We start from the raw sequence: 119195 nt of genomic DNA on the forward strand, positions 1-119195 counted from the left end.
ACGGAACCTTTAAAGTATACCGGCCGTGTTGTGAACGTAAGCCCTGTGACTGCTCACGAGCGCTCACACTGTACCCCCGGCGTCGCTGTTGCGTCATTGCCCAAGGTTCTTTTCGAAGAACGAGGATGCGTTGTCCCAAGCTTGGCCCAGCTGCCCGAGACATGGTAATGTCCCCAAGGTGATCGGCACCCCTTTCAGAGCGCAGATCATTTCACTCTCGGGTTTGCCGGCATCCGGCATCTGGCATCGTCGTGGGCTTGGTCCAGCGGGATTTCTATTCAGGACATTTGTACAGCGGCAGGCTGGGCCTCCCCCTCTACATTTGTTAGGTTCTATAACCTGGAAGTTCCCGCCTTGCAGGCTAGACTTCTTTCAGTCTAAGTCTCGATTCAACTCTCCTGGTTGAGCTGCACTATAAGGGTCGATAAAATCCAGTATATCTATATATCCTCTATATATCCCCTACTGTGTGCTTATGTACATATACATACGCTTTTTCCCACTTAACTGTGTCCCCCGGGTTGTTTTTTTCCCCTGGGTTATGCAGTGGATGCTTGGCGCGCACAGCGTTAACAAGGGGTTCCCATAGCGTAATGCTATTGCGCAGTACAAGAGAACCTCTCGTAAGAGAACGTACTCGGTTACCTAATGTAACCTCGGTTCTCTCTTCTCTCTATACCTGCCGTGATCGCGCCACAAGCTTATTTCGCTTCAGTCGTAGCAAACCAGGTTAGCAGCCCCTGAGCCCTTCCTTTTATACGCTAAACCACCCCCATTCTGGCGGGCTATGCAAAGCACCCTCATTGGGCGTGACGTCATGCAAGGCTAGGCTGCTGCAGTTGCCGCACGGCAGCAAATGAGCACGCTTGTCAGCCTGCTCAAGGTCAGCCTGCTGCTGCACTGCGTTGACAATAAATACAAAAATTAAGGATAATTTTTAAAAGATAAAAAGGATAAAAATATGACTACCCGTAGCTTAATGCTATTACGCAGTATTCGTTCCCTCTTCTAGAGAGAACCGAGGTTACATTAGGTAACCGAGTACGTTAATCTCTCACCCACAGGACGACACTATACATACCCGAAGAGTCTGTGTCATCAAGACAAGTCTCTGTGCACCTACATGAATGAAGACCCTGAAAAACCAGTGAAGGCATATTTGGTGAGTTGATGAGAAAATGGTTTCAAAAGCCCCTTGAATCTGTACTTGGGCCGTGTTTTTTGTTTTGTTTTTTTTGCTACAACAAACATGATTTTCATGAGAGAACACATAACTTTGTCAAATAACTGAGCTGGACAAATTGTTCATTTATAGGAAACTGATGCTGATGTGAATTGGTTGATGCACTAAACCAATACATTTTTTATTCATATCGGTTGAGCTCTCTTGGGCCTAATTTACATTATATATATATAGATATAAACTGCATTAGAAACTGTACATGCATGCTTTTATTTTATTGCAGTGCATTATATTCTACGATGGTTCTAATGTTTTAGCCACCTCATTCATTTTAAATATGGTGGCCAAATAAATTATAACAATCTTATAATATGATGCACTACAATAACACTCCAGCACCCACTGTTACCTCAATAATAAACATAGTAGAATTATCACCTTTCTGACTGTTTCAACTTAAAAACTGAGTAATTATAACCTTTGGCATGTAGAATTCACAGCAGAGCTCCTGTATAGATTGAAGTTTACTTTACAGGTGTACCTAATAAAGTGACCAGTGAGTGTACAAGTGTGCTATTCTTTTACTAAATATTTGAGCTAATTTTTGTTTGTGATCTTTCATGTATTTCGTCCCACAGGATTCAGACATTGAGTCACAAAGTACCATGAAGCAAACTGTGATGGGAGTGTATGTCATACTGGAGGAGACATTGGTGTCCAGTTGAAGGTGTGGAAGTCCCCAGTGACAGTTATTTGGACTGATACTGTTTGAACCTGAGCTACCCACCATAGCTCAAATGCAATTTTGAAGTCTTGCAGAAGATCTTAAAGCCCAATTTAAAAAAGAAATTGTTTGCATGTTTTCTAGATTACTGTAATTTTTTTAGATTACTGAAGTTTTGGTAATGTCATCCTTCTTAGTGCTGTCATCTAAAACAAATCTAATTGAAACTACAAGATAGATATTCATTAAACTACCAAAACCATACATAAACAAGACATTAACTAGTTGATGTAACAAGGCAGAATTTTTTTTTACAGTTTTTGCCCGTTGATGGAACACATTTTGCTAAATTTCGCTCATTGTGCCAAAACTCTACACACAAGTAAACATGACACAACACTGGGAAATATACCATTGACATCTGTCAAATTGAAACTCTGCTATCAAAACTTAACATTCCTATGTCAAAATGTAACTCTGATGACAAAAGGACACATACTTGCATCATATGCATACACTTTCAGATCAGGGGGAACACACTAGTCTACTTTATATGAAACACTGCAGTCTTTTATTTTCACAGTTTATTCAGAAGGCATATTTTCAGGAGGCACATTTTCAAACAACCAAAAAAGCAAATAGGCCAACTCAATATTGTACATTGCAGCACTGTTGCAGTAACATGAATTCAGATAAAGCAAAAAAAATAAAAATAATAGAAAAAACACTATGTAAACACAGAAAATCATGGCAATTGTGCATATGTGGGCTCATGGATCAAAATATCCCCTTGCATGTCGAAACCATCCATGGATTGCTGTCACCTGGATGTCTCTGCAGGCCTGTTCCATTGCCTGCAGAAGAGGCATGCGGGCATGTACTGTATCATGGCAGGGGCGTAGCACAAGATCCCGGGCCCTATGTGCAGTGCTGATGGGCCCCCATGTTCCAAATTAAATATATTCCAGACTTTTCAAGGGCCCTCTCTCTCCTTGGGGCCCTAGTAATCAGTACTGGTTTTATCCCCAGTCCGACGCCCCTGAATCATGGTACAGTATGTTTCACAAAAACTACCACTTTGGCTGCAAAAGGAGCATTAGCACTCTGCAATACCCTGTACACGTGATGTGGTAATGTGATGGTCCATGGTCCACCAAAGTTGCTCTTATATCATCAGATATAGGGGTCCGTGCATGGCCTCTTCAACCTTGACCTTGCCCTCCTCCTCCTCATCCTCCTCATCCTCCTCCTCATCCTCCTCCTCTTCCTCATCATCCTCCTCATCCTCCTCTTCCTCCTCCTCCTCCTCTTCCTCCTCCTCCTCTTCCTCCTCCTCATCCTCCTCATCCTCCTCTTCCTCCTCTTCCTCCTCCTCTTCCTCCTCATCCTCCTCCTCTTCCTCATCATCCTCCTCATCCTCCTCTTCCTCCTCCTCCTCCTCCTCCTCTACCTTTCCCTATTGCTCTCCCTCCATCCATGCTTGCAAAGTTCTTGAAATGGCTAAACTGAGGGCTTTTTGTAGCTGGCTGATTGGTGTTCAGTTTTGCAAGTTAGTGCCTTCAGGTTTGTATTTGAGTGGTTGCAATTACCCGATGTGTTTTGTATTTTGGATACATGTGTTTTCCAAATGGCACCCTGAGATTTAATTTTTGAACGAAGTGTCTTATGTATGAAATAGAGTGTAGTATGCAGGACCAAGTGTGTTGCAGAATTGCAACTAGAGTGCAAAGCAGCGCTTTTGTTTAAGGTATGGGTACATGTGTTTGAGGTATGGTAACAAAAGCTTCAAGTTGTGTTACTTTAGGTCTATAGTGTTTAAGCAACGGGCAAAAACTGTAATTGAAGTGCTTTACCGACATTGAGTGAATAAGATTACATTTTATTAGACTAACACAATACAAACATTTTGATTCAATTAGTTGCAAAGAAGTTAGATTGACATATTAAAATCATGTTTAATCTACAAATAAATATTGTGTCCATATAAAATATTCAAAGCAGTCCAAGTTTACTTGATTTAATCAGATGCATAATGGGTGCTAGATTAAATCACGATCATTCAACAATACAAAAATTTGGCAGTAGTACCATATATGTCAATGACAGGTCCTTGCAGAAATTTCTCCTCAGCCTCTATGGACAAATGTCCCACAAAAGCCAGGGCACAGATGATGGACCACCAGAGAAAGAATTGAGATTGATCACACCCCAAATAAGCCAAGCATCATTTTGCACATTTAGTTTTTAACAACAAAATATAACCACAAAAAAAAAGGCACTGTCTTGGTGGAACACTTGGAAAAAGTGTCAAGCCTTGATTTATTTTGGCCACTGATGATGGACTGTGCAGAGAAAAACGAAAATGACATTAAAACATGTCCATGTCTCTTTAAGTCGTTTATTAACTATAATACAAGCTATTGGTTTGGAATTAAAGAGTGGGTGTTTATGGTTTATACAAGTTTATATATATAGAGAGAGAGATTGTCATTGCCTTAAGGAGCTAAATCAAACACACCTTTAGAGGTGTGCGTTCAAAGTACGATAAAACTCATTAAGTACATACATTTTAGTCCAGGGGTCTCATTTATAAAGCGTGCGTACGCACAAAACGGGGCTGGAAACGTACGTACGCCAGTTCCCACGCAAAGGTTGTGATCTATAAAAAACAAACTTGACGGGAGAATGTGCGCACCTTTAAGCAAACTTTGAGCCGTGCATACGCACATTCAGGAGACAAAGGGAATTGGCGACACCGATGGTGAGCTGGAGTTAAATGTCTTTTTGGTCACTTTTAGACAGAAAATCGAAATAAAATTATACATGTACAGAAAGATAATACAAATATAATTTCACTCACCAAGCCTATCGCTTGAAGCAAATATCCATACATTAAATGTCCGCGCCAGCGAGCGCGTTGGGCCGTTTAGTGAAACTGACGCATATCTAACGGCAGATGAAGTAAAACTGTAAATCTTCATTATGAGTCCTAATCATAAATAGGCTACAGTGCATGTTCACAATTACAGTTTAAATAAAATAATGATTTAAACTGTTTTACTTCTGATATAAACATTTAGATTAAATATGCCATTCTCATTAATGGAGTTAAACACTTAAACTAGCTACATGACATTTACTGAAAAGTTAAAATATATATATATAAATAGCCTATAAATATTTGTTGTGGATGCATATGCTTTTCAACACTTTTCCTTTGGCATGCTGTGTTTTAATGTTTTAAATACAGAGATAATTGCTGCCTATGATAATAGCAGATTGTGCAAATATAATGCACAACAAGGTCTATCGGTTTCCATTACAAATATAAATCAATTAAAAACACTATTTGGTCAGTGGAAAAGATTGAGAAAAACTTTATCTGAAATGTATTTTACACTATTTTATTTATTTATTCAAAAACAAGGCAAGGATAGGCTACTAAATGATTTTTATTAATGTAATGTGACGGCACATCCGTATTTCATATTTTCCTAATGTCTTGTACCATTAAACATGTTATCACGTCGGTGAATAATCATATGCAAATGATATGCAGATGAGGATATGCATAGTAAAACTAGGCGTTGTAAGCTCCATATATGGTTATTTCGGGGAGGAGACGCATGTGCGCACAATCTTCCGCTGACTGGGATTTATAAAGTGAATCCTGCGCAGGTTCTGGCGTACGCACAGTTTTATAAGTCTGAATATTGTTTTGCGTACGCCATTTTTGGCTTTCGGGCGCACGTACACTTTTAGTAAGGATCCTACGCACAGTTTTATAAATGAGACCCCAGATCAGTATTTAAAGAAAAATGTATATTAAGATATAAATTAAATAATCAGATCATCTCATTTATAAAAAACAACAACTCAAATTAAAATCTACAGTAGCCTACATTCAAACCATATGGGACCAAAAAAAAAAAAAAAAAAAAAAAAAAGATCAATAGGCCTATCTAATAATGTTGCTCCATAAACCATGTGGAGTATGTGTTAATGCATGGAACAAACAGGGTCTTACCAGAAAAGGCCATATCACGCAAGCTAAAGACAGACAACAAAATCAAATTAAAAATAAAATTAATTTTGAAAATGAGTGAGACAGAACGGGTTAAGAGACTTGGGGGCAGCTAAAACTACACGGTTACTAAGCAAGTTTGAGCCAGACAGAACATTTGTTTAAGTAGCTACTTTTATTGTCTCTCGAAATAAATTATAGAACTATCCATTGACATAAATGGACCCTTAGCTAATCGTTTATAAGTAATACATGTTGCATCATTGCTAAACAACAATAAGTGTCGCTTGTACAGCCTCCCTCTATTGGACGCATCAGGAACAACAGGGGCGTAAAACTGCCTGGGTCATATCCAATATCTGCAGCCTCCCCCTACTCAGTGTAAATGCAAACTGGGCGCATCTCATTCTGAACAGTCAGACTGAACTGCACTGCTGCACCGTCATTTACTTGGACTGCAGGCATAGGCTATCTGGAGAGGGGAAATAATGTAACGCTTTAAAAGTAGCACGCAGTTAAAGGTATTGTTTGCAGATATTAACAATTAAAATTTGCGTGTTAGCGACGTATGCCATTGTATTTAGCGAATTTGGCCTATAAGTGTGCATTGTGTTGCCAAGGCCTACTATTCAATCAGTAGTAATGAAGTGAAGGGATGTTGCATCAAAGGAATGAGTCGCATCGCAGCTTCCCGAAGGCATTGGCTTCAAATCTTTAACACAGTAACTTGTTTTTCCATCTTGCCTACCGAATATTGCTTATTCATTTTTCGTACCTCAGAATAGCGACATCATATAGACTACACGACAACGTTTCCATATCGTAAAGGTACTGTTACTATTTCGTCTATTTTCAATTTTGTTGACTTCAGTGAGGTCTTTGTTGACTTTGACTTCGGTAACAAAACTTAGATTAAGGAAGCAAATCATGTTTACAGCGTAATGAAACGTGTTGACCACTGTTTAGGCCATTTTTTTTTTTTAGGTAGGCTTATAGGCTATAAATATATTTTGATTATTGACAAATTATGAAGTGTGAGATGATAGAAATCTTTTTAAAGTGAAATCGGCAACACTTTACAATAAGGTCTCATAATAAATACTTCAGGTAACATTACCTATAACATCGAACAAATAATTTTTACAGCATTTATTAAGTTTTCTTAATACAACAAATAAAACGTTTGATTTTTCATGTTGAGATTAACATTAACTAAGATTAATAAATTCTGTAGAAGTGTTTTTAATTGTTAGTTCATATTAAATAATGTTAAATGATGAAACCTTATTGTAAAGTGTTACTGAGAAATATTTTTTTTAACTATTGTAAATGTACTGTTTGTACTCATTTTGGTTTGTACTCATTTTGGTTTGTAGGCCTACTCATTTTGTTTTTTTTAAACCAACTTTTATACAGTTTTCTAAAAATAATGAATGAAGCTAAAATGTGTAATTAACCATCAAGTAAAAAAAAAACTTGAGTTAGAGTTGAATTTTGAGATGATTATTAAGATGGGATATGTTCTATCTGATCTGAACAAAACTTTTCTGTCTTCTCGGCCTTTTCTTGACAACAAAATAGCTTCCTGGTTACAGATATTATAAAAAATTTGGCAATAGTTCACAGACAGTTAAACCACCTACATATTTTTTCATTCAAAATGATAAAAATGTCTTTATTTTTTTCTTTAAAAAAACATTCCTACCTCTTGAATAGCCTTGTAGAAGTAACATTGATATAAACCACTGTAGAATCCATAATGAGAGAACAGTGTCTTCAGGAAGTTATTCTTTGTTGTTTATCATCAGTCTTCTTCAGTTGTTTTACGTGAGATTTCTTGTTGTTGTACTTGATTATTGTTGATAGTGCAAGACCATGACTTACATTACATAGGCCTACTTGAAAAACTTGAAAATTCGGTTTGATGACCCATGAAAAAAAGAAGTGAAATCTCAAGCTTTTATTTGTTTATTTGCAGAACATATTCAAACATAATCAGTAATTACTCACCCTTTAGAGAATAAATTTGAAATATTTCGAGAATAATGTTGACATATTTCTACTTTATTCTCGAAATTAGATGCTTTTATAATACTTTTATAGATTGTTAGATTTTTTTTTCTTCACAGATTCTTTTTACGTTCCTATCAAGGGAACTCCTGCTGCGTTTACGCTGTGGGAACATCTCAGAGTGTTGCGTCATGAACCACGTGTATAATCAGTCCAATGAATGAGCGAGACATCATAGGCGGGTGACGTCATAGACCAGGAAGCTATAAAGCACCCCTGAACACAGTGCGTGTCAGCTTCTGAGCCTTCAGCAAGCACTCTCTGTGTATCTGTCCTTGTTTTATCTATTGTTGTCTGTCAAGTTGCCATATATATATTTTATGATCAAAAAGAGCAAGCAAGCTTTGTGTTGTTCCCTGCCCACGTTATATCATGAGTGGGGACACACACATCAGCTTGTTTTGGGAGTGGAGCATGCCAACAGTCAGTTCTCAAGGGGACTGACTGGGAGCATTGCGAGAAGGGTCCCGCTGTTGCCGTGGCGCAGTGGCCACTCGCATTGTGGGGTTCGCAAACGGATCTGACAGTGGGGGTTGAGACGGGCGCCGCCCTATCTCAGCTTTCACCTGCCAGATCCAGTGCCTTATCTCAGGGAGAAGCATGCTCTGCGGTTTCTCATGCTGTGATTTTCCAGTTCCGAGGAATTGGTATCGTTAGTGTTTTGTTAAGAAAAAGAGAACAAAACTATTAAAAATATAATGAAAAAGGCAGATGTTTATGAGTTTTCAATAATAAATAAATAAGTCAGCTAATAACTCTGTAGAATAAAGAGGAGCTTATAAAAGGAGGTTTTATCTAGTGCTGTTGCTAAGTTAAATATGTACTGGTCAGCCGAACATTATGAGAGTGAGAATATAAGGAAAACTCTATATCTCAGCCTCCTCGTCGGGAATGCTGTTTTTTCCCTATCTCCACACTGAGGTGTCGAGATCGTGGAATAAACCGGTTTCTATTTTATGTGTTTAATCCCCAAACTTCTACTATAGTAATGTTATGGGTATTTAGTAGCCTCGGATTAAAGAGACGCTTTCAAGCTATCTCTCTCCTGAGTCGGCGTCATCATAACCCCGACGTTACCCACCAGCCATCATAAATAATAGATTAATATTATTAGGCAGCGCTGGTCGGTAAAGTATATAAGGACATAGATGAATGTAAGGATGTCAGCACTGACGCTATTCGAGAATTGCTTTGCACAACAGATAAACTATACCGGGGAGGGACGGTTTTGAGAAATCGTTTCTCCTCGGCGTCCTCTGGGGGGCGACTCTCTAGGAGGGTCACAACGCTGCCAGTTCGGTTGTTTCCTGCTGATGGCCACGGAGTGATATATATTAAGTTTTTCTGATGTAAAGAAAAATAAAGATAAAATATATCTGTTCTTCTGAACGCTCCGCTTTAAAAAAAACCCGAAGAAATGAACTATTCAGCGGCGTTCCAGAGGTTTCTTCCTCACCGATCTAATGTTCCTGAGACTGCTGGGCGGGAGTAGTCTCAGCCTACTAAAGCTCCTCGCAGCATAAAGTGCTGTAAAACAGAGCGTCGCCATTCGGGCTCATCCACAATCGAGGGGGACCTGGGTGGCGGTCGCAGTCTAGCCAGTTAGAGATATGCAAGATCTGAGGACTGTTTTATCTCTAAAATAGCTTGGAAGAAGAAGCCCTTACACAGAGGCTGCAGGCTTCTGAGGGTTGTCCCCTCCGGGGTAGTGATGGTTTTGAGAAATCGTTTCTCCTCTGCGCCCTCTGGGGTGCGACTCTCTGAGGAGGGTCGCAACGCTGCCAGTTCGGTTTTCCTGCCGGTTCGCCGTTTCAGGACACCGAGGTGTCAGCGTCCGCAAACGATCCTCCGAGGAGGGTCCTAGAGCAGTCAGTTTGGTTTTCTTGCCGTTTCAGGGCGCCGAGGTGCCTGCTTTTTCCAATGATCCTCTGAGGAGGGTCGTAGGAACTAAGCAAGTTAGAGGTAGGCAAGATCTGAGGACTGTTGTTATCTCTAATAAAACTTAGACAAGAAGTCCTGACGCTGAGGATATCAGGTTTCTGAAGGTTCCTCCGGGGGCAGGGACGGTTTTGAAAAATCGTTTCTCCTCTGCGCCCTCTGGGGTGCGACTCTTTGAGGAGGGTCGCAGCGCTGCCAGTTCGATTGTTCACTGCCGGTTCGCTGTACAGGGCACCGAGTTGTCAGCGTCCCCATACGATCCTCCGAGGAGGGTCAGTTCGGTTGTTCCCTGCCGGTTCGCCGCTTTAGGGCACTCGAGAGACTGGTGCCCTTAGTAGAATTTCTGGCAGCGTGGAAACTGCTGCCACATATTTCTCAGTGGGTTCTGCACACTATAGAAAAGGGTTTCAGAATTCCATTCGGTTCTCATCCGCCCAGATTTCTAGGGGTCCTCCCCACAGTGGTGGACCCCGAGCAGGCTCTGGTTATGGAGCAGGAAGTACTGACACTTCTGCAAAAGGAGCTATAGAAGGGGTTCCTCCTCCCAGCAGACAGTCAGGGTTTTTCAGCCGTTACTTCATTGTTCCGAAAGAGGATGAAGGGTTGCCTCCTATTCTAGATCTGCGTCAATTAAACAGCAGGTTTCAGAATCTCAAGTTCAAGGTATGCTTACTCTAATATGATTGTGTCACAGATTCAGTCCAATGACCGGTTTGTCACAACAGACTTGAAGGACGCTTGCTTATCTATCCATCCTCATCACAGGAGGTTCCAGAGGTTTGCTTTCAGGGGCGAAGCATACCAGTATCGGGTTCTTCCATTCGGCCTAGGTTTATCACCCCGCATCTTTACAATATGCGTGGATGCAGCTCTGGCTCCTCTGAGACTCCAGGGCAGCGGTTTTCAATAGGTGAGGCGCGCCTCCCCAAATTAAAATGCATCGTTTCCTTGTCCCAAGTCAACAGAAGTCAGCATTTAGGGGGGGGGAGACAGTCACAGGACCCAGCAAAAAACGTAGGAAATATGATCCTGAGTATTTAAAGATAGGTTTTACCTGGTCGGGGTCCGAGGCTGCACCTCTGCCACAGTGATAGCATGAGACCATGTAAAGTTCGGCGTCACATTGACACTAACTAAGCACACAAATTTAGCGATCCCTATCTCTGACAATACAATCCAGCGACGAATATCAGACATGGCTTGTGATGTCAAAGAGCAGGTCCTGGACTGTGTTCATGAAAGCCCCTTTCACGTTGCTTTCGTCAACGAAATTTATGACGAAATATCTTCATCAACGAACCTTTATCACCTAACGAAAACGAGATAAATGCTGGTCATGTGACGATGACTAAAACTAACTGTATAATGCAATATTCTTGACGAATAATAACGAGACTAAATGTGGTTTACAAAATAAAAACTATGCTAAAATGTCTCTTAATTTTCGTTGACCAAAACGAGAAGAGATGAAATGTTATGGCCTAACGTGATGACGAATGAGAGTGTTGTGCGTGAGCCCATAAATTTAAGCTTTGTCGGCTATGAATTCTGGTTTGCGATCTGGTCACCCGATTATCAGCGAATTTAATAATATTATTCCATTAAAATGTCTGATATATTTGACACATTCATAATCATTACTTTTGTCGGTTCTTTGTGACAGCTGTTATGTGCATTATTGGCAGCGTCACCCTCCGGTTACATGAACGCGTCACCATCACATCAGCACCGAAAAAATATTGGATTTTATTTTAGAGAATAATCGCACAACCTATTCGATATTCTATAATTAAATAAACTAATAGAATATAAAAAAATCGTGACTCATCCCTGCATGGAATCTCTTGTTTCTTTTCCCAAATCTTCACTCACGTCTCACCCAGTGATTATAAACGTTTCTTCATTGGTTCGCTTTTAATTAGGCCTATTATATTCGTATTTACTGTGGTAAAGTAGAAAAACGCTGAAAGACAGACAGCCTACATTTGTACTTGCATGTCAAATTATTTTTAACACAGTTTGTTACGAAAGTCCTAATCCCCTTCACCTCCACCTACTTGTGTGAGTGTGGGTTTTCCGCACTGACCCTGATTAAAAACAAATACAGATCAAGGCTCCAGGTGGAGGATGACCTGCGTTTATTTCTCTCTGGAGTGCAGCCCCGGATCGAACACCTCTGCGCATCAAAAGCGCGGCCTCGTTGTTCCCACTGATATGGACGATTAAATTGAAACGTACGTGTTGTCTTGAATGCATAAATTGATTGGGCCATAGGGTTGATGATGCTCTTGTATCGCAAATGACGTGAATGGCGCATTTTGTTTGTTGTTTAAATCTGAGGTTTTAGGTTGAAATCGTTAAAAAATACATGAAATACGTGAATCTGTTCGATCTGATAACATGCCTTTTAATGCAGTTGACTGTTAAATGTTATGTGTTCCGTGAAAAAACAGCGTTGTCGTTCATTGATCAGAGAGCTGTCCATTGTGCTGATTTTGATCGAGACAATGTGCGCTTTTTCAGCCGTCAGGTATCGTCGGCGGTAGCTTTGGCGCCGATTACACGTTAAAGGGTTTAGGCTACACCTGTATGCATTTCCCGATATCTTTGCTCCGGGGAGTTCTGGAGAGGGTTTGCCGGGTAGGGGCTCGTCTATTATTAGTAGCCCCATTCTGGCCCATACGGAGTGTGCTTCTCAGACCTACTATCCCTTCTAGATGGCTCTCCCTTGGAGATTCCGATCAGGAGGGACTTAGCGTCCCAATCAGGGATACAATATTTCACCCTCTTCCGGAGTTATGGATACTGTGGGCTCGACCTCTGAGGTGGCTCAGCTCATAGATTCAGGTCTCTCGATCAAGGTCGTGGAGACCATACTCCAGTCTAGAGCTCCCTCCATGAGAATACTGAATATGCATTGAAATAGAAACTGCCTGGTGCGGAGAACACCTTCTGAATCTTGTTATCTGCCCTGATGGTACAGTATTTTATTTCTGCAATGAATGTTTCTTTGCTGGGTTATCTCTGAGGAGAGATCCATAATTTAGTTTTCTCCGTGGTACATGAGGCTGAGGCCTGCATTACTTGGATTTGCACCTGGTATGGTGATAGTCTTTCTTCACCCCAGGCCGGGTTATATTCCTAGGTCCCTACTAAATGTGCGGGTCATTTGTGCTGCAGGCCTTCTGTCCTCCACCTAATACCCCAGATCAGGAAAAACTTAATCTGTTATGCCCTGTCCGGGCTTTGGGTGCTTATGTCCACAGAGCTGCCCTGTGGCATATATAAGAGCAATTATTTGTCTGCTTTGGGCAAATAAAAAAATAAAAAAAATAAAAAAGCCTTCACCTTTGGCTGTCCGGGCCCATTCTACAAGGAGTATGGCTGCCTCTATGGCTCTAATTTCGTGAGTTTCCCTTCACGCGGCAGGCTGGTCCTCACCGCATACATTTGTCAAATTTTATGACTTAGACCTCTCCACTCCTGGGGCTAGGTTGCTTGCTGCTTAGTGTGCGCAAGGACTTCATACAGTTATGGCGTAGTGGGTATGGGTTTCCCACAGCGGGAGTTCCCTTGATAGGGAACATCTCTGGTTACGTATGTAACCTTAGTTCCCTGAGAGGGAATGAAACGCTGCGTTCACCTGCCATTCTTCCTGCATGCCCTGATCGACATGCTTCAGGCTTATCGGAAGCTGACACGTACTGCGTTCAGGGGTGCTTTAAAGCTTCCTGGTCTATGACATCACACGTCTTTATACACATGCTTCATGACGCAACACTCGGAGGTGTTCCCACAGCGTAAACGCAGCGTTTCGTTTCCTCTCAGGGAACTAAGGTTACATGCGTAACCAGAGACGTTTTTGTTTGTTTGTTAGTTTGTTTTTAATATTTTGCATTGTTTTTGACACATTTCTTTGCTTTTTTCTACAGATGGAAAAAAACATATTTAAGGCACTTCTTTCACTATCATTTATTGTCACTGTTTTTGGCATGCTGGTTTTGGTGTACATGGACAGTCCTACAAATGACATACACTACACTCCTCCAACAATAAGAGCTCCTCCAACAAATAATAAACTAAAAATCCTTGAGGCTTTAAAATCGATAACGCCCATCAATGGCTCAAAGCACTTCATGGTGTCTGCGTTTATCGACCACAGACTGGACTGGGTCATTCGAGTCATCAGCATAATCAACAGAAACAGTCTTCAGCCACTTTACTGTGTTTACTGCAGCACTGAACATGACTGCAGAACTGTTCAGGCAAATGTCCAGATACACACTGACCATTTTAGCTTTCCGTATGGTGCCTCAGATGTGATTTGTAAAGGTAAACATGTGCAAAATGCAACACATGTCCTCATACTGTCTCAACTGACCACTGTCCTCAATCTGTCCTCAACTGACGAGAAAGATTCAGTTGACCCCAAGATGGAGTATCTGCCAATTCGAAATAAGGTGACAAGACAGACTTTCAAGTTTAACTTCACGATTTGCATCTCCAACCTTTTTGGTGACTACAACAATGTACTGCAGTTTGCTCAAACTATGGAGATGTACAAGCTTCTGGGTGTACAGCACGTGGTCATTTATAAAACCAAATGTGGACCAGACCTGGAAAAGCTCTTAAAACATTATGAAACAGAGGGGATATTGGAGATTGTTTCATGGCCTATCGACAAGTTTCTAAACCCATCCTCAGGCTGGAACATCAAGAAGCACAAGGGCGATATCCATTATTATGGTCAGTTAGTAACACTCAACGAGTGCATTTACAGGCACATGTATCAATCCAGGTACGTTCTCCTGAATGATATCGATGAGATCATAATGCCATACAAACACACCAATTTACCACGTCTTATGGAGGATCTTCAGTCTGCTCATCCCAACGTTGGGGTGTTCCTCATAGAGAACCACATATTCCCCAAAACACAGTTTGAGGACAGTGGGAAGTTCAAACGAGCAGAATGGAGTAATGTTCCTGGTATCAATATCATGGAGCACATTTACAGAGAACCTGGTCGAAAGAACATTTACAATCCCACAAAGATGATTGTCAACCCAAGGAAGGTGCAGCAAAGCTCAGTGCATTCCACTTTGAAAGAAATTGGAGGTTGTTACCATGTACCGTTTAATGTATGTAGGATTGTTCATGTGAGAGTCCCACTGCAGAGACATCTCACCAAAGGACAACTGTTTGTAGACAAAAGAGTCTGGGACTTTGAGCAAGAACTAATACCGAATGTTGATCACACATTGAAGGTTTCTGGTCTTCTGAAGGTTTCCAGTTGAAATGTTTGTATTAATGTAAATAAAGCCTAAACTGTATTGAAATTTAATTGTTTTTTTCAAATATGCCTTACTGTAGGAATTTGACTATTGAAATTTGCACTTAATATAAACCCAGTCACATGCCATTCAAAAATATTTGTCTCTGTCATGTCAACCAGCTACTCATGGTGGAGCAACAGCAAGTTAGCAAAATTAATATACTAATATTTAATACGAAAGATTATTGCAATCACACTGTGTATGTCAAGCTCATGCTTCAAGCATAAATCACTGAATTTGGGGGAAATTAAAATACAGTGGGGAGAACAAGTATTTGATACACTGCCGATTTTGCAGGTTTTCCCACTTACAAAGAATGTAAAGTCTGTAATTTTTATCATATGTACTCTTCAACTGTGAGTGACGGAATCTAAAACAAAAATCCAGAAAATCACATTGTATGAATTTTAAGTAATTAATTTGCATTTTATTGCATTACATAAGTATTTTATACATCAGAAAAGCAGAAATTAATATTTGGTACATAAACCTTTGTTTGCAATTACAGAGATCACACGTTTCCTGTAGTTCTTGGCCAGATTTGCACACACTGCAGCGGGGATTTCGGCCCACTCCTCCATACAGACCTTCTCCAGATCCTTCAGGTTTCGGGGCTGTCGCTGGGCAATACGGACTTTCAGTCCCCTCCAAAGATTTTCTATTGGGTTCAGGTCTGGAGACTGGCTATTAGGCCACTCCAGGACCTTGAGATGCTTCTTACGGAGCCACTCTTTAGTTGCCGTGGCTTTGTGTTTCGGTTCGTTGTCATGCTGAAAGACCCAGCCACGACCCATCTTCAATGCTCTTACTGAGGGAAGGAGGTTGTTGGCCAAGATCTCGTGATACATGGCCCCATAAATCCTCCCCTCAATACGGTGCAGTCGTCCTGTCCCCTTTGCAGAAAAGCATCCCCAAAGAATGATGTTTTCACCTCCACGGTTGGGATGGTGTTCTTTGGGTTTTACTCATCCTTCTTCTTCCTCCAAACACGGCGAGTGGAGTTTAGACCAAAAAGCTCTATTTTTGTCTCATCAGACCACATGACCTTCTCCCATTCCTCCTCTGGATCATCCTCTTTAGACAGGCCTGGACATGCGCTGGCTTGAGCAAGGGGACCTTGCGTGCACTGCAGGATTTTAATCCATGACGGCGTAGTGTGTTACTAATGGTTTTCTTTGAGACTGTGGTCCCAGCTCTCTTCAGGTCATTGACCAGGTCCTGCACTGTAGTTCTGGGCTGATCCCTCACCTTCCTCATGATCATTGATGCCCCACGAGGTGAGATCTGGCATGGTGCCCCAGACCGAGGGAGATTGACCGTCATCTTGAACTTCTTCCATTTTCTAATAATTGCAGCAACAGTTGTTGCCTTCTCACCAAGCTGCTTGCCTATTGTCCTGTAGCCCATCTCAGCCTTGTGCTGGTCTACAATTTTATCCCTGATGTCCCTACACAGCTCTCTAGTCTTGGCCATTGTGGAGAGGTTGGAGTCTGTTTGATTGAGTGTGTGTGCACAGTAGGGATGGCTGACGCGAAACACTGATCCGAAGCGTGATTCAAAACACCCATGTCACGTGACTACGGCTAAATGAAGCTTCGGGGTGTTTCCCAAGTGTTTCGACAGGTGGCATGGTCCGCCGTATCAGCGTTTGATTGACAAGGTTGGGCACTGACCACACAATCGCACATCTGTATAAAAGTGAAGTCAACGCATCTTGACCTCGTGGGGTTTTGTGAGAGGAGTTTGATTTTGAGATAGCGGATTATTGGTGATATAGTGACATTTATAGTGCTATTTGGTTAGTTATATTTAGGCTTACATTTACATTTACACATTGACTGATAGGCTAGAGACAGAGTATACACATTAATAGATGCATATATAAATATATATAGATAGACAGATAGATTCATAGATAGATAGATACATAGATAGATTAATAGATACATAGCCTATATATATATACATAGATAGATTAATAAATAGATACATAGGCCTATATAGATACATATACCGTATTTTCCGGACTATAAGTCGCTCCGTAGTATAAGTCGCATCAGTCAAAAAATGCGTCATGAAGAGGAAAACATTTTAAATATATAATTTATCATTATGTTAAAGGACAAGTTCGGTATTTTACACTTAAAGCCCTGTTTACAGATCGTATCTGATGACATAGAACGGTTAAGATTAAAATTTGGACACATACTCCTGTCCTGAGAATTTTAGGTTTATTTCGCTTTCCCCCCCACCCCCACAATGGTTGTCTATGTGCACTGGAACATTCCTTCCTAAAACACATTAAACTTTCGTTTACAAAGACGTCAAACTCATCGAGTGGTCAGGGGTGTTCACTGGTATGCTCACTCAAAAATCGCTGAAAAAGATGCATTCCAACAGGTTTTATCGTAGTTTTTGTTCAACTGAGTTGTATTGGATTCGCTGTGTGAGGTACGGTATTACTCCGCCGCGGGAAACGGAAATGGGGTTGTTTGTATGCTTTTTGTAGTCTTATGCAGTCGCGGACGCGGTATCGTAGGCTAAGCTATCTAAACAGCGCTCTTCTGCTTCTTAAGTGTATATGCCCGTGGTTTGCTTGCAATTGGCAAAGGTGCATTATCGCCACCAACTGGGCTGGAGTGTCTATTATTCAAGCTCTCAACGGAAGAATCACGGGTGTGACGCGTTTGGAAAAATAGGTCCACAGTTTTACAACTAATGGTAAAACACCTGTTGGAATGCATCTTTTTCAGCGATTTTTGAGTGAGCATACCAGTGAACACCCCTGACCACTCGGTGAGTTTCACGTCTTTGTAAACGAAAGTTTAAAGTGTTTTATGAAGGAATGTTCCAGTGCACATAGACAACCATTGTGGAGGTGGGGGGGAAAGCGAAATAAACCTACAATTCTCGGGACAGCAGCATGTGTCCAAATTTTTATCTTAACCGTTCTATTTCATCAGATACGATCTGTAAACAGGGCTTTAAGTGTAAAATACCGAACTTGTCCTTTAAACAGTACCGGGCTAATTGCACTCGCCTGGGGAATACCATTGTCTACATCTAATTCCATAGACACCTCTGATCCAGCCTTAACTTTAATTTTCCTACCTGTTAAAAAGTCCATAATTCTATTATACAACCTTCCTCCAATACCCATACTACTTTAAAGGGTAAGTTCGGTATTTTACACTTAAAGCCCTGTTTACAGATCGTATCTGATGAAATAGAACGGTTAAGATAAAAATTTGGACACATGCTCCTGTCCCGAGAATTTTAGGTTTATTTTGCTCCCCCCCCCCCCCCCCCACCCCCACAATGGTTGTCTATGTGCACTGGAAGATTCCTTCCTAAAAACACATTAAACTTTCGTTTACAAAGACGTGAAACTCACCGAGTGGTCAGGGGTGTTCACTGGTATGTGCACTCAAAAATCGCTGAAAAAGATCCATTCCAACAGGTTTTATCTTAGTTTTTGTCCAACTCCATTAAGTTGGATTCGCTGTGTGCTGTACGGTATTACTCCGCCGCGGGAAACGGAAATGGGGTTGTTTGTATGCTTTTTGTAGTCTTATGCAGTCGCGGACGCGGTATTGCAGGCTAACCTATCTAAACATTTTTACAAGATCGAAGCTATCTGTGTCAACTTTAAAATGGATTCCGAGACATTTATATGGGAGGATGACGGTTTTGAGATCGATTTTGATGGACAGGGTTACAGGTTTGAGCCTGAATATTCAGAGGAGGAATTTCTGCAAAGAAAGGAAGAGTTTGAACGGCAGTTGACAACGGAGTCCAGTGTTACGCCTGTTGCCGAAGCTGCTGCTGTCTCAAGGCTTACAGGCACTTGGTGGTGTTCCTGTCGAAAGTGTAGACAGATGTCTACAGAAGAGGAGAGTTTGTGCTGCACCGAATGGGACCTACTGGTTACAGAGTGGATGGAGAATCTAAACGTCTCCGTTGACAAAACCGAGGTCTCGCCGACTTGTGTCACATATCGTGATGTTCGGGATTTGCTCAGGACACACCTGTTATCGAGACATTCTTCTACGTCCCGAAACATAATTGGAAAAAGCGTCCTAGGCCAGAGGGGTTGAATGGCCAGTTATCAGATCGGTAAGTAATCTTAGAGTAATTGGCTACTTCATGATCGGTAAATCTGTTATCGAGAGTAACTTAGCCTAGCCCACTTTTGATGGTAACCAGCTCTCAACGGAAGAATCTGGGTGTGACGCGTTTGGCAAAATAGGTCCACAAAAGCTAAATAAACCTAAAATTCTCGGGACAGGAGAATGTGTCCAAATTTTTTTCTTAACCGTTCTATTTCATTAGATACGATCTGTAAACAGGGCTTTAAGTGTAAAATACCGAACTTGTCCTTTAATAAGCAGTCCTGCCCACCACTAGTGGACAGGTGTCTTTTATACAGGTAACGAGTTCAAACAGGTGCAGTTAATACAGGTAATGAGTGGAGAGCAGGAGGGCTTCTTAAAGAAAAACTAACAGGTCTGTGAGAGCCGGAATTTTTACTGGTTGGTATCCACACTTTTCGCTCCGTACACAAAATGGCGACCGTTGACGTTTGAACCCTAAGTGTGCGGGCCAGTACTTCCGGTGATCTGACAGCTAGAGCAAGAGACAACAGCGACCAAGTTCCATAACTAGAGAAATAATTTTTCACAATGAGTGTTTTTAGGATGGGAGACAGCCTCAGCACTTCATTGTTGTGTGCCGTTATGTACCATTTGGTCACGTTACAACAAAGTCAGCTTTCATGCATTCCCCATTGACGCTGCAGTACAGGCTGAGTAGATGCAGAAGATCCAGGGGGGTGACTTCAACCCGACCAAATTTTTAAATGCATATAATTTTCTGTGTATTTCACCTGTGAGTTTCTATGCTTTCTTTTACTGCATTTATTTTGTGCAAGTGAGATGAGTAAAGAGCATCTGTTTCATAAATAATTATCTGTGTGGTGTTTAAAAGCAGCGCATACAGTATTTTACTACGTGTAAAATATACACAAACTTATAGTACATTTTTGTGGTAACGTTACCTACAGTTAAATTGTAGCCTATCACAGGGCAAACGTCACGGGGTATTTTATTTAACAACTCTAATAGTTGTAACTATATTTACAGTTGGCATAATTGTCATTGTGTATGCAGCATAAGTCCAATACAATCTTCTGTTCGTGAACCGTTGTATTTCATTCATTAATCTGACTATGCATCCGTGCATTTAATTGCCATTGGCTTGTGTGATAGTAATGGATCTTGGTAGTATTTTAAGTTATATAATTGATTCTATAAACAACTATAAAAGGTAATGTTCGGCTTTCTCCGGCTCCCTACACCGGGCATAATGCGAAACCGGAAGTGTCTAACCGCACACCATAGACAGTATATAAACTGGACACAGCGACCCCATAGGTTTCAACGGAGAAAAGTAAAGTCAATTAGAAGCACTCACTTCCTGATGGCTGGGCGAACTGCCGTCAGCAACCTGTCTGACAGCTGTAGGTATTCTAGTAGCTGTGCCGAGAGAAATCTGAATCACTCCCTTCCGATTCTCGGGGAGAGCGTGAGTATTAGCTGTCCATGAGCTAGCAGCAGGATCAACTGTATGACTCTCTAGGGCAGGGGTCTCAAACTCAAATTGGCTGGGGGCCACTGCTGTGAACGAAAGTTCATAGGAGGGCCATTTTAACATTCAAGCACAACAAGAAAGCGCAGTATTATTCTGGAAATTTATTTAACTTGCTGAAATGTTAGCTCTCATTTACTTCAGATTATGTAACATATTTCTGTCATACTTAACAATTTTTTTTAAACATCAATATATTAAACATATATTTAACAATATATAATATAATTTTAACAGTTAGTGCAACCTTTTTTCCCTTACTTTACTTTAACTTAAATAACTTGTCAAAACATTGCACTGAACTAACAACATTGCAGTGAACTCATGCAATCCCTGAATACATTTGCATTTTGCACACTATTCTATTTCTTGCCAGACACCTGGCAGCGCTTCTGCTCACACAACTGAGCCACGTTTGCCCTGATGGAGGTCACAGTTGAAACCCTGAGTACAGCTTCAAGATGGGCATCACTAAGCCTGGACCTGTACTTGCATTTATTGAAGTTCATAGTTGAGAACAATTTCTCACACAGATATGTGCTTCCAAAAAGGCACATTACCCGACTGAACACTTTGGACAGCTCTGGGTAGCATGGAGGTAACTCTCTCAAAAACTGTCCAGTCTTGTCTGCTTTTCCCTGTGCCTCTCTGAATTTAGTTTTTAGCTCACTGTTGCACTGCAAGTCAATAAGCTCCATTTGCAACACACTTGGGACAGTCTCCACGTCAGCTGAGAAGGGATCTGCGAACAGCTGGAAAGTGTCACGGTGTGACTTGAAGTCAGCAAATCGCTGATCAAATTCCTCCAGCAGGTTGTCAATAGCAGAAGCATATTCATCACCACTGAATGCTGTGCCCTCCTCCACAATAGATCTGCATGTAGTGAAATGACAGAGGTTTTTTGCAGAAAGCTGAGTTTTCCACAATCTCAGCTTTGTGGAGAAAGCTTTCACACTTTCATATGCTGCTGTGATGAGCTGACCAGGACCCTGGAGCTTCAAGTTAAGGATGTTCAGCTCCTGTGTTATGTCCACTAAGAATGCAAGGTCCATGACCCATTTAGGATCATCAAATTCAGGAACATCCATTCTGCCATCTTCCATGAATCTCTTCACCTCTGCTCTTAAGTCAAAAAATCTCTTCAGGACATTCCCCCTGCTGAGCCAGCGCACCTCAGTAAAGTAAAGTACATCGCCATATGTTGACTCAATTTCTTCTAAAAAGGCCCGAAACTGGCGGTGCTGTAAACTTCTCGACCTGATGTAATTGACACATTTCAGGACAACAGACATGACATGTTCATATTTCAGGCATTTGCTGCACAGAGCCTGTTGGTGTATAATGCAGTGCAGAACAACTGCTGGATCTGCATTTTCCTCTTCTAACTTCCTTTGTACCAGCGCTACCAGTCCGTTTTTTTTGCCGGTCATAGACGGGGCTCCATCAGTGGTAATGCCCACCAGTCTGTTCCACGGCAAACCAGCGCGCTCAATCGCGTCGCACAGCTGCTGAAATATATCGTTGGCTGTAGTACGGCCATGCATTGGACATAAACTCAACAACTCCTCCGTCACTTCAAATTGTTCATTAATACCCCTGATGAAAATGGCTAGCTGCGCAGTGTCTGTTTTGTCTGTGCTTTCGTCGAGCGCCAAAGAGTACGCAGTGAAAACACTAGCTTTGCCGCGCAATTGATCATAAATGTCACTCGACAACTCGCTAATCCGCTCGGCCACTGTGTTTGCAGATAGAGAGAGATTGTTGAACAAGCCCTTCTTTTCTGGACATAGAATCTCAGCGACTTTTAACATACAATCCTTCATAAACTGCCCTTCAGTGAATGGCTTTCCTGCTTTAGCGATCAACTCACTCACCACATAACTTGCTTCAACTGCAGCATCAGCATCCTTTTTGGCTTTGTGGAAAAGGCTTTGCTGGGACGTTAGCTCTCTCTTCAACTTCATGGCTGTTTTTTCTCTCTCGTCTGCCTGGTACTTCTCATACTGTTCTCCATGTTTAGTTGTGTAATGACGCTTGAGATTATTTTTTTTTTTATGCATTCACGTCTTTTAATTTTTTTATTATTTGTTTTATTTTATAGAATCGTGTTTTTGTTTCAACTTAATATGAAGTGATATTTTAAATTGGCATGAACCAAAAAAATTAAAAATAATTTAAAAAATTGTTTTGCGGGCCGGATTATGTTATATTTTTTACATCAGTCGCGGGCCGGAGGGAGGGGGAGGGGGAGGGGGAGGGGGGGCCGTAAATGGCCCGCGGGCCGGCAGTTTGAGACCCCTGCTCTAGGGCTTCTCCCTAGACTTTATCAGACTTTATGCCTCCACGTCCCCCCGATTGCTTGTGAGCTTCTCTGCCGTACGGTCATTTCTCGACTTGTGCAACAGAGTCGCGCGGTTATGACGCCATCGCTAGCCTATTTTTACAAAAACTGCTTCTATGGGGCCATACCGTAAGATACAAGGTAATGGAGCCTTTTATACATTTTCGTGTTTCTTTAGAAATAAACAATGGACAAATGGAGTCTTTAAACGCCTCAGATGTAAAGTTATTCGCAGTCAAAGTGACGCCAAAATGAATGGGAGTCAATGGAATGCTAACAGCAGGTGGGGGTCCGCTAATCAATGGCGGCGCCCGGGGAAGCTTCAGTTTCCAGGCGGATGGATTACCCCCTTGCCGCACACTCGCTGTTCATAAATCCAAAATGGCGGCCACGTGCAACTAGTCCATTCCTGCGCTCCATGACGCTTTGCGCGAATTATGGGTGTAACTTCCATTAAGCTGTTAACAATCAGTGAAAAGGCTCGCTCTATGAACGCAATTTAAGAAAGTGTCACCATAAAACGACGTTAATCTACTCACCGTTCAAACATCGAACATTAAAAGGAAATTTAAAAGTGTAAAAGCATCAACAAGGTAGGCCTACTTTCAACTGACCAAATAACCCCAAAAGCGCTCTTTGGTTAAATATCACTGTAATATCTGTAACTTATGTTGCCTTAATCAAAAATGTTCATTTTCAGCACTACGTGTTACTATTTCAAAATGATTTCCATCATTTTGACAGATTATAAATTGCATTTACCTGTGAAAACAAACCTGGAAAGAGACGTGGATTTGATGAGAATAATGAGAGAGATTATTCACGCATTTCAGTGAATTATTAATGGAATATAGGCTATCATAAATTAAAATCCGGAAACATACCATAAATGCGCAGCCTATGTTGTCCTTTTTCATACTTTTACAGCGGATTGCAAAGGGAAAAAAGAAAATGATCACGAGGAAAAGAAAGCAGCGACTGAAAAGAGCTCTTGCATAGGCCTATCTTTGTTATAACATGTCACGTTAAAATACCAAGTGTATGTGATAAGCTTTATTTGTTTGGCAAACTTATGATTTCAAAACAGCCTTTTTGAATGGAAGTTCCCCAAACCGGAAGTGCAACCCATAATTCAAAACGCAGTGAGATCGTCATGAATATGGTGGATAGGTGATCAAATATTATGTCATGCAATAAAAAAATGCAAATTAATTATTTAAAAATCGTACAATGTGATTTTCTGGATTTTTGTTTTAGATTCTGTCTCTCACAGTTGAAGAGTTTATAAAAATTACAGACCTTTAGGCCTACATGTTTTTTTAAGTAGGAAAACCTGCAAAATCGGCAGTGTATCAAACACTTTTTTCAGTATTTTCATACTCCAATATCATATCTCAAATGAAAAAGAAAATCCCCAAAAGTAACTTAATGGAGAATGTGTGGTCTTTCCATAAGGTTTGGCTTATGTTAATAAAAAGTTAATGTTCATAATGTTAGCTACATGACTCTTTTTTTTTTTTTTTAATGACCTGTGTGATCATGGCCATGGAAGATACAAATAGAAACCCATTCAACACTGGATAAATAACCTAATTGATATATTTGTTTAGACAAAACTAATGTTGATGTGTGGATCTCTATGTTTTGGCCTATATATAGCTAATTTATGCACAAGCTCTTTGTGAAATGAATTTTGCACATGCAAATATCTGGTAAAATATTTTTACAACCATGATGTGAACATAAGTTGCAATGTAATATATTTTAGGTAGATACACATTATTATTATTACTATGATACACATTATTCATCAATTTTACCCAGCCACAGTGAAGTTATGAGGAGTCGTTACTTTGATTCCTGCACACCTGAAAAGTTTTCTAGAAGGTACTTGTGATGTTCTTACATTAATACATCACTAGATGGCACTCAAGCTTCTTGAGTTTAGACACATGTGAAGTAAGGAGATATTTTTCGAGTGCACTGACAAAAACAAATGAAAGCATTTGAGTGCTGTATTAAAATTTCACTTTCGTTCTAATTACACAGAAAATTAAAGGCGAATTAACTTTTTTATTTACAACCCATTTTATTTATCAAAGTTGTACTGTTTGGTTTTACAGTGAACGTTTACAGTTTTCTATAAATAAATAAATACAATTTTAAATGAATAAAGCTAAAATGTGGCGTAACCATCAAGTAAAGAAAACAAAAACTTAATTTTGAGATGATTACTAAAATGCTATTCTATCTGACCTGAACCAAATTTCTCTGCCTTCTGTCACATGACAACAAAATAGCTTCCTGGTTACAGATATTAACTATATTTTAAACATAATTGCTTTACTGTTTATTAATTTTTTGTAACAAATATATATAATCATAATAATTTAATTATAAATTGCTTGGACAAACTTTTTTTTTGCTATAGTTTAGGCTAATCCAACAATAATCCACCTACACATTTTTATCTATTTTTTTTCTTTTTTCTAAACAAAATCATTGTCTTTAAATATTCTCTTGAATAAACTTACAGATGAACTTACCCTGGAAGTAACAATGTAGTATCCAGATCGAGAATACACTGTCTTCAGGAAGTTATTCTTTGTTGTTTTTCATCAGTCTTCATCAGTTGGCTTACATGAGATTTTGTTGTTGTAGCTGTTTATTGCTGATAATGCAAGACCATGACTTACATTACATATTTTCATCTCATATTGGGTGGTTAGTTCAGTTATGTTTGAACATGAAAATACGATTTGATGAGATAACCCATGAAAAAAAAAAAAATCAAATCCAATATTTTTTGTTTATTAGTCTGAGGGATGAAATAAGAGAGTTGAATTCAGCAAGGAATCATGTACATTATCTTTATATCTTTGTTATATATATTCATATTATTTTTGTTTTTAAGTTTAGAAATGAGTGATGCACCTATGAAATGACCAAATATGTCATTGCATTGGTGAAAATAAAACTATAAATGGATTTTGCTCAATTGACGCACCATTGTGATGCTCCAGCAAATCAGCAGTAACCTAAGAGTTTGTTTTTTACAATCCCGGAATTTTGCTTTGTTTGACACATTTCTTTGCTTTTTTTTACTACAGATGGAAAAAAAACTGATTTAAAGCACTTCTTTCACTATCATTTATTATCACTGTTTTTGGTGTACATGAACAGTCCTACAAATTACATACACAGTCTTACAAATGACATACACTACACTCCTCCAAAAATAAGAGCTCCTCCAACAAATAATACATTCAAAATCCCAGAGGCTTCAAATTCGATAACGCCCATCAATGGCTCAACGCACTTCATGGTGTCTGCGTTTATCGACCACAGACTGGACGGGGTCATTCGAGTCATCAGCATAATCAACAGAAACAGTCTTCAGCCACTTTACTGTGTTTTGCGGCGATATGTTATGCCCTAAATTTCATGATTAACTAACTGTATTTTTGTATGTATATTTTTGAAATGCATTTTCTGTAAAGCTGCTTTGAAACAATGTGTATTGTGAAAAGCGCTATACAAATAAACTTGAATTGAATTGAATTGAATACTGCAGCACTGAACATGACTGCACATGTTTCACAGTTCTGCCAGAACTGTTCAGGCAGATGTCCAGATACACACTGACCATTTTAGTTTTCCGTATGGTGCCTCAGATGTGATTTGTAAAGGTAAACATGTGCAAAATGCAACACATGTCCTCATACTGTCTCAACTGACCACTGTCCTCAATCTGTCCTCAACTGACGAGAAAGATTCAGTTGACCCCAAGATGGACTATGGAGATGTACACGCTTCTGGGTGTACAGCACGTGGTCATTTATAAAACCAAATGTGGACCAGACCTGGAAAAGCTTTTAAAACATTATGAAACAGAGGGGATATTGGAGATTGTTTCATGGCCTATCGACAAGTTTCTAAACCCATCCTCAGGCTGGAACATCAAAAATACATGGTATTTTTTAATTGAATTGAATTTATTTCAGGATAGCCCCTTGAGAAGTATCATCTCATTTTCAAGGGGGTCCTGCGCACATATACAGCCAATCACACCGCACACAAAAAAGACACAAATACAAACACACACAAAACAGCACCTCGCTCACCTGCCCTGCACCCACAACCAACATAGCACACATATATTGAAGTATTACTAAATGTTTTTAACATGAGCCATTCATATGTAATACCATTGGTGTCCCTAATTACAAGAACATGTAGTTTTAAGAAAAGGAAAAAGTGACAATTTGAATAAACCAAATGTAGAAATGGACCTCAAAAAAAGAGGAAGGTTATTCCAATCATGAGGGGCTTTATATTGGAATGCTTTCCTACCAGCTACAGAAAATAACCTTGGCACCGTAAAAAATGTTGGATATTGGAGGTGTCTAAGTGAGTATGTTGAGGAATAGGGTATTAAGTACTGTTTAAGGTATGCAGGACAATTGGAATTAACACATTTAAAAATAAACAAAATCCAGTGGTAATCCCTTCGTGGTTTAGGTTGCAGCCAGTGTAGTGAATCATACATAAAGCAATGATGAGTTTTAAATGGACAGTTCAAGATAAATCTGCAAAGAGAATTGAATACAACATTAAGGGGTTTGAGATTGGACTCAGAGGTATTAGTGTAGACTATATCTGCATAATCAATAATTGGTATTACCAGTTGAGAAATAATTTTTTTCCTGACTGGAGATGAAAAACAGTTAATTGATCTATACAGAGTGTTAAGACATCCATATACTTTCCTAATAATAGTATCAATATGTATCTTAAAGGTAAGGTTGGAATCCAGCCAGAGGCCCAAATATTTAAATTCCTCCACAATCTGCATAAGGGACCCATCTAAAAACTTTAATTCAAAACAGGAAGCACAGCGGCGATTTTGTATCGTGGAGAACACCATGCAGCAGGACTTCTTCATGTTCAACAGAAGTTTATTAATGGACAGCCACTGTTGCACTTTATCAAAGTCAGATTGAAGAGTTCTTTGAACTTGCAGCAAATCCCGATCAGATGTATAGATGACAGTGTCATCAGCATAAAGCTCTAATTTACAATTAGAACAAACTTGTGCCAGGTCATTGATAAAGATTGAAAAAAGTAAAGGGCCTAAAGTAGAGCCTTGAGGAACACCTTTATCAACAATTAAATAATCTGACTGGAATCCTTGGTAAACAACACATTGACGTCTATTATGCAAATAAGAGTTGAACCAGAGCACAGCATGTTTATTCAAACCAATAGCGTAGAGCTTATCCAGTAAAAGGTAATGGTCAACCATATCAAAGGCCTTTGAGAGATCAATGAAAGCAGCTCCAGTGAAATGACCATTATCAAAACCAGAGAAAACATCATTTGTAAATTTTAAGAGAGCAGTTGAAGTAGAAAAATTGGATCTAAAGCTAGATTGATGCGGAGATAAAATGTTATAATTATTAATGTACTCAGTAAGTTGATTGAAAATTAATTTCTCAAATATTTTAGCAACTGCACAAATGATAGAAATCGGGCGATAATTATTCACATCAGATTGGTCTCCACCTTTGAAAAGAGGTGTCACTCTTGCAGCTTTCCAAATTTGAGGCACAGTACAAGTAGTTAATGATAAATTAAAAAGATCTGCAAGAGGAAACATCAATATTTGAGCTGCAATTTTGACAAACTTAGCTTCCAGACCGTCTGGTCCTGTACTACACTTTAATTTAAGGTCCTGTAATACATTAAAGACATCAGTGGGCATGATCTTGTAAAATGAAAAGGAACCAGCAGGCATGGAAGAATAAGAGGACCCTTTTTAATATGCTTTAAGACAAAACATGTGGAAATGCATGTCAACATCATTGATGAGTATTTTCTCCTTAAAACTGCAGTGAACCAAAGACAGTCTCAAAAACCCGGTTTGAAATCGCTGGTGTTTCCTATGTCACAAACTACCTTGTAACCAGTGCCGCCGTCAACGTGTAATTGTCAACGAGTGGATCTCTGAGCTGGCGTGAGTGAATGGAGGCGGGGCTAATTTGCAGATTCAAAGAACCATGTATACTAAATGAGGAAAGGGTGTAGTTCAAGCTATTTAAGTCATGAATAACTTTTTTCAAGGAAAAAAACTTTTAAATATGACATTTTGGTGATAAAAAGAGTTTTAAGGGATAATTATTGACTACAGGGTGGCTTTAATATAAACCCCGTTACATGACATTGAAAAACATTTTTTTTGCCGGAGCTCCTCGCTGGGTTCTGGCGGAGCGTCGAGAAGACGATCAAACTTGACCATCTAGAGATAGTAAAAGTCGTAACAAGGTTTCCGTAGGTGAACCTGCGGAAGGATCATACAGGTCTTTTTGTGCCTTTTGTGATCAAGGCCATGGAAGATACAAACATAACACTGGATAAATAACTATTGATATCATATTTATTTAGACAAAACAAACGTTGTAGTGTGGATCTCTGTTTTGGCATAGCTCATTTATGCACAAGCTCTTTGTAAAATTATTATTATTTTTATTTTTAGGTAGATAGACATTATTATTACTATTATACTATTAATCAATTTTACTCTACCAGCCACAGTGAAGGCAGGATAACACGCCATGTCACAAAGCTCATCTCAAACTGGTTTCTCTAGCATGACAATGAGTTCACTACTCAACTGGCCTCCACAGTCACCATGCATGAGGCTTTATATTCTTAAAGTGTGCCTCATCACGCCAATTCTCCTCTTCAGCGCCCATCCTCTCCAAGGGACGGGGTGGCGCAATTAGTTACAAGGGAGAGGCAGTCGATCCGTGACATAGGCTTGAGTAGACTTTATTGCAAATGTGATTCAAGTGGATTTTTTCTCGTGTTCATAAACCACAACATAAAAAAATATAGCCTGCAATGTCTAACATTTTTGTGTCTTGTGATCTTAAAAACCCTTTCATCCCATGACTGTGGTTATGCTTGTAATACATTTATTTAGAGGAATAAAACGCTAATGTGCTTATGACTTTTTTCTTTTCTTTTTTTGCAAGATTTTTTTTCCACCCATGAGTTGGATCAAATAGGTAAAGGAAAGCAACCCCCAAGATCCCATTGATGGGCACTCCTTCAGCACTGCTGGAAAAGCACACTTGTTTGATAGATGTAATCTAGAACAAATGGCTATTAAATTAAAAACATAGCCTAACCTTTTCTAAAGCAGGAATATCCTAACATATTTTGTGCAACGATTAAAAAGGGATGATGTTTAGTGATGGTCTGCTTGACTAAATATATATATATATTTTTTTTTTTAAGAATTTCATAATCTACATTTTAGTTTCAAGGAATCATGAGCAGAAAGGGCACAACCATATTCATGTTCACACATACACACTTGCAGTGATTCATACGCACACACACTCGTTTACATATAAGAGAACACTCATTAATGTAGAGCATACCAATACAACATATGAAAAATATTGCTAAATACATCTAAACATACAAATAATTAATTTTAATACAAGAAATTAGCCGGTGATCACGTAACACTGAAACTGAAGTCTAGCCAAAATGCCAAATTATTTTCCCTCTGCCATTGTTTCCTTATTATTATTTTTGCAGCAGATTTAATACTGGATGGATTACTAATATCATGAAAATGCAGAAATAACTGCACAACAGTAAAAACAAATGATTTGAAAGCTACTAAAATATTTTTCAAATAATGGTAATATTAAAAGGTGCAATGTATTTATTATCTTAATGATAATTCATGAATCCAACATTCCACTCCACAACAGGGCACATAAATAGGTGGGAATTGAGTTCATTTACAAATGCTTCTCCCATGTCCCAAGCAACAGTACATCAGGGACCGAGTATGCAATCTCGCACACTCAGTAGGGGTATTTAGAAATGGAGATGTAGATAATAAAGATACTCTGGTAGGTTATGCGCCCCTGGTCTGACAGCGTAGTGGCTTGTACTCGAAGTCGCACCAGGCCGGGCCAGTCTAAAGGCTTTACTGTGAAAATGATGCCTCTTCCTGCCTCGTCCTTAATGCCAAATGGCCGCTCTCCATTTTCTCCTCCTTGCTCCAGGATGGTGAAAGATGTGTTGTCTTGGAGAATGCCTGACTCAGAGAAAGCTGACAGACGGGCCACGTTGTGGTGAGCTGGAATGCCCAGAGGAAGAGTGAGGAGCTTGTACTGGAGCAGAGGAAAAGAGCCTGTGGAGCCACAGTCCAGTCTGGAAGTGCAAGGTCTGTAGCAGGTGCTGGGGTCAAAGCAAGACAGCAAATGGTCAATAAGAGTGTCCATGATATAAAAAAGGGACAAATCTTCTGACAAAGCATGTGGGAAGTACTTAGAAATTACTACTACAGTGACAAATCGAAAAGGCAATGGTATCTCCTTAACCAATGATCTGAAGAAACATTTTTTTTACACACTTTAAGAAGCCTGTTTTAAGCACGGTTATTGAGGGTTTTGAACAAACACTGAGTCCCTCTGCCTCTCTGAAATTGTATCTTCTTGTGACTAAACAGCTGACAGCTACACCTTTTATCAAAGCTCCTGGACAAGATGGCATCTGTAGTAGAACCCTTAGACCTGGTTTCAAAGACAGGGTTTAGATTAAGCCAGGATTAGACATTAGTACAATTAGGGCATTTAAGAAGCTTTTTAAACGTGCCTAAGAAAAAAAACTTTACTGGTGTGCATCTTGAGACAAAACAATGGCACTGACATATTTTATGTTATGCTTTCAGTTAAACCAGCTCAAACATGCATTTTATTCTGGGACTGGGCTTAAGCCTTGTCTGTGAAACTGGGTGTAAATCTCTGTGCGGAGTAACTCAGTTTGGTGTTTCCCTCTTTGTTTCAAGCTTCATTGGATCAGGGTCCTCAGCTATGGACAACCTCTGTTATAGTCCGCCATCCCTAAGTGTCTCACTCTATTAATGATTCCCGGACAATTGCAATGACCTCATTAGTTATGAAAGCCTTGGAAAGGGAGGTTAAGTTAAACAAGTCAAGTTAGACCCATTACAGTTTGCATGTTGTGCTAAAAGAGGCATGGATGGTGCTAAACTGTTCCTGATGATATGGGAGGCACTTTTGCCAGACTGTTTGTTGATTTCTCCTCAGCGTTTAACAAATCCCATTATTTTAGCAAAAAAACAACAACTTGTTAATGAATTTAATGTCAATCATGGATGAATGATTATGGGTTTTTGACTTTTTGACAGGAAGACAGCAAAGGGTCATGGTTAATGGAGACTTATTGAACACTATACATTTATATAGTATACATTTATTCAACTTTTCAATAATTTCATTCTTTTACTGAGGCTTTGAGTAATTACATTACAAACAGTTCTCACCCTGGATTGCGTCCTCTTTGGTAGCTGGTGGGGCAGGGTGTGTCAAGACACTGGTAACCCCCCCGTGTGTTAAAGCACATTTGGTTTGGTCCACACTGGACACCTTGCACAGTGCACTCATCAACATCTGCAATGAAATTAGATTTTCAGATGGTTTATTGCAGGTAAAAAGGGTTATAAATCGGAATATGTCTGAGTTTATGCCATCATTTATCAGTATCGTCAAGCATAAAAATGTTAAAGACTCACCTTTGCATGTTCGGCCATTGGATAAAAGTTGGTATCCTGGCGGACAGGTGCACTGGTAGCTTCCTATTGTGTTTCTGCACTCATGCTGGCAAGGCTTTCTAAATGCACATTCATCGATATCTTTGAAAAAGATAAAAAAAATCTGTTAAATTACAGTCTTAAATATGTAATATAAATATAAAAAAATTAAGCATAAATAAATAAATCAAATTAAATGAAATTAAATAAAACAAAATAAAAGTTATTATGTTACACACCTATGCAAGTCCCATCCTTGCTGGTATATCCAACTGGGCATTCATGCCTGGGACGACGTGAAGATCCGAGGTGCTCCGGTAGGACTGAGAGGCGAGTGAGGTAAGGTCTCTCTAATGTGGATACCAGCTGGGGCCGCAGCCTGGCTTGTACCCGAGTACTGTTGGTAAAGATGTGCCCTCTCTCAAGCCCAGCACAAGAGCGACCATCACCCAGAAGAACCGTCCCTGGTGGGCACAGACAGCGGAAGCTGCCTGGAACATTACGGCACTGAAAAGCACAAGGGCCGGGCACCTGCGCACATTCGTCAATATCTGCAAAGCCAAAGATAACTTGAATTAGTCTTACTTCAACAAAGCTGGACATTTACTGTACATGTTCATTTACATAGTTTAACTGTGAGTGCCAGCCAATTGACCGTTCGCAAAGACCCGCCCCCCTTAGTTACTGTCGCTATGTCCGAGAAGCTACGGCGCTCTCACGCCACACCATGTTCTCACGCAGTGAAAAATACATTGCGGAGCAGAGAGGACACTGACAACACGCTGACAGACAGGACAGACCAGGTTACTTTTCGTTTACTTTTTATATTAAACATATTAAACAAAGTCTCACCTTTCAAATTTGGTAATTTTTTAAAAGAAATTTAAAACAATAAATACCGTTTTGTGGCTCTTTAATGTGTCTGACAGATCGCTGTAGAGCATCAGTTAAAGCTGCTCGTGAACCGATCATCTCTTTCTTCTAGTTCATTTATAGCATCAAATAAACATGAATGAACATAAAAAGGAATGTTGTTTTAACCGCGAAAAGGCGTCAGTACACTCCGTTTTTCTCCGTTTAACTCTCCTGACTGCTTTGTCGGACAAAATGGTGGATGGCGAAGTATGATTGGTCAGATCACCTGTCAATCAAGCTCCCTGCGATGGGTCAATTGACTGACTTCCACTACTTATATCAATAAGTAATATCACATTGCACTGTTAATGTATATGTGTGGCATTCCTTGATTATGTTTATGAACTTCACCTAAGCAAGGTCGACCCAAGCCTTGAGAGCGGTAGCCTCGAGGACAAACACATCCATACCCACCAACCGTGTTCTGGCAGATTTGACTGTAGCGACACATGTGACTGCCGTCCTGGCATTCGTCTATGTCTGAAAGCAACAGAAAGGCATGTCTCATTTAAAATATTCCCATTGGTTAACGTAACAGGGTTTTAATTGAGTGACTCCTTACCAACACACACTCCATTTTCTGCTGTGGTCATGCCAGCTGGGCAGCTGTCAAAACACTGATATCCTCCATCTGTGTTTCGGCACTGCTGGTGTGCTGGACACACGTTCCTCAAACACTCGTTTATATCTGAGTATAAACAAGCGTAAATTATTTTAAGCAAAAAACAAGCTTACTAAGCTACAGTAATGATTCTGTTGATTTCTACTGAGCTCAATATTGCCTGTATCATCCATAAACTTATATGTATGTGTATTAATTTTAATTTCTGGTTACACTATTTCAATTGTCCCTTTTAGACATTCTACTAGCTATAAGTAACTTTTCAACTACATGTCAACTAACTCTCATTAGAGTATTAGTACACTGTTAAGTGTAGGTGTTAGGGTTAGGCTTAGTAGAATAAGTTGACATATAGTTGCAAACTTGTTACTTAAAGTCAGTCTGTTGGGGGAGCATCAAAATAAAGTGTTAGCAAAAATTAAGCAGACAGTCCACTAATTAACTTTAATTAAAATGTCAACTAAATCTCATTATAATTAGTAGAATGTCTAAGGTGGACCATCCAAATAGTGTTACCAAATTTCCTCATAACTGCATTCTGAAATAATTTTGAGCAAAATGAAAATAGAAAATATATTTAAAGTGATAGTATACCCCCCAACAAAATGATGTAATAATTTATTAAGCCTTTTATTTGATGTTTCATAGAATGAGATGAGGATCTGTAAATTATGACAGAATGAATTTTCATTTTTGGGTGAACTATCCCTAGTACTTTAAATAGGATGTACAATTTTAATATTATTTAATAATATTCAGCTACCAATAATGTATAATACTCCATATTTTATGGATTTTGCCAAATGAAAAGAACTCAATTTCTCCCACAGTCAATTTATATATAAAAAAGGTTCCACTGTATATTAGGTGTCTTAAACTAGGTGTACTTAATTCGAAAAATAAAAAAAACTGTCTGCTACAATGTTATTATTGTGTTTATGTATTGCAAAACCTTTTTACCACCATTGAGGTGTAATACGAGTAAGGCAAGGGACAGATTTCACGGAACTAACAACAATGAACCTGTGAAATTCAATATAGTTTTACAAAGTGACCCTGACCCAGGCAGCGATGTCCCACCAGCTGGTATCCTGGGTGACAGGTGCAGCGGAAGGAGCCTAGAGTATTGAAACACTGCTGCTGGCATGGAGACACTGCTGATTCTTGACACTCATCCACATCTGAAGGAAAAGATCTGTCAGTTAACCTTCATCTATTGTTCCTGTATCTAGAACAATCACTTTTACATTCAGTCTAAAGTTACAAACATGATAATATTGAGTTTCATAGTGGAAAACAATGAATTTTCAACACACCGTTGACTTGAGCAGTAAACGTCCATTAAACGTGCTGGGAGTATGAACCAAATGCTGATACATATAAAAACTGTTAATTTTTTTTTAATAGTAGTCAAGCAAACCTTCACAGCTGGTGCCAACTAAACTGGGTTTGAAGCCTAGGCCACACTTGGCTTGACAGCGATACGTCCCAACGGTGTTCACACACTGCTGGTTGGGGTGACACAAGTGGGAACCTTGGCTGCATTCGTCAATATCTGAATCCAAACAAAATCACTCAGTACATAACTGTTCTATTTTAAAAAAAGAAAAGAAAAGAAAAGAAGTTTTTCATAACGTTCCAGTTTTATTCTGCTGATATCATCTAAGAACTTTTTTACTTCATTATGGGTAGTTTTAGTTAGTTTAGTAGAGTTTAAGTTAAGCTCTACAGACAGTACAGATGCTTATTTTGTACTGAATCGGAACATCTCTTAAAACAGATCATTTACATGTGAATTTGACAAAAAGTCTAATATAAATTGGAGAATTTATGATTAATATAGATCTGACCTTGGCAGGTGTTTGACTCAGTAGAGATGGTGAATCCAGATGGACACGCGCAGGAGAAACCGCCCATGATATTATTACATGAGTGTGAGCAGGGAGAGTCAACAGCACATTCATCCTCATCTAAGAAAATAATAATAATTCTGATCACATTCTGTAACAAGTTTTGTATTAATATAGGTGAAAGAATGTGGGCTTTTATAGCTAGTATGCAGCAGCATATGATTTTTGGGAACATACCGGCACAGTAAGATGCCGTGTCCAAGACAAAACCTTTTGGACACGTCTCTCCATCGCCCTCTACACAGAAATTAAACATTATGTAGTTTTGAATTGAGCTATGATTTATATAAAAAAAAGTGTATCTGTGTATATTATGAAAATACACCATTTTACACAATCAAATGAAAAACTGTACCATGGACTGACCTGGTATGAGTAAGCTGGCAGTCATCTTAAACTCCAGGCTGAGAGTGAAAAGACTGTAGGTGCCACTAATTCCTGTCAGTCTGAGGAGCTGCAGCAGGGGCCCCTGACGATTCTCTGGCCCCTCAAAAACCACAGAATGATTACAGCGCAGGGTCATGGGAGCCCCGTCCCATATGTGATTCTGTGAGGACCAGGAATAAAGCTGCCCGGAGCCTGTCTGCACATACGACTCGTCAAACTCCTAATGAAAAGAAGAAAATAAAACAAACTTTATTTTTTGGTGAGCTATCCCTTTAAAGTCCAATTAATACCGAACACTTCACAGACAAACGCCAACAAACGTGTTTGTTTGGTTTTGTTGGATCGGTGTGTTACCCCTGTTGGTGTCTGTTGCCATTGGTCAGGGTTTGTTTTCACCCGACTGAATATGTTGGGGCAGTGTGAACATGACAGTTATTTTTCATAAAATCCTAATCCAACAAACGACCAACTTGTTTGTTGGCATTTGTCTTTGTGGTGTGAATTGGCTACAAGTGTTTCTAACTACACCCAGGTATTTAGTTAATTATTATGAACTACTTTTCTAACTATATACTGTACATACACTACCAGTCGAAAGTATAGGGTCAGTAAAAAAAAAAAAATTCTATTTGAAAGAATAAAATTGATGCTTCAATTTAGCAAGGACGCAAATGTATCAAAGTGACAGTAAAAGACATAACATTACAAAAAGATTGTTTCTAAAATAAATGCTTGTTTATTTAGAAATTTTATGTCCATTAATTTTTTTTAGCATGGCTTCCACAAGTCTTAAGCAGCACAATTTCAATATTGACAATAATAATAAATGTTTCTTGAGCACCAAATCATCATATTAGAATGATTTCTGAAGGATCATGTGACACTGAAGACTGGAGTAATGATGCTGGAAATTCAGTTTTGCTTTCACAGAAATAAATTACATTTTAAATATATATTAAAATAGAAAACATTATTATCTTAAATTATAAAAATATTTCACAATATTATAAAAAAATAACAAAATACTGTTATACAGTTAAATGGTTGACTGTTATAAGTCAAATAAATGCATAAAATGCGTAAAATCTGACGTCCGTGAGTGTAAAAGACTAACCTGTAGATTGAGATTAGAAGTCAAAAGCATAGGAGGAACAAAGCCGTTGATAACAATGTCCACTAAAAGAGTCCCCTCTGCATCCAGACCTCTGGCCACATGAGTAAGCTTTAAGACCTCTCCTGTCATTCCAAGGCAGAAGACACATTCAGTGGGTAGAATCCGAAATGCAGTTCCCTTAGCAGTAATTCTGTCCCATTTACAACCACAGATACGTTAATTAGGCTCTTCAAAGTAGCATGTATGGAAAGCTGTAACCTGTGTCAAACTCCAGTTGAGATTCCTGTCTGAACTGCCCTTCAGTGAGGGAGAAGCCGTTCTGGGTCTCTGGTGACTGATACACAGTCGTCCAGTAAATCGGGGCAAATACAGACACCAGTACTCGCAACAAAGGACCTGTAAATGCAGGAAGAGTTCAAATAATAGATCCAAAATAAAAATAAAACTTGCTTATTATTCCTAATTTTTATTTTATTTTCATTCAAATCAAATTGGACGAATTTATACAAAACATAAAATTGGTATATTTTCTTCATCGGGTTGCTTTTACTGTTGTCTGAATGACAGTTTCTGCTGTTCTTGTATGCTTTGAGTGAACATTACATTGATTGAGCGTGACTGATTGCTTTAGTACACTCAGGCACGTGGCCAGGCTACACTGTGAAAGCAAATACATAGCAAAGTTCACTCACCAACACTTGGAGGAATGTTCTCCACGTGGGCCTCCAGGGTGCTGGTGCCCTCCACGGCATTCTCTGTAATATTGGCCTCTAGAAACGCCACTCCAAATTCCTTCTCATTAACCATGCCTATCAAACTGCCCCGTGTACGCCGCGGAGACTCCCCTACTCGACAGAGAAGAAAGACAGTGTGTCAGGATTCAATCTGCTAAAGTTACGATGAGTGACGGCATTGAGTGCTTTTGAATATTGTTTGATTCTGACAACAACAATGGTATTATTAACTACATTTTGGTAGCGTTTTGTGGTTTGATCACTGAAAAAAACACCTACTCGCCACCCACTCACCTAACACATGATCGTTCTGGGACAAGTTATGATGAAAATGCATCAAAACAAGTGATTCAAAATGTGCTGCATTGTACCAAGACACACATATTTATTGCTGTTATCCTTTAATAATTTAATTAGCTGTATGGAATCTGATCGAAAGTGGTCACAAGAGACACATTTGAAACATATTCTAATATCAGCTGGAAATGGTAATGTGTCTCAGCTGACCACTTGTGATCTGATGACAAAACACATCTTAATGCTAGGTGTAAATTGGATCTAGGAACATCAGGTACCCTAAAAAAAAACCCAATAGGAATTTTCCACAGGCTTTTGGATTATTCTAGAAAATAAGGGTAACACTTTAGTTTAGGGTCCAATTCTCACTTTTAACTAGTTTCTCATTGGCATCTATATTACTAGGATATTAGCTGTTTATTAGAACTTATAAAGCACATATTAATGCCTTAATCTGGGTAAAATCGTTTCTGAGTTTTGGTCAACAAAAATACATGGTCCCTGCAGCAGTCTATTAGGATTTAGAAGTACATGGTTTATTATTGTTATTTCCATAAACAGAAATGCACCTGGACATAGTGAGGCCTGACATTTCCTGGAATCCACGTTTGGACCCTCACATAATAGGCCGCCATTGGCTGGTGATGGGTTGTTACAGAATCTGATTCGTTCCTGGATGCCTTGTCCACAGGTGACACTGCACGGGCCCCACTCCTCCCAGTTTGAGTAGCCTCCTGGGACTGCAACAGTACAGAATACGAATTACTCAACAACAACAACAAAATTATATATATAATATATTGATTAACATAATATGAATAAATATGACATAGCCTCTAGTAAAATCATTTACCTTGTACTTTCAGAGATATTGTTCTTTCCGTAGTACCTGCCTCACTTTCAGCAACACATCTGTACTCTCCTGAATCTCCAATCTGGAAAACACACACATTTATCTCTCAAACACATTGCTATTATCAGAATTTGCAGTGGTGAGCTGGTCAAGAAGTATTTAAAACCTTGAAAAGCCATTCAAATATTATTCAAGCATTTTAACATTGTACCAACATGGTTGACGGATTGCTTTTGCTCCTCTTTTGTAAGATGCTTTGGATAAAAGCAATAGGCTGTGTGTCCACCAAAGCGTTTTTTCCCTAAGGCTAGCGTATTTTTCCAATTGTTCCAGCAGTGTGACAAGGCACTGAGCGTATATTTCATGCTGAGCACTGGCCGTTTTTTCCAGACGGCGAGAGTTGAAATTTTTTTCCCAGCCATCCAATCACAGGAGGAGAGCCGGAACAAATACCACACCGACCAACCGCCACATCCCTGGGTCTGTTTCACAAAGCTATTTTAGACCGGTCTATAGTGTTAAACGGGAAAATGGCTCATAATTTGTGGTTTGCTGGCGACGTTATGGAGAGAGCTATGAGAAGGGAAAGGCTTTTAAGGGAACGCTGTAACCTACTGGAAATATATAATAATGAGGACGTCAACGGTCGGATTAACGCTGTTAACTGTCGTAGCAATCTTTTTCCAAATTAAACATTTCTTCTTGTAACTACATTCTCCGCTAAATTTCCCAATTAAAATGTCCTTGTAACTGTTATACTCTTCCAACAAACACATATTTTCCGCTTGGGTAAACTGCACTGAGCGGTTGAATGCGCTTACTCGATCCGCCATGTTTTTTGTTTTGAAAAGTGTCTTATTTTTACCCAGAATGCATTGCAGTGTAGTCCTACTTAAGATAGTCAAAGTCTTAAGTGCTTTGTGCAACGGTCTGATTTAGATGTCTATCTAAATCTAAAGGGTCTGACTAACTACTATATCTAAGCCATAGTCAAAGTCTATCTTTGTGAAACCGGCCCCTGGCTGTACAACAGACGACATCAAACACAACAATGAAACAATACCATTTAAAACAAGAGCAAGAGAATATAGTTTATATTGTATAAACATTTTTAGAATCAGAAACAAACTATCTGCAAAATCAGATACTAGTAACACTTCCACAGATATTCTGTATCATAGAATCCAACGCGTCTCAACTTTAAAAAAAAAACGCTCCGCCGCAGAAGCACTCTCAAGCGAACAGAGCAGGGTGTTTCCAGAAGAGCGCCTGCCGTTTTCAGCTGGCTAAAAAATCTTTGTTGGACACACAGCGTTAAAATGTAATGAAATACAATGTAAATGTACCTGAAGTACTAAATAATGTAGCCATTGTTCACACAGATAATGAGTGGTTACCGTAGCACTGTAAAGAGCCAGAGAGCCATTACGGAGGGGATAAAACCGCAGAGAGCCCAGTAGGGGCTGGCCATCTTTGTGCCAGCGCAGGGAAGGTACAGGGTCCCCTCTGACAGCACAGTCCAGCATGGCTGCTTTGCCCTGAACTACAGTCTGAGAGGTGTGGGCTTCCCCTCTCAGCATGGGAGGTTCTGTAGGAACAGGGTATATGCTTAAACTGTCAAACAGTGGCTAGATGTTAAAATTAGACAAGGGTAATATAACATATTACATTAAACAGCCAGAAGGCATCATCAAGACGCAATCAAACATTACTCAAACTTGAACTGCTTTTCCACACATTATGGATTTTGGATAGGATTTTAAAAAGTATGCATACCTCTGACACGTACAAATGAAAGAGCCCGTATTGATCCAACGGTGTTCTCTGCAATGCAGACGTATGTGCCACCATCACTTACAGTGACATTGTCAATAATCACTGAACTTCTGCCAGACTCATCAACACTTGCACCTGTAGGCGAATATGAGAGCATTATTGTGATGTTAGAAAAGTAAACTTCAAAAGAAAGAATATAAATTCAGACTCTCATACCTGTATAGGGCCTGTTGTTGGCAGTCCAGGATATGGCGGGGGTTGGAGTTCCCTGAGCATGGCAGGATAGAGTGAGACTTTGACCTTTATTCAATGTCACATCACCAGGTAACTCTTTAAAAGCAGGTCTCGTGTTGACAGACAGGCGGATGTCCCGTCGAGCTGTTCCAGCAGTGTTGGTGGCTACACAGGTGAACAGACCTGTATCACCAGGCTGCAAATATATTGCAACATTATGACTTCATACAACAGTTATTAAATGGGCATGCTGGTCATCTATACCTACTTAAAAACATATACTGACCTCTGCCCTTTCAATAATCAGTTCTCCTGACCTCAGCAAAGTGAATTTGCCAGGCAGGTTTTGCACAAGGATTCCCTGTTTCTCCCAGCTCACCCTGGGCTCTGGAAGACCCTGTGCTGCACACGGCAGAAGTGCTTGAAATCCCTGGATGACGGACATCTCTGACTGACCAACAGAAATATGCGGTGGGGCTAAGTGGAGAAGCACATAAAGATATTTATGACCAAAATGTACATTCATATCTTAAAAAAAAAAAAAAAAAAGTAACTTAAAAAAAAAAAAAGTACAATATATAATTAACAGGTTTACAAGCGTAATACATTTAATCATATTTATATAAATATAGATTACAGTGCCAAAAAAAAAATGTCTTAATGAATACTTTTGTCTATATATATATATATATATATATATATATATATATATATATATATATATATATATATATATCCACATTTACAAAATGTTTTTTGGTTGTTTTAAGCATAAATCTCAAAACACTGCAATTAGTATTAATTATTAATGCTTAAAACAAAAAGATAATATGTTTGCCAATTGAGAAAAAAGTTAGTTCAACTTAGTTCAAGGTTCTTATGCAGTTTTGAATAAAGTAAATGTATCTTGTTGTAAGCGTATCAATACCACAAGCGAGAAAGCCTGAGGCAAATAAACAAATAAAAGGGGAAAATCCTGTCATGGACTTCATGTGATAGAAAGATCACAAACAATGCTTCTCTTTGTATTGTGTGGAACTCACTTTGCAGGATGAGTCTGACGTCATGGCTGGCTCTACCAACGTTGTTTCGAGCCGAGCAGGTGTAGATTCCTGCATCGCTGCGTTGAGTGGCAGTAATGTGCAGGGTGCCGTTGGAGAACAATCTCAGGTGTGTACCTTCCACCACTGGCCTACGCTCCCTGTGCCACGTCACATCTGGCTTTGGCTGACCGTCCGCAGTACAATCCAGACTGACCGGCTGGCCAAGAACTGCCGTGTACTCCAGACGAGGCACAGACAACACTGGAGGAACTGTCACCGAAACAGTGAGATTACACAATTTTCATTACACAATTTTCATTTGTCATTACACAAAGCCACCTTGTAATGCTTGCATTTACTAAAACACATGAACATGTAACTGAATCTTTAGTTTGAGGTATAAAGGCAGACTTCCTACAATAAATGTGACGTACCTTGTAAAATGAGGTGGGTCCTTCCCATAGCTGTTCCTGCTTCATTCTGTGCTAAACACTGATACGTCCCAGCATCTCCAAGAGTGACCCGTGAGAACTTCAAAGCTCCATTGGAGAGCACCGTCAGTCTATGACCTTAAAAATATCAACACTAAAATATAATGCTAGATCATTTGTTTATCAGATGATCTTTTACTATTATTACCTTCTACTATTACTATGCATCACACTTTATTTCTTTCTCACAGTATTAATATGACCTGATGTGACAGATGTGACAGAATGTTGTCTTAGACCTTCCGCTCATGAACATTAATATTTCCTGTATTATAATGCCATTGATAACTTCCTTTTGTGTTCCCTTTTAAAGATAGACGAGGCTGAATGTATAAAATGTGTAAAAAAATGATTAGCTCTATTAATTAATTATATAATGGATATATATATATATATATATATATATATATATATATATATATATATATATATATATATATATATGTGTGTGTGTGTGTGTGTGTGTGTATATACTCCGTACATACACAACCAAAATGTGCATAATTTCATTACATACACTACCATTCAAATGTTTGGGGTCAGTAAGATTTAATTTTATATTTTAAGATAAAGATCAAGGATGCAGTAAATGAAATTAAAAGTGACAGTAAAGACATTATGGCGTAACATATTTTCAACATTTACAGTATACTAATGTTAAGAAATGTTTATTGAGCACCAAATCAGAAAATTACAATGATCATGTGATCATATGGTGGCACTAAAGCATTCAGTAATGGCTGCTGAAAATTCAGCTTTTCTATTACAGGAATAAATCACATTTTAAAATATATTACAAAGCAAAACACTTATTTTGAAGGGTAATAATATTTTACAGTACTAATTTCTTCACTGTATTTTTATCAAATAAATGCAGCCTTGGTGAGCATAAGAAAATAAAAAAAATCTACAGACCCCAAATTATTGAATGGTAGTGTATATGGTAAATTTTTGCTGCTTTTCCACCGTCGGACCAAACTAAAATTAAATAATCTCTTTACTCTATCTGTTCCATTCCGTGACGATCCGGCCCAGCCGGTCCAGATAAGGTTTAATTTTCTATTGTGAAGCTGATAACAGCTTTTTGGAATGTACTACAAATGCATTTCACGGTGTGAGATTTCAACACTAACTGCTTTATGGAGGATGATCAGATATTTATTTTCATTTTGGCAGCCAGGCAACAGACAAGTCATAGTCTCAAGTCACCATTCCTTGATGTCAAACCTGTCACGAATCCAGTTCTAATTACTATGCTACAAACAAACTAACCGGTGGCCACAGGAATGCCTTCTCGCTGCCATGTAATGGTGGGTCTCGGGAATCCTTGTACTTCACAGGGCAGAACTACAGAGTGATGTAACACCACCTGGACTTCCTCTGCCATGGGCCTGATCTCTGGGGGCTCTAAGAACACAAACCAAATAAAACCATATATTTTGGTAATCGCATATACTAAGTGTACTTTTTATACATCGGATGATTTCATGATTTCACTAATACTTCTGGATCTAACCTTGCACAGTAAGAGTAACGTGTTTGTAAGCCACTCCAACTGAATTGCGGGCAGAACAGGTATATTTTCCAGCATGACTGGGTGTTGCAGCCAAGATCTCCAGTGCACCTACATCAGGATGAAAGAACTACAATTACAAACTACTACTACAGCGTATAGGTTTGGAAATATCAGTAATAGCTGGAACGTGTAGATTATGGTGGAAGTTTGACTCCGATTCACCTGTGGGCAGCACACGGTAACTGCCCCCACGAGCGCCCAGCTGCATCCAGTTCTTGTTCCAGCTAATGATAGGCTCTGGACGTCCCGTGGCATGACACGGCAACACAATAGGGGACATTTTAACTGCAGTAACACTGCTGACATCATCTTTAATTACAGGAGGAACTAGAAAAAAGAAAAAGAAAAAGAAAAAAAAATTCAGTTAATGAATTTGCAGAGACATACTGTACGCGTTCACAATATGCTACAGTATATGTACAGTTGCCCAAAAAAATATTTGGATACTTTTTGATACTGAAGTCACACTTAAAAATTAGATAACATACAAATTTGCATTAGGTACAAAATATCAAACATATTATGAATCAAACTTAAATGTCCCCCTCAGTTAAAATCCCCCCACTCAGCTATCTAGCGCAGCTTGTTAAAAATAGTGCTCAAAAAGATCTTTGTAAACAGTTTTACCTAAAAAGTGCATTATTTTATTACAATAAATGCCACTTGGTTAGATTTTTTGTTTGTTATATAATGTAAAAATAGTATCCAAATAGTTTTTGAGGTCATAATATAAGAGTATGAATATGTATTTTATGTCTTATCCATGAACCTGTTAAATAGTACCTTGCAGAATGACCTCTATGACCCTTCGCTCTTCTCCAACCTCATTGGTCACTGTACACTCAAAGTAGCCCTCATCCTCAACAGACGGCGAGGTAATGATCAGAGAGCCAGAAGACATTAACCTTCAAAACAAAATCATGTTGTAAAGATATTTTATTATATATTATAAATTAACTGTCAGTAATTAAATTAAATTTGTATTAGTCAATAAATAAATACTAACTAAAAATAATTAAAATAAAAGCAGAATATCATAGAAACTATTTTTAAATAAAAAATTAAATACAATTTTATAAATAAATTAAATAAAAAAAACGCAAACAGTAGCACTTCAAACCTGTAAGCTCCAGACTGAAGATCCATATTGAGGGGTGAGCCGTTCCTTTTCCAGCTCACCTGAGGAGCAGGTATGCCTGTGCTCTCACAACTCAACACTGCCCTCTGACCGGTGACCACCGTCACATTAAAGGGGCCAGGGCTGATCGAGGGCCCAACTGACAGGATAAATAAGGACAATAAAAGGCAGAGTTAGTCATGTAGGAGGTTGGTAAATATGTCATTATGTCTCTTTAGTGCAACTCAAAGAAAGTATAAGTGTTCTGCAGTACCGTAGACTTTAAGGTCCATGCCCCGATGGTCTGATCCTGCCTGATTAGATACACTGCAATAGTAACGCCCAGCGTCGGACAGCTGCACTGTCGTAATACGCAAAGAGCCCTCTGACAGCAAGGTGAATCTGTGTGCATTCAGAAATTGAATTGAGTTGGTGGCACTTTGAGATCCAATAAATTAAGGCCAGGATTAAATGCTGCTGTTCACAAACTTGCCTGCCATTGTGAAGTGGGACTGGACTTCCATCTTTCCTCCATAAGACAGATGAGGAAGGCCCTCCCTCCACCTCACACGGCAGCACTGTATCCTGATTGACATGTGCTATGATCAGTGAGCTGCCCTCTCTGATGACTGGCGGCACTAAGTGAACATGATCAATAAGATATTTATTTTTTGACGGACTCATTAAGAATTAAAGGTGCAGTATGTAATATTGACAGCTAGTGTTTGAAATGGGTACTGCTGTCCACATTCAAAATATATGACCATTTAAAATATATTAAAATAAAAAAAACAATAAGTTGTAGTAGTTTTTCTTTTTACAATAAATTGTAATAATGATTCACAATACTACTGTTTTTTTTGTTTGTTTTTTTACTGTTTCTTTATCAAATAAATGCAGCCTAAGAGATTTCTTTCAAAAAAAAAAATCTCACTAACTTATTATTATTCACTGATTCCTTATTATTAGCAACGTTGAAAACAGTAGTGTTGCTTAATATTTTTTGTTGAAATGAAACTCAGATATTGTTTTTTGATGAAACATTTAATATAACCACATTTATTTGAAACAGAAATCTTTTACAGTGACTTTTGATCAATTTAATGCACCCTTGGGGAATAAATACATTTCCTAAAAACATCTCCCAATCTTTTGAACTGTAGTCTATATGCTTTTTAGTTTTGTAATTGTTCATATGTGCTTGGTACATCATGACTGTGAGTGGCACAAACTTACAGAGAATCTCTACAGTGAAGAATAGACTGGTGCTACCAGCAATGTTGGTGACCACACAGCTGTACTGTCCACTATCATGGGTCCGGACATCTTGAATTTCCAGATACTGTCCACCAGCAATGGACTGAATTCGACCTCCCAACTAAAAGAGAGACAAAAATGGGAGATTAATGTGATGTAGTAGTATAAATACATCCAGGAAGTACATGTATCTGCTCTCACCTGTAGTTTGACATCATCCTTGTACCACTCAATCTCTGGTAGAGGGTCACTGTCGGTTTGACATTCCAGTGTCAAGTGACCTTTGGCTGGAACCGATACAGTTCTGATGTCATTAGAGCCAAGAAGAGTGGGTGGAACTGAAAGTGATCAGACAAAACAAATGATTCAGCCTTGTTAGTTCTGGTCTGCACTGCACTTTGTTATTTGTATTTAAAATAAAATAAAATAAGTAAAAAATATTTAAACAACATTGTACTTGGCAAGCAAAACTTGGGTAAATATATTACGATTTGTTTTCAAAGAATATAAGTTACCATTAAAAATGTTGTCTCGTCAAAAAAATTTTTTTTATATCAGTAACAGTAAAATCATGAAATTCTGTCAGGATCACTATCGTCAAACACGATTGACAATTAGCATACAGTTTGGATTGGCGGTATGCTTCCATTCTGGACGAGAACTTCCTGCGCAATTCAAAGTTTGAATTTAAAACTCTTTTTTTTTTATCCACATTATTAAGGCAAACAACAAATTATATTAGTTTTAGCAGTCAAAAAATGTGTAAATGTGGACCAATCAAGGCAAACTGATTTTTTTTTTTTTTTTGTCCTAGCATTGTGACACCTGAATGAAAGGCTCATTATGCAGGTCATTATGCAGGTCATTGTCTTCTCATGTGTGAATCACATTATTATTCATGATCGTTCACGCACTTCCATATTGCCTTTCCAAACAAAAAGTGTTTTACAAATTTAAATCAATGTATTGTTTTATGTGAATGATTAGGCAGGATGATTTTCACATAATTTTGAAGCAACAACTCTAGGCAACAACATCCATTAGTCAAAAGTATTGTGGATACATATTTAGTATGTGTTTTGTGGCCTTATTTCAGAAACTTTAATTTTTAGTTTTTTCAATAACCATGCATAAACATTATTCTCTCAAAAATACAAACATGTACATGTTGCTCACATATTATGGTAGCCCTGTTTGTGCTAAATAGAGTGTAATTACACCTTTGCCATTAATATGTTTATAAGCAACTGAAAAAAGCACAAATGTCAGGGCATGTCAAAACATCTCAAGGACCCCAAAAACACCTTAGACCCCAGAGGGCAAACATGAGGGCAAACCAATGAGATGATGAGTAAATTAACGAGACACACCTGGACAGAATTCTCAAATCAATCAGAAACCATAGAAACTAACAGCCAGGGAACAGAGGAAAACTGAATTAAAGGAGAACTCCGGTCAATTTTAACATTGAGCTCAATTTTTAGTAAATTTGGAGTGCTGTCAATACAGAGAATAACGACAAAAATCGGTGTTGCCTACACCGTGTTATCCTCTTTTTAAAATGTGCACCCTATTGACTTGAATGGGGTCTAATTTTAAACCTGCTTTTATTTCTCTTATCATCCTTGATGTGTCATACAAGTGCCCAGCCATGTTGAGTGATTCCTTCGGAGTGAATACGAGTGAATCTGACTGCAGTAGATGTGAAAGATATTAATAAAAATTATGTTATATCAGCCAGCGCACATACCTGTATTTAGTTCCTGTTTTCGGTCGAAGTCCAAAGTAGTCGATTGTCGAGTTCACGCGCGTGATCATAGGTAACTAAACCTATGCGCGTGAACTCGACAATCGACTAAATCGACTTGTATGACACATCAAGGATGATAAGAGAAATAAAAGCAGGTTTAAAATTAGACCCCATTCAAGTCAATAGGGTGCAAATTTTAAAAAGAGGATAACACGGTGTAGGCAACACCGATTTTTGTCGTTGTTCTCTGTATTGACAGCACTCCAAATTTACTAAAAATTAAGCTCAATATTAAAATTGACCGTTCTCCTTTAATTAACATACTGGAAAGCTAACCTAGAAACACAGACATGAACAAACCTGGAAAAACAGAGCAAAAACAAACTAAAAGCGTGACAGTATCTTAAATTAATTGTATTTTTTCCACCATATTTTTCTTGTGTGATGCATACAAATTGTAATCTATTTAGTGCTTAAAAAATAAAAACAAAATTTTTTACTCACGCTGTACGCGCACCCAGTGGTTTCTACCATCCTCTCCCGCTGGGCTACTAGCAAGACAGGTGTACAGACCTGCGTCCTCTACCTATTCCAAAACATGACAGAACATATTGGCACAATCACAAAGCCACACACAAATACAAAACAATCTAAACACCTTCATTTTGAATTAGCCTTAAATTCAAAGCACCTGGACTTTGTTGATCCTGAGTAGCTGCCCATCTCTCTCTATTATTGCCATGTTGTCCTGTAGTGGACGCCCATCTTTCAGCCAGCTGAGGGTAGGAGGGGGGAGACCGGTAGCGATACACTCCAGCTCCAGCACACTGTCCACTGCAACCAGTTGCTCCTCAGGGGATGAAGAGCCGGATATCTTGGGGGGCTCTAATATGTGCAAATACATCATCAGATTGAATGCTTACATCAGATTTTATGTATTTTTGCTCCTGAAAATATTATTGTTTTGGACCCAAAAACCTTCTCTAGTCTCTCATGTTTACATTCATTCATGATTTCGATTGCAAATACCTAGGACAGTCAGGTTGAAAGTCTTGGTACTGCTTCCTGCCTGGTTGCTCGCCACACAGCTGTAGAGGCCTCCATCGCTGGGACCCACATCAGAGAGCAGGAATCGGGTTTCCTGTCCATCGAGGAGAAGATTGCGGTGCAGTGAGAGAGGTTGGCCATCTTTCATCCACAACAAAGTAGGAGGGGGCACACCGCGGGCTTCACAGGTCAGCGTTACCGAAGAGCCCTGGACTACGGCCACCTGCTCAGTCGGCTCTGTGCGCTCAACGGCAGGGGGAGCTGATGAGGGAGACAAACAGCAATGGTTTAAAACATGTAGCTAATTGTTAAATGGAAGTTGCGATCGTCTTTTTTTCCCTATTGTTACTCGTATCTGAGTGAAATATAAGAAAAAAAAAGTAGGGCAGGACATGATTTTGATTGGATCGTTGTTGTATGCTTTTGCTGCGATCTCATGTGACATGAGACAGGTTGCTGAGAAGAGATATTGATGCTAAAGGGAGGGGAAGTCATTTTGATGAAAGATTATGAGGGCACATAAACAAATGATGTGCACGGATAAATGATTTATAATAAATTTTGCAATATTTCATAACAAATAAGAATGTCCATTTTGATTTCATTGTGACTTTAAACTGTTTATTGTGAGTAAGTTGTTTCTTTATTCATTTTATTTATATTATTTATATTTATCAAATAAAAAGATGTCCTGATATACCTTGCACTTGGAGGTCAAAGTTGAGTTCAGCTAATCCAGCTCGGCTACGTGCCACACAAGTGTAGATGCCAGAATCGGACAGCTGCACCGATGCAATCCTGTGCCGACACAAGGATACAGAACACGTAAAACTAATGTAACGTCTAAATCAGAAGTCACAGCATTGTCTTTATTCTGTTTGCAAAACTGACCTAAGAACAGAATCTGCAGAGAGCAGGCGTATGCGTGGTGACAGGAGTAAAGGATGACCGTCCCTCAGCCAGCTGATTTGAGGCTGGGGAGTCCCGGTGGCTTTGCACTCCAGTGTGACCACACTGTGCTGGGTTGTGTGTACCTCACGGGGGACGCTGGTCTCCCCACTTATGGAGGGAGGAACTGTAGTGCAAAAAAGATTAAAATCAACTCACAGATTTGTGTTGTGTACAATAAACTATACAAAGACAACTGCTCTCACCCAATACAAACAAGGCATAGATTTTGCTCTCTTGGCCAGCGGTGCTGACAGCCAGGCAAGTGTATGTTCCTGAGTCCTCTGGTTTTATATTCAGAAGTGTTAGAGTGCTGCCATCTGGAGAGATACTGAAATACACGCACACATCAGCAAATTAATTAGTGCTACTGTGAATCATAAACAAATATTGTTTTATCATTTATAAAAACTATTGATCCAAGTACAATTTAATATAAAAATACAAATAATTGTTCTAAGCAAATAATATTATAAGCATGCAAGCATATAATATGTAAGAATTGAAAAATGTAATTAGTTTTTATAAAGATTTTTTTTTTTTCTGATATGAATCTAGATATAAATCTATTTATTACATATTACATATGACATTACATTGGGATCAAAAAGTTCCACTAGTGATTTGTTTCTTTTTTAGATTTTTTTTTTTTTTACAAAACAAATAATATATAAGATTCACAATCGGAGTGAAAGGTGCAAGAAAAGTGTAATTAAACAATTTAATTATTTTTCATAACATTTCTTTCTTTTAGTTTTTCCAAAATTAATTCCTTATTTTTATATTTATATACAAAAAAAAAAAAAACAATGACAATGTGTGAGAGTAACTCTATATCCTCTTTATATAAATACTTTTTATACATTATTATACATTATTATATTATATTATATTATATTATATTATATTATATTATATTATATTATATTGTCTCATCTTAAGAAAAGACAAATTTTTAGGCAGGCTTTTAAGTTATTGTATTTGTATCGAGTCAGTTAAGGTTGTCATGAGGATCATTGTTATTTATTGTTGATTGTTTTATTATATTTGTAAGGTGTCCTTGAGTATCATGTGACATGACATTATATTATATTACTAAAATGAAGATATTAATGAATCAGTGTAAGAGTCTTACTCTATATGCTCTGTTTTTCCATTCTCAAGAGTCTTTCCATTCTTCAGCCAGCTCACTTTGGGAGTCGGTTTACCCATCACCTGGCATTCAAGTGTCAGTTCCTCCCCAACAGGTGCACTGACCTCTGATGGGTGACCAGAATCTACAATGGTGGGTGACGCTGATGGTGCCAAATACATTTGGTTATTTAGAGTTTTATATATCGCACACAGTGTGAATCAAGAAACAAAACTCAGATTATTTGATACAAAGATTATTGATTAAGGCAGTTTTACCATAAATAGTAAGTGAGTAGTCTTTTTGTGTCTGCCCTTCACTGTTTTTGGCGATGCAGGTGTAAGTGCCAGCATGAGAGAGCTGCAGAGGGCCTAACTCCAGTCGGTTTCCTCTCATTGACCAGTTCCATTGCAAACTGCTTTCTATACATAGAAACAAACAACAAAAACAAAAGCAACATAAACAAAAGGACACTAACAACACACTGACATCTGAAGGTATTTAACTAACCAATAGGAGAGCCATCTTTCAGCCAAGCAATGTTTGGTACAGGTACGCCAGAGGCCTCACAGATGAGGGTGATGTGGGAGCCCAAGTTCTGAGTGAGGGTCTCATGAAGAGGGCCCTCCATCACAGGAGGCACTAAAAAAGAAAGTTAGCTAAACATCTGAAATTGCTTACAGCACCTATAACTGTTGCAATGCATATGCAAACAGAGAATATTTACATACATGTTGCAGTTATGCTGGATTTTTAGGACTCACCATGGACTGTGACTCTAAAGGTGCGATCTACTTGACCCGCAATGTTGGACACCTTACAGGAGTACACCCCGCCATCAGCCACCTAAAGAAAAAGTCAGAAACCATGTCAACAAAGCATTAATTATAAATCAACCACTTATATATTTATGCTTAAAGTCACACCATCATTCAAAAGTTTGTTTATAAAGGCTATTTTTTTTTTCTTAAAGAGGCCTCTTATGCTTACACAGGCTTAATTTATTTGATCAAAAATACCATAAGAACAGTAATGTTGTGAAATATTACTTTACAATTTAAAAATAACTGTTTTCTATTGTAATTTATTTTAATATATTAGCAATTACTAATATATTAAATTAGAGTCAAACAATCCTTCAGAAATCACTTCAGAAAATACTTTTTTTCAGGATCTTTCATGACTAGAATGTAAGAAAAAAAAAGAATTATTTGAGATACAAATCTCCTGACATTGTAGATGTATTTACTGTCACTTTCATCAATTTAATGCATCCTTTCTGAATACAAATTTAATTCCCTTAAACTTTTGAATGGTAGTGTATATGCTATATAACTGTATATGTATTTAAAGTTGTCTATATATGGGAGTCTCTGATAAAACATGAGTTTTCTCAGTGCTTTCTTACCTGTACACCAACTATCTCTAGCTGCTGGCGCTCTATCCTCAAACCATTTCCAGCAGCCAGCTGAAGTCCATTACGATACCATGTGACCTCTGGTTCAGGGACACCATTGGCTTTACAGCGCAGAATAAGCGATGACCCGACCTGAGGTGTCATAACCTCTGATTCTGATTCAATACGTGGCATCAGTGTAGGCAGGGCTAGAAAGGGCCAAATCAAAAAAAGTGTTCATTGCTATATTAATCTACTTAAGCCATTAATTAACTAAACAGCCTATAGACAACTAACCATAAACCGTAAGGAGGATGCTCTTTTGGTCTTGTCCAGCTGAGTTTGTGGCTGTACAGACATATTGGCCAGCATCCTGCTGTCCAGCCCTGGGAAGCTGCAGCATCTGACCACCTTTGGACAGGATGATGGCACATTATATAAATACATGCTTCATGAAGCATTGTTTATAAACACAGAGAGTTGCATTTAGACTGCAAATCACCTGGCAGTATGTGGATGCCAGTGGTGAACTCCAGCACCTGCCCATCTTTGGTCCAGATGATGTCAGCAGGTGGGTATGACTGCACATCACACAGCAGAGAGATCATGTGACCCTCCACCACGCTCATATCTTCCTCACGGCTGCCCACAATCCTTGGTGGAACTAATATTAAAATAAATACATAAATAATGCTACATACAGTATGTATTTTTAACAATGTATTACATGATTTGGTGTTGCATGAACAGATAAGGATGATATACTGTACAGTATACAACCACAATTTACACTGCCATTTAAAAGATTTTTTAATGTTTTTCAAAGAAGTTTCTTATGCTAACTAAAGCTGGATAACTAGCTTATTTATTTATATAATGCTTTCAGGGCTGAAAATCACGATTTTTCATGACTGTGGGAACTCTGTCAATTGCTCCTACCTTGAATAGACAAGCTGTAGAGTCTCTCGACAGCTCCCGCCTTATTCTCCGCCAAACACTGATAACTGGCTGCATCTGACACTTGTACATTCAGTATCTACAGAAAAGCACAGGCGAGTTATACAAGATGTATTTTAGCAAAGTAGAAAAATCTTTTAATTAACCTTGTAAGATTGATTTATGATCCATTTAAATGCACATACAAACATAATTCACTGATATTGTGTTTAAAAAGGGGAGAATTGGGGTAAAACTGGGCTCATGAACGTCACCTCCAGCAGTTTCCCATCCTCAAGTATCTGATGGTGAGGGCCGCTGTGGAGGGGCAGACCATCCTTCAGCCATGATACAGATGGAGTGGGGTTTCCTGTGACATCACACCGCAGTGATACAGTGGTGTTGACCACAGCATCCACTTCCTGCATGAACTCGTCAGTCTGACCATCAATCACAGGAGGAACTGCGTAAAATGCACAAAGAGTCACGTTTATGAAGATCATTCATTCTGATTATTAATAAAGCTAAGAAATGATGCTCATATATTTGAATGCCATAGAGATCTATCTGTTGGATTTACTTCCTTACCCAACACCTCCAGGTCATAGTGCATTTTGTCCTCTCCAGCTTCATTCACAGCCTGGCAGGTGTATTTCCCAGCATCCTCAATCTGTACTCGTGGGATCTGCAGGACATGCCCTCCTGAAGAGGAACACACACACACACAAAAAAATCTTTATATACTGTCTTTCACGAGTTCACACTTACAAATAAGTCAGATAGAATAAATGCGTATTTGGCGTGCTGTCAGAGGAGAGGGCTCTGGGTATTCGGCCTGAACCCAGAGAACACCCCACAAAAATATTAATCAGCATAACTGTTTCAACATTGACAATAATACTTTTTTTTTTTCTTGAGCACCAAATCTGCATATTAGAAAGGCTGCATCCGAAATCGCATACTTCCCTATATAACAGGTGAAAAACAGTGTGTGACAAAAAAGTCCAAATTCACAGTACTAGAATTCAAAGTAGGCAAAAAGTACCCGGATGACCTACTTCTTCCGGCGAGATTCTGAAGTGTGGACACGATAAACACTTTACCATCCCATGAGGCCACGGGAGAGGATTTATGAATGGTAGTGAAGCGATGTAACTGACGCTGGTAGGTCACATGATAATGACAACATGGCGAATGTAGTATCTCCAGATTACATTCACACTACACACTCATACTATATAGAACATATATTTTTTAGTAATATATATATAATGCATAAATAGAATTACAGTACCTACTCAAGAGAGTATGCGATTTTGGACGCAGCCAATGTTTCTGAAGGTCTGTAATGACTGTTGAAAATTCAGCTTTGACATCACAGGAATAAATTAAATAATTTTAAAATATATAAAAACAGGGAAAAAACATTTTAAATAGTTATAATATTTCCTAATATTGAGGTTTTTACTGTTTTTCTTAAAATAAATATAAAAGAAAGGATATAGAAGTTGTATTAATATTCCATTTCATGTCTAAAACATGCTGTCTGAATTAAATAAAACCTTATACTGACTCATGGTAGAAAAGGAACGTTTTACTCCACTCACCAGGTAAAAGCACAACTCCGTCTGAGCTGGTAAGTTGCCGGCCTTGTCTGTACCAACTTAGTCGAGGAGGAGGAATGGCATTGCTCTCGCAGGACAGACTGATGGAGTGTCCCAGGACCACCTCCCGTCTTTCAACCATCCCTTCAGTGCCATCAAGGTCCTCTTCATCCCCCTCTCTTTCTCCCAGTGAGAAACCAGCAGCACCATTTATTACCCGATGAAAGATTGGAGGAACTGAGGAGGTTTGAGAAACAAACATGAAAATCTTAAATAATCAAATACAGCGGTAAAAAACAGTGTATCTGTGTATAATTTGCACTGACCCTGTATGGTGAGGTGGAAGTCTCTCTTATCCTCTCCAGCAGAATTGGTAACCACACATGTGTACTGGCCCTCATGGGATAGCATGGCATTCTCGAAGTGAAGCATGTGACTGTTCACTCTCAGACCGGTGTATGTATTCCCATTCAATAGCTGTGGAACATGAATAAGAGAGTGTTTTTACATGACTATTTCATTCATTATTCCTCAAAAGCTGATTAGAAGACCCCTGGTGGGATTTCAGGCCTGGCTCCTTCCTGGACATGAGCTGCTTGTGGCTCAGAGGAAGATTTATTGCTTTATTGTTTTAATTACTTGATTAATTTCTTGAATAATTTTTAACCAAAGAACAACTAACCAGAGAAGAAAACAAAGAAAAACACTTTGATTTGATGGGCGGCTTTTCGATTTGTATACAGTCCAACGGCACTCTCAGTCTGTGAATTAGTGGTGGAGATTTTTCATGGACTCTTTGTGCAGGTTACATCGATATGCCAGTAGGTGGTGAAAAGTGACTGCAGTCACTGAGTCATTCATTTAAACCGATTTGCTCATACGCACTGATTCATTCATGAACCAAACAAGTGACTAGGTGTGTTAAACTTGAATCGACACTTCGCAGACCGATTGGTGTATGAAATCAAAGTACCGCCAGAGCGATTAGAGAGTAGACAGCTTTGTATGCTTTCGAATAGCTCTCGTGGTATTTTGATGTCATACACAGATCAGTCTGCGCAGCGCGGCTTCAAGTCGAACACACCTACTGTCTTCAGGAGTGAGTCAATGAATCATTCATTTAAACTGGTTCATTCAAACATTAAATCACTGATTTAAACCGATTTGTTCAAACAAACTGATTAATTCAAAAATGAAGTCTTTAAGAGAGAGTCATTGAATACAACCAATTCATTCAAAATGTTACATTTGTTTTGGACCCACTACTGTTTGTTGTTCAGAGATGCACAACCGTTGATTCTGCTTTAAATTAGTTTGGAACTATTTAAGTTGGAGGAACAAAAGTAGGAAAAATAACTGGCAGTATTGTGTTTAAAAAGTAAGTGGCTCAATAAAATCTTCGTGTTTATTCATTAACAACTGAATAAAATAAATATCATATTCACTATTATGCAGTGTGGTCTAGAAAGAGCTATGGAAGAACCTGAGAGATATTAAACCAATATACGGACCTGTCCATCTTTGAACCATTGTGTGACAGGTTCTGGAAATCCTTTGGCCAGGCATGACAAGATCAATGTCCCATTAATTCTCACTTTCTCTTCTCTTCTGCCAAAGCTGAGAGTCGTAGAATCCCCCTCTATCTGTGGAGGTACTGAGGAAATGGCACAGCATTAATCTCTGACAAAAACAAACAACATTCAGCCATGAGTCCCATGCCTACCTACCCATAATTCTTAGCGTGTGGTGTCTGTGTGCTGTTCCAGCTGTGTTGGTTGCTCGGCAGGTGTAGGCGCCAGCATCGTCACCACGGGCCGCAGCCACACGCAAAAACTGTCCACCCTGTGTGTATGTGAGCTGAGGGCTGGACACAATGGGCTGGTTGTCCTTTAGCCAAGTGATAGTGGGAAGTGGGATCCCCTCAACTTCACAGTGAAGAACAGCAGGGAAGCCCAGAACTACAGTCACCTCCGAATTCTCACCAGAGTCACGAATCATGGGAGCAGCTGTGAAAAGACAGAATAGAGATTGGAGGATAATGAGGATAATAAGGACAAGTGGGTGGGTGTTTTGAAAACAATGGGGACAAAAATGTCCTAAATAATGGCTCTGGCTCTTTTTAGTTAATAAAAAAAAATATATATATATATAATAATATTAGTGCCCAACCAGTGTATTCTGATTCTTGAACAAATTACTCTTATGAGAGTTTTTTTTAATGTTTTTTTAAATTTGTGTTTTATCAAAAACATACAGCATGACCAGTATAGTCCCATCCTTAAATGACTCAGGTCTTGATTCGGGTCTTTTTAGCAAATAAAAACCATACAGCATGACCAGTGTAATCCGATTCTTGAATAAATGACTCTTATGATTCAGTTATTTTTATGGATCATTTCCACCAAGCGGTGCAGTACAGTGGGCTACAGTACGATTCGGGAAGGTAAACCCTGATCTGGCTTGCGTTTCCACTGCTAACAGTACCCTTGCTTGATAGGTGTGGAAGAAGAAGAAGAAGAAGAAGAAGAAGAAGAAACACACAGTAAACAACCATGGAGGACATACACCGGATCTTCTTGCTTCTCAGCATGTGGCTGTTTTTAAAAACAAGGCAACGGAAATTGTGTTTCAAGTGTGTATTAAAAAATGGCGCCTCTTGTGTTGTCATTCCCCTCGTAGCATGCGCAAGTGACGATTCTCTGTCAACCAATCAACGTTCTGCAGTGAGTCTAGCTCCACCCTTTAGGTACCGGACTGTGCTAGTAGTAGTGGTACCCCAACGGAAGGGTCCCAAAAAAGTGGTACGGTTCGATATTTTGGCAAAATTCACAACTTCTGACAATTGAAATAATTGCATACCGTACTGTACTGTACCATACCACTCAATGGAAATGAGTATCTAGTGAATCAACAGAATATCATAACCAGTGCAGTCTGATTAAGAAATTACTGACTCTAATAAGAGTCATACAGTGCAAACAGTGTAGTCAAATTCTTGAATTAATGACTTTTACGCAACAGTTCTTTTTAATGAGTCAAACATATATTGCTTATCATTTGTTATGTCGTATTTAAAGGCCCACTGAAGTGCCTTGGAATGCGCAGCTTTGTATGATGCGTTGACATAATTTCCACTGAAACAGGAAGCTATGGCTATATTGAATGGCTCCTCCCCCTTTCAAATAACCAATAGCGTTTAGTTTACCTCACAGACTGCAAGTCGTACTTGACACTACCATGGAAGCGAATCCGAGCGCTGATGATACGTTAGATTCTAGAGAGCATTTGATTGGACAGAGATGTGATGAGAAGCTGAAGTCTGCGGTGATGTTATAAAAATCTGTGATCCATTTTAGCGGAAGTGAGAGACTTTAAATTTTGAATGCTTATATTTCCTAAATGCGAATTTTGTCATTGTTTTGGAACACACCAGCTTATTCATAACCTTAAGGCTAACATATTCATACTAAAAGCTACATTTCAGGGGACCTTTAAAGCTTGTAAGAATTAATAACATAATAAAAAATCGTTGATAGAAACTTGTAGGAAACCGTTCATTTACTTATGATTCCCATCCATACCGTTTACCTTGTACATTCAGCCTGAACTGCCGTGTCTGAGTCCCAGCGTTGTTACTGGCCACACACTGATACAGGCCACGATCCCTCGGCCTGACAGACTTCACCCTCAACACCTGCCCCTTCTCCAGAAACTCCACATGAGGGTCTCCATTACGGGATAAAACCCTGAGAGAGAGGGAGGGTATATACAAGCACACATGAGCATAGAAGCTGGAAAAGAGGAGCATGTGAGTGTGTGTGTCATTGACTCACTCGCCATCGTGACTCCATTCAACTGTAGGCAGTGGACGGCCGCTAACTCTGCACTGCATGTCCACTTCCTGCCCCGCCATGACGGTCAGTTCCTGCACTCCTGAAGAACCTGAAATTGCTGGTGGAGCTAAATATACATAAGAATAAATGATAAATCAACTACAGGGCAGAGTAACTCTAAGGTCATTCTAAAAGCATTGAAACAATGCAAAAAAAAAAAAAAAAAAAGGGAGTCAAATGATACAAGTTAAAGACAAAAACAAGTCTATTATTTTGCCTAACAACACTTTGTTTTGTTTATCTCAAGGTTACTTTAAATTACAATGCCTGTCTCTCTATATTTCACCTTGTACTTCAATAGTATACTCCTTCCTGGCTTCCCCAGCAGAGTTCTGGGCAGTGCAGGAAAAGCGGCCAGCGTGATCATGCTGAACACGATAAATCTTTAAAAGCCTTTTTCCATTCTGCAGATACACCCCTGGGGTCTCCAGTACCTAGAAGCACAGAGCGGGTAATTGATTTACAAGAGTAGCGGCCAAGACTTGTGATGAATTTCATGGCCACAAGGTGGAACTATGCTACCAGCAGCACACTGGAGGAGAGTCATTCAGGTTGCATTGAAAAACAAAACTAAACTAAACAAAATAACGTTTCTTTCTTCTGTTGAACACAAAATAACCATGGTAACCAGACAGTTGATGGTTGCCATTGATTTCCATGGTATTTTTTCTATACTACTACCGTTAACTGTCTGGTTACCAACATTCTTTAAAATACCTTTTTTGTATTCAGCAGAAGAAGAAAAACCAAATACATATTTGGAACAACATGAGGGTGAATGATGACAAAATGATCATTTTGAAATGAAATATCCCTTTAATTTTGATTGTTCACTTATGGCATACTGCGGTCAAATAAAATTACTACATATTTATATGACGAAATGTTTATGAAAAATCCGCCTACAAAAGGAAACCTACTGGTCTGTTATCTTTAGTCCAGATAATGGTTGGGTTTGGGGTGCCGAACGCATCACATCCCAGTGTCAGGGGCTGCTTCAGCGTGACCGTAAGATTCAAAGCCTGACCATCGTCTTGGATCTCTGGAGGAACTAGATTTGTGTAGACAAAGAAAACATTCAGCATAATTTAATCCATCATTAATATAATTCATTTGGCATGTAATCAAGCAATGAAAGACCTTAAAATAAATCTACTTTAAGTACCTACTCTAAAACCAGAAATATGTTTCAATTAGCTCCTACATATATTATACCGGATATATTTATTATTATCATGAATATTATTAAAGGAATAGTTCACCCAAAAATGAAAGTCACCCCATGATTTACTCACCCTCAAGCCATCCTAAGTGTATATGACTTTCTTCTTTCAGACGAATACAATCGGAGATGTATTAAATAATGTCCTGGCTCTTCCAAGCTTTATAATGGCAGTGAATAGAGGATGAAATTTTGAAGCCCAAAAAAGTGCATCCATCCATCATAATAGATATCCACACGGCTCCGGGTGGTTAATAAAGGCCTTCTGAAGCGAAGCGTTTGTGTAAGAAAAATATCCATTTAAAAACCTTTATAAGCTAAAATAACTAGCTTTAGGCAGGCGGCCTACGCAAGTCAATTTACGTCAAAAGAGTAACCCCTGATGCGATGTAGGAGTAGCGTAAGCCTCTCACAGGTCAAACAAATAGGGCTGGGTAACAATATCAAGCTCTTCTTCTCTCATATCAAAATCCTCCGACTATTCTCTTTTTAGAACTCTAATTCGTGAAAGGTGTTTAATTTTGCTCTATCCTTTGCGCTTCCGCGTTCGTCAATACGTCATGTGTCAGGTCAAGAAGTTACTCTTTCGCCGTAAATCGATGCGTACGGACGTCTGTCGGAAGCTAGTTATTTTAGCTTATAAAGTTTTAAATATGGATATTTTTCTTACACAACCGCTTCGCTTCTGGACTTAATTAACCCCCCGAAGCTGTGTGGAGTACGTTTATGATGGATGGATGCACTTTTTTGGGGCTTCAAAATTTCATCCTTTATTCACTGCCATCACAAAGCTTGGAAGAGCCAGGATATGATTTAATATAGCTCTGACTGATTGTGTTCATCTGAAAGAAGAAAGTCATCTACTCCTAGGATGGCTTGAGGGTGAATAAATCATGGGATCATTTTCATTTGTGGGTGAACTGTCCCTTTAAAGATAAAAAGAGTCAATGATCTAAATAAGACTAAATAGACATTCGTTTCTAATGTATTATAAAGCTCTTGGCCACTGGAAATGCTGCAAGTATATCTCACCATTGACCTTCAGCCTGGTCTTCCTCTCCACTGATCCTGCTTCATTAGTGGCCACACACTTGAAGTCTCCACTGTGACTGGCTGAAGCTGAGCCAATCACCAAAGAGCCATCATCACCCAGAGACACACCGTGCTCCGATCGCTCCATATGGATCTCCAGGCCATTTTTGAACCATCGCACCCAAGGAGCAGGAGACCCTAGCCAGGGGATGACAACAGAAAAGAACAATTGAGAAAGACAGAGAGAAACTGTGTGTTAAAGAGAAGACATCGATCAGAATCACAATTCCCCACACACACTGAACACACGGCTCGTCAGAGCTTAAAAAGAAGACCAGATATCCATCCATCTATGACAGCAAGACAGCAAAGAGCAGAAATAAAAGAGGATGCCAGTAAATTTCAGCGTCCTGTCAAACACTACTTCAAGGTGAAACACCCTGAGTGAAGATGCCAGACACTGTATATCAGAAGTGAACTGATCAAGCGTAAGAGCACTCGATTTATAGCTCAAAGACAAAAGTCTAGAGACTTCAGGACAACAGTAAGGGGAGTAGTTTAAACACACCAATGATATCAGCCTCCAAGACCCCTTTAACAGATGTGTTATGAACTTTACTAGGTTTAGCTTTAAGTGACGGGGCAGGGGCTCTTAACCTTGTACTTGTTTTACAGTCATGTCTTAAACCTCCTCAGAAGCCATTTAAGCAGAAATGACAGACACTGAGAAGTGGTTACTTGTGTTTGGTTTCACGCAGAGCGCTTCAGATGAAACTCTTCCATGTGACATGTAGAGTCTATAAAATGGTGGAAGGAATATAGTAAGAAAAAAAGCGGTCCAAAAAGTATTTGGACATGTTTGGACCTTCAGACTTAAAGGGATAGTTCACCCAAAAAGTCTTCATTCCAAACCAGTGTGACTTACTTTCTTCTGTGAAACTTAAAAGAAGCGTTTATCTGTTTATACAGTGAAAGTCAGTGTGGTCCAGTCAGTGTTGTTTTGGACCCTATTGACTTTCATTGTATGGACAACGCAGGCACATTGGAAAACCGTGCTGGTGACAACATTTAGGAAAAATTACATTACATTGCTTCTTGCACGTCTCACAACACCTTCAAAGTGAAATGTCCAGTGAATGGTTCTAAAAGACCGTTCAGTTTTATCTGATGAACTTGAATCTGGCAACGTTGGTTGCCGTGCGAATCGCAGCAATTCACAAATTAAATGTACAGTAAGTGACACTAAAATGTTAAATCTCTGTCGTGTTTGAAATGTATGTACCACCTACACTAAGGTGGCATACACCAAAGACAGTCTCAAAAACGTGGTTTGAAATCGCTTGTGTTTCTGACGTCACAAACTACCTTGTAACCAATCACGTCAATGTACCGGCGGGTTTTTGCATATCCTTAACAGCAATCTAGCAGGGGAGTCTTGAGAGATTCCAGGTTATCCCGGTATATGTTTCTGTTGATATGAAAAATTGGGTAGATTCAGCGGGTGTATGATGTATATTACGATGTTAGGATAAACTATACCTTTCAAAGGTTGTTCAAAGCGTTTCTGTCTGATGATTGTTCAAAGGCATTTGCCTGACTCTGAGAGAGTCGCATTCAAGCTTTTTTATAGCATGAAGAAATTTCTTTTCACAGGAAAAAAAAAATGTCATTTTGGTGATCAAAGATGAGTTTTAAGGGGTAAAATTATTGACTACAGGGGGACTTTAATCACTTTAATAACTTACTTTACAAATCACACTATGGGAAAAGTGTTTCATGACATAGTATTGTACAAGGAACTGCTTGAAAATAAGTCTTTGTTAATCAATAACCTTCCCCTGTAATCATAATGTGTGTGAAAAGAAATACAATTTGTTGGTTTTACTGCCACTAGTGTTTTTCAGCAGGAAACTGCTGGGAATTGTGACCGTGTACAGGTGGGAAAAAACAGGCACAATTTCCAATGAGCATATATTGACAAAACAATTTAAACATTCTTCAAAATGTCTTCTTTTATGTTCCACAAAAGAATGTAAGTCATACAGGTCTGAAACGACATGAGAGTCAGTGAATGATGACAGAAAATATCAAACCAGGTGGCATTTGCAAATAAATGATGCTGGAGCTTTTCTCAGAACCAACTTTGTTTGAAATAACTTGTAACCAACTGGTGCCAACTAAGGTCAAATTCACAGGTGTCTTATCAGAGTAAGCACAGGTGTAGTTTGTCACATTAACTATGAACTTGATCACTGTTTGACAACTACAAAGTGTATAAATACTTTTTGTCTTCACTTTCTTACAATCTTTTCTTTTGGTGAAGCATTTTACTTCAATAGTGTGTTTGTGCGATCGTATAAATGTCACTTGGTGTAATATTTTATTACGTAATTCAAAGACATTCATACATTTTAAGAGTATCTTAATTGTCCAAATGCTTTTAGGGGACACTGTATACAATAAGTCAGTTTTTTTTCTGAACAACAAGCCAATCAGAAGTGGAGGGAAGAGAACTCCCAGAGCAGATGTTTACAGTCATAATGTTTGGAATGATTGTTTTTGTGACTTAAAGAATGATGTGCAGCTGGTCCCGTTTACATTACAGGATAACATTATGAAGCAGTTTATTTGTCAGAAATCTCTCGAACAATACTTCAAATGATGTGCGTTATAAAAAGAGGCTTATGTGCGTTCCTTGGGTGGGGTCATGTCTTTCAGTGCGAGCCAGATGAAATGGATCGGTCTGAAAAGGACAGACTTCCTCACTCCTACTCCTTTTGGCACATTTTATATGTCTTCCTTATCTAACACACCTGCATGATTGAGACATTCTATTACAACAAACTAGTATGCATGTTTTGTATATAGATGTTTTAAAAAAAATCATTTAAGGGCCACTAAAAGCATCAAACTAAATTGCAAAAATAATGATAATTTCCAAACATATAAAACTCATTACTAGAGTAGTGGTTCTCACGGGGGGCCAATGCCCACAAAGGGGCCTTGGCAAACTTCTTAAAATGATTAAAATTTGGTAACATAACCTTAATTAAAATGCTAAAAAGCACAAAAGAAAATAAAGATTTGGGGTTTGGTGTAAGACTTTTTTCAAGCAATAATTTTATTCAACATGGATGCATTAAATTGATCAAAAGTGACAATGAAACATAATTTTACAAAAGATTTCTGTTTCAATAAATGTTGTTCTTTTGAACTTTCTATTCATCAAAGAATCCTGATTTCTGAACGATATTTTTTAAATATTTATATATAGTTTTTATTCATTTCTATTTTAGTTTTCATTATTTTAATTCAACTAAATGGATAAGGCATTAATATGTGCTGCATAAGTACTAATAAACAGCCAATATCCTAACATGAGAATAATCTAGTTAACTAGCTAACTAAGAATTGGAACCTAAACTAAAGTGTAACCAAAATGTTACAAAAAAGGTTTTGATTTTAGTTTTTTCGTTAACCCTGATCATAACACAATAAGTTCAAATCGACTTTAAAGCTTGTGTTTGGTTTGCTATTTGTCTGTGAAGTGTGATTGTTCGGCACGTCATCTTATTTCACAGACAGACACATTCTCCTAAGCAAAATGTTTTCCGCAATCTGCCACCAAACATGCAAGACAGCACAGCCATTTGCACGTATTTACTGTCATATCTGTATTAATTACCTCTCATTAAGAGCAACACAGATGTCTAAAATTCTCAGTCACCATAACAACATTAGAGATACAGCACAAATGCAGGAAAACAAACAGCAATTCCGCACAAATTCCAGTTAATTGTAAGGGTGACTTGACAATCTTTGTTCTGATTCAAGACAGACTGATAACCGCCTCTTTTCTAGCTGTAAAAACGACCCATCAAACCCTGTACTCTCGCTCTTAGCTCTCCTCCTCTCCTCCTGCAACAGTCCCTAATTAGGATTCTTCTCCCAGTGGGCCATCTCATACAGGAAAGCAGATGTTGCCCACAGAGACAGAGGAGAAGAGTAGTGTTCCAGCTGCTGCGCACGCACACACACACACACACACCATGTCATATCCGCGACATGCAGGGTTGCCATGGCATGTTTCCATCAAAACAACACCTATTAGCTTACAGTGTGTACGGGAAGGGCTGGGCATATATCACAGTAGTGCCTTTCATAAACAGACACAAATTCACACCGAGCAAGTGAAGGCATTTGACTTCCTCTCCAGGTCTGTTTATGTGAATTGAGTTGTTAAACCTGTGCAAAGTGTTACCGAACGAGGATGTCACCAGCAGCCAAAATGAGGCTAGCAGAAAAAAAACAAGACTCCCAAAGAAACCAAGACAGCAGTACAGCTTTTATCCCATCACTCCCTCTCTCACACACAGACATTTGTTTACTTGGATATCTAAATGGAGTCATACCATAAACGTATTTCTTTTATATAAAGCTAATTATAAGTAGGCTATACTACGGACTGCATTTTTTATTATTTTTATTACAATTATTCCTTTTTGCTTGCTTGAAGTATTGTTACTTCATCAATTGCTAAAATTATTTATATTCACTACTGTTCAAAAGTTTGGGGTCATTGCGTTTTTTTGTTTTGTTTGTTTTCAAATAAATTAAAGGGGACCAATTATACAAGAAGCAATATAAGTCTCAGGTGTCCCCAGAATGTGTCTGTGAAGTTTCAGCTCAAATTTTTTAGCTGAAGCAAAAACATGCCATTTTTGTGCATGTATCTTTAAATGCAAATGAGCTGCTGCTCTCAGCCCCTATCCAGAATAGCGCTGTGCCTTTACTTTTCATTATCATCTCTATCTCATGTATGTATACCTGTATATTATTTGAATTTGCAGCATGTTTCCATAGCATGCATATAGAATGTTTGTCTATAATCAGAATTGTAATATGAATGTAATATGATACATTCTGCAGCTGAGCCAAAAGTAATGGGAAAAAAGCAGATTTATTTACATAAATCTATGTTCACTGCCGGTTGAGGTGGTTTATGGTGGTTTGGTGCTGGTCTTGCTGGTGAACGAGCACAGTTACGCTGTTCAGCAGCAAAATAAAATAAAAAAGCTAGTAAAGCTGGTTGACAAAAGATGTTTCGCTTGTTAAACAAGTTTAGACCACCAACAACTCATGTTTAAATTACATTTAGTGTTTTAGAATACTCTTTTGACTTCCAAATGATAATAAACCAAACATTAACCCACGGGAGCAGAGAAGAAAATACACAACATGTACAGAAATATATCCGAAAACCAAAATCATATATGCAGGTGATGACCTAGTTTATGTTATGCTGGTCTCTCCATGACCTACCTCGTGCGGGGCAAGGGATGACCACTCTGCTGTTAGCCACAATCTCTATGATGGTCTGTCCATTTGTCTCAAAATAGGGGCCCTCTGTAACCACATACACAGTTCACAAAGGTCAACTTAAGGGTCAAAGAGGAGAGCACAGGAACACAGGATTTTGTTTCCATATCCACTGGTGATGCTTACAAATGCATATACGTCTTGTTTAGTCATAATTTAGATATCATAGGGATAATGATTTATTGCCTTCCTAAAATGTTTTGATGTGCAAAGAGTTCTTTGTACAATGACAAATGTTCATAGTTATGCACAACAGACGCACCTAACACTTCCAGGACGATCTCAATGGTATCTTCTCCAGCACTATTCTTGGCTACACAGCTGTACGTCCCGCTGTCCGAGCGCTGGACCGCCTGGATCTTCAGCATCCTGTCACTGCCCACAAGAAGTCTGTCGTGAAACCAGCTGATCTGAGGGCTCGGCTCTCCTTGGACCACGCATGGCAACACCACTGTCTGGCCAATCAGAGCTTTAAGAGATGTAGGAGCTGGCTGAATCCTTGGTTTAGCTGTAAGAATAAAAAAAAGTTCAAAGTCTGGTTTCTTCATTGTTCGGTAGTTCGTTTATCTCGGGGAATTAATACATTTCTACACAGGCCACACTATACAAAAGGTACCATGGTGTTTTTATACACTACCGTCCAGAAGTTTGAGTTCAGTAAGATTTTTTATTGTTTTTAAAGAAGTCTCTGTATGCTCACTAAAGCTGCATTTATTTAATCAAAAGTGCAGTAAAACAGAAATATTTAGAAATATTAAAATACCGGTAAGTGTTATTTTATATTATATTATTATATTTAATTTATACCTGTGATGGCAAAGCTGATTTTTTTTAGCATCAATACTCCAGTCTTCAGTGTCACATGATTTGAATATACTGATTTGGTGATCAAAAACACGTTTTTTATTATTATTATTATCAGTGTTGAAAACAGCTGCTTAATATTGTTCTGGTGATATTTTTTTATGTGATTCCGTAATTTCTTTAATTAACCCGTTTCATTTACTTTGAAGGTTTTTTTCCACAGATGAGGAAAAAAACGTGAGATTATTGGATTGTACCTTGCACTTGCAAATTGTAGGTGAGTGAGATGTTGCCAGCTGGGTTAGCAGCAGAACAGGTGTAGGATTTACTGTCTATCAGCCTGACATCACTAATCTTCAGAGAACCAGACGGCAGAACGGTGAACCTGTGTAAGAAGAGATCAAAGGTCAGGCTCTGAAGTCACAGGAGTTTGTTTTAGAGAGATGTTTTAGAGTGAGCATATCTGTTAAAGAATACAGTTGCATCCCGATTCGACTGCTTGTACTATACCCCAAAAATATGTACTCTTTTTGTGAAGAAAAGGTAAGCTTTGGTACATACTATCACATCATGAAATTGCTAGTTAATTAGTTACGTGCATCCTGTCACCGTAAACCGGCCTGTCAATCATCTTGTCAGTGTAAACAGCCTCCACATTTCATTTCATTTCCTACCATATTGGAGAGAGAAGCAGCACGTTGACCTTCCAGCCGTGGGTCTTTCTTGCGGAGACTCTCATATTTTTGCATAATGATGCATTTAAAAGTTAATGGCCAAATGGATCTTTATAAAAGTTTACAATGTTGTTGCAGATGAAACACAACACGGATATGATTAAATATATTTTGTCAGGTTACTCAAGTCACTCAAACCCCTTTATCGACATCTCTACTTTACTTCCAGTTGCACTTATCCACCATATTAGTAGTTTTTAACTTAATCAACCTCTCAAGCGCAATGGGTTGTGGGAAATAAGGACTTGGATATTTGCCATACTCTTTTCAACATACTATTCTTTGGAACACACTTATTCTAATCTCACATACTATTAAGGATGGATACTATGCACATTGGGGCACAGTGTAAGTGTGCTGTATATGAATGTGTGGACTTGTGTATATGCACACAGATTTCTAACTTGCACAATGAAAACCAATTGAGAAAATCAGCTTGGTTTTATTTGGACTGCATTCTTTTGAACATTTGCTTAGCAACTTTATTATGGCAACCTAAATACAAATACAACTAATAAATCTGAAAGAAAGCTATAAGCTACTATATTCAACAAACCCCATTTGGGACAAACTACTCCACCTCACACAATTTTTCTCAGTAGTCTTGCACATGTGCCTAATGAGGTCACTAAACAGTAGATCACCAAGGTCACTAAATAGTGGATCACAGTCAAGATCCGTAACCAAGATTGGCTTTACACAGACTACGATCATGTGATTTTCATCATGTGAAAAAACGCATTTATTATAATGAAGTATTTATGATTTTTTTAAAATCAGATTTTTGTTTGAATAATTTTTGATTCTATGCTAGACTAAGCATTAGTCTAGGGGAGATTTTTTTACTTTCTCTTTCATTCTCTCTGTACAAGACATTATGTCTGCCAACTTATTTATAATGAATATTTCTGAAATAGCATCAGTTTTGGAGTGACTGTTTCTTTCATTCTTTTTTTTAACAAACCATTATGATTGGCAACTTGAAAATGTAGAACGAAATTAATTGCATTTGCAATGTGTGCATTTCTTAGCTATACAACTGGCACCTAAAACATGTATGACAAAAAAATTGAGATTTACCTTCTTAAATATAATGTGGTTACACGACAATGTACAACATTTTATTTTTAGATTAGTTCAAACTCCCTCAGCAAATTCCAACAAACAGCAGATTCTGGATGGATCACCATGTTGGGGCAGTTTGAACCAGCCTGTAGAAACACATGTGCACGCTGGCAGATTTGGACTGTGGGTAATTAGGGTAATCAGGAGTTCCGGTTTCGGAATCAGGAGAGAAAGAGAAAGAAGCTTAAAAAAGGCATTTTTTAAAAGCAGTTCACACAATTAAAGCTCCAAACTTTAAGGTTAAAGCAAGCACTGGTACCCCCTGACATCCCCACAGCCACCCGATTCTAGATTAAACACACTTTCACATAATCTTTTTTCCTGTGTGGCAGATGTGTCTGGAGTGGCGTGTTATTCTCGTCAGGCAGACTGAGACGTTGACATGCTGTTTTATGAGACAGGAAGCTCCTGGAGACTCAAACATTATGCAGGCTACACTTCTTCCTATGTGACTATCATTCAAAACACACACACACACACACACACACACACACACACACACACACACACACACACACACACACACACACACACACACACACACACACACACACACACACACACACACACACACACACACACACACACACACACACGTCTGATACCTTGTCTTACCAGAAATACAGTGCCTTGATGTTCCAGTAATTCCCAACTTTTACAGTCAGACCCTATTACCTAATCCTAAAGCTGTCATCCATACATCCTTGCAATACTTGTCTACTGCATCCCTCTGACTAATGCCATCAACATTCTTCAGCTCCATCTAAAAAAAACCAGCATGCTCTAATTCTGATCCCTATACCTCCACTGTCATCATCAGTTTACGGATTAGCTAAGACATCAACTTCGACGTAATGAACTTTACATCTGTTTTCTATTGAACCCCAAGTGATTTTAAACCTTGCACCTCTAACGATTGGTAGATGTGAGTCCACAGGACTTTCATAAAGACTGGGGTTTTGGGGGCTCCTGATGAAGGTCGTGTGACCGAAACGTTGTGTGTTAATAAACATTAATTTTAAATTGCAAGTAACGATAGTGTGCGGGAGTTCCTTATCTGATAAAGACTGGGGTTAAAAAAAAACTTTTCTCCAACACATGCTCTTACAGGTTTTTGGTCAGATCTTAATTTGATAAAGCTGAAACCATTAAAAGGAATATTCTGGGCTCAATAGATAAGGTGTGATCACATAAGTAAATGTCAGTAACATTTTCCATTGTTAATAGTGTAGAGATGTAGCTCACAAAGTAGTTGCTTTCTAACCAAGATGCTTTCTGTTGATCAAAGAGGAAAAAATAATGTGACCAACTTGAAACTGTTGAAAAATCTGCATGGGGAAATGGTAAATGTGACATTATTTAAGTAACAAAAGTTCAGTCAAGAGCATTAAGTGATTTTTTTTTTTTTTGCAGTGAGTCTGTTGTTTGATTAACATTAAAATAACAGAGAGCAGCATATTCATATTAGGCTGCTGTCAATTTAAGACATAATGCACAGATCCAATACTGATAATGCACACATCACACATAAAGCTCAGCAGGCAATGAAATTATATCTGCATTATTTAACTCAATTACAGGTGATTGTAATCATACAATTTACTAGCCATTGTCTAATTAAAGACTTTTTTTAGTTCCCTCTCGTGAAATTTGGTCCCATATGCGAATGATTTACTTGCATAGAGGGTTGACTATTTGTGTCTTTTATGTTTGTGAATTGAATCATATGTGATTCTGCAAAATTGCCCTGTGAAAGGACAATAAAGATTTACTCACTTGTGTATTGTTTGAGCTGTAAAGCTGTTTATAGGGTTAGTCACCCAAAATGTTTCATTCTGTTCATCTTCGGAACACAAATGAAGATTTTTTTTAACAAACTCTGAGAGCTTTCTGTCCCTCCATTGACAGCCTACACAACATCCACTTTTAAAGACATCATTGAAGTAATCCATGTGACTCCAGTATTTTAATCTCAGTTTTATGTCTTAATCCACTTTATTTATAAAATATTAATCTCTGGCGTGTCATCATTTTAAATGATTGTTTTAGGGTTTACATTTATGTAATCAAGGCAACAAAGTTGTAAAATTGGGATGAAAAAATGATGAAGATGGTCAACAGGATTATAAAACAAACAAGGTTGTATTAAACTAGGAACTAGATGGTAGCAAACATAATAGCGTGTGTAACGCACGCACAAACAACAACCGACAATTAAAAACTGAACAGAGGAACTAAATACACAGAGGTATCGAACTAAATGATGTGCAGCTGTGGTCGAAGATTAGTGTCCATGGGAACAGATAAATGGCGGGAAAGTAGACAAAGTAACATGTGACTGATGACAACAAACTGGAAGTCCATGAAAGTGAAACTAAAGATAAGTGAGTCCAGATAACCGTGGCAGATATAACTTTACACAGAAAAGGTTAGTATGTGTTTTTTCTCACTAAAATGATGTTAACATGCATATTGTTTATGTCTTATGTCTATACTATTGAAACAGTGAGTACTTCAATGTTTGTAATGTTGTGAGTGCCTCATATAACCCAGATTTTTGTAACCCAAATGCGTTTGATTAAACTAAACTCGTATTGAACCTGAAGTATTCCTTTAAAAGCAGGCAAAATGTCAACTGTAGCTAGCATAAGAGAGTCTTATCTCCATTTACTTGCTACATCATTGTACTTCTGTATACAATTAACAACACTCCAACACTCGCAAACATGAAACAAGATGCCTGCAGATGAATTGGTTTTCACTTAAGCCAAATAAATGCAAAGCATCAGTCCATCAGGGTGAAATCTAATGTGTCTCCTTTGTAACAGAGCACCAGTGGCTCTTGCTGAAGCCTAGCTGGCTCTTGTTATTGTCCAGGGGGGTTAGAATGAGGTAAGAGAAGTCAGCTGGGGTGAATTTTGACACAGCTGAAGCCTTTTATAGATGGCTACATCACCTCATCAGGGCCCATTTTTTCTCAGCAAGAAAACTTCATCACTCATCAGGACACATTTTGCCATTTATTATGTAGTATAACAACACTGCTCTAAAAGCAAATACCGTGCAAATGATTTCGGTTAAAATTACCACATAATTTTTGGCTTTGTGAACTGGGTTTTGTGACATTATCAAGAGTAAAGAAACACAATTAAGGAGCACTTCCATGGATCACAAAACCAGTCACAAGTATTGCACGGGTATATTTGTGGCAATAGCCAACAATACATTGTATGGGTCAAAATTATAGTTTTTTTTTTTAATGCCAAAAATCATTAGGATATTAAGTAAAGATCATGTTCCATGAAGATATTTAGTTTTTGAAAGGAGGGTGAATAAATCATGTCAGAATTAAATTGTTTTGATGAACTATTTAGGGTGAATGTTTAGGCACATCAATTAAACTTTGTAACTTTTTTTTTTAATATGGGTCAAATATGACAAGTGAGCTCAGTATTTCCAGACAATAGGTGGGTTAAATGAGAAAATGTGGAAGAAATACACTACAGTTCAAAAGTTTGGGGTCTATAATATTATTCAATGTTTTTAAACAGGTCTCTTATGCTCACCAAGGATGCATTATTCGATCAAAAATAAGGAATAAACAGTAATATTGTGAAATATTATTACAATTTAAAATAATGTGATTTATTCCTGTAATGGCAAAGCTGGATTTTCAGCAGCCATTACTCCAGTCTTCAGTGTCACATGATCCTTCAATATGCTGATATGGTGCTCAAGACTTATTTTTGTATGATAGTGTAAATTATAATTACCTCAGTCAATTAATGTAATGAATATGGTGTGTGACAGGATTGGTTATTATGATCTTACCAGGCCGTGACAGGAGGTATGGGTTGCCCATTTCTGCTCCAAGTCACCAGAGGTGTAGGACTTCCATGAACTTCACATGGAAGGATGACTTCTGATCCAACCTCAGCTGCCATTTTAACCGTCGCCTGTGACCCATCAACACCAACAATTCGTGGTTTGCCTATCGATATTGAGAGACTCAGTTAGAACACTCTAAAAAAGTATTTTGTGTAAATCATCAAAAACGACTTATATTCATGAGATTCCTCACTGTTAACACTCAGATGCATCTCTCTGCTGGTGTAGCCCACTGCACTGGTGGCGGTGCAGATATAGACTCCTGCATCTTCTGCCCTGGGACTGGGGATGTACAGACTCCCATCGGCTGCCTCAAGAGGTGCTGATACAGGCCTGTTTGAGGGATCTCGACCCTGTGGAGAGAAGGATATGGCAGATAACCTGAACACCTCGAAACAAGCATGCTGGTCTGAAGGGAAGATTGGAATGCGCATCCTGTCCAAAACCTTTGAAGCTGCTTCTCAGGTTACCAGGAATCAGGCATTCCTCATGCATATCCCCCATCCCCTTTTTTGCTCTGAAACAAGATGGCTTTAGCAGACCTTCTTTCATGTGACCAGAATAGCAATTTACATGCCTACAGTGGATACTGCGGACAATACACTCCCAATCTATCGTGTTGTGAAACAGCGGTGGAAAACTTAACGTCCCATGACAGGGGCAGGCGGACGCGAGCTTGCATCCGTTTGAAAGGCAATTGGGAAAGCAATGCATCAAAGACGAATGGGCTGCATCAGCACTTCTCCTGCTTCCATTAGGATAAATTATTCCAGCTAACTGTTTCGCACAATGCAATCCGTTACTATCTGTCACTGCTGGGATGGTGACACAGCCAGAAGCACTATTACTGAAAAGAGGGACCACAGTAAAGTGATCAGGGTGATGTACCTTGGACCAGACGATGGTGGGTTTGGGGATCCCACTTGGTTCACAGGACAGGGAGATGGGTGTGCCCTCGTTGGCTGTGTAGTGCAGGGGACCAGCCTTGATATCAGGAGGGGCTGGAAAAGTAGGTCAGAATAGCAGCTGTTCACAAGGCCTTAACAACCAGCGGTTCACAATTAGAACTTCGCCAAAGATACTTCACAAGGAATCCAGCTTATCGCTTCTAAATATGAAACTCTAATATTAGGACCTATTTCAGCTTCATTAGGGACCACATGAGTTACTGTAATGCAAAAATGTTTTCTTAATATGCGTTTGTTTTCCAGTAAAAATAAAAACACACTAAAGATGGGACTTGTTTGGCCATAAATAAATAGAATGTATAAAGCTGTAAATGTATGTATTCATCTGAACTCCATACTAATCAGTATTTTTGTATATTTTCACAAAAAAAAATTGTTTTCAGAGAATACATAATTAATTGTTTTATATATAAACCTCAATAATGTTTTTACGTTTATGCTTAAACCCTGCCAGTGGGAAAATAAAATAATAAAATAAAAATAAAAACAAAAACTATTTATTCTCTAAAAAAAACAAGTTCTCAAGTAAATTTAAATGTTATTTATATATATATATATAATATATATAGACTCGTTTCTGACACATGTAATAAGACAACCATGTGTCCTATTATCAACAGTTATCAACTGTTTTTTGTTATGAAAAGTAAAAAAAAGCAAAACCATTGACTAATTTTTTTGTTCAGTTGTAAATATTATTATTATTGCTATTATTCATTAAAGTATCTAAGCATTAAGTAGATAAACTACAAATTGCTTGGGATTATTTTAAACCGATGTATTTTTTTCTTTGAATCTCTGAAAAAAGCACATTACTGCATCGTTCTTCCTCTGTTATTTCCTCACTGCCTTGTTATCACCACGCTGTTCACTAAATCTGGACAGTGAAAAAAAATGAAAATCAATTATACTCAATTGTCCTGCCCACTAACATTGAACTTCCACTGTGACGGTAATATTGGCTGATCCTGCTACATTGATAGCGGTGCACACGTATGTCCCCGCATCATCAGGTACAGTTCTGTCCACATGTAGACTCCCGTCACTCCTTAGAAAGACTCTTCCACCAACACGCACCTAGAAACAGGATGATCATACAATAAAAACATAAGCATGAACACAACACATACATTTCCCGGTCATTTAAATTTCGCAACTAAAAAGCGTCTCTCTCGCTACTCACTTGTTTTCCATTGTGCGTCCAGACCCTCTCAGGGAGAGGAATTCCATCTAATAACATACAGGGAAGGTTCAAAGGCTGACCGGTCATCGATGTGACAGCTGGTGCACCTTGAACTAATAACGGTGGTTCTGTAAACAGGACAGATAATTACAGTGAGACTTCATGGTTACAATATTTGTGATATTGATTAGGAGAACAACACATTTCCATACCTAAGCCAGTAACAGTGACTCTGGCTAGTGCCTTGATGGATCCAAACTGGTTTTTGGCCTCGCAAACATAAACACCTTCATCATCAACCCAAACACCTGGAGGGATCAGAGCAATGCTGATTAGAACATAAAAGACTCTTTTGTAATAGATCTCATAAACATCTCATTTCATACTTTAATCATTATAAAACCATTAAGCTTATTACGGCTTAATTGTGAAAGGGATGTGATATCAGTAATCAGCTCACATATGGATGTGTTTGTGTGTTTTTGTTTTTGGTAACGGCTTTACTTCATTAATAAAGTGTCATCTTGACCTTAGTATCAAAGAATAAAATTAACACAGAACAATCAGTCAACAATGTTAGTTTAACAAAAAACACAAATAATAAGCCACAACCTATACGATTTTACTCACTCGTGACAACTCATTTAGAAATCATATAGCAATACTACAGATAAAGCCGCTCATTTGTAAGAGAGATGCACAATATATACAGTAACCATATCAGTTGTCTTCTGATATTATAGATTTATCAAGGGATATGTAACCAATACCAAAATGGATATTTAAATTATGGATGCTCATTTTCCCAATTTTTAACCATTAATCATTTAACGCTCACTTTAATATACGGTGTGTATATATACACAAAGTAACTTAACAAAACTATTATTATTTAATTTAATCTTTTTATAATATTAAGAACATTATTATTACATTTAATTATTATTCTTTTTACATTGAGGTTACCTTTGTCAAAATCTAACATTCACTTAAATATAATTATTAACACAAATTAACATTATTAACAGTAAACAACAGCAATAAAATCATTATTATTACATGAATTTAGAATATGTCCTACATTTTATAATGTATAATATTAAAACATAATTATTAAATTAAATTTGTTAAAAAATTATTCATTTAATTAATTATTTTCATTTTATGATGACATATGACTAATAAACTACATTCTTATTTTGTATAAATACATTAAAAATAAAACACTAAAAACTAAAACCAATTGATATATTAATTCTGAGACTCAACAAATATTACATGTCACGGTTTTGGTTTTGTTCATGTCATGTTTCTGTCTTGTCATGTGATTTCCCTGTTAGTCATGTGATCCTGCCATGTGTTCCCTTGTCTGATGTGTCATGTTGTCATTGGTTCATTGTTTCATTGTTCACAGGTGTCCCTTGTCTTGTCATTAGTCTGGTAAGCCCTCATGTTTGCCATGTGTCTTGGTCAAGTATTGTTTCCTGTAGATCACTGGATGTGAGTCTTTGTTCATGTCTTCATTTTGTGTTTTCATGCCACACCATGTTTTTGTTTCATGTTTATTCTTATTTATAATAAACTGCACTTGGGTTCTCTATAACCTGCCTCCAGTGGAATCCCTTTACACATGTATCAGTGTTATTAAATTATTATTTAATGTAATCTTTAGCCAGCCTCAAAATGAGTATCAACTGATTTTAGTTTTTAGTGATGTATTTTTAATGTATTTATACAAAATAAATGTATTCAAGAAACCATGGTTAAAAATTCAGTCATCTGCCATTTATCAGTCATCTGCCATAACATGAAAATAATTGTGGCGAGCAGAACGAGGTCGAGGGACATGAGAGGACGGTGCGAGGCCGGTGGCGTGATTATAATGAGCGACACCTGCGCGACGCACTGGTCTCGTATCTCTCACGTTTTGTGTGGCCAGCAGTCGTCCGCGAGGGGCCAACTTTAATTTTTGGTTTATTTATTTATTAAAATATTTGAATGTTCGCCGGTTCCAGCCTCCTTCCCATAACAACGAACCCCGTTCCAATAATTATGACATTTTTGTTTTGGATAGAATTTTAAAATTGGCACATTCCTCATTATATTTCACAACAGTTTTCTACCTTATGGTTTGATGAAAATGATGTTACAGATGATGTCTTGAATTTCTTGAATAGAGATATTAACCATTTGAGTTTTTAGATTTGTTAAAAACTCGTTCAACTCTTGCCGCTGTTGGGAGTTTTGGACTAGACAGGGAATTTATGGCATTGCTGATTTGGTTCTATTTACAACCCAGCTAATTCCATTGTGATGATGACAGTTCTGACCTCATCTGTTATTCACTCTTGTTTGAGACCATTACGCACACACTTTATACACAGCTTATTTAAAACAACAAAACTGTTGTAATGAATATTGTGCAACACTTTGCATGTGTGAAATTTACCCAATAGTCATTTGCACACAGAGGTAGCTGTTGAAATAGTTTTAAATGGTATAAATCAATGTTGCATGTGCACAATACATTTGTTTGCAAGTGTGTGATACGTGTATATGCAGTGCTATGTGAGTAAGAATGATCTCAAGTTTTCAGGCCTGTATAAACGCACACACTCTCAAAGGCAGATAGGAACAGTCCAGCTTACAGGGAACATTCTCAGAACTTTGGCAAATTTGGCAAGGTTCTCTTAAAGTTATGAACAAACATTCTTCCAGTAACATTAATTGAATGCTTGTTCAAAGTAACCTGTCTGTCAGTCATTTTGCTGTTGTGTCAAGACTGACATTAGGGATCACTCTTGGGAGCCCCAAATACCTCTGACACATTTAAAAAGGCCAATGAAGCTAGTGCTACTTTCATGCCAGCCACTTCCCGGACATCCGGGTATAAAAAGAGGCTGGCGTGCGCCACTCATTCAGATTTGTTCTTTGGAGCTGAAGCATCGCATCTCTCAAGCTAAGAGAAGTGAATCCATTCTCCTTCACACGCTGCTGGATCAAAGAGCACATTTCAGCGGTGTCTCTCTCGGAGAAAGTGCAAGGAGCGCCCCTGGGTGCTTCAATGGTGGTCTAAAAGAGGCAATTTCCTTGCAAAAAGAGCAACTTCCTCTAAAAGAGCTACATAGAGCATTGTAAAGAAAAATGACGTCATTGCGGTGTGGGCAGTCGCGCGCGTTGGGTGCGCAAGGGCCCATTTCGCCTGGCGGTGTGCACGGCAGATTTTGTAACATCGCGCGCGGCTCCGCATCCGAAGATGAACGACTTCGAGCCGAATCTGGCCGAGCACGAACTTCTCATCACACCAGCACCCCTAAAGTAGTTGCTTACATTTAAAAAATGAGCATACAATAGCATAAAAAGCCTTTTTAATGAACATAAAAGGTCCATGGTTAAAACAATGTAGCCTACACGAAAGTTAAATGTTTAGTGAAATTAGAAAATATTTAAGAAATTGTTACTTTATTGTATACGTAGGCTACATGTATTTCCATATAGGCTAGCCTCCATAGCCTATATTTTGTTCTAATGTGACAAGTAAAAATCTCAGGGTTTACTGGGTTTTACATGATTATTTTTGTATTGGTGTTGGTAACTAAAATAAACATTGTCACGTGTTTATATTTCTTCTTCTCACCGATTCCTGATGGTTTAGAGAGGACAACTACTCGAGTCGCCCCCTGTAGTTTCAAAGAATAGTACAACGGCGAGCGCGTCAAGTATAAACGCCTCGGCCGTTTGGAGAGGTGCGCGCGCAGTCAGCGGAGGCTCGCGCTCGTGTGGACGCGTCGAGTATAAACAAGGCTTTACGCTCTTGACGCGCGAATGGACAGTGGTCAAGCGTATAACTAGACGCGGCAGGCTAGAATTTGACGCGCTATTCGCGTCCGGTGTGAACGCACAGTAAGGTTGCAAGTTGAGGAGTGATATTTCATTCAGATTTAGCATATTCTGCAAATTGCCACTTCTTTATTTGTGATTTTCCCATTTATGATTTGAAATCCAAACACCTTCCACACATCGCTTCTCAAATTGTCAGGAGTGGTGATCTCCGTTTCCGTGGAGACAGTCCTCGCCGCCATTATTGACAGTATTGTTATGACGATGCACAATTGTGTTACGATTAAAAAAATTATTGTTTATCAGACGAAACAAAAGCATTTCATTTTCACATGCGTGTGTAAGCCAAGTTGGCGAGAAAGGCAAGATTGCATATTATATTAAAAAAAAAGAAGCAATGTTCGAATAGTAACTTCAGCATTCGAATAGTATTGATTTTTTAAATATTCGAATTATATTCGAATTTCGGAATTCGTTCCAACAGCTCTATTTTTTATTTTTTTTATTTTTTTCCCAACAGCCCTATTTTATACCTGTATGTATAAAAGGGGAGTGGCTGACGGGCGAATTCTACTTGCTAATTCTCATTGGCATTTTCTGAATACATCAGACGTGTTCTCAAGAGCGACCCCTAGTGTCAGTCTCAACACAACGTCTCGTTCCCTCCATCAAGGTTACTACATTAACCAAGACATTATCTGGTCTTTAATAATGTTCTCAAAATGTAAATATAAAAACATTATTTATACATCGTTTGTGAAAGTTTTTCTGAAACGTTTTAGTTGTTATTTTTAATCTTACTACTCGTGTTAGAATGTTCAGAGAACATTCAAAATTAACGTTCCCATAATATTAGCAAACTAAACTAAATAGAATGTTCCCTTAACATAGGCATATCCAAAATAATTTTATTTTTTTTTACATTCAGAGAACTTTCAGAAAAAACATTTTCATGACTTAACGACAGCGTTGGCAAAACGTTCTTAGAACATATTTTTTTCATTTACTCAGAATGCTTTTAGTAACCTAGTTAGCTAACAACAAGCAAACTGCTCAATGATAATACTATAGCACCCTTCCAATAAAAACATTACAGCCTATAAACATTTAGAGCTACTTTGTCCATATGCAGCTCCCTGTCCTGCCAGAAGCTCCGGCTCAGGCTCAAGAGGCCTGCGGTTTGACTTTTTACCCCACCCAACCCCTGAAGGGGCCTAGGGTGAGGAGACCTTCTCTCAGCCCACTCTCTAAGAGAGGAAGCTCTCAGCTGTACTGTTTCTATTTCTTCTATCGCAGCAGTTGGTTTCAGACCCACCTCCCATATGTGTCAACACCTAAAATAACATCTTCATTATTCTCCTGTGGGTGGACCATGTCCGTTAGATCCTCGCGTTTGGTATCTGGGAGGGATTGTGCTAGCAGACGACCTCCCTAAACATCTGTTCAAAGATAGATATAGAAACTCACTCTGGATCTGAAGGGCACCAGAAGGCAGTTGAGAGGTGCCGATGTGGCCAGATGATTTGCCAAAAATGTTGCGTCCGTCCTGGCGTCTCCATGTCAGAGAAGGTGTGGGAAAACCGTGGACGATGCAAGGTAGAGTAATGTTATCACCCACGCCAGCCGTTATGTCCACGGGAGACTCGGAGAACATAGGAGCAGCTGCAAAAATAAAAAAATAAAAAACCAAGCCATCAAAACAAAATGTATTGTAACATTTTGTTTGCTAAAAGAGGACAAAATGTATTGTAACATACAATAAATAATGTTTAGCTCTCCTTTGCAATGTATATATGTTTAAGAATAGCTTTTTATGGTGTTTTTCTAGGGAGTGTTTCTTCACCTCTGCCAATATTTTTTGTAAAGCTGCTTTAAAGTTATGTTTATTATGAAAGATGATATACAAAATAAATTAATTGGAAATGTTTGTCTTTTAGTGTAATATTAGGTAGTAAAAAATGTGCTTTAAATCTAACAAAGAAAATATTTTTTTATTTAAATATGTTTTGACTTTAGTACAAATAATATTTAAATAATTTGTTTTTGCTTCAAGCCAACAGTAATTTCATGTTTTGTGTTTTGCATGCACAGTATAAATGGGTTGTTATGTACTGTCTTCTTTTTTTTTTAGAAAGGGAGATATAATCATATTTCGGGTGCTTTAGCATTAGAAAGTGTGAAAACTCAGTGAGAACAAAGTGAAAATACACAGATGAAAAAAAAAAAAGCTTTACAACCAACATTCCACTGAACACATTTATTTCCAACATATTTTTATTTTTTTTCCACACACTGACTTAAATGACTTATGTGATTTTTATGGTTAAAATGTTTTCTTCCATTTCAGTTTAATATGTTGAAACAACTTTAACTATAACATCTGTAGGTTGATTCTCCCAAAAAGTTTAAAATACATTCCGCTGTTTATTTGCCAATGGCGTGAGTTTGGGAGCGAGACTGACCAATGGAAGTCTGACCAATGGCAGAAATAGTGAGTGTTCTGGGAACTGCATCATTATTTGATCAATTACACTTAATGATGTGGCACATAAATGACACATTTTACTTTTAAGGCAAGTTCTATACAAAGTTATGGTCCCTGTTCTGGATAATTTAAGCATGCTCATAAACTGGACATGAGCTACTGAGAGTCTGAGAATGCTGTCAGGAGCTGCTAAAAGTCCTGTTAAAAACACATTGCCAAATATCAAGTTGAAACCAAATTTCGCTCTCCAAATTTCACACGCTACAACAGAGTGGGGGAACATTTCCTCTTGCGGTTAAGAAGCCCATGGGCTTATGGGTGTGTTCTGCTTAAAATCAGATAGTTCTGTCCAAGGTTTTTGATTCATGCTATGAACTACATGTGCTTCAAAGGTTTGGAAAAGCAATAGAAATACTGCGACATTGAGCTCAATAAATAAAAGTCCACATAAAATGAAACTGTTCCGTATAAACTGTACAGTAATATTTATATAGTATAAGCATGTAATGAGGTCTTGTTCTCACCTCCCACCTGTAGTATGACCACAGCAGAGGTGGACCCGGCATTGTTTGAGGCCACACAGGTATACTCTCCAGAATCCAGTTCCTGAACCCCACGGATCCGCAGCGTTCCACGATGGACATCCTGCTCTGCAAATGGAACTGTTCCCAGATCCAGATCCCCTGAAGACGGATGGTGCAAGAATCAAAGAAAACATACGCCGTTGCTGTAACAACCCACTACACGTAATGCAATATCCTAAACCGACTCTAAAGCTCAGAAAATGTATAACAGTCTCTTAACCATGAAGAAATAATATCATGTTGCATTTTCTTAAATTTCTTAATTCTTAAAAATTCTTACAAATTTGGTTAAAGTTTGACACATTGTCACACTACACGTTATTACATTTTATTTTGTCAGCTAAATTTGTATGACAGTTTAGTTAGAAAATACTTAAAAAATGAATAAATATGGCAAAAATGATAATTTTCATCAAAAACCAATGACAACAAAAATAAAAAAAGATGTGAGGTGTCTTGAGGGTCCAGGTATTATCCTTTAGCAGGGTGCACACTGCGCGGTTTATAATAGTCCTTTACGATTGTTTCTTGTTGTCTAGTTATTAATATCAGACTGTACGAAAGTCAAGACGCGCTAAAAATGGACGCACGCAAGAAACCCTGTCTGGAGTTTTTCATCATCAATCAATAAGACGTTCGGTGACCGTGAGCTGCATTATACACGGGATTGAAATGGTGGCTACAAATAAATCTCTAACGTTAATTTTGGTCATGGCTTGTCTTGAAAAACGAAGACAAGTTGACGGTCGTCCTAGGAGAAGTCACACTGCAGGACTGTGAGTAAAATCTTCTGACACTGACAGAATTTCGTCTGAGGTAAAATTTTATCGCAACGGTCATTAATCGGCTGTCTGCGAACATGTCAAACTAACGATCAAACACTTCAGATTTTAGCCTAGGATCAGAGGAATCTTTTAGGATTTGCTCAATTTGTCTCAGACGGCAAAATCGTGGCCAAAATCGCACAGTGTGCACCCGGCTTTAGGGGCAGTGTTTACCTTTTTGCCATTTTACTGATGGAAGAGGAGTCCCAGAGGCCCGACATTCTAGAATGGCATCTTCACCAGCAACGACCATCACCACCTGCTGTACCACTGAGATGCTCGGAGGCTCTGAGACAACAACAAGAGAGAAAGGAATTATTGTGTGCTGTACTTTATGTACTTTTTGTATTACCACACATAAATTGTTTCGACTTCCTGACAGATTTCATTTGAACAACTGTCTCTGGTTATGTTCAGAATTGAATACTAGCTAACCACTGAATATGTTAAATTTTTGTCACATGACCCCAACCCATCACCCCATCAAAAACATTTTGTATTTTTATTCTAATGATAAAAAATAAAACATGAAAAGGAAAAATGTCAACAAAGTTGGCCAGTTTTAACCAAATAATGAGTCAAGAAAAAGACTCAAAACTGACATTACTTCTGGTTCATCTATTCTACTTTTCTTTCTTCCTTTAAAAACAACAACAAATTAATACTTTTAATGCAAGGATGCATTAAATTGATCAAAAATTACACATTTATAACAAAAAGATAGTTTTTTAGTTGATGCTTTAAAAAAAAAAATTCTATTCATTTTAATCTCGTGGAAAAATATTCATCACAATTTTCACAAAAACATTAAGCATCACATTTCCAACATTTATAATATTAAGAAGTTTTTCTTGAGCACCAATCTGATTTCTGAAGAATCATGTGACAGTAAAGACTAAAGTAATGGCTGCTGAAAAGTAAGCTTTGCCAACACATGAATGAATGAATGAATGAATGGATGGATGGATGGATGGATGAATGAATGAATGAATGAATGAATGAATGAATGAATGAATGAATGAATGAATGAATGAATGAATGAATGAATGAATGAACTATATATACTATATACAAACTAAAATACAGTAGTCAACATTTGAAGTGGATCAAAAAGTTCATCAAAGTTGTCCTAAGACAAGAACGGGTATTGTTCAAAACAAATGTTTAACAAATGTTGACTACTGTATATATACTGTATATAGTTGAGTTGAGTTGAGTATGCCATTTGATTTAGGCATGACATTCTGTGGCTTGAAATAATTCCACGGAAAGAATTGAGTGCCAAACAGTTTAACAGAAGCAGCTATAGAACTTTTTGGTATATTGCATTTGATATGCCTGCCAACACCTGCAATCTCATTTCATTTTAATGCATGCTGTCCTGTCTCTATAAAAGTTATTGTCAGTCAGTTATATATTCCATCTCTAACTCAATATTATATAAGAATGATTTACTATGTGCACTCATTTCCAGCACCTGCATAACTGACGGTCACAGACTGAGAGGCAGTGCCAGCCTCATTGGTGGCCAGGCACGTATAGTTCCCAGCATCCTCAGGGACAGCTCCTCTGATTTTCAGCATGCCAGACTCAGAGATGCTCAACCTGAAAGCACAGCCAGTGTTATATTAACCAAAGACTGCTGATGTAATGATTATATTACAGAGAGAGACCATTGTGTTTAACACTTTTCAAACGGAACAGCATTTTCTTTCCATCAAACTGACTTCTGACTGATCACAGCATCGAAGCCAGACTTATTCTGATATCTTGACCACATCTCAGACTGTTAATGGTTTGCGGTCAGTTTATTCAAACAGAAATGAAATATAAATTATCCATTTTAGGAAACTGGATAAAAATAACCATCTCAAACAGTGTGTGTAGATGTATAGTGAGATGAGGGAGGGGGAGCTGGTTGACTACCGATGGTGGTTGGATAGAAAGATGTTGCCATGGCTCCAGAAAACCTTTGGAGGAGGGGATCCAGATGCCGAACAGGAGATGCGGACTTCTGCGCCCAGAGAGAAGCTTTGTGTCTGAGGGGAGACAACCACAGATGGGGCCTCTGTAAAGGAAACAGAAATAAACTGTGAATCATTGTCTTCAAAGGGATAGTTTGTCCAAAAATGAACATTCTGTCATTATTTACCCACCCTCATGTCGTTCCAAATCAAACCCATTTGCTGTTGTCTTTTTTTCCATGGGACATAAAAGAAGAAAATAATCTTTTCATTCCTTTCTGTAACAGTTCATAGTATGATGAATGATGTGCATCATTCAGAATTTAATTGAGATGCCTTCACAATTTCAATTCATATAATGGTATTTAATTATTAACTAGAAATAGAAAAAAATAACTTTATAGACTTTACAGATGGATGGACGGACGGACGGACGGACGGACGGACGGACGGACGGACGGACGGACGGACGGACGGACGGACGGACGGACGGACGGACGGACGGACGGACGGACGGACGGACGGACGGACGGACGGACGGACGGACGGACGGACGGACGGACGGACGGACAGACAGACAGACAGACAGACAGACAGACAGACAGACAGACAGACAGACAGACAGACAGACAGACAGATAGATAGATAGATAGATAGATAGATAGATAGATAGATAGATAGATAGATAGATAGATAGATAGATAGATAGATAGATATGATGGATGGATGGATGGATGGATGGATGGATGGATGGATGGATGGATGGATGATGGATGGATGGATGGATGGATGGAAGGACGGACGGACAGACAGACAGACAGACAAATAGATAGATAGATAGATAGATAGATAGATAGATAGATAGATAGATAGATAGATAGATAGATAGATATGATGGATGGATGGATGGATGGACGGATGGACGGACGGACGGACGGACGGACGGACGGACGGACGGACGGACGGACGGACGGACGGACGGACGGACGGACGGACGGACGGACGGACAGACAGACAGACAGACAGACAGACAGACAGACAGACAGACAGACAGACAGACAGACAGATAGATAGATAGATAGATAGATAGATAGATAGATAGATAGATAGATAGATAGATAGATAGATAGATAGATAGATAGATAGATAGATAGATAGATAGATAGATAGATATGATGGATGGATGGATGGATGGATGGATGGATGGATGGATGGATGGAAGGACGGACGGACAGACAGACAGACAGACAAATAGATAGATAGATAGATAGATAGATAGATAGATAGATAGATAGATAGATAGATAGATAGATAGATAGATAGATAGATAGATAGATAGATAGATAGATAGATAGATAGATAGATAGATAGATAGATAGATAGATAGATAGATAGATAGATCAAATGAAAAGAGAAAATAAAAGCCCACAGGTTTGGAATGGCATGAGGTAATAAGTAAATAATTTATATTCCTACACATTACTTGGCAAAAAGCCTTTCAGAAGGCAGACATGGCCAAATAGATAATGAAAACTCCACACGCTATATAATGGTATAATAATAGTGCAAGTCTAACTGCACATGTTGAAAGTGGCTCACAGCGAGATACACTTCATCGATTTGTTCGGTTATTTGTCTCCAAAAGGAACCGCCAATCTAATATCACATTAATCTTGCTTATTCGAAACATGCAGGGCTCAATCTTGCTGGCTGTGTAGAGCTTGCGTTGTGGTTTGGAGGGTTGTAATGGAAAACACATGACGGTAGGACTCATGAGGCTGCAGGAGCTGAGTGTTTGACCAGGTGCTGTAGAATACCTAGGACCACCAGCCATACGACAGCCTGACTCTCTCCATGGGCGTTTGTGGCTCTGCACTGGTAAGGTCCAGCATCCTGGCTGCGAACCCAGTTGATCTCCAGGGAGGAATTGGCCAGTACTTTCACCCTTCCTGAGTGGGACGATAAAGCACTACCAGCCCGATACCAGGTCAGATTATGCCGCACAGAGCCTTGCACCTGGCAGGACAGCACTGCCACTGTCCCCGGGGATGAAGTCACATTCACCGGAGGATGCAGAACAGGAGGGGGCTCTATTTAAGAGAAACGATGATAACATGCTTTAAAAGAGATATTAAAATACAATGTATGTGAGGCAAAAAATCTCTCAGTTTAATGTTACCATAGCAGTCAAATACAAGACGGTTTGGCAGTGACTTACAATTTTATTGCAAAAAGCTTTTCTCATTTACAATTTCGTTTAATTCTGGAGATTACACCCTCCTTAGCAAGCTGAAGCCTTGTTTATACTTTCACATGACTCTGCAGACTGTGCACTTAGTTCACGATGCTCAAGAGGCCACGTTCCAGAAAATGTGTGCAGAAAATATTTGCTTAACCAGCAAGAAACAGCTGTTAAAAAAAGTATTTACATTTTACATTAACCTAGCCAGAAGAAAAGAAAACGTTGTGTTCCCAGTGAACATTAACCTAGCAAGAAAAAAAAAAAAAAAAAAAACTTTTGAATATATTTCACAAATACATATATTTTATAGTAATAATTTTATATCTAACATTTAACATATTTAACATTTTACATATATGTATTTATTTTATATTCTGAAAACAGAAAACACAGTCTAACTGTTGGTTCTGTAAGTTGGTTCTGAATGTGTCTTGTTTTGAGGATGTTTAAATATTTTAATGGAAAGCAAGATGTGGTGCACGATGGTCCGAAATGGAGCATTGTGAAGCTTTGCATGATGGCACTTTTGGCACATGCACCCGCGTGCTTGTGCGGACGTGTGAAGTTTGAACTAGGTTTGAGGGTGTGGGTGTGAATACAAGACTGTGTATAGTGCAGATAAAATTATGTAAAATGTGTGTGTCCATGCAATACCTCTAACAGTGAGTTGCGTGAGAGCTCGTCCCATGCCTGCAGTGCTCTGGGCCACACATTCATATGCTCCCTCATCATTGCCTGAGGCATGTGGAATTTCCCATGATGCTTTAACCGAAGACCTTCAATTACAAAAAAAATTAGCAGGTTTAAGTGATGAGTCCAAAAGTGCAGCCTTTGATCACAAACATGCATTTAGCCTACGCAGAAATTCACTTTACGCACAAGAGTGAGGTAAAGAATGGAAAGAATTAGACTGAAAATATAGAGTTACAGATTACAAATGATATGAACACATTCAAGCACACACAGATGGCAACAGGTAAAAGGAAGGAAGAAAAAAGATCGTTTTTTCTCTGATGAAATCTCTGATGTCACTAACAACTAGCTTGCACAGAATACCTTTCACTATAAGTCAGCATTATTTCATGTTCAAACTGTAATTCAAAACAGAGTGCCCTTTATAGGGAAATCATTTTTCATGAGGACTTTCTTTTGTGTAATACACACAACCCCTGCTGTTCATATTCATTCCAAGATTGATAAGTCAGTGAAAGCTCACAAATCCTTCATGGGTTAGGTTAAATTTCGACTGTAAATGAATGCCCGTGTCAGCACATGGTATCAAACGGAGCAAAAAAGTGACCAGCAAATGCTCACTTTAATATCTCCTCCATTATGTTTATTAAAGGCCATATCACAGGAGAGAATGCCTGCAAAAGGGTTCGTACATGTTTGAAATGAGAGGGATATAGATATGCGAGAAAGAGAAAGGCGAGTGGCCTAAAAAGAGGTGCTTAGCCTTTAGAAAATATCAGAGATCATACTACATTTTATGACAGCTGTTTTATTTTTCAATTAATTTGAGGTTTGCAATTGTTGTTACCCTGTTACCAATATTTGAAACTCGTCCAAATGCAATTAAGAAAAAATATATAGTTTAAATGAGTGATTTTGTTATTTTCCAGTATAAATGCAATTAAGAATATTTTTGTTCCAGTATAAATGCAATTAAGAAACAAAAATACAGTTTAAATGAGTGATTTTGTTATTTTCCAGCAATAATAACTAATGGAAAAAAAATTATACTACAATAAATATAAATTCAACAGATTATGACAAAATTATGTAATAGTTGTATAATTTTAATTGTTAGCTCAGGAAGATCCTCTGAGGTTGGCCAGGCCAAAAATACCATTTTAAGGAGGAACGCAGACATTTAATAATTTTGATTATTTGATTTTCAACAATATCAAAAAGTACTTTAAAATGAAGAATAATAGAAAGTACAAAAGACATTGAAACAGATGGAATAGAGAAAGGATAATATTTTTTTGATAATACAGCAAAATAATATTTGAGAAGAGCCTCACTCATAGGTTCTTTCCTCTCCTATTGCTCTCCCGCCTTTGGTGAATCTCAGTTTATAGGGCAGGTCACTCTCCACAGAGCAGTCAATCATAGCAGGCTGCATGTAGAACCCTCTTATCACAGTGGGCATACTCACCAGTGGAGGCTCTGTAAGATGAGAGGGGGTCAAAGGTTAAACTGGATCATCACAGCTAGGTTAACAACAACACAACATGCCATCTTAAGAAACAAAACAAAACAAAAATAAAAAAGTGTTTAAACGGTTCAAACTGTTCAAAGTTCAGAGTCCAGTGGATTTTGAATGCAACTTGAATGCAAACAAAACAAAACAAAAATCAAAACGTATTTAAACTGTTTAAACTGTTCAAAGTTCAAACTGAGTCCAGTGGATTTTGAATGAGAACAAAACAAAACAAAACAAAACAAAAATAAAAAAAGTATTTAAACAGTGTTTAAACTGTTCAAAGTGAGTTCAATGGATTTTTCAACTTAAATGCAAACAAAACAAAACCCAGAATAAAAACACTCATCAGGAATGTTGAAAGAGCCTCACCTGGGATGATGTTGGTATATGACACACTAGACAGTCTCTGAAAGTTGTAGCCTTCTCCATCATTTCCAGACACTTTGAGGAAGAAGCTCTGAGAGGGTGTTCGAAACTGCGGGATGCCCCAAATACCTCCTGAGCCTCCATCGCCAGGCAAAGGCACAGGAATGGTACGCAACGAGCGGCCCCCTAAAGATACTAACTCCATATTGGTAACCAGACCTGGAGGCTTCAGACCTGAACACTTCAAAATCACATGAGCTGGGACACCTGGAGGAAAATGGGATACATTTAAACCATAATTCTTAACACAGTTAAGGCAAGTTGAGCAAGTTCTGGCACAAACTGGGTAACACCATTTTTCCATCAAATTGTGGCTGGAGCAATTATGAAATTATATTTTTTACATTAAAAAATCATTAAAGATATAAACACTATATATATATATATATATATATATATATATATATATATATATATATATATATATATATATATATATGTATGTATGTATTTATTTATATAATTTATTTTTTATTACTATATCTCCAGCATCCAACAGTGGAAAAGGGCAATGTACCTAATGGTGATGTAGTAATACCTTTAATAGGTCTCTCTCTGGTCCTGCTGAACTCTGTGACAGGTATACTAGAGAAACCTGCCCTGAAGTCCAGGTTGCTCACACCTGTTACTCTGAGTGTGTGTCTCCCACTGCATCCCACCTGGACAAGAGAAAAAGCAGTTTCAATCACTGACATTTTTCAGAAGGATCTGTTACGTATATCAAAAATGTATATATGATCTAGCATCACTGTTCAAAGCTTTTAGGTGTTACCTTTAATGTCCATGGTCCAGGTCGAGGGTTCTTCAGGTTGACCACCCGTGCTGAGTTTGGGATGTTGAGCAGTTCTGTTAGACCCTGCCTCTCTCCAACTATACGGCCTATAATTATTCAAATAATAATTAAAAAAGGTTTAGTAATAGGGGTCCTTTGCAAAGTACAATAACTTATACTCCTTTAAGTGAAAAGGCATGAACAACCATTCAATACAAAACAATAGCATGTTCCTACCAAGAGGGTCTCTGAGCTCAATTTGAGGTGCTGGACCACTCAATGACACAGTGACTTCTTTTAAACTAGGGTCAAAGGGCACCTCCCACTGGGTCTCCTGGGCAGTTTCATGGTCAGATGAAAGAAGGTGGACCTTCATGGCCTGGACAGTTTCCTCAACCCATTTAAGAACCTAAACAAAACAAATGAATTGTCAAAAGTAGAGAAGAGGTTTCATTGTGTAAAAAAGAGAGAAGAAAATAACATTATAAATCTTATTTGTGGAAAAGCACAAAGGACAGCTGGGATCTCCATTCACTTCCACTGTATGGAAAGAGCAGCTTAAACATTAACCTATATATCTTCTTTTGTGTTCTGCATAAGAAAGAAAGTCATGTCTATGACCAAAAGCGCTGACATGAATCCATTCAAAGATGTTAAATGCAGACAAGGTAGGATCGCAGTGACATCATCTCTGTTCATGCAGACTGTCTCACAGAGGTATGCCACACGCAGATCCTTATTAAACAGTGAGGAAATGAGATCAGATCATCTATCAGAGAGAGAATGCAAACTATTCCTGGGCTGACAAGCTATAAAATTCTCAAAGACCAGCACAACCAGTAATGGTTTGCTTTTCATCCTAGACGATCACAGAGATCACAGTAGACATATATATTAACAGTACATGGCAAAAAGTACAGGTAATGCATTAGTCATTCTGAAACCATTCCAGATGAGACAAGCAGCATCAAAAATAGACATGGAGGGCTTAAAAAGAAAGTTAAAAAAAAGTTATTTCATCATTTACTCACGCTCATGCCTTTCCAACCCTGTATGACTTTTTCATGGATCACAAAATAAGCAAAAAGAGCAACATAAAAGTATCATGGAAATGGTCAATACGCTTCTAAAGTCATATGATAGCATTGTGTGGAGAACTAACTCAAATGAAGTTTTTATTCACTAAGTCTTCTCAGCCAGCTGATGCCTTCAGCCTTCTCACCCATTGGATGCACCACTTTTTTGAGACTTTTGAAAAAAATGAAAGTCACACAGGTTTATAACAACATGCAGGTGAGGAAATGATGACAGAATGTTAACCTCATTCATTTTGAATACTGCAAGGTGCACACGAGAAAAAAGCAGAATGTGCATCAGGAGATAATGAGACTTCTTTAGCTGGTCATGTGAATTCAGGTCCATTATCTGACAGAACAACTGTCTGAATGCACTACAATGATCTGTGAGAAGTCATTTACACTTAACACCAACTTTATGTCCCTTAGACAAACAACTTAAATAAACCGTTTCCTCAGTTAGTATTTTTAGATTTCAGCCATTAACTCCTTTAGAGACAGCTGTGTGTATTTGATCTGAACTTTTTGTATTGACTACAGAAATAATGGCTGCTCTGTGTCCATACCACTGAACGAAAACATCACTTCAGTAAGCCCGCGAGAATGACGCTTATTTAACACATCTTTATATATTTAGGAATGAGAGAGAAAATTGGAGCGAGTGTAGCCTTTGATAATTTCATTACTCAGATTCTCCCCTATTTCTTTCTCTCTAGATCTCTCTCACTCTCTTTGGCTGCAGACGGCAGCTGGTTCCTTTCGGGGTTTACAACTGGAAACAGCTGTAATGAGTGCCACATGTGCAACTATCCCCCACAGAGCAGCAAAAAGCTCACCAATGACCTACATCTGCCTCAAACCAGTGTCTGTTTCAATGGATGCCTCATGGGGGCCGGGAAGATTAAACTAGTAATAGATAATAGACAAAAAGGCAGCAGCGGAGGAATATAAGGTTAACTATGTTCAGATAACGGCCTGTGTGTGTCCCGGAAAGGTTTGAAAGCTACCCCTCAAAAGAGAACATCATAGTCAAAAAGGATCCTGAAACCATATCCAGTGTGACGAACCTTAATGGGAGGCAACAGGCTGGCTTCCTCTGGAAGTTGAACTGTCATGTTTCAAAGATTAGTTGTGGAGGAGTGTTGGTCGGGAAGCATACGTGAAAAGGATGTGGAGGTCAGCTGAGGATCAGCCGAATTCCAACTAAGCACCCACACTGTTTGTATAACTGATGGTTTAAAGGGACAGTTCACCTAAAATAAATAATAAATGACCCAAAAGTCATCAATTACTCACATTCATGTGGTTCCGTGACTTGTTCCTCCGTGGAACACAAGAGGATAAAACGTTTAAGGATCAGCTCATAATGAAAGTGAAAGCATTCTAAAACATGCTGGGTTATGTTTTTTAAACCAAATGCTGGGTTTAGCCTGTTGGGTCATTTTATTGGGTTATTTGTAATATTTTTTACCAAGGTGCTGGGTTTCTGTAACGCAGCTGCTGGGAAATTTTTAATGTCAATACAAATGATGAACCACCTGAACTGGAACTGGGTCAATGTAACCCAATGTTGTCTGTGCAACCGGTTAAAACTGGATACATTTGTAAATGGTCATTTTGTGTTCTGTTCTGAGAGAAAACTTCTTGAGGGGAAATTTCCTGAATGAAATTAAGGTTTGTATTACATTGTATTTCTATCAAATTATTACTGTACAAATAGGAAAAGGTCTGTAGTCTCACAGTTTACCTTTTTTGTTTACATGTCGTGGCTAACGCCTGCTTGGAACTAGCCTTCTACAAACGCAGCATACACCAGATCTACACTCAACAAAGCGCCGGCACCAACAGGAAGTTTTACTTAAATGTCTGACAGATGAGATGGCAAGGTAAAGCTGTTTTTGATGTAATTTTTCAAACATGAATATATAAGATTGTCATTTAATGAACTGGAACAGCTTACTGATATACATTTTCTTTCTACAGATTTTTTTGGGAGTATTTTATGATTGTAAAAGACTGACTTGCCATTGAATAAAAAATTGGCAGCGGCTGTGCAAATAGTAATAGATTCGATTTAAACTAAGTGAAAATAGCATTTTCTTAGCGATTGCTGCTATTTACACTAAGTTTAAATAACAATAGATTCTAATTACACTAAGTGAAAAGCAGTATTTTTTTTTTTTTACAATACTTGTAAATAGTAGTAAGATACTATTTGCACATCAGTGTTATTGTACATTAAACGGTATGCAATAATAACAAATATAATGTAAATTATTATATTTATTAAAATTATTAAATGGATGCCACCTTATTGGGACAATAAAGCCCTCGATACACCTACCTCTAAACCTAACCGATAAACACTTTATTATTAATTAAACACATGTTTTTTACACTTTTCAAACATTTTCAACCTTTTTATTGAAAATAAATACCTTTCCAATGTGATACGTAATGGGAAAAGGGAGTAGAGCGAGTTCGGCAAAAGGCAGATTCGAACTCGGGTCAATTTGCGTCAGAAACTTTCTGCCTCACGCCTTCCCCTACACTATTACTGCTATTGTCAATCTAGAATCTTCCGTAATTTTGTTTGGCTCAACCAGACGTCAGTAGGCGGAGTTAGTGTAAATAGCCTCTGCCAAAAAGGTGGGCTATTTGCACAATACATATTGAATATGAACTGCTCGTCCTATTTTATTTTTATTTTTTTAAATGAAAAACCTTCAATTTCAGGTTTACTGACCCAGCCCTGTCAAAAAACAACCCAGCAAATGGGTGAATGAACAAAATAAGCTGGGTTAATATAACCCAACATGTGTTCTGTCCAATATTTACCCAGCTCTGGGTTGCGAAATAACCCAACGCATTTTTTTTAAGAGTTTGGGGACTTTTTACTGAAATAGCAAAAAAGTACCATAAAAGTATCATTATTATTATTTTGACAGCCCAAGTCCCCGCATTCACTTTAATTATATGGTAAAGAGCAGCAAGGACATTCATCAACATTTCTTCTTTTGTGCTCTACAGAAGAAGAAAAGTCTAACAGGTTTAGAATGACATGAGGTTGAGTAAATGATGACATCATTTTAGTTTTTGGGTTGGATGCCCCTTTAATGCTCCACTGGAAAGATACTGTAGTATAGGGACCCAGGAAACACACATACAACCAAAAAGTGTGCGTTGGATGCACTGTAACCCGCTTTAGATAAAAGTATCTGCCAAATACGTTTAATGTAGGGACCAAGACAATTAAGTCTTGATATTAGTTCCAATGGTTTTTATTTCATCCATTCACTGGAGAATGTCTAAAACTTGCATGTCCTGTGACACCAAAGCAAGGGGTTAATACATTTTTCTTCCTCTCTCAAAGGTGGCCCACAAAGTTTCTCCATTTAACAGACAAGACTTTGGTCACCTATGACAAAAACAGAGCAGGAGATCCAGACTAGACTGGATCTAGTTACACTTGCTCAGACACTCTTGCTGTTAGGTCTGTCCGATTGAAAACACCTGTGGGCAATGTCCATGTGCTAGTTTAAATGGTATTAAACCACTTTGACTGTGAACGTGGAATAAGCTGTTGCAAAGGTAGAGATACTGTATTAATAAATATCCCATCCCTCCATTCTCTTTATTGATTCACATGACAATTTGCTTTTTTCAGCTAAAACAATTCATGCATATTTCTTTGACTACGTCAAATTTCTGAACAATTGGTGGATCAGTGAGAATCACTTTTGTTAAATTCAGGGGTCTTCATACAGGTCTGTGACCCCCAAGGGGTCAACATCAATCAAATCTATTAAAAAGCTAAAGTTCAGCCAAATTGTCTCTACCAATTTAACTAAAAATAAATATTCAGAAAAAATTCAAATGTAAAGTACAATGCCAATATAAAGGCATGATGCCAATGATTTGTAATGGATTTACAATGTACAGTTAGCATCTTTACAATATTTAAATAAAAAAATAAATATGATACTATATAGATCTAAATATAGGCCAGACTTCAAATGCAACACTCAATATGTAACAGGGTGTCCTCACTCCATCTCTTTATCCACCAACTGAAAAAAGTCCCTGATTTAGTTATAGATATTCCATCAATACTAAAGTCGGTTACACTTTATTTGAAGGTTTCCGTGTTACAGTGAAATATACATTTAGGTACTGAGTAATGATAACTAACTACATGTACTTACTATGGGGTTAGGGTTAGGATAAGGGTGTGGTTTGGGGTTAGTTGCATGTAATTATGTACAAATAGCAATTACTATATAGCATGTAACGTGTAACAAGGACACTGTAAAAAGCGTTGCCCTAAAGTCTTCTGCCAATAAAGTCTTCTGTCAATAAAGTCTTCTGTCAATAAAGTACCCAAATCTCCACCTTCACCTTGAGTTTGGCTGGCCTGGGGTTTCAGCCAAACCATTAGACTCTTTAAAGCACCGACACGCTTTCATAAAGCTTTATCTGCAAATCACTCCAGTGATTAAGCTGAGCACCGTCCTTTGTTTAAGTAGTGCCTCCTCCTTCAGCTCCACAAAGAGCTGTCTGTTGGAGACGTCCAACCTGGACGCTGGACAGGCAGCTGTGCTGGATAGAGCAGGCATGATAGATCATATCCGGGATTACTAAGTAAAATAAGCCCTGCTCTCTCTCTTTGCCCCCTTCCCCTCCCAAAAAAATGACAAAGCGCTGTGTGTATTTGATTTGGCTCTTGCTTATTTAACTCCTATCAGAGAAGAACCATTCAGGGTGGATGTGGAGAGCAATCTTGAGGTTTCTGCGGATTTACGGATTTGCCTTCATTCATTTTTCAAAATCCCACCCATAGACTAATCAAAAGTAAAAAAATGCACCTGACATGGGAGTGTTTTCATACTTGGACATAAAATGTCGGAGAATTTAGGAACATGTATTAACTAGGGATGAAGAACACTGAAGAACCTGTATGGGACACTGTAACCGAACCATATAAAAGATGTTTAAATTTGACTAATGTTTTTTATACATTACAAAAGAAGTTATTTAAGCAGCATAAGGAGAATTTACAGAGCTTAAAGGATTAGTTCATGGCCAAAGTAGTATACTTTGAAAGGCTGTTTCCGCAGCGGAATGTGGACAATGAAGTATAACTGGGCCTTTAGACTTCTTGGTGAATGTCTGCGGGATGAAAGTAAACTGTCAGAGCTCTAAGAGCAACTGTGTGACCCTGACCTTGAGACAATTCTCACAGAGCAGCCGGGGTGTTGGAGAGTGTTAACAGCTCGAGGTTGCCCAGTCATCCTGAGCGCAGACACTCTCACCAACAGGTACAGGTGGTAAAGTTCTCAAACACAACTACCATCAGCTGCCCACCTCCACAGAACCGTAAATCAATTACACACACACATCCAAATACACATCCGCAAACATGCCTTTCTTTACTTTTCAGGCCTTTTTGCCTTGTTGTCTTATGGATTACTTTTTCCATAGTTGTTGCTGGAAGACTCCGGCTCTGCCATGTCCTGTGTTGACATGCATGATACCACTGTCTCAAAAAGAGGAAGGTCTGCTTTCTTTCACGTCTCACTATGACCGAACATGCTTCATTTTAGTCTGCGTACCGTGAAACACAGACTGAAATATGTGCCCCTTCAGATTATTGAGTCAAGAGGATTTTGCATTCAAAACACAGTTGTACAGTTAATGTTGAGGCAGATATAATTCCTTCACATGTCCTTCACATCTTCTGGTCAGTCCATTCGAGTGGCAGCTTTCATCGATCATTGAAACCAAGCCGCATTACACACTGAAAGAGTTCTGTACTTCTAGATAGTACAGTGTACTACCGGTAGTTATTTAGATAGTATATAGACAGTACTATTTTTTTTTCTCTCTATTGGCGTCCAAAACAATTGCAAGCAAAACAACCAATGTCTTTTTTACAGAATAGTTTTTCTTTCTTTCTTTCTGCTATTAAGTTTGAAAAAAATTAGCTAGAGAAACGTTTTATTGTGTGACTTTTTTCTTCTTTTTTGTGAATCATAGAGTTTAAACCCAATGGATAAGCAACAGTTGCTGGTATATATAAAATATTTTGTGCTGTCAAATCGCATCTTACAGAAAATATTTTGCTTGTGTGTGTGTGTGTGTGTGTGTGTGTGTGTGTGTGTGTGTGTGTGTGTGTGTGTGTGTGTGTGCGTGTGTGTGTGTGTGTGTGTGTGTTTGTGTGTGTGTGTGTGTGTTAGAGTGCGGATCGGGCCGACTTTTTCAGTCCGAGCCCGGCCCGCGTCCGACAGAGCAGTAACCGAACCCGACCCGAGCCCGACAGGCATCAAGATATTTATGTTCGAGCCCGACCCGAGCCCGACAGTTAAAATCCCATTTTTTTCTCATACTAATGACAATTGTACGTTTGTTTGTGTGGAAAGCCCGCTTTTATTAAGCAACTGTAGGAAGGCAATCGGAAATGTCAACAGGACAAGCGCATCAGCGCGCGGAGCAACAAGCGCTCTTAACACCAGGCGCGCGCACATTATGCACGCGTTTCGTTGTCACGGCTACATAAACGAATGTCCGCACACAGGAAGACGGATGTTATGGTAATATTTTACATGTATTTTAATCACAAAAACGATCGTTTGCATCAAGTGAAAGCATCAGGCACATCGGCTACCTACATAATAAGCTGTTTTAAATTTAAAATGTTCAATGCCTTATCGCGCTGATGTGACCGAGCCCGACCCGACCCGAACATCATTTCTAAATATCTGTCCGAACCCGGCCCGGCCCGTCGGGTACCGGCGGGTCCCGTCGGGCTCAGGTCGGGTATCCATCCTCTAGTGTGTGTGTGTATATATATATATATACACACATACACAAATATATTATATAAACAAAAACTTTTATGTTAGATGCGATTAATCACGATTAATCGGTTTGACAGCACTCAAAAAATATATATAAATTGATTAAAAAATAATAATATTATTTCTTTTTTTTTCTTTTTGGTGCACAATAAAGACAAACAAACAATGTTGCCATACTAAACTTACACATCACACCACTATACTGCCCTATGTGTCTGCAATTTACATACATATGAATGTCTTATGAGATCATGCGTCTCACCTCATTGACTTGCTGTTTGTCCAGGTGAAAAATTTGACCGGAGCTGGTGGCAGCAATCTCCTCGTAGGCTCTGTATCCCGGCTGGGAGCGATCCCCGCAGTCCCCCGTCAACACAAACACAACCTGGATTCAGAGGGGACGTTTATGAGTGTGTGTGTGGTTAGGGGGTTGGGTGCTGGGATAAAATGTCAACACTGGGGTATATTCCATGAAGAGCAGATGGATTTTTAAAATGGGCTGTGATATATTTAGATTTATGGCTTATAACTTCACAACCTGAAAGTTTAGTATTTTAAGGTGAAGTGTAATTTCTGCAAAAAAGGAATTACAAAAAAACTCAAACAAGTTTTCAAACTGCCATCGGTACCTGAGACTGTCGGAGCTGTACTAACTGAAGAACATCTCTTTTCAGGCGATAATCTTTGGCTCTGGCATCTGTGAAAACATAGATAAAGGATCCAGGTAGCGAGACCTCCAGAGCCTTCTTGATGGCCCCAATGCTCATCTCTGGACAATCCCCTCCACCCTGAGAGGGAACAACAAGGCCTTCATCGTTGACATCGACATTTATGCACTGACCAGAGCGCAAAAAAAAAACATATTGTATTGGCCCGAGGTACAAGTTCTAGTACTTACTTTAGAGCCCAAAGGGACAATAAGAACATAGTGCTAATAAAACTGTAGCACTGAAGACAGATCAAGTGCTGAGATGAGCCAAGATACTCAGCAGAAGCCACAGAGAGCAAATAAGAACACAGAGTACAGAATATGATTCGATGATGATTTATGAAGGAAGAGGCCAACGGCTCTTGCTGCTAAAGAATACAAGTGTAAACACCTGAGTAAAGGTAACTAGGGGGGTCTGGAGGTTGAAGATGAGAGGACGGCAGCATTTCGGATAGAGGAAGCGGATGCAGGCAGAGCAGTGTTTGAGTTGCAGAAATCTAACCAATAACTAAAGCCAGGCCATCTTTTCAGCCAGTTAGTGTGAGAAATTAAGAAATGATGCTTAACTGGAGCACATTTGCAGATGATTTGAATATAAAAACTTGACATTGTATCAATCTATCTCAGTTATTTAGAGTATTACTTATATAATTTCTATATTTTATTTAGCAGCGTTGACCATCATGTAACACTCAAAGTTATTAATAATTTAACTCACAACTTATAAAACTTAAAAATGAATAACACTGTTAAATGTAATCTTCAGCAAAAAAAAGTACACTGTACATTATAATGTTGAGATGTCTACTTGCTCTTATAGCACTTACAATGACTGTTCTCTTACGTAGAGTTCTCTCGTACTGCGTCGAAAGAACGCTACGGGAAAGATATTTCTTTGTCGAGATTGAAGCCTAAAATTAATCCTTAATTTTGTAATATTGTAAAACGCTTTTCTGAAGCATACAACCTAGGCGGAGCAATACAGCTCACCCATTGGCTGCTCTGCCAGAAAAGCACAGCCTATGCGAGGCCAGAGACGCTGACCAATGAGGACGCTTCGCGCCCTTCTGCGTCACCTCCCGCCCAAACAGGCGTGGCCTAGGCCTATAAATACGAGCATAGCTGTCTAACACGCCGATTTTCTAAAATTCACGAGGCTACACGCATCGTTGGATTGGATTCGAGCCGCCACAGCCGTTTGGAACAAGCACCTCAGCAGGACGCGCCTCTTACCTGAAGCCGCTGGTCATCGCCGCCTTCAGCCGCCGTTCCCTGCTGCGCTTCTCCGGCGTGGAATATCCTTCTGTGTGTGTGTTTTTGTGTGTGTGTTCGCCGTCGCGACACACAGTTTTTCCACCACTAAAAGAGCCGAGCGTCTTTTTCAAGATGCCTCGCACCTCCTGTGGCTCGTGTAGAGCCCCGCTCAGCGACGGGGACCACGTGCTTGTGTTTCCTGCCTGTGAGTATCACGCAGCTTCAGCTCTCGTCGATGGCGGCTGCCATCACTGTAATTTGATGCCTACGGTGACTCTGCGGACTCGCCTGGCGTTCATTTACTGAAGCTGCATCTTTTCCGCCTGCTGTAGTGCCGCGCCGTGAAAAGCGCCGTGCTTAGCAGAGCCCGGAAACTCCCTTCACCACGAGGTGCTCGCCGCTGCTGCCGCCAGCTTCTCCGCCCGCTTCGCTGGACTCTATGATCGACGGACAAGGGCCGCTGTGTGCCGCCGCGTCCGTCATGAACGAGGAAGGTGAAGCCGCGTCTGTGGAGGACGACTGCTTTTCTCTCCCGCTTCGGATGGGCGAGCTCCGAGGATCTCCCCTCCCCCGCCGCTCATGAGCGTCGACGGAGAAAGACCAGCATCGATGCGCTTACCGGCTGGATGGCTGTTTTTCTGCAGAGGAACGTACGTTACCGTCCTCACGACCCGCGCCCTTTTCTTCCTGAATTCACGAAGAAAGCGCGGAGTCCCGGAAAGCCCCGTCTTTAGCCAGGATGCGCACTTCTGCTTCGAGGAAAGCTACAGTGTTAAAATCCCGCCGCGGCCGGATTTCACTAAAATGTCTCGCTCGCACAGTCCCAACATACGCGACCGTGCCAGTGTATTTTGCAGTCACCAAATCAGCATCAATGCTCGTTTGCCTGCACACAAACGCCGTTTTCACGACGCCCCAGGTAAATCTGAAAATGTATTTTCTGGTGTCCCGGCCACGGCCGATGGTGTAATGTGTGTATCCGTAATGCCCACGACTCAGTGCCCATTCATACACACAAGCACAGCCCTACACAATACAGGGCTTGCACACATAAAATCGACTCGTGTCGATTGTGCAATACATGTAAGTTAGTGAACGTGCCCGCTTTTCAGTGCCCACAATCACTACACACTGCATGTCCCGTGGTTTCTGTAAAAACGAAACGAATGCACGGTCAGTCGGTTCTGATAGACAGTACTCTCTGTGCTACACGGTGTCCCGGCCACAGCCGATGATGTAATGTGTGTAACTGTATGCCCACGACCCAGTGCCCATTCATACACACAAGCACAGCCCCACACAATACAGGGCTTGCACACATAAAATCGACTCAATGTCGATTGTGCATTATATGTAGTGAGCGTGCCCGCTTTCAAGTGCCCACAATCACTACAAGCTACATGTCAACATGGTTTCTACGGAGCTCGCACCGCGTGCTCTCTCTCTCTCAGCTGAGAGAGCTGAGCGCGCGCGCGGGCTGCCCGCTCGATAAGCGCGCCCCCGCATCACGCCATGTTACAGCACACGACTGCTCTCGTGTCGCCGCCATTTCGCGACCAGAGCCCGGTTTTTCAACCCGTGCAAGCACAGCCCCGTACAACACAGGGTCTGCACACATAAAATCGACTCAGGTCGATTGTACTTTACATGTAGTGAGCGTGCCCACTGTCCAGTGCCCACAACCACTACACACTGCACGTTCCGCGTTTTTTCTGTAAAAACGAAACCAACGGACGATCAGTCAGTTCACAAACACAGTATTCCCGGTGTTATAAATGTGCCCGCTACCACGCGCCCACATTTATTCACAAATATACGAGCCCTACGGGCAGCCCCGTTCAACACAGGGTTTGCACACTTAAAATCGACTCAGATCGATTGTGCTTTACATGTAGTAAGCGTGCCCACTGCCAAGTGCCCACAACCACTACACACTGCACGTTCCGCGGTTTCTGTAAAACGAAACTAACGAACGGTCAGTCAGTACACAAACACAGTGTCCCCGGTGTTATAAATGTGCCCGCCACCAAGCGCCCACGTTTATTCACAAGCATAACGAGCCCTACGGGACTCGTCCCGCGCGCTCTCTCTCGACACAGAGAGCCGAGCGCGCGCGGGATGCATACTGTGTTAAACATGCCCCCCGCCTCACACGCCACGGCGTCCATGTTACAGCACACGGTTGCTCTCGTGTCGCCGCCATTTCGCGACCAGGGCCCAGATTACATTCAACCCCTAGTCACACGTGCAGATGCATGGGAAGGACTTCCCGGGGTCTCAGAATGGGTGCTAGAGACTATAAAAAGAGGCTATTCGCTACAGTTTCATCGACGCCCTCCCCGTTTCACGGGAAAAGTCGAAACCACGGTAAAAACAGAAGTAGCACATCTACTTCGAGCCGAAATAGCGAAGCTATTGAGCAAAGGGGCCATAGAGCCTTTATCTCAAGCTCAGAGCGAAGGGGGTCTGTACAGCAGATATTTCCTGGTACCGAAGAAAGACGGGGGTCTCAGACCCATTTTAGATCTAAGGCGTCTGAACAAAACGCTAACAAAGCGGAAGTTCAGAATGCTCACGAAAGAATGCTCGCGCAAATTCGCCGAGGAGACTGGTTTATGGCGATAGATCTGAAAGACGCGTATTTTCACATACAAATTGCGTCACGTCACAGGCGATTTTTGAGATTCGCCTTCGAGGGCCGGGCATATCAGTACACAGTCCTGCCATTCGGCCTGTCTCTAGCACCTCGTACATTTACAGTGTGCATGGACGCGGCGCTGGCACCCCTGAGACTCCGGGGCGTTCGAATTCTGAACTATTTGGACGATTGGCTAATTCTGGCTCAATCGCCGTCAGAACTCGCTCACCACAAGACACTAATACTCGATCACCTCGAGTGCTTAGGTCTGAGAGTCAATTGGGAGAAAAGTTCACTGTTTCCCAGTCAAAGGATCTCCTTTTTAGGACTGGATCTGAACTCACTGTCTATGACAGCACAGCTGTCATCACAGCGCAGGCGAAATACCCTGCAAATGGCGAAATCCTTCCGCAGCGGCCACATAGTGCCACTCAGGAGATTTCAGAAAATGCTGGGCCTCATGGCCTCAGCCTCAACAGTGCTGCAGTTGGGCCTGCTGCGCATGCGCCCACTACAGTTCTGGTTGAGAGCGCGCGTACCGCGCCGAGCATGGTTACACGGTCGTTATCGCCTCAAGGTCACTCAGGAATGCATTTCAGCCCTGACACCATGGAGAGCGTCAGACTGGTACCGGTCAGGTGTAAGCCTGGGGACTTCCTCGAGCCTGAAGGTGGTGTCCACGGACGCGTCCACCTCAGGCTGGGGAGCACTGCTCGACGGCAGACCGCTCTTTGGCCAGTGGGCAGAGCGAGCCAAACTACCGCACATAAACTGCCTGGAAATGATGGCGGTGGACTTTGCGCTGAGGCGCTTCTGTCCCCGGATAAAAGGACACCACGTCCTGGTCCGCTCGGACAACATGTCGGTAGTAGCCTACATAAACCGCCAGGGTGGCGTGAGATCCCGGAACCTATTCAGGTTAGCGGAACGCATACTGGTGTGGGCCCAGCACAACCTGCGCTCGTTAAGAGCAATGCACGTGCCAGGCCACTTGAACGTAGGCCCGGACAGACTCTCACGGAACAACGTTCCTACGGGAGAGTGGTCCCTACACACACAGACAGTGCGTCTGCTGTGGAAAACGTTCGGCAGAGCGGAAATAGACCTGTTTGCAAACCAGGAAAACGCTCACTGCCCAGAATTCTTTTCGAAGAGCACGAACGCGCTGGCCAGAGTCTGGCCCCGCCGTCCGCTCTATGCTTTTCCTCCTGTCTCACTCCTGCCTCAAGTGCTGGAGCGTATCAAGGAGAGCGGATGCTCAGTACTACTAGTTGCTCCATACTGGACGAATCAGACCTGGTTCCCAGCTTTGATGCGACTGAAAAGTACTGCCCCGTGGCCGATTCCAGTGAGGAGAGACCTCCTCTCACAGGCCAAGGGCTCGATTCTGCATCCTCACCCCGAGCTTTGGTCCCTACACGTATGGGCCATAAACGGGTACCCGCTAACCTCCCAAGAGGAGTGTTAGACACGATCGAACAAGCTAGGGCTCCGTCTACTAGACGGCTCTACGCTTCCAAATGGTCGGTGTTCTCTGGATGGTGTTCAGATCAAGGTCTGTCACCACTTCAGTGTGGAGAACCGGAGATTCTCTCCTTCTTGCAAGAGCTATTGGATAAGGGAAGGACCCCATCCACGCTCAAAGTCTATGTGGCTGCCATATCAGCGTTCGTTAATCCAACGCTTGGCCGTTCACTAGGCAGGAACGACCTGGTGGTCCGCTTCCTGAGAGGCGCCAGGAGGTTAAACCCTCCAAGGCCTCCTTCAGTCCCCGTTTGGGACCTTTCTACAGTGTTGAACGCTATGAAAGGGGCCCCTTTCGAGCCTATTCACTCAGTTGACATGAAACACCTGTCTCTCAAGACCGTGTTTCTTTTGGCTCTCGCTTCAGTGAAGCGTGTGGGAGACTTGCAAGTGCTCTCGGTGAGAGCTTCTTGTATGGAGTTCGGGCCAAACGACTCTGTAGTTGTATTGAAACCGAAGCATGGGTATGTGCCTAAGTCCCTCAACACACCGTTCAGGGCTCAGGTCATCTCCCTGTCGGCCCTGCCGGCCTCAGAGGACGGAAATAGCTCCCTTTGCCCGGTCAGGGCATTAAGAGCTTACGTGTCCCGCTCCGCTGTTTTTCGACAGACGGAGCAGCTCTTTGTTTCGTTCAGCGGGCGCTCCAAGGGACGAGCCGCAACGAAACAGAGTCTGTCTCGATGGGTAGTGGACGCCATTGCGCTAGCCTACGCATCTAGAGGCTTGGAATGCCCTTTGGGCATCAGAGCACATTCCACGAGAGGCATGGCCTCTTCATGGGCTTGGTATAGCGGAATCTCGTTACAAGATATCTGTATGGCGGCAGGCTGGGCCTCCCCGTCTACATTTATTAGGTTCTATAACCTAGAGGTTCCTGCGTTGCAGGCTAAACTGCTCTCGGTCTAGAAGACTATGTATAAGTGTTCCTGCCCCGCGCTGCGGCCCAGGTCACTTCAATGTTAATATGTATAAGTGTTCCTGCCCCGCGCTGCGGCCCAGGTCACTTCAATGTTTAATATGTATAAGTGTTCCTGCCCCGCGCTGCGGCCCAGGTCACTTCAATGTTAATATGTATAAGTGTTCCTGCCCCGCGCTGCGGCCCAGGTCACTTCAATGTTTAAGCATCACTCACTGACAATGTGTCCCATGAGCATGCTATTACCCCTCATATATATCTATATTTACATATATATGCTATTATGCCTTAAGAGGCACTACTATAAGGGATGATGCTATTTTAGCCGCTCTCCCTATACTTCTTGGGGTAGGCACTTGTATACCAGGGCGCGCGCGCCCTTAGGTGTCTGTGTCGATCCAAGAGCACGCACGGCGGTTTGCATAGGGTTCCCGTAGCGTTCTTTCGACGCAGTACGAGAGAACTCTACGTAAGAGAACGTACTCGGTTACTAACGTAACCTCGGTTCTCTCTAGGAGAGGGAACGAGTACTGCGTCTCATGGCCGTGCGTGCCCACGCTGCGTCGCTTCATTGACGAAAATCGGCGTGTTAGACAGCTATGCTCGTATTTATAGGCCTAGGCCACGCCTGTTTGGGCGGGAGGTGACGCAGAAGGGCGCGAAGCGTCCTCATTGGTCAGCGTCTCTGGCCTCGCATAGGCTGTGCTTTTCTGGCAGAGCAGCCAATGGGTGAGCTGTATTGCTCCGCCTAGGTTGTATGCTTCAGAAAAGCGTTTTACAATATTACAAAATTAAGGATTAATTTTAGGCTTCAATCTCGACAAAGAAATATCTTTCCCGTAGCGTTCTTTCGACGCAGTACTCGTTCCCTCTCCTAGAGAGAACCGAGGTTACGTTAGTAACCGAGTACGTTTTTTAAAGTGTTTTATTTCTAATTTATTTTGACAGAAAAATTTTAACATCGGTCATTCATCAGTTATCAGCCATTAAAATAATTAGCGGTTTATTGATACTAGCCTGAATTTAAATATCAGTTAATAACTATCAAATAATGTAATCATTCTTAGGACTGCTAAATCCTTATCATATAAAAGTTATTAATATCTATTAAACAAATAAGGTGTTATAAATTATTAATACGTATAAATGGGTGTTATAAATATAAATTATATTTTATAAACATTCTCTGGTGGTCTGTTTTAATGAGGATTTGAGGCATGTAAACTTAAAACCAGTTAAACCATTTGGACATCAGCTTGGGAGAATAGCTAGACCAGGTCAAATCAAATAAATCCCTATAAAATAAATTACAATAGTGTTATTTTTCCTCTGAAAAGTTGCTATTTAATAGTCTGTTACCCACCTGAACAAACAGCTCTTGAAGATCCTTCTGGAACTTCTTAGGGTCAGTAGTGATGGAAACAGGGCCGATGTCTGGTGAGGAAAAACAAAAGAAATCAAGAAGCAGCATCTACTTTACAATATTAACTGTGTGCGCAATCTGAAGGTTCAGGTTACCGTCCTGCTGGAGCCCTTCATTGAGTGCTTGGAAAGTCTATCACAACACTTCAACAAACAAATCCCTGGGGAGTAGGAGTGTTGAAAAGATTAACCTTCTTCACCCTCATTAATGAATTTTAAACAGTTAGGTCCAACTAAAGCCCCTTCCACAGATTCGACCCTACTAACGAGTGCCTCAAGTCTCTTTCTAGATACAGACCCAGCCAACTCCCAATCACGAAACGCATTTGTCCCGGATTCTACCTCATCAACATCTGCGGTTACAGATGACTGTCCTGAATCGTTTGACAGCTGAGAAAATAAATGAGAGACCATGCAAAATTCCAGCAGTCCTCATGTGATACCAGACTGGGTTCATAACCTCACTCATTCATTTTTTAGGACTGCTATCATCCACCTAGATAATCTCTGACCTCTTCCCCCTTTCTCTACTTTATCTCTCTCCCTTTCTTTTGTCTCAGGATGAATTGTGTCCTCCCTGAATTTGGCACTTATTTGGACTCACTCGGAATCTGATTGATTAGAGAGCTGAATATACAGCACATGGATGAACCAGCATACAGAAAATACATTGTTTATGGTCAGTCAGAGTATGGGTCTGATATCCCCACATTATTTATTACTCGGACTTACTTTTTAAATGTTATTAAAAAATAGAAGACAAAGAGGAGGATTACAATTTTGACAGTGCTTCGGGAAAATGGACAGATGAGAAAAATTTGGACCATGTCTGAGGGGAAGTCTGTCTTCTTCTGAAAGCAAATGGGACAGATCAATACACCATTATATAATAATATAAATAAAAAACTTTTAATTTATGATCTTGAGCACTGAATGCCAACAAACTGTATATTAAATCATATTATATTATAGTATATTATAAATAATAAAATGACAATATTTTGTCAACAATAATATTAATATTTTAGAAACAAAAACAAAAAATTCCCTGGTCTCCCAGCATGGTCAGGCTGCTCTGTTTTGATGTTTTAAGTGGTGTGGGGCATTCTTAAGCATAAAACCAGTTATACCCATCTCTAAATCAGCTTAAACCAGCTAAGACCAGCAAACCAACTATTTAAAACTATTTAAAACTATTTATCCAACTAACTAACTTATTATTTTATATTATATAATATTATATATTAACTTGTATTTATGATATTTTAGCAGAATTAATATTGTGTAAACATTATCTGCTGAAAAGCACAGCATGGTCAGGCTGGTCTGTTTGCTTGTTTGGGATGGATCACCTAAGACTGGTTTAAGGTTTTAAGATTTTTTTTAAGCTTGTATTGTATCATATAAATAATAATATTAAAAATAAATTATTATAATATATTAAATATTATATTATATAAGTATTCTCTGTAAACAAGCTGTTTTGCTGGTTTAGGGACGTTTGGGGCATTTGAAAAACCAAACCATCTGTAAGTCACCTTAGGAGAACATCAAGCCTAGATTAAACCAGCCAAGACCAGCAAACCAACCAAGGCTGGTTAAGTTTCCTCATTCATTTCCATCTTCTGCACTTTCTCCATCCCTCTCTCAGCTGTGAGGGGCCATTAATTTGTGTTGCTGTCACGCCTTTCTGTCTGTCACCGGCTGTCTTTGTGATCTCAGCGGTTTACAAGGTCCTTAAGGGAACACTACATTAAAAGGTGAGGGAAGGACTGGCACCATCCCCCCTACCAGTCTAGCACTGACGTCTCTCCTCTGACTGGGGGGGCTGGGTTGACTCTTCCGGAGAATTGGATGGAGGACTGGGGGTTATTGTGTTAATTACATACTAGACAACATGTGCTTCTCATCAGCTCCATGGGCACCCCTACCCCCCTAAGGCTAGCAGATACTTGGTTTGAACCAGGCTATATTGTGTAAGTGTACCTGAGAACACAGTACTCTCGCTGCAGTCTGTGAGCAGATGTGGAATTTAAACAGATTTAATGAGTGTGGAAAACATACAGTGACAGAAACTGAAAAATTGCGACATGGTTTGCAGATTATCCAGTTCAAAGTTCACAGATCAAAATGTAAATTGCAAATGTAAAGTACAGTTCTGTTGTTTAAAGGTGCACTAGGTTGGTTTCAATATAGCTAGATGACTTGACACCCACTGTAAAAAATATAGTGTTGGTTTAACTTAAAAAAGTAAGTTGGTTGCCTTACAATTTTAAGCTCACTAAAATAAAATAAAATTAGTTAATACAATTAAGGAGATTGGTTTAAACAACAGAAACTCAAAAGTATTACGTTATCTGAACCACATAAATTAGTTGATGTGACAAAAGAAAAAACAAATCATGAAAATATTTTTTACAGTAGGCTATAGGTAGCTTACCATATTGGTCTGGATGCATTTACTAACTGCTTCCGTTTCACACCAAAGCTATTTGTTTTTATTTTTCCTTTTGTTACACGGGAGCTGTTTTTTCTTTCTTTCATACTTATTCGATTAGTAAATTACATAAAATAATAATAATATTAGGCCTATTGTCAAAAATTGACAGTGCACTTCTCCATGATTCAATGATCACAACCTTTCAGCGGTCCCTGGTGGTGAAAATGTTCCTAGCAGCCCAGACACCTTTGTTCAAAATTAGTTCATTGATTGTGCTTGGCCAAACAAACTTCTTAAAACTTTATCAAGCGTTTCTCCATTTGGAACTTCAGGCATTGATATTCGATTCATTCTTTGGAATCACTTTTATAAGGCAACGTAACTGACAAGTATTAATTATGATGATTTACATTAATCATAAGATTGAAACATATAGGATTTTGTAATACCTGGATCATGGAACGGAACCAGCACGAAGTTCCTGATTGGTCTTGTTCTGCGGCTCAGAGTTCTCTCCAGGATCCGAGACGCACCATCTATCACCTGTTTGAGATCGTCATACATAGAGCCGGTTACATCGAAGACAAAGGCCAGTGTTGAAGCGCTGTCATCCGCGCCGGAGTGACTCTTCGCGGGGGGAACGGATGAGGAGCGCGCGCTGATAGTCAGCGCCGCCAAGATGAGGAAATTTGCAAGAAACTTATTCATTCTTGCTTGAAATTCATTAGACCCGTATTTTAAACGTGTCAAACAACCATATGAAGAAGAAAAAAAATCACCGTAACATGAATTATAAAAAAATTAAGTGATGTAAACCCGATGATTGAGGGAGAAAAAAAAGGAAAGAAAAACAGTTAATTCCGGAAGAAGAAAAACAATTAATTGTCCCTGAAATGTTCAAATCCAGTCGTTTGAGTTCTTATAAAAAGGTCGGGTGTAAATAATCCTACTCGCACTGGATAAACGCAACTTGGAGTAAATTCCATATATCTTGTCCCATCCTTGGCTGAGTTTTGGAGAAAACTTGTAAGAAGCGCGTGGACCCTCTGTAGCTGAACACTGCAGTGTTGGGGAGGGGTGTGAGGAGTCCTTACAACCTGATTTTTTGTGTGTGTGTAACTTGACCCGACTGTGACTCCCAACCCCAGCCCACGGCATGCTCCAGTTTACCAGGGAGCCACTCAAGAAACGCGTGCCAACTGCCATGAGACAGAGATGGAACTATTGTATATTACAATAACAATGTATGGAGGAATTGATGACACTGCATAGTGAAAATGGGGTTATCACACGATTCATTCCAGTAAATATGTAGCCTATGAGGTTTGATTTTGAAAGTCAACACATACCAGACACACACCTTACAGTTTTCATTCAACACAATAGGGGCATGTTGTCACCAACTAACCTGCCATTAAACCATTTATTATGGGCTTGTAAACTAAATTTAAACAGTAAAACAATTATGAAACAAAATAATTAATGAAATTAATAACTTATAAACAAATGAATTGTTTTAGTAAATTAATAAATTGATTATATTTGCATGATTTAAAACAACTTACCCTGAGCTGACATTTATGAAAAATGTCCTTGTCCTAAAAACACAGTTCAACATTTCAAACAAAATAATTGACTTATGTCAGAATGTATGCCAGTGTGTTTTTATATTGTTCACTTGTTAAACACAATAAAAACCACTTTCCATTCCATTGTGGAGTTTAGAGGACAGAATGCACCAAAGGTATTAATAATTTAAGAGGTTCTCAAACTAAAATAAACGATAATACAGAAAATGTATAAAAAAAACAAGACATTTGGCTTAACACATTACAGATACTAAAAGCTTTTGTGACAACTAGCCCCAACCTTCCCGACATTCTTCTCGGAAGTAATATTTAGTGCATGGATAGGGTTGAAATAATTTTAGGTTTATTAATAGAGTGAGTTTATACTCAGCTGCCACACATCTAATAATATACATGCAATTCTCTGGACTCGGTTTAATGTGCGGCATAAATGACAAGGCTCCAGTAGAGGCATCCCAGATGCTTTTTGAAAGGAAAGACTCCGGATACGCCTTCACCCCTTTGTATATCCGGATAAATTACGTTGCTATCAGTAATTCTCAGATACATCAATCAAACCTCATGCAACATTTGGTCATCAAGCATTTATTGTTGCTTTAACTTGATATCGGGCTAGCAAATGCTGTCAAGTTGATAACAGAACATTTCAAAAAAGGAAGGAAAGGGGGATGTCAATGACGCTGTAACCTCCAAAATTTTGCAATTAGTTCTATTTACATGGTAGCCATTATATTCTTCTGGAATCACACCAAAAACTAATAGCATAGGGTTTATGACGGTATACAGATGTTGTTTTTGTGATAATTCGATCTAAAACCAACAAGGCATTTGCTTTCAGGTCAGCACATGGTTGGTCAAGACTCACCCAAATAGACTTGCCAAATGACACACTGCCATTGAAAGACACTTAACTTAGTAAATGATTTCATCTTTAGGATGGACATGTCGTTCAAAAAAGTTTGGCCATTGGAGAAGTCTTTAGTATTTTCTGAAATTATGTTGTCACGGTTCATCGATCCGGGTGTTCATTTTGTAGATCTGTTGGTGTGTTTGTAGGTGTGGGGTCTGTGTGTGTAGTGCTTGTTGGTTGCCTAGTAACCAGCTGATCATATTATCAGTCTCCAGCTGCAGCTGATCACTACTGCTTGTTTAGCTGCCTATATCTAGCGGGAGTGAATTATGCTTGGTGTCGGTTCGTCACTCTTGTTTGTGTTCTCTCACCTAGTTCATGTCTGAGTTCCCTAGCGGAGTTTCCTCGGTCTCGTCTGTGCGTCCAGGCTTCTGGAGATCGTCTGGAGTACCCTTCTACTAGACGTCTGTCTGTGTCCTCGGAGTATTATTTACTGTCACTATTCACTCTCCTGGGTCCGTGGCATTCAGGTCGCCCGCCTGTCAACGTGGTGTTTTGAGTTTGTACCTGTTCCGCCTGTCACCAATAAACTGTTTGCTTGCATTTGGATCTACGACTCTCTTTCTGACAGAACGAACCGACCATATATGGATCCAGCAAGCACGGCGGAATTGCAGGATGTACTTCCACGGAGCGATGTTCGTCTCCAGCAACAGGAGGAACAGACTATGGCCACGGGTCGTGCTGTTCAGGCGCTAGTCACCCAAGTCTCTGAACTGACGACACAGGTACAGCATTTGAGAATGGATGCCGCTGCTTTTCAACTACAGGCCGCGGCTAATCCACCGGCTCCAGTGATCCAGTCCATTCGTTCCACCGAACCCCGCCTTCCGCCTCCGGCGTTCTACTCCGGTGAGTCGCAGTTGTGTCGTCCTTTTTTGGCCAAGTGCTCGTTATACATCTCGCTTCAACCTTCCGCGTTTCCTACGGAGGAATCCAAGGTGGCTTTTGTGATTACCTTGCTCACGGGAAGAGCGGGTAGCTGGGGAACGACTGTTTGGGAGCAGAGACTTCCGTGTTGTGCGTCCTTTCAAGCTTTCTCTAATGAGCTCAGAAAGGTCTTTGATCGCGCTGCTTCCGGCAGAGACGCGGCGCGTCTTCTTGCAGAACTGCGACAAGGGGAACGTACGGTAACTGACTATTCTATTGAATTTCGTACGTTGGCTGCAGAATGTGGCTGGAATGCCGAAGCTCAATGGGATATGTTTTTATACGGCCTCTCTGAGTACATAAAGGACGAGATTTACGTCTTGGAATTACCCACCGGGGTGGATAAATTGATTGATTTGGCGGTTCAAGTGGATACCAGATTACGTCGACGAGGTCGTCGGTCACCGCGAGGCTGCGCCACTTATGCTCCTAATCCTGCTTTCAATTCTCCTGACGAGGCTACTTCATTTCTTCCTGAATCTGAGCCCATGCAACTGGGCAGATCCCGCTTATCATCGCGAGAGAAGCAGAGGAGAAGAGAGAGGGGATTATGTTTATATTGTGGAGCCGCCGGTCATATCGCGCTGCAGTGTCCGGTAAAAGCCAGCACCCGTTAGTAGGTAAGAGGTTACTGACGGGTGGGGTTGCACGAACTGAATCCTCTTTTTCTGCCACTCATCTTCCAGTGTGTCTACGTCTTCAGACTCAGAGTTTTGACTGTGAAGCCCTTATTGACTCAGGAGCTGAGGGTAATTTTTTAGATGTCGATTTGGCACACAGACTTAAGATACCTATAGTGGCGCTCTCTCAACCCATTTCTGTGGTTGCATTAAATGGACAATGTTTACCCTCAGTGACACACTCTACCGTCACTGTAAAATTGGTCACTTCTGGTAATCACTCAGAGAACATTGACTTTCTGTTAATTGACACTCCTTCTGCTCCTGTGGTGCTTGGTCATCCCTGGCTGGTACTCCATAACCCACACATTAACTGGCGTAGAAATTCTGTGTTAGCCTGGAACGAATCTTGCCATTTTTCTTGTTTATTGTCTGCGTGTTCTTCTGTGTCTTGTTCTGTGTTTCAGGATGAACACGCGGATTTATCTAACGTGCCACGTGAGTATCTTGACCTGAAGGAAGTGTTCAGTAAGTCTCGGGCTGCTTCTCTCCCTCCGCATCGTCCCTATGACTGTGCTATAGATTTACTGCCAGGTATGTCTCCGCCTAAAGGCAAGTTATACTCACTTTCGGTACCAGAGAGGGAGGCCATGGAGAAATATATTTCTGATTCTCTAGCCTCCGGGTTCATCCGTCCTTCCTCTTCTCCAGCGGGGGCAGGGTTCTTTTTTGTGGGGAAGAAGGATGGCTCTCTGCGACCGTGTATTGACTACCGAGGGTTGAACAACATCACGGTAAAGAATACTTATCCTTTGCCGTTGATGTCTTCAGCTTTCGAGCGGTTGCAGGGAGCATCCGTCTTCACAAAATTGGACTTACGTAATGCTTATCATTTGGTTCGCATAAGGAAGGGGGATGAATGGAAAACTGCCTTTAATACCCCCAGGGGGCACTTTGAGTATTTGGTCATGCCTTTCGGTCTGTCTAACTCCCCCGCGGTTTTCCAGGCACTCGTTAATGACGTGCTGAGAGATATGGTAGATCAGTTCATATATGTCTACCTGGATGACATATTGATATTTTCTTCTTCTCTCCAGGAACACGTTCAGCACGTCAGGCGAGTGCTCCAGAGGTTGTTAGAGAATGGGCTTTTTGTCAAGGCGGAGAAATGTTCGTTCCATGCACAGTCGGTTCCATTTCTGGGTTATATCATCTCCTCCGAGGGGGTGCGCATGGATCCCGACAAGGTTAAGGCTGTGGTGGATTGGCCAACTCCAGATTCCCGTAAGGCCCTACAGAGGTTCCTGGGGTTCGCCAATTTTTACCGGCGTTTCATTCGCAATTTCAGCCAACTAGCCGCTCCTCTGACTGCCTTGACCTCCACCAAGACGACGTTCAGGTGGTTTGGTGCAGCTGAAGCTGCATTTACCAACCTCAAGAGCCGCTTCGTTTCAGCTCCCATTCTCATCGCCCCTGATCCATCACGTCAGTTTGTGGTGGAGGTCGACGCGTCAGAGGTGGGGGTAGGAGCGGTTCTTTCCCAGCGCTCGCCCACGGATGACAAGATGCATCCTTGCGCGTTTTTTTCTCATCGTTTATCTCCTGCTGAGTGTAATTATGACATTGGTAACAGAGAGTTGCTGGCAGTCAAGTTAGCGTTGGAGGAATGGCGTCATTGGTTAGAGGGTTCGGGGGTACCCTTTATTGTCTGGACCGATCATAAGAACCTTGAATATATCAGATCAGCTAAACGACTTAACTCCAGGCAGGCTCGGTGGGCACTTTTTTTCGGTCGTTTTGAGTTTTCCTTATCGTATCGTCCGGGTTCCAAAAACATCAAGCCCGATGCTTTATCTCGTATTTTTGACCGTTCCGTGCGCCCGTCCACTCCCGAGTGCATTTTTCCTGAGAGACTCATTGTCTCCACACTCGTATGGGAGATCGAGTCGAAGGTCCGTTCGGCCTTAGAAGGGGTAACGCCTCCGCCCGAGTGTCCACCGAGTCGCTTATTCGTACCGGAGGGATTACGGTCCGACGTAATTCGATGGGGTCATTGTTCCAATGTAGCATGTCATCCAGGAGTCAGTCGCACCAGTTTTTTGGTCAAGCAACGGTTCTGGTGGCCCTCCATGGCTCGCGACATTCGAGGTTTTGTTTTGGCATGCTCGGTCTGTGCTCGTGGTAAGACTTCCAATCGTCCACCGGATGGGTTGCTCCAACCGCTGTCTGTCCCTTCGAGACCCTGGTCCCATATCGCGCTAGATTTTGTCACTAATGGGCAATACGGTCGTTTTGACCGTAGTGGACCGGTTCTCGAAGGCGGCTCATTTCATTCCCTTGCCCAAATTACCATCTGCCAAGGAGACAGCGGTTGCTGTTGTAGATCACGTCTTTCGTTTACATGGCCTCCCGATGGACGTGGTCTCTGACAGGGGTCCCCAATTTATTTCCAAATTTTGGAGAGAATTTTGTCGGTTATTGGGGGCGAGTGTCAGTCTTTCTTCTGGGTTTCATCCTCAGAGCAACGGCCAGACCGAGCGTGCCAACCAAGACTTAGAGAGAGTGTTGCGATGTTTGGTATCTCAGAATCCTTCCTCCTGGAGCCAGAAGCTCTCATGGGTTGAGTACGCACATAACTCGTTACCAGTGTCATCCACGGGCCTATCTCCATTTGAGTGTAGCGTAGGGTACCAGCCACCTATTTTTCCCAGTCTGGAATCCGAAGTCGCGGTCCCCTCCGCTCATGCGTTCGTCCAGAGGTGCCGCCACACTTGGAGTAGAGCCCGCGAGACTCTCCTCCAAGTGGGAGCGCGCACGAAGGCTCAGGCCGATCGCCACCGGTCGAGGCCTCCCGTTTACGTCGTGGGTCAAAAGGTGTGGCTTTCTTCCAAGAATATTCCTCTCCGCTCCGTATGTAATAAATTAGCTCCCAAATTCATTGGCCCGTTCACTGTCGCCAAGATTCTTAGTCCGGTGGCAGTCCGCCTCAAACTCCCTCCTGCGTACAGGAGAATTCATCCCGTGTTTCATGTCTCCAAATTAAAGCCTGTGTTTCATTCACACATTAATCCGCCAGCCCCGGTTCCTCCTCCGCCGCGACTCGTAGACGGGGAACCCACTTATTCGGTCAATCGCATTCTGGACTCGAGAAGGAGGGGACGCGGATTTCAGTACCTGGTGGACTGGGAGGGTTACGGTCCGGAGGAGAGAAGTTGGGTTCCTGCTAGGGACATACTGGATCACTCCCTTATCGATGATTACAATCGCCAGGTAGGCTCTCCTGGGAGTGCCAGGAGGCACTCTTAGGGGAGGGGGTACTGTCACGGTTCATCGATCCGGGTGTTCATTTTGTAGATCTGTTGGTGTGTTTGTAGGTGTGGGGTCTGTGTGTGTAGTGCTTGTTGGTTGCCTAGTAACCAGCTGATCATATTATCAGTCTCCAGCTGCAGCTGATCACTACTGCTTGTTTAGCTGCCTATATCTAGCGGGAGTGAATTATGCTTGGTGTCGGTTCGTCACTCTTGTTTGTGTTCTCTCACCTAGTTCATGTCTGAGTTCCCTAGCGGAGTTTCCTCGGTCTCGTCTGTGCGTCCAGGCTTCTGGAGATCGTCTGGAGTACCCTTCTACTAGACGTCTGTCTGTGTCCTCGCAGTATTATTTACTGTCACTATTCACTCTCCTGGGTCCGTGGCATTCAGGTCGCCCGCCTGTCAACGTGGTGTTTTGAGTTTGTACCTGTTCCGCCTGTCACCAATAAACTGTTTGCTTGCATTTGGATCTACGACTCTCTTTCTGACATATGTTGCCATTTACTCACATTCATCTTATTCCAAACCTGTATGACTTTATTTCTTCTGTGGAAAACAAAAGAAGATATGTTGATAAAAATGCCTTTATGGTTTTTGTCAATACAAGGAAAGTCAATGGGGTCCAATGTTGTTTTGTTTGGACACCACTGACTTTCATTATACTATAGTCTATCAACAAAGTTGAAACATCCCTCAAAAAGTCAGGTTTGTAATGACTGAGTAAATTATACATTTTGGGTGAACTATCCCTTTTACTTTACAGCGGTTAAAATATGTTATTACTGAGGGCAAAAATGTTAATCGAAAGACAAAACAGTCATCATATTTTCAGTTTAGAAAAACATTGTGTCTGTTAAAATGAAATACTCTAACACACTGTTTGCCTGCTTCCGTCCAAGTCTTCTCATTTTTCCAAACAGCTGGTTCATCACCCCGTTGCACTTAACAATGTGGGATAAATAATCCAGACCTCACTGCAAAAAACATGTTTATGACCCTTCATGTAACAATTTGTGCCTGTGCAAAACATACATTCCTGTCCTCCGTCCTCTACTCTCTGTTATTCTCTAGCTTTCCCGTGCGACTAGGGTGTGAAGTCTGTTTTGTTTTAGTGCTGTATCTGGAAACTAAGCCTGGGAGCTGAGCGTGAGGTCTGTCTTACTTTAGTCAGCGAGAACCCTTAGTTATTGCTGATTCAGAAGCCCCAGATGCCGCGTTGACTGGGCCACCGGCCTTGAGTACCTCATAATGAAATGGAAGACGTGCCATAGATGCACAATGAGAGCTCGATTACAACAGGGCTAGACATGAACTTTCAAGAGGCAAAAACAAGCCATCACAAGACTTTGCTGATACCTAAACCTGTGTGTGGCTTTATGAATTGTTT

General features: G+C 39.7%; 3 protein-coding genes across 5 annotated transcripts; 1 reads left to right on the top strand and 2 right to left on the bottom strand.

Moving 5' to 3' along the window:
• The first annotated feature begins 6314 nt into the window (after window positions 1–6314).
• Window positions 6315–15571, top strand: LOC307011340 (uncharacterized protein). Of its 3 annotated transcripts, XM_079636869.1 has the most exons (3): window positions 6350–6452; window positions 6712–6759; window positions 13872–15569. In XM_079636869.1, exon 3 carries the CDS (start codon window positions 13872–13874, stop codon window positions 15234–15236), a length of 1365 nt encoding a protein of 454 aa, XP_079492995.1. In that variant the 5' UTR covers window positions 6350–6452; window positions 6712–6759; the 3' UTR covers window positions 15237–15569. The 3 variants fall into 3 exon arrangements, with proteins under 3 accessions (XP_079492996.1, XP_079492997.1, XP_079492995.1); XM_079636870.1 differs by having other exon boundaries at window positions 6315–6759; window positions 13872–15571; XM_079636871.1 differs by lacking the exon at window positions 6712–6759 and having other exon boundaries at window positions 6317–6452; window positions 13872–15571.
• Window positions 15572–21283: 5712 nt separating this feature from the next.
• On the bottom strand, window positions 21284–22885 carry LOC307012238 (general transcription factor II-I repeat domain-containing protein 2-like; the record flags this gene model as incomplete). Its single annotated transcript, XM_079638659.1, has 1 exon — window positions 21284–22885. The coding sequence occupies one exon, from the start codon at window positions 22883–22885 to the stop codon at window positions 21284–21286; it is 1602 nt and encodes a 533-aa protein (XP_079494785.1).
• Window positions 22886–30078: 7193 nt separating this feature from the next.
• Window positions 30079–111508, bottom strand: hmcn2 (hemicentin 2). The gene is made up of 81 exons (XM_079636874.1): window positions 110901–111508; window positions 107953–108023; window positions 100178–100336; window positions 99811–99933; window positions 91853–92024; window positions 91616–91722; window positions 91382–91502; window positions 90787–91050; window positions 90236–90380; window positions 88863–88984; window positions 87784–88056; window positions 85929–86070; window positions 85480–85607; window positions 84177–84290; window positions 83119–83277; window positions 81577–81771; window positions 76482–76577; window positions 76270–76397; window positions 76019–76163; window positions 75007–75119; window positions 74312–74471; window positions 74062–74221; window positions 68629–68756; window positions 67830–68075; window positions 67511–67594; window positions 62189–62386; window positions 60855–60985; window positions 60221–60368; window positions 59875–60001; window positions 59630–59787; window positions 57769–58047; window positions 57553–57695; window positions 56368–56518; window positions 56045–56278; window positions 55026–55139; window positions 54713–54900; window positions 54441–54537; window positions 54004–54165; window positions 53799–53912; window positions 53514–53710; window positions 52870–52951; window positions 52616–52747; window positions 52384–52527; window positions 52109–52268; window positions 51180–51304; window positions 50917–51100; window positions 50726–50823; window positions 50008–50286; window positions 49670–49863; window positions 49483–49564; window positions 47430–47566; window positions 47208–47349; window positions 46465–46609; window positions 46246–46373; window positions 45975–46131; window positions 45638–45759; window positions 45017–45181; window positions 44795–44902; window positions 44551–44685; window positions 43222–43356; window positions 42788–43057; window positions 42031–42221; window positions 41727–41940; window positions 41511–41645; window positions 41132–41322; window positions 39735–39816; window positions 39451–39621; window positions 38543–38695; window positions 38109–38246; window positions 37851–37972; window positions 36716–36956; window positions 36527–36586; window positions 36290–36409; window positions 35860–35994; window positions 35501–35620; window positions 34380–34505; window positions 34169–34297; window positions 33142–33453; window positions 32885–33004; window positions 32636–32762; window positions 30079–31527 (listed from the first exon to the last, which is right to left on the bottom strand). The coding sequence occupies exons 1-81, from the start codon at window positions 111157–111159 to the stop codon at window positions 31149–31151; spliced, it is 12645 nt and encodes a 4214-aa protein (XP_079493000.1). The 5' UTR covers window positions 111160–111508; the 3' UTR covers window positions 30079–31148.
• Window positions 111509–119195: the final 7687 nt, after the last annotated feature.

This window comes from Phoxinus phoxinus (assembly GCF_949152265.1).
Source record: "Phoxinus phoxinus genome assembly, chromosome: 15".
NCBI lineage: Eukaryota > Metazoa > Chordata > Actinopteri > Cypriniformes > Leuciscidae > Phoxinus > Phoxinus phoxinus.

Coding starts and splice junctions, on each gene's coding strand:
- LOC307011340 (XM_079636870.1), top strand. CDS start 13,872: ATGGAAAAAAACATATTTAAGGCACTTCTTTCACTATCATTTATTGTC.
- hmcn2 (XM_079636874.1), bottom strand. CDS start 111,159: ATGAATAAGTTTCTTGCAAATTTCCTCATCTTGGCGGCGCTGACTATC. Junction 45,182..45,637: donor CATAGAGGTCATTCTGCAAG/GTACTATTTAAC, acceptor TCTTTTTTCTAG/TTCCTCCTGTAATTAAAGAT. Junction 33,454..34,168: donor CTTGGGTCGACCTTGCTTAG/GTGAAGTTCATA, acceptor TTGGCTTTGCAG/ATATTGACGAATGTGCGCAG.